General features: G+C 41.9%; 4 protein-coding genes across 8 annotated transcripts; 2 read left to right on the forward strand and 2 right to left on the reverse strand.

Moving 5' to 3' along the window:
- Positions 1 to 26,121: 26,121 nt before the first annotated feature.
- LOC132825177 (cytochrome b-c1 complex subunit 2, mitochondrial) lies at positions 26,122 to 50,161 on the reverse strand. The gene is made up of 14 exons (XM_060840212.1): positions 50,069 to 50,161; positions 40,827 to 40,916; positions 38,269 to 38,418; positions 37,359 to 37,423; positions 35,834 to 35,890; positions 35,123 to 35,247; positions 33,114 to 33,211; positions 32,953 to 33,010; positions 32,407 to 32,502; positions 30,696 to 30,895; positions 30,528 to 30,608; positions 29,130 to 29,206; positions 28,211 to 28,364; positions 26,122 to 26,288 (listed from the first exon to the last, which is right to left on the reverse strand). The coding sequence occupies exons 1-14, from the start codon at positions 50,099 to 50,101 to the stop codon at positions 26,205 to 26,207; spliced, it is 1,368 nt and encodes a 455-aa protein (XP_060696195.1). The 5' UTR covers positions 50,102 to 50,161; the 3' UTR covers positions 26,122 to 26,204.
- Positions 50,162 to 52,266: 2,105 nt separating this feature from the next.
- Positions 52,267 to 56,284, forward strand: snu13b (SNU13 homolog, small nuclear ribonucleoprotein b (U4/U6.U5)). Its single transcript, XM_060840213.1, has 3 exons — positions 52,267 to 52,424; positions 55,470 to 55,590; positions 55,845 to 56,284. Exons 1-3 carry the CDS (start codon positions 52,422 to 52,424, stop codon positions 56,105 to 56,107), a joined length of 387 nt encoding a protein of 128 aa, XP_060696196.1. The 5' UTR covers positions 52,267 to 52,421; the 3' UTR covers positions 56,108 to 56,284.
- A 1,015-nt stretch (positions 56,285 to 57,299) lies between these two features.
- On the reverse strand, positions 57,300 to 102,396 carry si:ch211-256e16.3 (kelch-like protein 3). 5 transcript variants are annotated; one of them, XM_060840612.1, is made up of 9 exons: positions 102,251 to 102,396; positions 85,220 to 85,918; positions 82,378 to 82,564; positions 78,205 to 78,351; positions 75,033 to 75,161; positions 63,949 to 64,125; positions 61,470 to 61,616; positions 60,688 to 60,853; positions 57,300 to 58,648 (listed from the first exon to the last, which is right to left on the reverse strand). In XM_060840612.1, exons 2-9 carry the CDS (start codon positions 85,901 to 85,903, stop codon positions 58,507 to 58,509), a joined length of 1,779 nt encoding a protein of 592 aa, XP_060696595.1. In that variant the 5' UTR covers positions 85,904 to 85,918; positions 102,251 to 102,396; the 3' UTR covers positions 57,300 to 58,506. The 5 variants fall into 5 exon arrangements, with proteins under 5 accessions (XP_060696595.1, XP_060696596.1, XP_060696594.1 ...); XM_060840613.1 differs by lacking the exon at positions 102,251 to 102,396 and adding an exon at positions 90,933 to 91,068; XM_060840611.1 differs by lacking the exon at positions 102,251 to 102,396 and adding an exon at positions 90,874 to 91,068.
- Positions 102,102 to 113,486, forward strand: crym (crystallin, mu). The gene is made up of 8 exons (XM_060840616.1): positions 102,102 to 102,397; positions 104,133 to 104,280; positions 104,986 to 105,048; positions 107,425 to 107,526; positions 109,472 to 109,655; positions 110,454 to 110,575; positions 111,945 to 112,029; positions 113,158 to 113,486. Exons 1-8 carry the CDS (start codon positions 102,234 to 102,236, stop codon positions 113,232 to 113,234), a joined length of 945 nt encoding a protein of 314 aa, XP_060696599.1. The 5' UTR covers positions 102,102 to 102,233; the 3' UTR covers positions 113,235 to 113,486.
- Positions 113,487 to 116,919: the final 3,433 nt, after the last annotated feature.

The raw sequence follows: 116,919 nt of genomic DNA on the forward strand, positions 1-116,919 counted from the left end.
TTAATTTCTTTACAAAAAAAATGAGTTAGCCATTTCTTGTAGCATCATTCTAAATCTACAATATCCCATTTTCTAGTTCATAAACATACTGTTCTAGAAAACCATACCTTCCAGGAGTTTGTCCTCCACAACATTAGTGCTAATTTTCCAGTCTATATGTAGAGTGAAGTCCTCTGTGACTACTGCATTAGACTACTGCTTATACTACATGTACTCTAGTTTTGCTGATTTATATTATGCCCTACATTACCACAATTGCATGGTGGTCTAAATCCTATCAATGTGTGTTGCCTTTTGCTATTTGCCCCATCTGTATTGATTCGACAACTTAATCTTCTAACTTAAGATCCTGTTTCTAATACATTGGTTTCATAAATTGTTTGCAAAGACATTCTTAAATTTGTGTGCTCTGTCCATTCCTGCCACACTCAGATCTTGCCTTATTGTTACTTGTTTTGTCTTAATTTATCATATTTGAACCCCCTTTTATCCCTGGTCCCACTATTTGGTTTAAAGCCCTCTCTATCACACCAGTTATATGACTCATCAGACCATTGGTCACAGCATGGTTCAAGGTGAAGGCCATCTCAATGGTATAGCTCCCACTTAGACCATGAGGCGTAGGAGCGGAAATTAGGCCATTCAACCCATTGAGTCTGCTCTACCATTCAATTGTGGTTGGTAGGTTTCTTAACACCATTCTCCCGCTTTCTCCCCGTAACTGGGCGACACAGTGGTTCAGTGGTAGCACTACTGCCTCACTGTGCTAGGGACCTGGGTTCGATTCCGACCTCGGGTGAGTGTCTGTGTGGAGTTTCCCATTCTCCCTGTGTCTGCGTGGGTTTCCTCCCACAATCCAAAGACATGCAAGTCAGGTGGATTGGCCATACTAAATTGCCCATAGTGTTAGGTGCAGTAGTCAGGGATAAATATAGGGTCTGGATGGTTTACTGTTCAGACTTGTTGGGCTGAAGGGCCTGTTTCCATACTGTAGGTAATCTAATCTATGAAAAAACTCTTGATACTGAAGAACCTATCTATCTCAGTCTTAGACACACTCAATGATCTGGTCTCCACAGCCCTCTGTGGCAATGCCCCAGGAATTGAAACCCATTTTTCCCACTCGAATCTTTGATCCGTAGTGTTAACCCTCTAATTTTATTTACTGATTTCAAATTGCTTTTGTCTCAAATAAAATACAAATTTCTGCTTTTTAATTTAGTTCCCAGCTACTTATACTCTCTAAGCAGAACCACTTTCTTAATCCTTTCTATGTGATCACTATCTACTTGGATCATGACAATTGGATCTTCCCCGTCCCACAGCAAATTACTTTTAACCAGAGTAAGGGAATCCAAAACTCGGGGGCATTGATTTAAGGTGAGATGGGAAAGATCTAAAGGGATTAGATTTCTTACAGTGTGGAAACAGGCCCTTTGGCCCAACAAGTCCACACCGACCCGCCGAAGCGCAACCCACCCATTCCCCTGCATTTACCCCTCTATCTAACACTACGGGCAATTTAGCATGGCCAATTCACCTGACCTGCACATTTTTGGACTGTGGGAGGAAACTGGAGCACCCGGAGGAAACTCACGCAGACACAGGGAGAACATGCACACTCCACACAGTCAGTCGCTTGAGTCGGGAATTGAACCTGGGTCTCTGGTGCTATGAGGCAGCAGTGCTAACCACTGTGCCACTGTGCCGCCCACGGGACCCAAGGGGCAACTTTTTCACACAGAGAATGATGCATAAATGGAAATAGCAACCAGATGAAGGGATAGAGGCAGGTACAATAACAACATTTAAAAGTCATCCAGACAGGAACATGGATAGGAAATATTTAAAGGGATGTGGGCCAAACACAGGCAAATCACACTGGTTCAGTTTAGGAAACCTGGTTAGCATGGATAAGTTGGGTTGAAAGACCTCTTTCTGTCTTTTGACTCTATGGTTCTAGCAGAAAGAATGAGTCATGAACCTTGGAACCAGGCAGGTAGCAAACAGCCTTCTGGACTCTTGCTGTTGGCTGCAGAGAACAACGCCTTTCTCTCCCTGATTTGGCAGCCATCTACTACCACATATTCCTTATAACTCCCCAGTTTGAATGGCTTCATGAACCTTGGTGCCCTGGTTTGTTCCTCATCCATTCTGTGACCCCGATTTCATCCATGCAGGAACCTCAAACCTGTTGGATAATTGCAATAGCAGAGGCTCCTCCATTTCTATCTTCTTGGTTCCCTTTACGCGCCTCATTCAAAATCACCGAGGTAACAACAATGACTGCAGATACTGGAAACCAGATTCTGGATTAGTGGTGTTGGAAGAGCACAGCAGTTCAGGCAGCATCCAAAGTGCCGCAAAATCGACGTTTCGGGCAAAAGCCCTTCATCAGGAATAAAGGCAGTGAGCCTGAAGCGTGGAGAGATAACCTAGAGGAGGGTGGGGGTGGGGAGAAAGTAGCATAGAGTACAATGGGTGAATGGGGGAGGGGATGAAGGTGATAGATCAGGGAGGAGAGGGTGGAGTGGATAGGTGGAAAAGGAGCTAGGCAGGTAGGACAAGTCTGGACAAGTCATGGGGACAGTGCTGAGCTGGAAGTTTGGAACTAGGGTGAGGTGGGGGAAGGAGAAATGAGGAAACTGTTGAAGTCCACATTGATACCCTGGGGTTGAAGTGTTCCGAGGGGGAAGATGAGGCGTTCTTCCTCCAGGCGGTTGGTGGTGAGAGAGCAGCAGTGAAGGAGGCCCAGGACCTCCATGTCCTCGGCAGAGTGGGCGGGGGAGTTGAATGTTGGGCCACGGGGCGGTGTGGTTGATTGTTGCGGGTGTCCCGGAGATGTTCCCTAAAGCACTCTGCTAAGAGGTGACCAGTCTCCCCAATGTAGAGGAGACCGTATTAGGAGCAACAGATACAATAAATGATATTAGTGGATGTGCAGGTAAAACTTTGATGGATGTGGAAGGTTCCTTTAGGGCCTCGGATAGAGGTGAGGGAGGAGGTGTGGGCACAGTGGTTTTACAGTTCCTGCGGTGGCAGGGGAAAGTTCCAGGATGGGAGGGTGGGTTGTAGGGGGGCGTGGACCTGACCAGGTAGTCACGGAGGAACGGTCTTTGCGGAAGGCGGAAAGGGGTGGGGAGGGAAATATATCCCTGGTGGTGAGGTCTTTTTGGAGGTGGCAGAAATGTCGGCGGATGATTTGGTTTATGCGAAGGTTGGTAGGGTGGAAGGTGAGCACCAGGGGCGTTCTGTCCTTGTTACGGTTGGAGGGGTGGGGTCTGAGGGCGGAGGTGTGGGATGTGGACGAGATGCGTTGGAGGGCATCTTTAACCATGTGGGAAGGGAAATTGCGGTCTCTAAAGAAGGAGGCCAAGTGGTGTGTTCCATGGTGGAACTGGTCCTCCTGGGAGCAGATACGGTGGAGGCGGAGGAATTGGGAATCCGGGATGGCATTTTTGCAAGAGGTAGGATGGGAAGAGGTGTAATCCTGGTAGCTGTGGGAGTCAGTGGGTTTGTAAAAAATGTCAGTGTCAAGTCGGTCGTCATTAATGGAGATGGAGAGGTCCAGGAAGGGGAGGGAGGTGTCAGAGATGGCCCAGGTAAATTTAAGGTCATGGTGGAATGTGTTGGTGAAGTTGATGAATTGCTCAACCTCCTCGCGGGAGCACGAGGTGGAGGCAATGCAGTCATCAATGTAACGGAGGAAGAGGTGGGGAGTGGTGCCAGTGTAATTATGGAAGATCAACTGTTCTACGTAGCCAACAAAGAGACAGGCATAGCTGGGGCCCATACGTGTGCCCATGGCTACCGCTTTGGTTTGGAGGAAGTGGGAGGATTCAAAGGAGAAATTGTTAAGGGTGAGGACCAGTTCGGCCAAACGAATGAGAGTGTCGGTGGAAGGGTACTGTTGGGGATGTCTGGAGAGGAAAAAACAGAGGGCTTGGAGGCCCTGGTCATGGTGGATGGAGGTGTAGAGGGATTGGATATCCATGGTGAAGATGAGGCGTTGGGGGCCAGGGAAACGGAAGTCTTGGAGGAGGTGGAGGGCATGAGTGGTGTCTCAAACGTATGTGGGGAGTTCCTGGACTAGGGGGGATAGGACAGTGTCGAGGTAGGTAGGGATGAGTTCAGTGGGGCAGGAGCATGCTGAGACAATGGGTTGGCCAGGGTGGTCAGGCTTGTGGATCTTGGGAAGGAGGTAGAACCGGGCAGTGCGGGGTTCCCGGACTATGAGGTTGGAAGCTGGGGGCGGGAGATCTCCTGAGGTGATGAGGTTCTGTATGGTCTGGGAGATGATGGTTTGGTGATGGGGGGGTGGGGTCATGGTCGAGGGGGCAGTAGGAAGAGGTGTCCTCAAGTTGGTGTTTGGCTTCAGCGGTGTAGAGGTCAGTGCGCCAGACTACCACTGCGCCCCCTTTATCCGCTGGCTTAATGGTGAGGTTGGGATTGGAGCAGAGGGATTGGAGGGCTGCGTGTTGTGAGGGTGAGAGGTTGGAGTGGGGGAGGGAGGTAGACAGGTTGAGGCGGTTAATGTCCCAGCGGCAGTTGGAAATGAAGAGGTCGAGGGCAGGTAATAAGCCAGGGCAGGGTGTCCAGGTGGATGCAGTGTCTTTCCCTGGCCATGGACCAAATGGAGCAACCCTCATATTAAGGAGTATAACAGCATCTTGGATAAAATGTACAGGTAATGATCACCTTCCCTGATGTATTTTAGTGTTTACAGCTTCAACTCACACTCCCTGGATAAGAGAAATTTCTCCTGAATTCCTCAGTGGATTTTTTTAGTGACTGTTTTATACTAATGCCCCCAACTTTTTGTTTCCCTGTCATTGGAAACATCTTCTTTACACTTATGTTATAATTTTAAAGACTTTATCAGATCACCCCTCAGCTGCCTTTTTCTATGATTAGAACCCCAATCTGTTCCAGCGTTCCTGATACTCCGAGTTTATTCTTGTGACGGTTTTTTTTTGCGGTTTCCTCACTACTTCTCAGTGCATAGCTGATACACATAGTAACAGTTACACTCTCATGAATTAAACAAGGCTATTCTGTGTTCCAGAACCAGATGGAGATATGAAAGACGTTCCAGAACATAACTTAGGTCCCAGCCTAAATACATTAATCAAAAAGGATGTTAATGGCCTGGGTTTGGTCTTGATCGAACATGGATCCTTTCTGCAGATCGTTCATATTATTGGGAACAGTTCTGGAGACGGCCACAGAGCAGCAAACCTAAAGCAAGGTAATTTAAAAACAAAACAATCTGTTGTAAGAAATCTGATAAAACATGACTACCCTTTCAAAACCAATTGGCCATATGAGCAGGGTGGGTGTTGAGTGGAATGACCCCAGTAAAGCACCTTGGAAATTTAGTTCAGTTAATTAAATAAATCAGGAATTGAAGATAGTATTGGAACTGGGGTCTGAAACTAGCAGATTAATATAAAAGTTCATTGTGTTCATTAATGGCATTTAACGAAACAAATCTGCCATTCTGACCCATGTTAATTACCCTCTGAAGTGACCCAGCATTCCACCTACTCAAAAAGAGATGAGGAATCCATGCCAGCCTTGCCACATTAATAAAAAATAAATCATAAATAGATACATCTTTCCACTTGTGATGGGAGCAAGATGAGTCCAAAAATAGAAGTGAAAAACACAAGATAGTCACTATTGAAATCTTAAGGAATACAATAGGAAACTCTTTACCCAGAGAGTGGTGTGAAGATGGAACGCGCTATAATAGACAATAGTCTGAGATGAATAGCAATGATGCATTTGAGGGGAAACTAAATAGACACCAGGGAGGAAGGAATAGAGGAACATGCATTTTTTTGTTCTGCTAAAGGATCATTGACCTGAAACATTGCCTCTCTTTCTGCTTAGATTCCATCAGTCCTGCGGAGTATTTTCAGAACTTTCTGTCTTTATAATAGAAAGACATGTTGTTAGGGTTCAGATCCTGATCTCCAACTATGAAGAGGGGTGGGAGAAGCTCTCATGGGTCAGTTTTTGTCGCTGTAAATTCTTTATGCTGTATCTATGATAATTAAAATTGAAAAAAGAAAACACAAAGATCCTACAGCATCTGTCGAGAGAAAAACTGAATTAATATTTTAATCAATAACAAGAAGTTAGCAATTTAGCAGAGTTTAAACAAAGGAAGATTTGTGATAATTTGGATGACAGGAAATAAGTAGTTAAAGGGATGGTGATGCAAAGCAAAAGAGGTAGCAATGAGACAAATAACGAATCAAAAGATGGGTGTGAAAAAAATGTAGTTGGTTTACAACAAACAATTGGTAGAGGATTTTATGAATTAACATATGAATTAAAAGCAGGTGTAATCCTCTACATTCCCGCCTACTCCCAACAATATTTCACCCTCTTGTCCATCAATAAGTTATTTACCTCTGCCTTTAAAATCTCAAGGACTTCTTTCTCAAAAGGCAGTAGAAACAGAGTTCAAAAGACTCTTAACCTTCTGTAAGAAAAATATTCTCCTTTTTGTTTTCTTAAATTTATGACGCCTTGTTTTTAAACAGCGCCCTTCAGAAGAAAATGTCCTTTCCACATCCACCTGGTCAAAATCCCTCAGGATCTTATATGGTTCAATCAGGTCAACTCTTACTCTTCTAGACCCCAGCACATACAAGCCTAACCTGTCTAACCTTTCCTCATAAGAAAACGCCTCCATTCCTGAGCTTTTTCCCCAAAACATTTTCAAGCTTTTTTAAATAAGCCAACAAAAACTGTACACAATATTCCAAATATGCTTTCACCAAAGTCCTGTATAATTGAAGCATTGCTTCACTATGCTTGTATTAAATTTCCATCGTAATAAATCATATCATTCTATTAGCTTTCCTAATTACTTGCTGTATCTGATACTAACTGTTTATGATTCATGCATGAGGGCACCCAGATCCCTCTGCGTCTCAAAGTTTTGTAATCTTTTGCCAATTAGAAATTGTGCTTGTTATTATTCTTTAAGCCGAAAAGGAAAACTTCACATTTTGCCACATTATACTCCATTGCCACATCTTTGCCCACTCACTTAACAGATTTATATTTTTAACCTCCTTACATTCTCTTCACAACTTACATTTCTACTTGACTTAGTGTTATCAGCCAAGTTAGCAACTGTACTTTTGATCCCTTCATCTGTCATTACAGAAATTATAAAAACCTGAGGCTTAGTACTGATCCCTGTGGAAAATCACTATTTTGTCTTGCCAACAAGAAAGCAAACTATTTATGCCTACTCTCTGTTTCCTATTAGCTAGCCAAACTTTTATCCAAGCCAATTTGTTATCCCTTACACCATTAACATTTATTTTCCTCAATAACCTTTGATGCAGCACATTATCAAATGCTTTCTGAAAATCAGTTCAGGATATCCACTGGCTCCAATTCATGCACAACACAAGTTACTTCTTCACAAAACTCTAATAAATTTGTTATACATAATTTCCCTTTCAATGAAACCTGATTTCATTGAATTTCGCCAAGTGCCCTGCTATAATGTTTTGAATAATAGCTTTACTATAACAGATGTTAAAATAACTGACCTGCTTTCTATCCCAGTGGTACCCATTCCCAAATCAGGGCAATTTTTGAAAACCAAAACCAATGCATCAACTATCTCTCCAGGCACTTTGTTTATGATAAAAAAAACTGAAAGAACTGCAGACGCAGTAAATTAGAAACAAAAGCAGAAGTTACTGGAAAAGTTCAGCAGGCCTGGCAGCATCTGTGAAGAGAAATCAGAGTTAATATTTTGGGTCTGGTCACCCTTCTGAGGAAATGTTAACTGTCATTTCTCTTCACAGATGCTGCCAGATCTGCTGAGCTTTTCCAGCAACTTCTGTTTTTGTTTTTGATTTAGTTTATGATTCTAGCGTTGAGGTTTCAGAATGACCAGGTACTTGACAGCTCCCACAATTTGTTCAGTTTGAATCTCCAGCCAACTTCTGGGAAACAGTCAAAGGGAATATCAAAAGGTTATTTATCCTCAAAGGTGTTCAGAAGGCAAGAGAGAGACAGGGAAAACTGTTCAAACTCCAGAAAAACATGCAGAACCAACTCCTGCTGCAGATGATCGGGGTTGATGTCACAGAGGTTCGCCAGGAGGTGAAGAGCCAGAAAGTTTCACTCTTTGCTTCAGAGGCCTCCAAGCTAATCTTCCAGTCAAGGGTCTGCACTGTGGAGCAGGATGAGACGTGCTCGCATTTCTTCTTCCAGAAGGTGCACAAGGAGAACTCTGTGTTGCAGCCTGAAGGAAGAAAATGTCTTGGTAACAACATCTCAGTCCGGCATCCTGAGGATCAGCAAATCCTTTTATGCAGACTGTATGACATGAAGCCCATAGACAGCATGGTCTCCCAGTTGTTCCTGTCCTCTGTCACGGAGGTTAAAGATAACAGCACAAGGGAGTGGCTGAACCAGCTGTTATCTTGGCAAGGTGGCTCAATGGTTAGCGCTGCTGCCTCACAGCGCCAGGGACCTGGGCTTAATTCTAACCTTGGGTGACTGCCTGTGTGGAAATTGCACATCCTCCCTGTGCATTTGTGGGTTTCCTCCAGTTTCCTTCCATAGTCCAGGTATGTGCAGGTTAGTTGGATTGGCCATGCTAAATTGCCCATAGCATCCAGGGATGTGCAGGCTAGGTGGATTAGCCATGGGAAATGCAGGGTTACAGGGATAGGGCAGAGGGGTGGGTCTGGGTAGGCTGCTTGTTTGGAGGGTGGCTGTGGACTCAATAGGCTGGATGGCCTGCTTTTATACTGTAAGGATTCTAGTACCACTTTCCTGGTGATTGTAATTTTTTTTGAGTTGCCCTCTCCTATTTCCTGATTAACAAATAATTCTAGAATGTATCTTGTATCCTCATAATGCATACTGATGCAAAATACCTGTTCAATTCATCTGCTGTCCCTTGATTGATTATCTTTAAGTCTCACTTTCTACAGGACCAATGCTCACTTTAAGTCTTTTAACTTCTAAATATCTTTAGAAATGCTTACTATCTGTTTTCATATTTATAGCGGGATTTCTCTTATACTATGTCTCATTTACTCTCATTAATATTTAAATTTAACCTTTCTAGTTAATCACAGATGGTGGGTTCTACTTGGAATTTTTTCTATAATTTTGGAATCTATACATTCTGGAATACCCACCTAAATGTCTGGCTAACGTGCCTGTATTGACCTAATTTACCAGTCCACTTTATGTAGTTCTGCTTTCATGCTTCATAATTACTTTGATTTAAGTGTAATGTTCTGGTCTTGAACCCACACTTTTCTGCCTCAAACTGAATGTAAAGTGAAATTATTTTATGATTGCAGCAATCTAAGGGCATATTCAACACAAGATCATTAATTAATCCTAACGTATTGCAAGGTATCAGGTCATGTTTAACTTGCTCTCTGGCTGCTCCAGAATGCCCTGTTTGAAGAAACTATTGTTAAAGCATTCTATTGAATTCCTTATGGAGGCTATTTTTCCCACTGATCTTTCTAGCCAATTTGTAGATTAAAAATCTCTCATGATTATCAACTTAATTTTCTGAACAAGGTCCCATTACTTGTTCTTTATGTTAGGGGGCTGAAACATCAAATGGTTTCTTGCCTTTATCATTTCTCATCTCCACCCAAACATGTTTCTACATCATGGTATCCTGAACTTAAATAGTTCCTCTCTCCTGTGTTAATATCATCCCTCCACTTTTTCCAAGCTTCCAATCCTTCCTAAGTGTTGTATGCCATTCAATACGCAGGTCACAGTTTACGTCAACCTGCAGCCATGTTTCTGTAATGATTATCAGATAGTACTTACTTATTTCTATTTATGTCATCAATTAATTTGTTTCATTTGAAATATTATGCGCATTCAGATATGGACACTTTATTTCATTGCTTTGTCATTTTTGTAACCTCTAGCCTCATCTGTTGATCTTCACTAGCTATCCCTTTCGATCATGGTCTGTTTATTATTTCCTACATTAATACCTTTCTGACTAGCCTTGTCTCACTATTCTTTGACTTACCAAATCTTCCTAAACTGGGTCTTTTTCACCACTGTTTAATTTAAAACCCTCTATACTTCCCAAGTTTGTAGCTGAATAGAATACTGGTCCAAGCAAGGTTCAGTTGTAGACCAATGCAGTGCACAGGCCACACTCTCTCCAGTACTGGTGCCAGTGCCCCAATAACATTTTTACCACACCAGTCTTTGATCTACACAATTCTATGATCTTATTTCCTCTATGCCAAATTATGTATCACTATGTTAGTAATCTAGGGATTATCATCTTTGAAATTTGCTTCTTAGTTTGTGCTTAGCTCCTCATACTGAATATGCAGAACCTCTTTCTTTGTTCTTCCTATGCTGTTGGTGCTGACATGACATGAACAAGATAAACTGGATCCTCCCCCTCCCACCACAAATTATATCTCAACCCAATCTAGTCCCACCTGCCAGCACTCGGCCCATATCCCTCCAAACTCTTCCTGTTCATATGCCCATCCAAATGCCTTTTAAATGTTGCAATTATACCAGCCTCCACCACTTCCTCTGGCAGCTCATTCCATACACGTACCACCCTCTGTGTGAAAAAGTTGTCCCTTAGGTCTCTTTATATCTTTTCCCTCTCACCCTAAACCTGTGCCCTCTAGTTCTGGACTCCCCCACCCCAGGGAAAAGACTTTGTCTATTCATCCCTCAGCCTCTGACGCTCCAGGGAAAACAGCCCCAACCTGTTAAGCATCTCCCTATAGCTCAAATCCTCCAACCCTGGCAACATCCTTGAAAATCTTTTCTGAACCCTTTCAAGTTTCACAATATCTTTCCAATAGGAAAGTCGCAACATGACTTCCCAATGCCTGTACTCAATACTCTGACCGATAAAGGAAAGTATACCAAACATCTTCTCCAAACAAACAGCCTACCCAGACCCACCCCTCTACCCTATCCCTGTAACCCTTCCTATCTACCTGTGACTCCACTTTCAAGGAGCTATGAACCTGCACTCCAAGGTCTCTTTGTTCAGCAACACTCCCTAGGACCTTACCATTAAGTGTTCTCTAGTCCTGAACGGGCACCAGCCATATAATAGACTTCTGAACTCTGATGCAGAGAACAGTGTCAATCATACTCTAGTATCCCTTAATACCATTACATTCCTTTCTGCTACTCCCATTTGAATGAATTCCTTTATCACAGTGTCATGGTTAATGAGCTCAACCACCCAGAAGCCCTTACTCTCATCACAACAAACTGAAAAAACATCAAACTTGTTGGACAATTGCAGAAGGTGATACTCTAGCTTCCACACTTGTAGATGTTACTGTTCTTTTCCTGACAAGAGATCAGACCAGAAGACCCTCTCCTAAATTGTATAACCACTTCCAGGAATAAAAGTGTCCAGTTAACATTCTCCCTCCCTGCTTTGTTGAAGTTCTGATAGAGTTTATGAGCTAGAAGCTAAACTAAGTCAAATCCACTCGGATGGCAAACACTTCCTTCAGATGTGTTTGCTATGGATCATACTGATGCCCTGGAGCATCCTGAAATCTAACATATCACCATTTTTATTGTGTTTGAATGAAGTAATTAATTATCTGATGAATGTATTATTGAACAAATTAATGTCTTTTCTCACTAATGGTGACAGTATGAACTTAAACCTTAGAATCTAATAAACTTCTTAAGACAATGTGATCGAAGAGAATACTTGATTTAGAGGAGCTGGTGTTGGACTGGGGTGTACAAAGTTAAAAATCACACAACAGCAGGTTATAGTCCCAACAGGTTTATTTGGAAGCATTAGCTCTTGGAGCGCAGCTCCTTCAACAAGTGCTTGTCGAATTTAAGATCATAGGACACAGAATTTATAGCAAAAGTTTACCGTGTGAAGTAACTGAAATTATATTTTGAAAAAGACCTGGATAGTTTGTTAAGTCTCTCATCTTTTAGAATGGGCATGTTGGTTTCAGTTCTTTCATTTGTAAATTCCAGAACTTTCTTAAAGTTACATTCTCAAGTGAACTTTAACAATAGGCACCATGTTGGCCCAGATAATGCATTGAAGGTGTGAGGTGCCCTGTGTGAGGCTGTCTGTGCCCCAATGTTCGGACTGATTCTAACATACAAAAGGGATTTACAGAATCTTACATGAATTCATGCAGTTTTTGAACAAAAGAAAATGTAATTCTGCAAGTCCAAATTCACCCCACAAACTTGTGTGTATGTGTGCGCATGCGTGGGGAGCATATGAGAGTCTGTGAGAGAGTGTGTGTATATGTATGTGTGTGAGTATGCCTGTAAAGGGGTATAAGTGTACATGAGAGGGTTCATGTGAGATTTTGGGAGTGTATGTGTGAGCGTATGAGAGAGGGTCTGCACGAGTATATGGGTCTTTAGGAGCATGCGTGGGTGGTGCAGTAGGGTCACCTGTAGTGTGACATGAATCCAAGGTCCTAGTTGAGGCCATCCCCATGGGTACCAAACTTGGCAACAGAATACTGAAATACAGGCTGCTAGACTAGATGGGATTGAGGTGCACAAGGAGGAGGTGTCAGCAATTTTGGAAAGTGTAAAAGTAGATAAGTCCCCTGAGTCAGATGGGATTTATCCTAGGGAGCCAGGGAGGAGATTGCTGAGCCTTTGGCTTTGATCATTATGTTGTCATTGTCTACAGGAATAGTGCGAGAAGACTGGAGGATAGCAAATGTTGTCTCCTTGTACAAGGAGAGTAGAGATAACCCTGGTAATTAAAGACCTGTGAGCCTTACTTCGGTTGTGGGTAAAGTGTTGGAAAGGGTTATAAGAGATAGGATTTATAATCACCTAGAGAGGAATAAGTTGATTAAGGAGAGTCAACACGATTTTGTGAAGGGTAGGTCGTGCCTCACAAACCTTATTGAGTTCTTTGAGAATGTGACCAAACAGGTGGATGAGGGTAAATGACTTTGATGATGGCATAGAAGGATGGTTTAGTAAACTTGCAGATGACACTAAGGTCAGTAGAGTTGTGGGTAATGCTGAAGGATGTTGCAGGTTACAGAGAGACATGGATAAGCTACAGAGCTGGGCTGACAGGTGGCAAATGGAGTTCAATTTGGAAATATGAGAGGTGATTCACTTTGGGAGGAGCAACAGGAATAAAGAGTACTGGGCTAATGGTAGTGTAGATGAGCAGAGAGATCTCATTGTCCATGCACATAGATCCCTAACAGTGGCCACCCAGGTTGATAGGGTTGTTAATCCCTCTACCGTATGTCTTCTTAAGTTTCGGAACCATTAGCTCATGCTGTAGCTGTACAAAACCCTGGTGTGGCCACATTTGGAGTATTGTGTACAGTTCTAGTCATCACATTATAGGAAGGGTGTGGAAGATTTGGAAAGGGTTCAGAGGAGATTCACTAGGATGTTGCCTGGTGTGGAGGTAAGGTCCTATGAGAAAAAGCTGAGGGACTTACTTGAGACATATGAGATAATCAGAGGGTTAGATCAGGTGGATAGTGAGAACCTATTTCCTCAGTTGGCGATGGATAGCACGAGCTTTAAATTGAGGGGTGATAGATATAGGACAGATGTCAAAGGTAGTTTCTTAGAGAATAGTGGGGATGTGGATTGCACTACCTGCAACAGTAGTAGATTTGCCAACTTTAAGGGCATTTAAATGGTCATTGGATAGATTATGGATGAGAATAAAATAATGTAGTTTAGACGGGTTTCAGATTGGTTCCACAGGTCAGCACAACATCAAGGGCCGAAGGGCCTGTACTGCACTGTCATGTTCTATGTTCTAATAAAATATATGATGAAATCATTAGCTTCTTATTTCCTTTCTGCTAGAATCTCTTAACTAATGTAATCTAGGTGTTTGTCAGGAAAATCACCAGCCTCTGAGTCAGAGTTTGGGTTCAACAACAGAATTTATTGTACAAGGAAATTTAAAATGCATTTGGATGGCTACATTGAATAGGAACAGGTTAGAGGGATATGGGCCAAACATTTTAATTTAATATCCAAACTTACATCTTTAAAAATTGTTAGTTAAAATGAATGTGCTACTTAGGATAACAGAATTCAATTATGTTAATACATTTAACATTCACATAAAATTAAGTTAGAAAATGTCAATGCTGCATGATTCAAAATTGAAATGCATGTTACAGAACCTGGAAGCTATGATTCTCAAACTACTTAAGAGGATTAATTATACAAATTACAAATAAGGTTTCTGCAAGTGTCTGAACAAAATTTCAGGCTTTAATCCATAGTTAAAGATTAAAATTTTGCCTCGAGGGATAAGTCCATCACTTTCAGTCCAAGAGAAACAGTAATGGAACATACCAAGAATACCGGTCAGTGTTAGCAATTGAAGTCACAGACTAGCCACAGTGTTATGACCAAAGCTGAAGGAGTGCATTGTTTCTGTAGTCCCACTATTCCACAGCTCACAGCATCGAATAAAAATATCCTTTCCAGTTACCAAGACGACCAACGAAGTTCCTTGTCCATATCAGGATTGAAAATAAGAAGCTCTACCAACCAGACTTCTTAATAAACACACTTGTGGCTTTATTACCTGTAGTGATTGGAACCAGGTGGACCTTGTTCTCTGTGAAATCCTTCATTGGGATGTTAACCAGGGCCAGGGCGATAGTGTGGGGATTTTAAAAAATATAACCAGATATTAGAATTTCCTCAGTTCATGGGTACTGTGGGGGAAAAAAAACAGCACTGCTGCAAGGCAGGAGTGAAAAAGATCTAACAGGAAAATAAAATTTGCTCAGTTTTGAAGACTGACTCTGAGCTGGCTGGCCACAGCCAGTGGACTGTTCTCTGGTAAATATAGAGCATAGAACATTACAGTGCAGCACAGGCCCTTCGGCCCTCGATGTTGCACCGCTCTGTCATACTAATCTGAAGCCCATCCCACCTACACTATTCCATGTACATCCATATGCCTGTCAAATGATGACTTAAATGCACTTAAAGTTGGCGAATCTACTATCGTTGCAGGCAAAGCATTCCATACCCTTACTACTCTGAGTAAAGAAACTACCTCTGACATCTGTTTTATAGCTTATCTCCCCTCAAGTTGTGTTCCCTTGTGTTTGCCGTCCCCATACATGGAAAAAGGCTCTCTCTGGACATCCGATCTAACCCTCTAATTATCTTGTATGTCTCTATTAAGTCACCTTTCAACCTTCTTCTCTCTAACGAGAACAGCCTCAAGGCCCTCAGCCTTTCCTCTTAAAACATTCCTTCCATACCAGGCAACATCCCAGTAAATCTCCTCTGCATCCTTTCCAAAGCTTCCACATCCTTCTTATAATGCGGTGACCAGAACTGTACACAATACTCCAAGCGTGGCTGTACCAGAGCTTTATACAGCTGCAGCATAACCTCCTGGATCCAGAACTCAGTCCCTTTATTAATAAAAGCCAAAACACTGTATGCCTTCTTAACAACCCTGTAAATCTGGGTGGCAACTTTCAGGGATCTGTGTACATGGACACCAAGATCTCTCTGCTCATCTGCACTCCCAAGAATCTTACCATTAGCCTAGTACTTTGCATTCTGATTACTCTGTCCAAAGTGTATCACCTCACACTTGTCCACATTAAACTCCATTTGCCACCTCTCAGCCCAGCTCTGCATCCTATCTATGTCTCTCTGCAACCTACTACATATTTCATCATTATCCACAACTCCACCGACCTTAGTGTCATCCACAAATTTACTAACCCACCCTTCTAAGCCATCATCCAGGTCATTTATAAAAATGACGACAGCAGTGGACCCAACACCGATCCTTGCGGTATGCCGCTAGTAACTGGACACCAAGATGAACATGTTCCATCAACTACAACTCTGTTTTCTTTCAGCAAGCCAATTGCTGATCCAAACTGCTATGTCTCCCACAATCCCATTCCTCCACATTTTGTATAATAGCCTACTGTGGGGAACCTTCTCGAACACTTTGCTGAAATCCATATACACCACATCAACCGATTTACTCTAATCCATCTGTTTGGTCACTTTGTCAAAAGGTCAGTAAGATTCGTTAGGCACGACCTACCCTTCACAAAACTGTGCTGACTGTCCCGATCAGATTATTCTTTTCTAGATGGTTATAAATCCTATCTCTCATAACCTTTGCCAACACTTTACCAACAACTGAAGTGAGACTTGCTGGTGTGTAATTATCAGGGTTGTCTCCACTACCCTTTTTGAACAAGGGAACCACATTTGCTATCCTCCAGTCCTCAGGCACTATTCTTGTAGATTTGAAGATCAATGCCAATGTGTACAGTTCTGGTCACCATATTATAAGAAGGATGTGGAAGCTTTGATTTGATGACAGGACCTAGCCTCTGTGCTGTTATTTCACTCACCCATCTTTTGGTTTGCATTGTGCCAGAACACTGGGATTTCTCCCCAGAGAGGGAGGGCATAGCCATGTGATGAATCATGGATGACCTCCCACTCACTTTCCTTCAGCAACACGTTGTAAACACAGGTTAGTCAGTGCTGTAAGTGGTGAAGGTTCAGTTCAGTAATCATCAAAATCGCCAGTTGAGTGGATTGACTCTGAGCTGGCTGGCCGCAGCTAGTGCACTATGTCTAAGTAAATGGTACATTGACGAGACCGAGCAGACACAACAACAATGGATGAATGGACAATCACCAAGCAAGAGTGTTCCCTCCCAGTCGAGTGACCATCCTCCAACATGGACTTCAGGACAAGCAATAACGCAGAATGGCTGAGCAGAAGCTGTTAGCACCATTCAGTTCCATGGGAATGGCCTCAACCGAGACCTTGGGCTCATGTCATACTACAGGTGACCCCACTACACAATACACTCTCTCTCACACACACACTCCTACATACTCTCACACCCATGCAAATCCTCTCTCATACACAAGCTCTTTCTCACTCACATCAACACACGCACCCTCTTACAGACATGTACGCCATCTCACTCACATACTTAACCAAATTTACACACACATATACACACATGACTTGGAGATGCCAGTGTTGGACTGGGGTGTACAAAGTTAAAGATCACACAACACCAGGTTATAGTCCAACAGGTTTAATTGGCAGCACTAGCTTTTGGAGCGCCACTCCTTCATCAGGTGGTTGTGGACACACACACACACACACACACTATCATGTGCACTCTCACCCACGTGTACACACTCACATGCACAATCACTGTCGCTCCTACAAGCACACACAAAAGTTTATGGGGTGATTTCTGCATGAATCCATGGAAAACTATGCAGAGAGCTTGTCAGTCTGACTAAACATTGGAACACAGACAGACTTCACACCTATTGTTAGTTCAAATCATACCTCGAGAATGTAATTGAAAAGTAGTTCTGGGATTTACATATCAAAGAACAGAAACCAGCATATCCAATTTTAAAAGATGAACAATTTAATCTAAAATTGTTTAATTTTCACATCGCTGTGACACTGGACTCCTTTGGCTATAAATTCTGTGATCATGATCCTATCCTCCACAACCACCTGGTGCTCTGGAAGCTTGTGCTTCCAAATAAACCTGTTGGACTATTTCCTGGTGTTGTGTGATTTTTAAACTAAGTAAATAAAAGGTGGCTTGGGATATTGGCCTCTGTGCAAAACAACTTATTCAATAAAGATGCAATAAGGGGCAGCATGGTGGCTCAGTGGTTAGCACTGCTACCACACAGCACCAGGGATCTGGGTTCACTCCCTACCTTGGGCAACTATCTGTGTGGACGTTGCACATTCTCCCTGTTTTGGCATGGGTTTTCTCTGGGTGCTCTAGTTTCCTCCCACAGTCCAAAGATGTGCAGGTTAGGTGAATTGGGCATGCTAATTTGCCTGTAGTTTAGGTGCCTTAGTCAAGGGTAAATGTCGGGGAACGGGTCTGGGTGGGTCGCTCTTCAAAGGACCGGTGTGGACTGTAGGTAATCTAATCTAATTGATTAACATACCCAGTCAGCAATATTGTAGTATGAATACGTATCCCTATAAATATCACACAAATGCATACACTTTTCAGGAAAAGAAGAAAAAAAGATTTCTCTCAGAGATGAATTTTCTAAAAATACATTTTGAGCACTGCGTTTTTCTCAAAGTCAAAAGGATAAAGCATAGGATATTTCAAAGCCTGATGTACTGATATTCCAGCATGATGTGGAGATGCCAAGAGGGGCGGGGAGTGGGGGGGGTACAAAGTTAGAAATTTGCTATAAATTCTGTGTCTTACAATCTTACACTCCACAACTACCTAATGAAGGAGCAGTGCTCCAAAAGCTAGTGCTTCCAAATAAGGCAGCATGGTGGCTCAGTGGTTAGCACTGCTGCCTCCCAACACCAGAGATCCAGGTTCAATTCCAGCCTTGGGTGACTGTCTGTGTGGAGTTTGCACAATCTCCCCGTGTCTGCGTGGGTTTCCTCCAGGTGCTCTGGCTTCCTCCCACAATCCAAAGATGTACAGGTCAGGTGAATTGGCCATGCTAAATTGCCCATAGTGTTAGGTGCATTAGTCAGAGGGAAATGGGTCTGGGTGGGTTACTCTTCGGAGGGTCGGTGCGGACTGTTTCCGTGCTGTAGAGAATCTAATCTAAACCTGTTGGACTATAACCTGGTGTTGTGTGATTTCTAACCATATTCCAATATGTTTGTTGATGAAGTTTTGCAAATACAGCTTGTTCAGGAAATACAAGTTTGAGACAACTTTTCAGTCACTCTTTCAAAACAATAATTAGGTTTCAATCTGAACTCAATAAGAGGGTTTTCTTTTCAGAAACTGAAAAAACTATGAATGCTATAAACATTTTGATTCTGGTGACCCTTCCTCAGAATTGATCGTACCTAGGAAAATGTCGGTTTTATGCAGAAACAGGTAGCAGAAAGGGTAAGGAGTAAAGCCCAGAGAGAGAAAGAAAAAGTTAGACAAAGGAATGGAAAATGATCTGATTGGGAGAGTGAATAGCTGTTAATAGAAACTGTTAGTGGCTAACAATGGGTTGTGTAATAGCAACTAGGCGAAAGTGAATATTGCAGATGCTGGAGATTAAAGTCAAGAGTGTCAGGCAGCATCCAAGGAGCAGGAAAATATTTGTTTCAGGGAAAAGCCCTTCAGGCGAAACACCTTCCTGGACCTCTCCATCTCCATCAACAGTGACCAACTCAACACTGACATTTTCTACAAACCCACTGACTCCCACCGGGCCTCCTGCAAAGATGTTATTCCTTATTCCCAATTCCTCTGCCTCTGCCGCATCTGCTCCCAGGAAGGCCAGTTCCACCATAGAACAGACCAAATGACCTCCTTCTTTAAAGACCACAATTTACTCTCACACATTGTTATTGGTCATGTTGCAAGATCCAAAGATATTGGAGTGCTATAGCAAGGGAGTTAAAGGACATTCTGGGGATTGAAATTAACATGGATCCAGTAATTCTTTTGGGGTTGCCAAATTTGCCCTCTCTGGCGAAACATGGGAAGAAACTGTGTCATATCCTTACCCATTGCGTAAGGAAGAACATTCTACTGAATGGGACGTCAGAAAAACCACCAGGTCTTATGGGGTGGCGTAAGCTGGTGATGGAGCATCTCCGCCAAGATTACCTCACAAATATGGTGCACCACAAAGCAGAGCAGTTTTATAAAATGTGGCAGCCCTTTTAAAATTATATTGAAGCTGACTTGTTGGAAATATTAGTCAGGGCCGTGGAATAGCCGTGGGAATCTTTATGGGCACCCATGGGGCCCCAGGAGGAGGAGACAGGAAGGAAAAGAATATGGGTGCGGTAGGGGGCACTTCCAGGGATGGGAGCCTCAGTGGAGATGTGATGAGTAAGATAAATTAAATTATATCTCACTACTTTATTCTATTTGAATATAGTTTAAGTTAGTATTTATTTAATATGTTTGTAGTTTAGTTTTAGTTAAGTAGATATATTTGTTTTGGTAGAATAGTGGGTTGTTTATTAACAATGGTACAATGCTATGGCCTTGTTCTTTGTATTTTTTTCTGTTTTGATTGTGTCATTCTTTTTCTTTACATTAAAATATTTAACAAAACATTTATAAAAGCTTTTTATTAAAATTATTTATTAAAAATGACCACAATTCCCCCCCCCCCACCAGCATGTTTGATGCCCTCCAACACATTTCATCACTTCCTGCATCTCTGCCCTCGAACCGCACCCCTCCAACCACAACAAGGACAGAACCCCGGTCCTCACCTTCCACCCCACCAACTTCTGTATACATTGCATCATTGTCTGCCATTTCCACCACCTCCAAATGGACCCCACCAGAGATATATTTTCCTCCCCGCCCCTATCCGCTTTCCTTAAGGACCGTCCCATCCACAACTACCTTCGTTAGGTCCATGCCACCCAACAATCCACCCTCCCATCCCGGCACCTTCCCTTACCACCGCAGGAATTGCAAAACCTGCGCCCAAACCTTCCCCCTCACACCCGTCCAAGGCCCCACAGGAGCCTTCCACATACATCAAAATTTCAACTGCATTTCCACACGTCATTTACTGTATATGTTGCTCCTGATGCGGTCTCCTCTGCACTGAGGAGACAGGATGTCTACTCGCAAAGTGTTTTAGAGAACATCTCTGAAATACCTGCACCAAGCAACCCCACCACCCCGTGGCCGAACATTTTAAATCTCCCTCCCACTCTGTTGATGACATGTAGATCCTGGGCCTCCTCCATCGCCATTCCTTTACCACCCAATGCCTGGAGGAAGAACACCTCATCTTCTGCCTTGGGACCCATCAACCCCATGGCATTAATGTGGATTTCACCAGTTTCCTCATTTCCCCTCCCCCCACCTTATCCCAGTTCAAACCTTCCAGCTCAGACCTGTCCCACCTGCCCATCTTCCTTCCCACCTATCCACTACACCCTCCCCTTCGACCTATCACTATTACCCCCATCTCCATCCACCTATTGGACTCTTAGCTACCTTCCCACCAAACCCACCCCCTTCCTATTTATCTCGCCACCCCCAAGGCACCCAGCCTCATACCTATGAAGGGCCTTGGCCAGAAACGTCGATTTTTCTGCTCCTTAGATGCTGCCTGACCTGTGCTTTTCCAGCACCACACGCTTGTATGTAATAGCAGACTATGTGATAACAAAGCCTGCTGTGTGGGGCTGGGGGCTAGGACATAGGACATAGGAGAATTCAAGCCTAAAGTCAACAGACGTGAAACATTACCTCTGTTTTCTCTTCACAGACGTTGATAGACCTGCTGAGCTTTTACAGCAACTTCTTTTTTTTGTTCATAACTGGGTTTGTTCCAATTTAGCTTTTCATTAGGCCTTCCTCCAACTCAGCTGGTTCCCAGCAGACTTTGCTCCAAATCAGCTTTTTATTAGCAGGCATTTCTTCAATTGAAAAAGTAAATAAGAACCAGTCCAAGCTACTCATTGTCTAATAGTAGCCCAGTGGGTGCCTACAGCAAAGCAGTCATCACCAGTCATGAATGTGCTACCCATGATTTATAGGAATCGATGTTTCACAATCCTTCAAAACTTAAGTTCTCTAAACTATATTAGACGTAAAGCACCTTCACAACAATAATTTCCTATACTTGGTGTGCAAATGATGTAATGGCAGGGTGGAGGAAGATCTGGACAGTGTTCATTTCTGTCAGTCTGTTCCATTCTCCTTTGATTTTTCTTGCTCGTTTATGTTTGCAAATAGGAGACATCCTGGTTAAAATTGGCAGCAAAAATGTCCTTGGCCACAATCTGCGGGAATTGCGCCGCCTTGTGGGCGAAATTCCAGTGGGAACACAGCTACAACTTACTGTGTACAGAAATTATAAAGACCTCCCGGACAACTGGGAAATGCGGACAGAAACTATACATTCAAACAAGAGGTATGCTTAAATGTTTAATGGTTCAGTTTCTGGGCTAAACTATATTAAATATTAGGAACAAGTACAGAGCAAGAGCAAACTGTTTTATCAGCCTTTCGCTCATGAAGCATACTCCATTATTTGATGAGGTTATGACTGATCTAATTGTGGCCTTAGCTCCACTTTTAAAAACAAAAGTCATTGACGGGATCTGAATGACACTGACTAGGCCAGATCCTATTGCCCAACCAGATGGTGAGCTGCCTTCTTGAACTGCTGCAACCCTTGGGGCATATGGATACCCATAGTGCTGAAAGGTGGGGGAATTCCAGGACTTCGAATCAATGACAGTGAAGGAACAGCAATAAGTTCCAAGTCAGCAAGGTATGTAGGTTGGAGGAAAACTTGCAGCAAGTGTTTTCCTGCATCTCAGCCCTTGACCTTTTAGATAGTAGAGGTCACAGGTTTGGAAGACACTGTGCATCTTGTATTGGTATGCTGCTGCCTGTGTGTCAGTAGTGAAAGGACTGAATGTTTAAGATGGTAGTTGGGGTGCCAGTCATATAAACAACCCTTAACTCCCTCAGCTTTGAATGTATACAACAAACCAGCATCCACAATTCACTGAAGAGAATGCTACCAAAGAACTAATGACCTTCTGAGCAAAAAAAAGAGATTCCACATCTCTTACCTTAAATAAAATCGAAACAGTGTCCGTATCTGGTTCTCCACTTTCCTATAAGAAATATCATTCCGGCATCTCCCTTGGTAAACCCAACATAATCTTGTGTTTCAGTATGATGACCTCAGTCTTCTTGCATGTAGCCTCAATGAGGTGTAATGTGTTAAGTAGGACTATATGAAGTATTGGAGCAGGAAAGTGATCTTGGAGTCATTAAGCCAGCATAATATTCCCAGGCTGGTATGAGTAAACAAAATATTGGGACACAAAAAAATGTTAAACTTGGTTTGTTTTACCGTTAAAAGTACTATATTATTACAAACTCAATACTGTGACCGCTGGAAATCTGATGCAAGAAAAAGCAAATTGGACAGCATTTGTGCAAACAGAGATAATGTTTCAAGTCATTTTAATTCTCCATCTTGCTCCCTTGCTGACCTTTCAGTCCATGTTTGCTAGTCTTCTAGTAAAATTCAAGTTTGAAGAGCAACACCTTATCTTTCAACCTGCCACACTGTTACCTTCTACATTCAACAATTTTTGATCATATCCCCAGCTTCCATTTTGTTCTTTTTTCCCTTCTTATTTTGTTGCAATGATCTTCATCTTGTTTCCTTACTCCTTCATGTTGCATTCAAATGGCTTTTATTGTAACAACCCATGCCTCATTTAAATATAACTTTTGTTTCTCTACTCCATCCATCTTTTACATTTCTATCTATCTTTCTTCAGTTAAGATAGTTCATTGACATGAAACATTAATTTTCCTTTATTTCCATATACCGTGGCTGACCTGCTGAGTTTTGCCAGCTACTTTTCTAGTATTAATCTAAATATGAAATAAATTGTTGTATTTGCTCCTAGTGATACAACATCTGAAGTACTTTTTGAACTTCACCTATTTTAGAAAGGATATTGAGTTTTGAATGGGTACAAAAAAAATGCAGCAATCACAATACATTAAAGGAATGGCATACAATAGAAAGACTACACTGGGTCTTTTCTCACTTGAAAAATCAAAAACCTATATCCCCTCAATGTTGTTATAAAACAACAGTGAACCCTTCTGTTAATTAAACCAAACACCCAGAAAAGCTCACCTCGCCTCAATCTGTTAAAAGTATGAGTGACAGAGCTCCCAAATTCCACTAAAGAAAATAATCTCAATTTACTCCTTAAAAGTTAACAGTACACAACAACTATTTACAACTCTAAGCCTCCTTTCTCTAAAAAAAAGTGTTTGATATCTGCCTCCAACTCTATAACAATATACTGTTCCCATAAAAAACCCATATTAAAATTACATCAACATGATTTCAAAACCACACAGCATCTCCAGTGTCCTCCTCCTTTCAGCAGAAGATTTCCCTGGATTGCCTTTGGTCTTTTACTGCAAAGATGTTTCGTATGAGAAAAATACCTTTGACAGAGAAAAAAAGTGTTTTTAAATGGCAGTCTCTTTCTGTCTAACTTTCAAAATGCCTGCTTCTTTACACTCGGAACATTGGATCATCTCATTGGTTAGAGGTCGGCAAAAACAATAAATTCAAAATTGACTGGGTTTTAGTATCCTGGGGCATAATTTAAACTGATTGACAACAATTGGAATTTAACCAAAATAGCAACCAAAATTAAAGGTATCTGTTTCACAGCCAAATGTTAGATAGTTTCAATTTTCAAGTAGAGATTGTTAGGTAGTTATATGACAGGTTATATAGAAGCTCTCAGTGCAAAACATCATTCACTCTCAAAGCTATAGTATATGCCTTCAACTTCATAACACAAGTTTTTACAATTATAAAAGATTTAGTTTTGCTTTTAAACAGAGACTACAGTTCAATACTACTTCATGAGGTGTAAAGCATTGTGGAAAATTGAGGTTTTGAAAGTTGTAAAAATGCAAGCCTTTCTTTTCTTTCTCTAGCATTCGATTCAGCAGTGAGGAAGATGACTGGTTAAGCAGCAGTGAAGACGATGACAATGATGAACACACTAAAATAAAGTTCAAGAACTTTAAGCCCCTTTCCTTATTTTGGCATGACACAGGTATATACATACCACCCATCTCCAGAGCATGGCATGCACCAAAGAAGAATCAGAACATACTCCTGGTTGGCCCTCATGTTGGTTGTGATGTAGTGATCCACAAGGCTTTTGACGATGATGTCATATCCAATGATGATGAGGAGGAGGAGGTCATCCCTAATCTTCAATACCTGTGGTCTGCAGAGTCAGATACCACAAGCACCACATCGTCCTCTTCATCGTCCACAGACTCGCTCTGGATCCAATATCTACAAATTACAGGCTCCAATGACGACAAGAGTTCTTTGCGTAATTCACCCCAACAGGGTCCCAGTCCACATTCAAAGCAACCCCTTGAAGTAAAAAGCCTAGAATTTGAAGACATAGAAACCACTGAATCTACAACCAATACAACTACCGTAGAGAGTAGTGTAAGTTCCAGCTCCGAATCCCCGTCACAGAATTCCAAAAGTGGATTATTGAACACTCCTACACGGTCCAACGACACAGACTCAGAAAATTCTACTTCAACAGAGGGTCAGATGACAGGATCTTGCAGTTCGGACACAATCATTGACAACACTCACCTACGAAGAGACTATTGTATTTCAAGATGGCTAAATAACACTTTCTGTAGAGACAAAATTTAGAGCACAGAAATTGGTTTAAAGTGACTCTATGCGCCACACGGATCAGCTCCAATTCCTCTATCTAATCCTGTCAATATATCCTTCTAATCCTTTCTTCACAGTTATTTAATAACTCTTAAATGTACCTATACTATTTGCCTAAACCAGTCCACAGCAAGTTCCAATTCCTTTCCATTGTCTGGCTGAAGAGGTTTCTCCTAAATTTCTTAGATTTATGAGTGACTCTTTTACATTTATTGTCTAATTCTAGTCTCCCCTACAAGATGAAACAGTTTTCTCAGCCTTCTATTTTCCTAGCCCATTCAATACTGATGTTTCAGTATCATCTTTCTTCATTTTCTCAAAATCATTGTTGTAACTTGGAGACAAAAACTGTGCAAATGTGGTCTAAAACAAAGTTCTATGTTAGTGCAAAATAACCTCACTGCCTTTGAATTTTATTCCTTTAGAAATGAACCCAGCTGCTTTGTTGAATTTTTTTGCCCTTGTTAACCTTCCCATTTGCTTCCCAACATGGATTAAGATCAACTCTCTCTTGGATGCTGGGTGACTTTTAGCAGAATGCAGACAATTGCACCAAGCAGATTAGAACTTTGCCCAGCTGATAGCAGGAAGCACACCCCTTCACCGCCATACAGTGCTAGCATCAAGTTTAAAGAATGAGTTGTATTCAGCGGAAAACAGGATATACTGTTAAACATGGAAATTCTTGGTTTGTTGACAAAAAAAGTTGCAGACTGAAGTGTCAGTACTACTTATAACGATTCTTCAAATATTAGAATTTACAAGTTTCTTCCCTCCTGTGAACAATTAGCATGTGAATAAAGAATGATGAGCTTGTTCCCAAGGGCCATGATATATTTTATTAATAGTAACAATGTCAATACAGGTCTCACGTTTGGGTCATTTAAAGACTAAATTTACAGTTCATCAAGAAAAGGTGTGTTAGACAAATTGCCACTGGCCGCCATAGACTTCTTACCAGAAACAAACTTCTTTGCAGCCTGTAAAGCAAAAAGAGAACGTATTAGGCACTTGTAGCTGAGGAGGATACCACATCACAAGTCTGCTCGCAAGGTCCCCTCTGGAATAAGTTTCTTAAATAACAATTTCAAAATCCGACACCAACTCTTTCCAAATTTAACCTTGCTGAAAAGTTGAAGATGTTTTGTTATTTTTAAAGGCACCATATAGTGTGCAAATTGTTGTTGAATGAGTTAAATATTTTCTTTTTATTTGCTATCAGTGATAGTTTGAGGTATGAATGCCTACATCACTCTCCAGAGCCCAGTGACCCTACTCCCAAATATCCACTGTTCAAACTGTGGTGTGCAGGACAGAAATTGAACCGCAACCCCCTGCAATAATAAAGCACCATTATACACCACATACAGTTATAATCCCCATAGAGATCAATGACTTCTTAAAAATTATCAGCAGAAGAAAACTGATGCAGACAAAATGTCCCTTTTTAAATTTCTGTAACAAGCCAATTGAAGTCAACATAATTTAAACATGAACAAAATATTTTTAAAAAGATAAGTTGCATTTTAATGCAAAGATACATCAAGCATTCCTATTACTTGCTGTACAAATGTGGCATCACGTGGTCAGTCTTTTCAACTCAGCCTATCAAGCAGGATCTTTTGCTTCCCAGTCAATTGATTTGAACCTTTAATCACAGCAGCCATTTTCTTTCCATCTAAAGACTCTATATATGGTGAACACCAACAAAGTGTATATGTGGAAACCCACTCTCAGGTCACTGCTGTCCTGATGGTAAAGAATCTCAGAACCATCTTTCCCCAACCTCTTCAAACAGTCTGGTAGGCTCTGGTGACATGAAAGAGCAGCAATGGCCCAATCTGCAATCCTTTGCTCTTGCAGCCTTCAGTTATCTATCCTTTCTAACACGGTGATACAGTCTTCCCTCTGTTTTCAAAGATCAGGTTCAACACAAGAATCTGTACTGAACTGCCAAACAGAAAACTAATCCATCTGTGGAGAATCTTGCTTGCTTCCCCTATCACCAATCCTTGGCACTCCAAGCTATGTGCAATGAAAGATATGCTGAAATATGACACCACTACAATTAAATTTCTATTTAGCCTTTGCTTTTTAGTTTTTTTTACCTCATGGCATCCTCAGGTTACATGGGCATTTCTTGGAATGCAACGATATCATAGTCAGGAGTCTAATTTCCCCTCTTTCAGAATTTTCCCCAGTTCACCTCTGTCTCAAAAGGAGACATCACAAATAAAATATAGGCTTTTCCAAAAGCATGTGGGCCAGAGGACACACTAATCCAGCAATCTCAAAACATAAGAGAATGTCTGAGTGACCCCTACAAGTCAAAAGGAGTGGAACAGTCAGAAAGGTGTGGCTTTATATATCTATGCTTAGTCTGCTAATTTCTTGAAGATACAGTAATATAATGTTGGCTCATGCCCATCCTAAGATTACAACCTTCACTGGATATTAGGACTCTGCTCTTGATCTATTTGGGAAGTTGCGTGCGCCCAGGTAGGGGATTAAAAAATAAAAAAGTGATGAACTAAGTCTCAAAAACCCGTAACACAATCGCCATCAAAAAGACTCACCAGGGCAGCAAACGATGGGCAATGATGCCCATGCATCCCACAGACTGAAATATTTCAGCTTGGACCTGGGCTTTTGTGACAGGGGCCCTAAGCTTTTGAACTGCTTGGAGGTGTATGTGGGTCTGAGCAGGGGATGAAAGTGGGGAATTCAGGACCAAAATATAATGCTTACCCTGCTCCTTCCTCAAGCTTAAGTTATCTGCCAACATCCTATCAACATGCATAGACTGGTATTCAGTGCCAACATTTGGGAAACTGGAGATGGAAAATGACTCCAGCCATAACAGAATATGAGAATACTTACGGTTAGGAAAAACATTACTTACATTCACTACATCATTAACAGACACCGAGTCAACTTGCTGAACCAGGTCAGGTGTGGGCACATAAGCACCAGTTAGCAATACTTGAGAGCCAATCTCATCCAGCAGTCCATCAGATGTTTCAACAGTCATCAAGCACTTGGCTTTTAGTTGTTTTCTGCAAAAATAAAAATTAATGTTCATGAAAACTGCACTGTGACAGGAAGAAACATTCAATCTGAGAATTTTAATTTAGTTGATTGGATGTTCACCAGATATAGCTACAAAATACATCCATACAATGTAATCTCTGCTCTGTAACAACTTGAATTAGCAGCAGTCAAAATCTGTAAAATCACTGGCAGAAGGGTTGATAAACATGATAATACAGATTCCAAGTAACCAGAAAACAAACCAGGGAAGGAAGCAAGATTATTTGTTTTTAAATAGGAATTGTGATGATGTGGAATTTGTCGCCTGAACCAGGGGTTCAACTAGATTGGATAGTAACTTCAAACAGGGAAGTGGAAATATACTTAAATAGGAAAATCTGCACAGAGCTACAGTGGACATAGAAATTAACTGGAAAACTCGACAAATGTTGGCAAAGGCACAATGTACTGAATGGCCTCCTTCTGTGCTGTGCAATTCCATAATTTAAACTTTTTATCCAACTTATTTCTTTCTTCCTTCCCTGATCACCCTATTCTGTCTTGCTGCTATTCACTTATTCCTGGGGTCTCGCTCCACGAGGAATAATTGCTTTCCAGAGATACATCATCAAATTGGAACATTAAAATTGGTTTCTGGCCTTGGATGATATCTGACTGAGTATTTCCAGCATTTTCTTTTTACTTGTTGTCCACATCGTTAGATTTACTCTCAGTACCCTCAGATGCAACTTTATTAAAGCATTCTGTTGTACGAATGACTGGCAGCTTACTTGGCCCTTGCGATATCAGTCTCAGAGACATTGCCTTGAGCAACATTCTTAACTTCAGACATTGCAGCCTTGATTACCTGCAATTAAAAAAGTTTGTTTTTCATCCAGAAAATTCAAATCAAAGTCAAAAATGTTTTTGATCATTACGAATCATCCTACTAAAATACCGCTCTTTTAATCAATTGAGTATTGGATTAAAAAGGTTGAAATATCTACCAAACTGCTTAAAGAGAGAAAAAGCAAATGGAAATTATAATGTTGGTACTAATTAGAAAGTAGACTTGCCCTTAACTTGAAATATGCACTAAGGAGTATAATCCTTCATCAACTTCCTGTCAGCCTTTTCCTTTACAAATTATGCCCGTAACTGTAATGCAAACTGCTTCTGTAAGGTGTCACCTAGTAATTACACCTTGTCAGTGGTGGTGCTGTAACATCTCAGTTAAGTTTGTCAGCCTTCTCTACTGGAATATTCATGCTCCCAATGAGTTCTCTGCAGACCAAATTAGCAACCATATTGTTAAACAAATTACAGACTGACATTTATGTCTATCGTTTACAGTCTTGAGATGTCCCAAGATGTTTCATAGCCAATCAAGTAAATAGTAATGTTTTCTATGGGTAATTCAGTTTTACAAGAAGATAATGTATTAATTTAAAGTGAGTGAAATCAGAAAACTTTGTTCAAATTATTGGCTTCTCTTTTCACTTACAATAAAGGACCTTACTTTAGTGCTGCTACTTCTCTGTCCCAACCTTTATCTAAAAATTACACTTAATCCTATGTACAATGCTACAAATAATTAGCTAGCAAATCAAGATTTTGATCATCACTGACACTTGAAATTGCAGTTATGTTGAGTACATAAAAAGTTGTTCAGAATTTGCAAAACAGATCATCAGGCCCAACAGGGTTTACGTTCCACGAGTTACTTCCATTTCTATTGTCCCCTAGTAACATATCTTTTTGTTTCTTTTTCCATTGGGTATTGCAGTGTTTTGCCTGAGACATACAAACTCAGTGAGCATCACATTTGTTAGTCTTTGAGTAAAGATGATTCTCTTGAATTCCCCATTGGATTTCAGTGATTACACTATATTCATGATCCCTCGCTTTGATCCTGCCTCACAAATGGACACATCTTTGTCTGTTCGACTGAATTTCTCTATTCTAAAATACTTCTATCAGACAATCCTCTGCCTTTTCGTTTCTAGGTAAAGAAACCCCCTCCTATTCAGTCCATCTTGATTTCCCATCCAACAAAATGATACATATCAATTAGTGATCACTGCAGTATTGCTGCAATACCAGCTTCCTTGAACTAAGCAATAGCAGCTGAGCAATCATTTGAAAGTTGGCAGATTTTGGCAAAAAGGTTTGGCATTGATTATACATACATCACTTGCTGAATCCACCTGTGAGATGGTGTAAAAACCAAACAGTCCAGAATCAGAGTAACTTGCACGGAATGCTGAAACCTATTTATAGGAATACAAAATGAAAGTGTTAAAAATAAAAGTAGGTTTGAAATACAAAATGTAATTTAATGCAGAAGCAAAACTCACATCAAATAGATCTGCATTTTTCTTCATCACTGCCTGATGCAATTTGCTGGACACATTGCTGCCCCTTTTGATGTATGGACCAGCAGCAAGAACATTCTGCAGAACACTGAACGCACAGGCCTCAGGCGTACCAGAGGCTGCACTCTCGGCTACCACAGCAGCATGAACCAGGTGGTCATTATTTTGAGTACGGATCTCACCTGCAATTAAAGGCCACAGTTTATGCAAAAATGGACTTTATCCTGACTAATTTCCACTTCAGCTAATAAAATGGCAGCTTTCATTAGGAAAGGTATGAGTTATTTATAACTAAATGTATTCTCGTGCACACACGAACAGCAAGATATTTCTGTTATACAACTCTTAAAAATTCAAATCACACAAGAAACACACAGACATTTGCTAATAAAGGTTAACCTTGAAATGGTTTTGTTTGTTTAATCTGCACTACTTAAATTGGACTTTATTTTGGCTAGACCATATGTACGTAAAACAACAAAATTAATAGAAAGTACTCATAGCCAAACAAGAATATTTTCTATACTAAAAAAGTATTCATATGGAATTAATGCTTCATATTTTTCTTTAGTAACAGTCTAAATTAAAATTTTCAGAAAACTAAATGGAATGAAATGTGCGCAATTTAATTCTCATCCCAGTACTATCACAAATCAGTGTCCGAGAGGAGAGAACAATTCTGGGATTATGGTCAGTGTGGATTGGTTGGACCAAAGGGTCTGTGTCTGTGCTGTATGAAAAGAACAGAATGTTAGTGTGAAATGAAGTGAGAAAAAAACCATGTGGAGTATTGACACTGCTGCAGGCCAGTTGGGTTGAATGATACTTGCTATAGATTGAAAATAAGGGAGCAATTGAGATCTGTTACTGGGGAACAAAATAGCATTTATAATATATGCCTAACATAGGAAGGTGCTTCATAAGTTTTTAGCCAAACAAAATTTGACACCAAACTGAATGTGGAGATATCAAGACAGGGCACCAGGAACTTAGAGAAAAAGATCCGTTTGAGGGAGAAGAGGACTGTGTTGAGGAGAAGACTTTAGAGCTTGAAGGACCAAATGCTATAACAATATTAATAAGACTGGTTTGTGTTTTTAAAAATGTGAAATTAGTTAATTTCCCTCAAATAGACACTCAACAGCTTAACTGGGACAAACAGGGACAGAGACAAATATATCACATAGCTCAAAATGCATGAAGGAAAATTACATTGTAACATAATTACCAGTGGGAAGACATAGTATCAACTTTGTTCACCTAATTAAATGCATGAGCTACATCCTTATCAGTAAAGCTAATACCTTGATAAGACATTTCAAGGCACCAGAGGAAGCGTCCCAGCCTCTAAGCCAGAGGCTCCAGTTTCAAGTCCCACACCGAAGGTACATTCATAATGTAGCTAGACAAATTGGAATAATCTGCAGGATACTAATCAACATGCCTATGACTAGCAGCATGAGTGAAGAGACTCCTGGTCAGCCACATTTTATGCAGAGTTATTACAGCCTCTAGTTTCAAACTAAGTTCCAGGAAAATTAAGCTAAGAAAACATTGTACATCTTCTCTGTCTTGAAGTGGAAGATCTTAAAAATGACCATATGTTCCAGTTAGTTTCTTAGGAGATGCTGTATGTTGACACAGATATTAAACCCAGACCATTTTACCTGTACACATTAGAAACAAAGCTCACCTCCACGGAACTTAGCCGCCACACCAGCTGCACCAGTACCACTCCTCATGTTCAGGTAGTGTTCACCCACTTGCTTCAACACAGTATGGTTCACACCTAGATAGGAAAAGCAATAATCTGAATGTATGATAACCTAAAAATATCAAAAGAGCTGCTAACATTAAAACAAAACTAAAGTAAACACCTAGAGGCTGTTGGAATGGTTTCCTGTGGAAATTAGATCCTAAATTATTTTGGTTACTTCTGATCTGGTTGAATAAATTGTAACTGAGCACATCACTGTTATAATGAAGAACATTTAGAAAAACACAAGTGTTTTAAACACCAACGTGCTAAATTCAGATTTGAAAAATGCACTGGTTTGTTTCTTCCAGGCTCAGCAGAAAGCACTAACAGACTTGCATTTCTTTCACAACATCAGGTCATCCCATAGCATTTCAAAGTTAATTAAGTATTTCTGAAGTGTAGCTGTGAACAGTAATCGAAAGTCACCAAAAGACAAAAAAAAACATGGGTAACTATAACTTATGTTAATATGATACTTACCCACCCCTACGAGAGCCATCCTTCCACTTGTAAAATTGTTTTGTACAAATTCGAGCAGCTGTAGAGACATTGTATCAAGCACATTAGAGACCAACTTCAAAGCTTTTATTTCTTTTAAAAGATTTTCTTTCGATGGAAATGGTGTTGTGTTTTGTTCATACCTGGTCTGCTGTATGCTGACCAACCATAAATCCAGGACAGTACAGAGGGTTGCTCAAGGCATTACGGTAAGCAGCTGAATGCAGATTCTCTAGAACACCTACAAAAGAAAAATAATTCACAACTGCTTCCACAGCAAGAAAGCAGAATTGCTCATGAAGCAATCTATAGCAAGTAACATTCATCCCAACTGGCCTGCAGCAGTGTCAATACACCACAGGGTCTTTTTCTCACTTCAGTTCATAGTAACAATATATCCTTCTGTTCTTTTCCTTATAGAGTCATACAGCACAGAAACAGACCCTTTGGTCCAACCAATCCACACTGACCATAATCCCAAACTAAACTAGTCCCAGCTGCCTGTGCTTGGCCCATATCCCTCCAAACTCCTCTTATTTATGTACTTATCCAAATGTCTTTTAAGCTTTGTAACTGCACCCGCATCCAACACTACCTCTGGAAGTTTATTCTACACCTGCATCACCTTGTAAATAAGATACCTCACATCTTTCTCCTTTCACCTTAAAAATATGCTTCCAACTTTTGAAATACCCCACCCTAGGGAAAACATACCTTATCTGTACCCCTTATGATTTTAAAAACCTCTACAAAAGGTCACCCCTCAACCTCCTGTGCCCCAGTGGAAAAAGGTCCCAGCCTATCCAGCCTCTCTCTATACCTCAATGCTTCATATAACTTCTCCATAAAGTCAGTTTAACTATGGGCGACATTGTAGCTCTGTGCTAGGGCTTAGGTTCAATTCCACCTTTGGGTGGCTGCCTTTGTGGAGTTTGCATGTTCTCCCTGTGTCTATCTGGGTTTCCTCTGGATGTTCTGATTTCCTCCCAATGTCCAAACGTGTAGGTTAGGTGGATTAGCCATGGGAAATGTAAGTTATGGGATGAAGAGGACTGAAAGAAAAACGACTTTCCATCTGGGGTCTGGACTTTTCACCTTAGGAATCATGCTAAATTATTTGTCCATCCGTTGTATAGTTGTTAAACCAGTTGACTTTTTTTTCTTAATTGTGATTGAAGGGGTTTTTGAAGGAGGGTCGTCTAAGTTGCATAAATTTGAAATCCTATTTTACTGCTGTTAATTCTACATGTTACAATGAATAGTTATTTTCTGTTACCGCAAGAAACCTGGTGTGAATTGACTGCCACTCAGGCAAGGAAGAGTCAGGCAAATTGGTCATTTTGTGGTCTCGTTACAATTTTATATACTTAGTATTTTGTGACTTCTTTTGGAACAGTGGGACATGATTATTGATGTACCCTTTCTAGTTACTTCATGACATTTCAGAAAATATAGTTCATGAGAAGTGATGTGGTCATACAGTAGGCAATTCAGAAGAAATTCATGAGATTGATTCGAGATGAGAGGCTTGTTTTATCAAGACAGATCGAGCAATTTAGACCTACAATCTCTAGAGTTGAGAAGATTGAGAGGAAATGTAATTAAGGTATAGATGATGTGAAGGGGATTGACAAAGTAGATGTAGAAAGGATGCTTCCTCATGCGGGACAATCTAGAACGAAAGATCTAGTTTTAGAATAAGGGATAGCGGATTTAAAACAGGTGAGAAGAAACTACTTCTCTCAAAGTCTTAAATCTGCGGAATTCACTACTCCAGAGTAGTCGATGCTGGGATATTGAAATATTTGATGAGGAAATAGATTTTTTAAAAACAGTAATGGGTTATAGGATTATAAGAGCAGGCAGGAAAGCAGAGCTGAGGCCAAGATGGTATCAGCCAATATTGAAACAAATGCAGAGCAAGCTTGAAGGGCTGAATTGCCTATGCCCGCTCCAGTTCCTTTGTGCTGCGAGGATAAGCAATGGAACTATGTTTAATGCCTCAATTTGCAAGGATCCTGATCTTTACTTGGCTGCCTCACTGAACAACTCACTCAGCAGGCAAAAAACATTGGCTTCAATGGTAATCTCAAAGCAGGTTTACAATGGGATTGATTTTCAAGTAACATCAGCTTTGGAGGCCAGCTCTCACCTATTTGTGGATTCTGAAACGCGAGCACTCTATCAAGTTCCAGTCTTGGAGGGAGTTCTGATAGTTCCCATGTCCTGAACTCCTGGGCAGCAGTAACATTGATCAGATACTCCATTACAGTGTCACTGAAGGGGAAAAGATTCAGTGGTTAGATATCAACAGCAATACGCATTCACATTCTTTTCTGCATAATGTGGGAAAATGTGCCAGGGAAGTCAGCAGGAGAGGACAAGTATAGAAAAAAATGAAAATCAAGTGTGGATGACTTCAGAGGAAGGGACTGGGGTTATGATAGATCCTTGTACAAATCCATAGATCATACTGTACTGCAAAAAAAAAATCATCTACAAGGGACAGAAAGGGTTGGTACCAATTAGTACTAAACAGTCTGCCTAGTGCAAAGATAATTATCCAATATCAATGAGGATTTTGTTAAAATTTAAAGCAAAGTTAAACAAGTAGTTGCTAGTTCAATTAATAATTTTAAATCTAAGACTATCAGACTTTTGCTGGATAAGGGAATAAAAGGAAAGAGAATTGTGACATATAGAGTTCAGTTACGCAGCCCATGATCTTACGGAATTGTGAAACAGGTTTGAAAGACTGAATGGCCTCCTCCCGTTCCTGTGCATCAACCAAGAATGATGGGTGTATAAGCCCTAACCTTCAAAATAAACAAAAACCAGAGGCCACCTCTGGTGACATACTCACACATAGTCACGCATACATTCCACTGCATAGATCATGTTTTCCCTTGTAGATGTCACACTGCAATAGTAGAAATGGTTATTAAATTCTGGATGAAATAGACTAAAATCAGCTGAGCTCAGAAAAGTCTTTGTAAACTTCTTTAAAACGGTTCTAGCAAATAATCAACCCAGTGCACAGCAACACAGGAAAACGCAAATAGAAGTGTAGAAAAATATGGTAAGGATTAAAAAGTTTGTTTTCAAGAACTGAGACCAGATAGGTCAGACATCTGAATATTCAACAAGTTTCTCACTTAAATTAAGGGTATTAAACTTGTCTTGCAATAGGATTTTCAGGAATTAAATATTCATATCGAGCCGAGTGGAGTCGGACTATTTTCTTAAACTTCAATGTTATGGGCCCAAAATCTAGGAGGTTGGGAGAAATCTCTTTTTTTTTAATCATTTACAGGATGAGGATATTGCTGGCTATGCAGCATTTATTGTTCATACCCAATTGCCAAGAGGGTACTTAAGAGTCAACTATGTTGCTGTGTGTCTGTAGACCAGACCAGGTAAGAATGATAGTTTTCTTCCCTAAATGACATTAGTGAACAGATGGTATTTTCAACAATTGACAATGAATTCATGGTCATCATTAGATTCTTAATTCCAGACATTTACGGAATTCAAATTCTATCATCTGCCATTGCAGTATTCAAACCCGGGTCCCCAGAGCATTATCTAGATGTCTGGATTAAGAGTACAGCGATATACTAGTCCATTGCCTCCCTGTTGCTCAAATGAAATATTCTGGTGTGTGCCAGGTGAGATGACATTGCCCACTCTGAGCCAGTTCCCAGTGGATACGGCTTCGCAGCAGAAAAAGATTTGTCACTATAATTAAACACACAAGTTAGTTTGGAAAGGCAGTAAAAGATGGCACAGGGAAGAGTTCTGGAAATAGAACATATAGCTCGCAGTCACAGAGCATTTTGTTCTGTATCTGATCCATGCAAAATCTGACACTAAGGCCGGAAAAGAATAATTTGTATTAACAGTGTCTTACGCAACCTCAGGACAAAAGTAATTTACTGGAGATTAAACGTGTTTTGAAGTGTAGTTGTGTTGATGAGAATAGGGCAACCAAACTGCCTACAGAAGTCCCATAAACAGCAATGAGATAATAATATAATGTCTCTGAATATACCATGAGAACTTCTATGCTCCTCTCTGAAGAGTATTATGGAATCTTTTATGCCCAACTCAAATGAGGCCTCAGTCAATGTTCTACCCAAAAGGCTGCCTCAGACAATCCAGCATTGTCTTACGGCTATACTGGGAATGTCAGTCAGCAATGTGTTTAAATCTCTGGACTGTGACTTGAATTTATAATTTTTGGACTTTGAGGCAAGAATGCTGTACACAGAGCTAAGACTACCTGCTTTTGAGCCAGTGGGGAAAAGTGACACATTCCCGACATGAATATTTTTCACCATACTGATTACACATTAAGCAGAATAAATATATATAACAAGTACACTTACCTCAGACTGCCTCCAACAGCTTCTATGCCACGGGTTATTCTGAATGATGAGGCTCCCTTTGTTGTCTATAACACAAAAACTTTTGTTAAAGATCATGGTTTCTAACAGTTCTGTATTCTAAAGAACAAATTGAAAATGTAATTTTTAAAGTGGCTTCAATATTAATTTCTATTAAAAGTACATTAAGAGATGCAAGCAAGGCAATTGGAGAATTCAGCATGGCCAGTGAAATTATCCTTTATTGGGGAACAACAGATAGCAACAATATGCTGTATAGAGGGTAATGCATTGCCACATTTATGCTTCAAGACAGTAATAAGAAATTTGAGAAGTTAACTAATGTATCTTGATTTCAAATTATATTGTTGCCTGTGAACATGTCCCTCTTTCTCTCTGTTACGGCAGGTAGAAACTTAATTTTATTTCATTAATGGCACTGACAAAGTCAGCCAGGAATCCAACCCTTAAATGACATCCCAGGAATTTCCACTTGCGATCAATACCCAGTGATTATTGCTGTTGTTATCAAAAAGAGTTAATTCATTATCCAGAATCACACTCCAAGAGATGGCCACCAAGGTGATAAGCCAGAGAACTGTCAGCATCAACTGAATCATTTTCTAGCAGGAGTAAGATATCAAGGTGAGAAAGAGGGAAAATAGATGTGTAAAGTTGGGGATGAGGTAAATGTGCCCTTGCAACATCAAGGAACAGACTTTATCCACTCAAATGTAACTGCAAACAGTTCAGTTCAATTAGAATATTTATAACAATCTACACACTGAGGATGATGAGAACAATTACAAATTTATCTGGGATTTAAAATAAAGCAAGAAAGAAATCTTGAAAGAGTGTTGCAGTTGTGAAGAGTTATTCAAAGTGGTAAGACTTCCATTAAAATGTTACTCACCAGGTTTGCTGCCAGACGAAGGGTATGAGTGATGCCCAAGTTACTGGCACTCTCATACCTGCTTCCTGCTTTTATAAAGACTCCAATCTTTGAGGTTGGTGAGTAATTCTCCAGAGAAGCAATTACTAATCCATTTGGCAATTTAGACACCTGCAGAAGAAAAATGGAGTTCCTCCAAAAAGGCTTGACCATATGATTAAATTTAAATTGTTTAACTTGATAAAAAGTACAGACCTTCCATCTAACATCCTGTCATGATTTTTGGGTCACACTTTTATCTCAATAGTTAGTAGTAAGGTTACCTGAAGTTATAATTGAACTGTCCGACAAACAGGTTCTGGTGCAATGATAGTCTGAAGTTGAACCACTAGGTGGTATTCCAATCTCATAACAGTCACAAAGTAGTAGTTAACAGTAGTAAACTCGTCAACTTTAAGGACATTTAAATGGTCATTGGATAGACATATGGACGAAAATGGAATACTATAGGTTAAATGGGCTTCAGATTTGTTTCACAGGTCGGTGCAACATAGGGCCAAAGAGCCTGTGCTGCGCTGTACTGTCACATGTTCCATGTTCTAAGTAAAAGTAAAGTCGCCACACTTCCAATTGCTGTCTCATTAGAGAGAGACGATTAATGGTGAGTCACCATATCTCAGGTGAGGGACAAAGTTGAGAAGACTGGATCTTTAGGGTCAGTTAGCTCAATTGGATGGACAACTGGTTTACGAAGGAGCATGATATCAACAGCACAGGTTCAATTCCCATTCGCAGTCATAACAGTCAAGTTTATTAATTGGACAGTAAAATAAACATGGATCAAGGGATCTGTGCACATAATCTTGGCTGACATCTTTGGATAATATTGAAGGAATACTGAACAATTGGAAATGCTGTCCTTTTGATGACACTGAGGCCTCAATTACTAACTCAAAGAAGAACTGGAAAGATTTCCCAAAGGCCTGACCACTGCCAACAAACAGAATATCTGATCATTCATTTCACTGCTGTTTGTGGGACCTTGTTATGCACAAACTGGTTATTACGTGTTCTTACATTACAACAACAATTACAATTCAAAAGGAAATTCACTAGATCTATAGTACTTTTGGCCAACTTGAGGACAAGAAAGTGCAATTAAATGATCATGACAGGTAGATAATCCCTTTGTAATATAACAAAGAACATTGGACACTTGGAGATCCAACATAAAAACAAAGATTACTGGTGAAACTCAGGTCATCTGGCAGCATGAGGTTAGAGGTCAAATGACATCTGTGTTGAACCTCAGAAGATGGGACAGATATTAACTAAATTTTTGCAACAGTTTTTATGTCAAGAAAGAAATGGAGGCTGGCAAGCTCAGGAAAATAAAATTTTGATGTTTTGAAAACCGTTTACAAAATTGAAAATCAAATCTGAGAATTTCTGATCTAGAGATTCAGTTATTCAACAAGTTGATGCATTGTCCCCCTTCCCTCTCAGTCGAAGCAAAGTGCTCAGATACATCGTATAGTTTTACCTCCATTTATTCTGGGCCCTCCAGGAAGACAGAATGATCGCTCATGTCCGAAGAGACATGCATTCAGAGTCTTCTCTGGAACAGCAGTTTTTCAATGAACTATGTAGTCATTTTACAGGGAGGAGCATCCGGATAAGGCAACATATGTATTGACTGGGTGACTGCCAAAATCAGCAAGTGTCAATAGTAAAGATTAAGCCATCTGCTGTTACACAATGAATAACTGGCTTCACGTAATAAATACTTTTCACTTTGTTAACTGATGTTACATATTGAATGCTACCACATCTTGTTAAATGGCTCTACATAACGACTGCTTTTCCACCTTGTTAACCCATTACCCTTGCCTCCAGCACCCCATCGTTAACTGCAAGATCTTATCTGATTTGAGTCATGCTCAGCTGAACTTCTTATTTCAGAAAACTCAGAAATAAAGTCTTTCCCTATATAAAAGCAAATTACTGCGGATGCTGGAATCTGAAACCAAAAGAGAAAATGCTGGAAAATCTCAGCAGGTCTGGTAGCATCTGTAAGGTGAGAAAAGAGCTGATGTTTTGAGTCTAACTGACCCTTTGTCAAAGCTGTGTCAGCTTTGACAAAGGGTCAGTTAGACTCGAAACGTCAGCTCTTTTCTCTCCTTACAGATGCTGCCAGACCTGCTGAGATTTTCCAGCATTTTCTCTTTTGGTTTAAGTCTTTCCCTGCCTGCTTATACCCGATACACATTTCAGAAGAACTGATCCAAAGCATCTTAGTTTTGCTTTACTTGTGTCTTGTGAATGGCAATCAAGAGAGCTGGAAGTGTTCAGGAACTGTCAATATTCTTAAACAGGATACCAAATGCACATAATACAGGAAGTGCAGACTACAAACAATCTCAATGTTCTGCTGCACACTTATTATTGGACATCTCTGCGGACATTATCTGGGGGAAATCTTCTCAAAGTGACATAAAGCCTTGGTACCAAAGAAAGATTTGTTCAAAACAATGATCAAGGTGAAATCATACTTACGACAAAGACTTGTGTTCACTGACCTGTAGTTCCTGTGCCGGAAGGTGTTGTTTCTCTGCAGATGCTGCAAACTCATACTTAGGTGCAACTTTGAGCGAATAAAACCTCTTTGCCTGAAATCAAAAATTCACATGAATATCAACAATCGATTGAAATGTTTCAGAAAGATCACCGCACCTCTCCTAGATACCTGGGAAAATGGTTTGCACTCTCTCATATCTCATGATTAGAAGATAATTCCTACTCCAAACTGGTGGTTTTACTGATTAAAACCTATAATATGCTTCTACAAAAGGAAAATATTATAGATGCTGCAATAACAAAAATTCAGCGTATACTCAACAGATGTGGCAACATCTTTGAAAAGAGGAAGATAATATTATCATGACCCTTTTGCCTTGCATAGATTAACTGATAAAACGAATGCTATGATGTAAAATGTCTTCCATTTTGTCTCATACCCTCTTTTCTGTTCTTCCAACTATTGTCTACCTCAGTACACACGTAAAACCTGTTACATTTCTAACTCTTACCCAGCTCTGTCAAAAGACCATTGACGTGAAACATTCCTCTCGCCATAGGTGCTGCCTGACCTGCTCAGTGTTTCCAGTTTATTTAGTCAGAGATATACAGCATGGAAACAGACCCTTTGGTCCAACTTGTCTAAACCAACCAGATCTCCTAAACTGATAGTTCCATTTGCCAGCATTTGGCACACATCCCTCTGAACCTTCCCTGTTCATGTACCCATCCAGATGTCTTTTAAATGTGAATATATACACCTCCACTAACAGGTGCTTCCATACTCCACCACCTTCTGCGTGAAGAAGTTGCCCTTCAGGTCCCTTTTAAATCTTTCCCCTCTCACCTTAAACCCAAGCCCTTTTCCCTCTTTTGGACTCCCCTACACTAGCTATTCACCTTATCTATGCTCCTCATGATTTTATAAACCTCTCAAGTCACCTTTCAGCCTCTCATGCTCCAGAGAACAAGCCCCAGCCTAATCAGCCTCTCCCTATAGCTCAAGCCCTCCAATCCCTGCAACATCCTCCAGAATCTTTTCTAAACTCACTCAATTTAACATCCTTCCTATAGCAGGGAGACCAGAATTGCACACAGCATTCTCAAAGTGGCTTAATTTTGAATGGTTCATAGTTAGCATAAAATATAGATTGTATAAATTACTACTCAATAGAGCTCAGTTATTCCTCTTCAGCTTGGCCCATACTGGAAGATGGGCGATCATCTGTTCAACTCTGAGTAACAAGTAGCTGAAAATGTGTTGCTGGAAAAGCGCAACAGGTCAGGCAGCATCCAAGGAGCAGGAGAGTCGACGTTTGAGCATGAGTCCTTCTTCAGGCTCATGCCCGAAACGTCGACTCTCCTGCTCCTTGGATGCTGCCTGACCTGCTGCGCTTTTCCAGCAACACACTTTCAGCTCTGATCTCCAGCATCTGCAGTCCTCACTTTCTCTGAGTAACAAGTAACCAGGGATAGTTCGTATCTGACCTCAATTCTCCTCTGCAGTGCAGACCTCATCAGAAAAACTCAATGCAGCATACACCGTGGTACAATCAGAGGCTATGGGAATCATGGATAACATATTCAATATGTTGGTCACACTGCAGATAAAAATTCCTGAAGGTAGGGAATGGGTGACCAACAGACAGAAGAAGAGTAGGAAGGTAGTGCAGAGGCCCCCTGCAGTCATCTCCCTCCAAATCAGGTATACCATTTTGGATACTGTTGGGGACAGCAGCAGCAGCCAAGTTCATGGCACCGTGGCTGCACAGAAAGGCAGGAAAAAAATGGAGTGACAGCGCTATAATGATAGGGGATTCAACTGTATGAGGAACAGATAGGAGAGCCTAGGATGGTATGTTGCATCCCTGGTGCAAGCATCAAGGGTGTCTCAGGTTGCAGGATACTCTGGAGGGGGTGGGTGAACAGCCAGCTGTTGTTGTGCATAAAGGCACCAACCAAATAGGTTAAAAAAATGGGATGGTGATGTCCTATGAACTGAATTATTTAGGGAGTTAGGAGTTAAACTAAAAAGTAGGATCTCAAAAAGTAGTAATCTCAGAATTACGACCAGAAATGTGCTAATCAGAGTAGGAATAGCACAACAGCTAAACTGATTACATGTCTTGAAGGATGGTACAAGAGGGAAGGTTTCAAATTCTTGGGATTGGAACTGGCTCTAGGGAGCCGTGACCAGTAAAACTAGAGGGTCTGCACCTGGCTAGGACTGGAACCAATGTCCAAGGGGGGAATGTTTGCTAGTGCTGTCGGGAGGGTTTAAACTAATACAGCAAAGGGATGGGAACCAACATAGGAAGTCAGAGTGAAGTAAAGTGGGGACAGAAACAAAGGACACTTAGGGGAAAAGTGAAAGTGGAAGGCAGAGAAACCAAAGACAAAAATCAAAAAGGGCTACATTTCATAATGATTCTAACAGGGCAATAAATGCCATTTAAAGAAAAATACCTTGAAGGCTGTCTCAGTGCAAGCAGCATTTGTAATAAAGGTGAACGAATTAACTATGGAAAAGTTTTTTTTTAAGATTAGATTAGATTACTTACAGTGTGGAAACAGGCCCTTCGGCCCAACAAGTCCACACCAACCCGCCGAAGTGAAACCCACCCATACACCTACATTTGCCCCTTACCTAGCACTCCGGGCAATTTAGCATGGCCAATTCACCTGACCTGCACATCTTTGGACTGTGGGAGGAAACCGGAGCACCCGGAGGAAACCCACACAGACACGGGGAGAACGTGCAAACTCCACACAGTCAGTCGCCTGAGGTGGGAATTGAACCCGGATCTCTGGCGCCGAGAGGCAGTGCTAACCACTGTGCCACCCACCAATTAATGGATATGATGTAACTGATCACAGATCTGGCTCCAGGGTGAACAAGCATGAGAATTCAACTTGCAGGGTTATACAATTTTCAGGAAAGATAAACAGAAAGGAAAGGGAAGGGAAGTGGGGAAGCGTTGCTGGTGAAAGAGGACATTAACACAATAGTAAGGGAGGACATTAACCTGGAAGATGTGGAATCAGTGGAGCTGCGGAACACCAAAGAGAAAAGACATTAGTGTACAGACCAAACAGTTGCGATGTTAGGGATTGTATCAAACAGAAAATTAGAGATGCATTCAGTAAGAGTACAACAGTTATCATAGTTGACTTCAATATGGTAGAATTCTTCATTAAGATGAAGTGTGATAAATAAGTCTGAAACTCAAGTCCTTAAAGAAATGTGGATGCTGTAAATCAGATACACAAACAGAAATTGCTAGAAAAGCTCAATCTGAGAAAGCGTCACTAATTTCTCTTCACAGATGATGCCAGACCTGCTGAGGCTTTCCAGCAACTTCTGTTATTGTTAAAGAAAGCTAACTTTGATGACGTGAGGCATGCACTGGCTAGGATAAGCTGGCCAAGGATCCTTAAGGGGTTGGCGGTGGATAGGCAATGGCAGACATTTAAAAAACTTCAAAAATTGTACTTCTCTAACTGGCATAAGAGTAAAACAGAAGGTAATTCACCATGGTTAACAAGGGAAATCAGGGAGAGCATGAAAGCCAAAGAGGAGACATATAAATTGGCTAGAAAAATCAGCAAACCTGAGGGCTGGGAGAAAGTTACAATTCAGCAGACGAGAACAAAGGGTTTAATTCAGAAAGGGAAAATAGAATATGAAAGCAAGCTCATGGAAAACAAAAACTGATTGCAAAAGCTTCTATAGATATATGAAGTCAAAAAGACTGAATTCATAATGGACAGAAAGATAGCAGACCAGTTGAACAAAAACTTTGGATCGGACTTCACTAAGGAGGACACAAATAACCTTCTGGAAATGCTAGGTAACAGAGGGTCAAGCATGAAGGAGGAACTGAAGGAAATCCTTATTAGTCAGGAACTGGAATTGAGGAAATTGATGGGATTAAAACCCGATAAGTCCCCAGGGCCTGATATTCCGCATCCCAGAGTGCTTAAGTGGCCCCTGAAATAGCAGATGCATTGGCGATCATTTTCCAGCATTCTGTAGACTCTTGAAGAGTTCCAATGGACTGCAAGGTAGCTAATGTAACCCCATGCATTTAAAATAAAAGAGGGAGAGTGAAAATGGGAAATTATAGACTGGTTAGCCTGACACAGGTGTTGAGTACAATGCTGGAGTCAGTTAAGAATGTAATAAGTGAGCATTTGGAAAGTGGTGACAGAATCAGTCCTAGGCAGCATGGCTTCACGGAAGGCAAATCGGTTTGACAAATCTCCTAGAATGTTTTGAGAATGTGACCAGTAGAGTGGACAAGGGTGAATCACTGGATATTGTATATCTGGACTGTCAGCAGGCTTTTGACAAGGTTCCACACAAGAGATTAGTAAGGAAAATGAAAGCTCATGGTATCGGAGGTAATGTATTGACATGGATAGAGAACTGGTTAACAGACAGGAAGCAGAGAGTTAGATTAAACCGATCCTTTTTGGGGTGCAGGCAGTGACAAGTGGGTGCCTTAGGGTTCAGGGCTGTGATCCCAGCTGTTAACAATATATATTAATGATTTGGACGAAGGAATTGAAAGCAATATCTCCAAATTTGTAGATGACACTAAGCTGGGTAGTGCTGTGAGGAGGATGCTAAGAAGCTACAGCGTGACTTGGACAAACTGGCTGAGTGGCCAAATACTTGGTAAATGCAATATAATGTGGATAAATGTGAGGTTATCCACTTTGGTCGCCAAAACAGGAAAGCAGATTATTATCTGAATGGTGGCAGTTTGGGAAAAAGGTGAGGTGCAACAAAATCTGGGTGTCATGTGGCACAGTCGCTAAAGGTTGGTGTGTAGCAGGCAGTGAGGAAAGCCAACGGCATGCTGGCCTTCATAGCAAGAGGATTTCAGAGTATCAGAGTAAGGGTGTCTTGCTGCAGTTACACAGGGCCTTGGTGAGGCTACATCTTGATACTGTGTGCAGTTTGATCTCCTAGTCTGAGGAATGATATTCTTGCTACTGAAGAAATCTAGCAAAAGTTCACCAGACTAATTCCCGGGATGGCAAGACTGAAATGAGGAAAAACTGGACAGACTCGGCTTGTATTCGCTGGAATTTAGAAAAATGAGGGGGGTGGGGGTGGGGGGAATCTCAGACGTACGTAAAATCCTGATGGGCCTGGACAGGCTAGATATGGGAAAAAATGTTCCCAATGTTGGGAAAGTCCAGAACCAGAGGTCACAGTCTAAGAATAAGGGGTAAGCCTTTCAGGACTGAGAGGAGGAAGAATTGCTTCACTGCGAGTCATGAACCTGTGGAACTCTCTCCCACAGGAAGCTGTTGGGGCTAGTTCATTAGAAATATTCAAGGAGGAATTGAACACGTCCCTTGTGGCTAAAGGGATAAAGGGGTATGGAGAGAGGGTGGGAATGAGATACTGAGATTACATGATCAGCCATGAGCGTAATGAATGGTGGTGCAAGCTCAAAGGGCTCCACTCCTGTACCTATTTTCCATATTTCTCAAACCACAGCTAAAGTTTTAAACTGGTACTTTTCTTTTCATTGTTAAACAGACTTTGAAAGCAATATTGGTTTTACATTCTACTTTCTTGTTCCTTGTCTCAAAAAGCATCATAGAAGTTAATTTCTAATTTTGCTCTTTCTTACAGTGACCCTAAGTAGATGCAAGGCTGACCAGCCCACATTACTGGATAGCCTGCATCCTAAGGTGTGCAAAAGAAAATTTACTACATTCCATAAGGGTGTCAGTGGTTTGAAGAATAACAAATGTAATACCTTTATACAAAAGAGAGAGGAGGGGGAGGTGGGGAATGCTGAAGGCAGAAAATTTAAGGCTCATTAGCCTAGCATTCCCTGCCATAAGGAAGCTGCTAGAATCCATTCTTGAGGGGATTGTAGTAGGATGTTTAGGAAATCATGATTTGATCAATATAGCACTGTGAACTGGAAAACATATTCAGCTAATTTATTAAGAGTTTTTCAGAAAATAACATACACAGTAGCTAGGGGGAGAACCAGTAGATATTTCAAAAAAATTTGTTAAATGTCATATCATAGATTGCTGTACAAGATGAGGGGTGGGAATTCGACAGCATGTCAGCAAACTTAATCTTTTTCAGATTGGCAAGTTTTCACTAGTGAAGTGCAGTAGGGTGTCTGCTGGGGCACAACTATTTACAATTTCTCTAGTGATAGGTTTTGTGTTTATTTCCTCTCCATCTTTGGCCCCTTGATTTAGTATTTTTGAAATGTTATTAGAATCCTTTACCATCACAACTGATGCAAAATACACGTTCAATTCCTCACCAACTTCTTGGTTCTCCACTTTTCTCCAATTTCTAAATGCCCTATGTTTACTTTTGCCTTAAGTTGCCTGTTCAGGGATGTGTAGGTTAGGTGCATTAGTCAGGGGTAAATGTAGAGTAATTGGGTAGGGGAATGGGTTTGAGTGGGATATTCTTCAGAAGGTCAGTGTGGATTTGTTGGGCTGAAGGCTTGTTTCTACACTGTAAGGATTCTACGATTCAAGCACTCTCTTACTGCCTGTTTTTACATTTCTTGCTAATCCACCTACTGCACATCCCTGGACACTACAAGACAATTTAGCAGGGTGAATAATCTGCACATCTTTGGACTGTGGAGGAAACTGGAGAATCAAACGGAAACCCATGCAGACACTGAAAGAACATGCAAACTCCACACAGAAACACACAGGGCTGGAATCAAACCTGAGTCCCAGCACACGAGGCATCAGTGCTAAGCACACTGCCACTATGCCACACTGACTTATGCCTTGTAGTTGGTGGACATGCTTTGGGAGACACAAAGTGAATTACCTACTGCAGACTTGACTCAATAGCCAAGTATTTCCATAGCTCAGCCAGTTCAATAATAATGCCATTGAATCTCAGTGGGAGATGGTTACTGCCCAACACTTGCCACTTATGAGCCCAAACTTGAATGTTGTTCAGGTATCCATGTGCAGCAAGACAAAGTGATTCAGTATTTGAAAGATGCAAACTGTACAATGTTCTGCACTATCAGCAGCAACCATCCCCACTTCTGACTTTATGATGGAGGGAAGCTCAGTGATAAAGCAGCAGCAGATGGTCAGGCCTCAGATACCCGAGGTGTACCTATAGTAATAGGACAAAGATGGCAATCATGGCCACCTTTGTGTTACGCATGACTCTAACCAGTGGAGAGATTCCACCACCCCTGCAATTGAATCCAGCTGTGTTAGTGCTTCCTAATACACAAATATTACCTTGATGTCAAGAACAATTGCTCTCACCTCAACATAACTAAATCTATTAATGATAAACCACAGTTTAACAAAAGACGTAAAGATGTTTGACAATTTTGCTACTCCAAGACTATTATTACTGAAATAGAAATACAAAATTCGAGGTTCTGTCTCTCTCTCTCCTGCACTGTCCTCACCACGTGCTTCCTTTGTCTGTTCTTCTCCCTTTTAAAACTGCTGTTGTTTTGACTTTTTTTTCCCCAAAGTTCCAAAACAATGTGCATGGGAAATTATGTCTCACAAACTTCATTGAGTTTTTTGAAGAAGTAACAAAGAGACTTGATGAGGGCAGAGCAGAAGATGTGATCCATATGGACTTCAATAAGGTGTTCCCCATGGGAGACTGATTAGCAAGGTTAGATCTCATGGAATACAGGGAGAACTAGCCATTTGGATACAGAACTGGCTCCAAGGGAGAAGACAGAGGGTGGTGGTGGAGGGTTGTTTTTCAGATTGGAGGTCTGTGACCAGTGGAGTGCCACAAGGATCGGTGCTGGGTCCTCTACTTTTTGTCATTTACATAAATAATTTGGATGTGAGCATAAGAGGTACAGTTAGTAAGTTTGCAAATGACACCAAAATTGGAAGTGTAGCAGACAGCGAAGAAGGTTACCTCAGATTATAACAGACTCTTGACCAGATGGGCCAATGGGCTGAGAAGTGACAGATGGAGTTTAATTCAGATAAATGTGAGGTGCTGCATTTTGGGAAAGCAAATTATACACTTAATGGTAAGGTCCTAAGGAGTGTTGCTGAATAAAGAGGCCTTGGAGTGCAGGTTCATAGCTCCTTGAAAGTGGAGTTGCAGGTAGATAGGATAGTGAAGGCGGCAGTTGATATACTTTCTTTTGTTGGTCAGACTATTGAGTACAGGAGTTGGGAGGTCATGTTGCAGCTGTACAGGACATTGGTTAGGCCACTGGTGGAATATTGCATGCAATTCTGGTCTCTTTCCTGTTAGAAAGATATTGTGAAACTTGAAAGGGTTCAGAAATGGTTTACAAGAATGTTGCCAGGGTTGGAGGATTTGAGCTACAGGGAGAGGCTGAAGAGGCTGGGGCTGTTTTCCCTGGAGCGTCAGAGGCTGAGGGGTGACCTTATAAAGGTTTACAAAATTATGAGGGGCAGCGATAGGGTAAATAGGTAAAGTATTTTCCCTGGGGTCAGGGAGTCCAGAACTAGAGAGCATAGGTTTAGCGTGAGAGAGGCAAGATATAAAAGAGGCCAAAGGGGCAACTTTTTCACACAGAGGGTGGTACATGTATGGAATGAGCTGCCAAAGGAAGTGGTGGAGGCTGGTACAATTGCAACATTTAAGAGGCATTTGGATGGGTATATGAATAGGGAGGGATATGGACTGGGTGCTGGCAGGTGGGACTAGATTGGGTTAGAATATCTGGTCGGCATGGACCGAAGGGTCTGTTTCCATGCTGTACATCTCTATGTCTATCAGCTGGATCGTATATCGAAATAACCTTTACAATGTCAATGTCAAATCCCTACGTAGGTAGTAGTGGCTGCATTTCGTGATTTTGAACATAAAACAAATTACTTTTTATGAAAACACAATTTACAAAACATATTATAGAATAGGAGGACAGTGTTTCTGACTGTTTTAACCGAACAGACAGGTTGGAGTCTCAAGTCTAGCCAGTGGATGACCTTCAGCAACCTCCTAGCACCAGCTTCACAAAGCGGCTTCCCCGGTATTCGGGTTCCAGACCGACTGGACACACCGAGGGTCAGTATTGGCTTGGGACCGAGACCACACGCGAGTAGGCGCTGAAATACCGAGGGGCCGCTCCTACCCGAGCAGAGGCCTGCACCGTACCAGAATCACCGGTCACTTACAATCTGCAGGACTAAAGACACGGGACCGAGCGCTTCTCCAGTAAGCAACATATTCCGTGAAGATCTGAACCGAGACACTTACAAGGTTTGCGAGTGTAGAATTCACCCTCCTCATCGTCTCCGCCGGAGCTCTGACCCCCACAATATGGCGGCTCACCAGCTTCCAGACTTGAGACCTACACAATATGGCGGACCATCAGTGACCTGATGTGCCCTACACAATATGGCGTCCACCAATCATCAGGTTTGTGACCTACACAATGTGACAACAAACCTGTGACTACTTTTAATAAAACGAGACAACATGAATACATTGAATTCATAGTTTCAGTCAATATAGCAATTTGACAAGTGTGCAATAGATTACTAAAACTGCAAAGTTACCGAACCTAAAAACAAATACTTTAACCTTGTCTAAAAGTAAAATACTGCTGTTGATGGAGATTAAAAACAGAAATTTATAGAATCCCTACAGTGTTTTCAGCCAACAAGTCTGCACAATCCTTCAAAGAACATTTCATCCAGATCTGCCCCACTCTATCCCTGTAACCCTGTAACCCTGCCTTTCCCACAGCCGCTCTACCAATCTGCACATTCCTGGAGACTATTGACAATTTAGCATGGCCAATCCACCTAGCCTTGGATTGTGTTGGCTCCACATAGACGGTCACATGGGTGGTTTTGAACCCAGGTCCCTGGCACTGTGAGGCATCCATGCTAACCACTGAGCCTCCATGTCACTCCAAGAGAAACTTAGCAACTCTGGCAGCATCTGTGGAGAGAAAGCGGATTTAACATTTCAAGTTCAATGACAATACAGAACCATGAAATGCTACCAGTTATGTGCTGTGCAGTCCGGGTGGAAGCCCAGCCACAGAGACAGTGGTGGAATGTGGAGGGTGGGTACTAGTGCTATGAAGTTCCTGGAGGTCATGAGCTAGATGGATAAGAGACTTCAGTCTCTAACAACAGCATAAATCCCAACACACTTCCATCTCTCTTCAGTTCTTAAGACGATTCACATTGGATTCAAATTCAATCTGTTTCTCTCCACAGATGCTGCTAGACCTGCTGACATGTCAAAACTTCAACATGTTAATAACTGAATTGAATGAAGCAGCAATAACTATTTCTGGAATAAATTGTTTCTGGAGCTGAAATGGATACGGACAAACTGTTACAAAGAAATTAAAAGCAATGTGCAATTAAGCATTTCTGGGAATAAACAACATAAACAGGCTGTTTCCTCGGAAAGAGGAGATAACACTGTTTTGTGACAAATGGGAAATTAACTCTGCCTGCAAAAGGAATGTTCTGAAGTAAAGGGGTTAATTGCAGGGGAAAAAACTGATTTTAAACAGACAGCTAACTCAATTGTAACAAGGAAGCTAGATTGGATTACTTACAGTGCAGAAACAGGCCCTTTGGCCCAACAAGTTCACACCGACCCTCCGAAGAGCAACCCACCCAGACCCATTCCCCTAACACTAGGGCAATTTAGCATGGCCAATTCAGCTAATCTGCACATTTTTGGACTGTGGGGGGAAACCCATACCGACACAGGGTGAATGTACAGCCTGAGGTGAGAATTGAACCCAGGTCTCTGGGAGGCAGCAATGCTAACCACTGTGCCACCATGCCACTCAGCTACTTCTGCTGAGAAGTCAAACTATAGACTCAAAGTCTTCAGAAGTGTAACCAATGTTAGAGATGAAAGAATATATTGAATCATCAATAATGTCACACCACAGACTTGAATGAGAGAAAATCATACAAGAATCCAAATCCAGAACAACACAGTGGCAGAACTTCCAAGGACAACACTGCCCAAGGATTGAACGCTGTACTTCTAGAGACAGGTACTGTTGGTTAGAATCCTGGCTAATTTTCTCCATTAATCCGTTCTTAATTCTTCTACCAATAAATTCCTTAAAGATAAATTAGATATTTTGTTGCTGATACTTTGTGTCCATTCTCAATAAAGTGAGCTCTCGATGGCTAAAGCTTTCATTTGTTCATCTGTAAACCTTTGCTATAAATTCTGTGTCTTACAATTGTGTACTCCACAACCACCTGATGAAGGAGCAGCGCTCAGAAAACTAGTGCTTTCAATTAAACCTGTTGGACTATACCCTGATGGTGGTGTGTCATTTTTAACTTTGTACACTCCAGTCCAACAACGGTATAGTGTCTTTGAATCATGGCTTTCATTTGTAATTGATACATCCCAGCGGAGGTGGCGCTGTGAGCCTCCAAAGCCAGTGATAACAGGTAGGTTTGCTCTTGCCCCAGCTGTCCCGTTGGTGATAGCGGTGTAGCCGGTTATAGTGAGAATCGTGAGTGCGGCGCTCGGTGTTCGGGTTTGTCCTCCGTGAAGCGGCAGCTGAGGGGACAGCGAGAAGTCGTTTGCGAACTCGGATCACCTGAAGAGGGAGATGGTAAGTGAATAATAGATTGAGGGAGGGAGGCCGGCCGCCAGTCCATCCGTCCGTCCCGCGTGTGGAAGCTGCAGGCCCCGGGTCACATTTCCTCCGCAGCGGCCACGGGAGGCAGAGCCTGCCGCAGCCGGCTGATGCCCTGAGCCCCGTGAGCCTGGATTAACGGCTTTGCAGCTTCTGTAGAACCGTGTGAGCTCCCCTCCTGCTCCTTATTTCTCTAAACCTGGGGGTGGGCGGGAGGAGGTGGCTGACATCTTCGGGCCCTGTTGACAACCTGGTGGGGAATTACATGTGCGACACTCGTGGAGACCAATCCGCCCATCATCTCGGTGCTGGCCAAGAGAGAACCCACCCAACCTCTCTTTCCAGCTTTTCGCCCAAGGCCGCTGCGATAACATTGTCTCCAGGGTTATCCCCAAATCCGGTTTAAACATTTCTATCACGGGACATTATTTAGAAGTGCCAGTGTTGGACTGGCGTGGACAAAGTTAAAAATCTCTCAACGCCACCCCATCACCTGATGTGATTTTTTTTGACATTGGTTTTAAAAAGTAGCGCGTGTTTAGCGATGCTCTGCCTGGAGGCAGATCCAGTCGTGCCTTTCAAAAGGGACCTGAATAATAAGAACCCAAAGAAATAAGTAAAGATGATTTTGTGTGATCAAGAATCTATCGATCTCAGCCTTAAATATGCACAAGGACTCTGCTCCCACAACTCTCTGTGGCAAGGAGTTCCGAAGAGAGAATTCTTAAAGAAATTCCTCCTCGTTTCAGTCTTAAATTGGTACCCTTTAACTCTGATTTATGTCCTCTGGTCCCTGACACTCCCATGAAGGGAAACATCCTCTCAGCAGCTACCTTGTCATGCCCTTAAAAATCCTTCGTTTCACTGAAATCACTTCTCATTCTTTTAACTCCAGTGAATAATGACCAACCTGTTCAACCTTTGCTGATAAGACAATCTCTCCATACTGGGGATCACCCGAGTGAACCTTCTGTGAACTGTCTCCAATGAAGTAATATTTTCTCTTAAATCTTGCCAGAAGGTAGAAAATGGTAGAGCTGTGGGTAAAGGCCAAGAAGTTGGACTGGCAAAGTTGCTCTTGTAGGGAACTGTGTGAATATAGCAACCTGTGTAACCATTCGTTTGATGCCTCCTTTCAAATAATTATGGACCCTGCTACCCTCTGGATTGATTATTATGGAGCAATACAATTCCATGTCCCTTTTATAATTTCTTAATATACTTTATCATAGGATCACACAGTATAAAAGAGGCCCTTAGAGTCTGCATTAAGCTACTTTAAATCTAACACACACTTCCAGCACTTGGCTGATGGCCTTGATGTTTTGACATTTCGAGTACTTTAATGAAGGTTGAGATGTTTCCTGTTTCCACCCTCCCAAGTAGTGGATTTTTACCACCCTCTGGGTGAACTTTCCTTCCTAAAACCCCCTCTAAACCATCTGCTTTTCACCTTTAAAATTATACTCCCCTTGATAGAAATTTTCCACTCAGTCTGTTCACAGCTGTTATTACACACCTGGAGCAGGTTGAACTTGAATCTGAGCTTCCTGGCCCAGAGTTAGACATGCCACCACTGCAATGGAATGGCCCAATGTCCCTTTGTTATTGACCCTTCAACTAATTGAAATGACTCTTTCTATCTTTGTGCATGCCCCTCAATCTTTTATGCGCTTCAGTCAGGTCCCTCCCCAGTCCTGTCTGTTCCCAAGAGAACAGCCCTGGCACGAGGCTAGCACTGCTGCCTGACAGCTCCAGGGTCCCAGGTTCGATTCCAACTGTCTGTGTGGAGTTCGCACATTCTCCCCATGTCTATGTGGGTTTCCTCCCACGGTCCAAAGATGTACAGGTCAGGTGAATTGGCCATGCTAAATTGCCCATAGCGTTTGATGCATTAGTCAGAGGGAAGTGGGTCTGGGTAGGTTACTCTTCGGAGGGTCGGTGTGGACTGGTTGGGCCGAAGGGCCTGTTTCCACACCTTAGGGAATCTAATCTAATCTATCCTGCCTCTTAGTTGAAATGTTCCTTCCCAGGCAACATCCTGGCGAATCTCCTTTGCACTACTTCCAATGCAGTCATATCCTTCCTATAATGTGGTGGCCAGAACTACACACAGTCCTCCAACTGTAGCCTCATTAAAAGTTTTGTACAGCTCCATGACTGGAAGGCAAGTGTCCTGAATGTCTCCTTAACTGTCCCCAGTAGGGATCTGTTCCTGCCTGCTTCCTGCCATTCAGTGTGTACTCCTTTGTCTTGCTACTACTTCCAAAGTGCATCGCCTCTTTTTTTTTATAATTAAGTTCCATCAGTCCATCTGAACAGTCTGCCTATATCCTCCTGTAACCCAACACCACCCTCCTCAGTCAATTTTTGTCAGTTATACAATATGGAAACAGACACTTCAGTCCAACATGTCCATGCCAATGAGATCCTAAATTAGTCTGGTTGCATTTGGCCCATGTCTCTCTCAGCCTTTCCTGTTCACATCCAAATGTCTCTTAAATGTTGTAACTGTACCTGCATCTACCACTTCATCAGCAGTTAATTTTACACAAGAACCACTCTGTGGGGGCACATATTGCCTCTTGGGTCCTTTTCTAAATCTTTCCCTTCTCACCTTAAAAAAAAAAGCCTTCTAATTTCAAACCTCCCCACCCTAGGGAAAAGACCTTTTGCTATTCACCTTTGTCTATAGAGTCATAGAGATGTACAGCATGGAAACAGACCTTTTGGTCCAACTTCTCTTCAAGGTCATCCAGCCTCTTCTTATAACGGACTCTTCTCTCTTCCTTACCCCTTCTCTCCCCTCTTTCCCCCCCCCCCCCCCCCCCCCCCAGGGTCCTGGTAACATCCTTTTTAAATCTTTTCTGCACCCTCTATGATTTAATATCTTTAGCATTTTGTCATCGATAAATAGAGGGATAGTAAATTTTCACTTAATCTTTTGTATATATCATGAACAATGGGTCTGGGTATAGTATATATTTAGATCTAACAAATGCAACTTTTTTTTCAATGTAGACGGAGCAAGACGTTAACCCTAAAGCATATCCTCTCGCGGATGCCCAGCTAACAAAGACAATTCTAGACCTTGTGCAGCAAGCTGGGAACTATAAACAGCTTCGAAAAGGAGCTAATGAAGGTACTTTAAAGTTCCTAAGTACAGTGTGCATATTAAAGCAATTAGATTACTTATAATTGATATTCCATCAGCTCTTTGAGAAGTTCACAAGGGAATCGAAAGTACTGGCTGTGGGTTTATCATTAGGTTTAATTTGGAGGAGGTGGTAGCAGTTTCTTTACACAACTATACAGAGGGAGGGATGGAGTTCTTCCTTTGCCTTTGTCCTCACTCTCTCTAAGCCATAGAGAATTAATAGAAATCTGTCTTTGCAGCCACCAAGACCTTGAACAGAGGAATTGCTGAATTCATAGTGATGGCTGCTGATGCTGAACCATTGGAGATTATTCTTCACTTACCTCTTCTCTGCGAAGACAAAAATGTGCCTTACGTTTTTGTAAGATCTAAACAGGCTCTGGGCCGTGCATGTGGTGTGTGTCGGCCTGTCATTGCATCCTCTGTCACCATAAAGGAAGGCTCTCAGCTGAAACCACAGATTCAGTCTGTTCAACAGGCAGTTGAACGTTTACTGGTTTGAGTTGACGTGACAGTCAGTGGAATATTCAATGGCTGAACAGGAATGGCTTCAAACCATCAGTCATGTACATTCCACTTTTTTTCTAAGATGCTTTTGAACATTGTGGAAGGATTGTTCAAAGGGTGCATTTATAATCTACTTTAATTTCTTAAATAAAAGTGCTTTGTCTGAACACTGTCTAATGTGTATACGTCTGAAAATTCTTTCAAATGCTGGACTGGCATTGTAGAACAGAACTCTCTTCTAACTTTAGATGGTAGCAAAGGTCAGGTAAATTTGTCTTTCCATCAATGTAAGCTTTTCTTATCTTGCCTTTCACCTAATACCAGTTTTTGATGGAGATGTAATAAGTTGGATTTCTTCCAGGGATGTAGATGTTAATGGCATGGTCAATTATTTGTCTATCCCTAAATTAGTCAGATGTACAGCACAACAGACTGATTCAAATTATCCATACCAACAGGATATTCTAAATTAATCTAGTCCTGTTTGCTAGCATTTGGCCCATATCCCTTTTAAACCCTTGCCGTTCAAGTACCCATCCAGCTAATAGTCAAAATTGGCCTTCCTCTACTTAAGAGATCAGGTTTATTCTTTTCCATAACTATTAAAAACTAAGTTATAATCACTAGTCCAAGGTGCTCATCCACTACCACCTCAGTCACTTGCCCTGCCTTCTTTGCAAAGAGTAGGTCAAGCTTGAAGGTTTGTTTTCAGACACTTCACCATACTAGGTAAGTGAGCCTCCAGTGTGGCCTGCTGTTTAGGTTTCCCTGGGTTGATGTCATTTCCTGTGGTGACATCATTTCTAATTCCAGATTGCCCTTTGAAGATGGTGGTCAGTCAATGTGCTATGAAGGAGGAAACTTACAATGCAGCATAGAAGGAGTCATTTTTCCACACAAAGGTAATTGAGATGGGGAAGAAGTAGTGAAATGGGGTCATTCTCCTCCACTTGCAGCCTTTCAGATAATACACTGCCAATAAAAGTTGGTGTTGGAGGGCACACAGGTTACTCTGTCCTGAATAGCATCAAGTTTAAATATTGGAGCTGCAGCCATTGAGGTGAGTGGCAAATGAATGATGTAATTTTGAATATCTGGAGTACCAACTATGAATGGTTTAATACAAAATTTTATTATACATTACTATTTGCATTAAGATTTTACAACATGACTTATACCAAGGTGCAAAAGCATTTGTACATGGGCAATTTTTTTAAAAAACCCATAGGGTTATACTCATAGCTACAATACCTTCATTGCATCATGTGAGATTACTGTCTTTAAGTACAACAATACCTGAAGCTTTTGGAAGGTTAGGTTTGGTCAAATTTTATCTTCAATATTTGCAGTAATACTTACTGCACACATCTTGCAATGGATAGTGAAATATGTCTTGAGACTTAAGGTTTCAGTAGAGTGCAGGAAAACCAACCTAAGTTGTGATCAACAAAATTTCCAAATTTGCATCTGAGTGTGTGAAGCCTTTCCTAAAGTGAGAACATGTTTAACAGTTCCTTTGAACAAGTGGTGAGATTTTAACACCAAGTTGTAAATTTGTAGCAATTGGAGCACAGAAGCAGTATTTCGTTCCCTGCATTTTATTGCTACTTGCAGGGTACAAAGATAAAGCTCTGTAGGAAGGATTAAGTATGTGCATTGACTGTTTTGAACATGAAAGCTCAACTCTTTCGATACAACAGAAATCCAAACTCATTGTAAAATGGAAGGAAGTTTGTACAAAGTCCTTCAAAACAGTTAATGAATCTGCTGCTCAATCACAGTTCTCTTGGGATTTGAATTTGATAAGGAACAGGATACATGAATTGGAACAAAAATCTCAATACAAAAGAGTAATCAGCAGGGACAGATACCATTACCTGAGATGTGTGAAAAATAAACAATTGGAACAAACGCTCCTGTTCTGGAACAGCTCTTGCACCAAAATGAATAATTTGCTTTTTTAAAAAAAATTGTTTGCAGAGTCAGACTTAAAAACCAGAGAGTTAGCACCACTGCCACGAAGCTGTTATTAGCTCTTCAAGACAGTCAAAATTAAAGGATTATTTCGGAGGTTTATTTGGTTATCAGGAGGAACATTCCACTTACCACATGGACAGCAATTTGGAGAAACAGACTAGCTCCCATTGTCCTCACCCCATTGACATGGTTGTAACAAAATCTCAACAGGTTTCCTAAAGGAATTGTATCTCTCTCTCCCCATCAGGATACTACCTGGGCTACAATGTTAAAAATTAGTCTCAACATGCTTCTCTAAGCTTGCACCAGTGGAATCAGGAGTCCCTAAGAATATTTCACACACTCTTAACCTGGAAAATTGCAGGTGACAATGGCACATAATACAGAGTACACAAGATAGAAAATGTTCACATCAGTTCATACAATGTTTTTGATCTGTGTGGCTGGGCCATGCATCTTCACTGAGACACAGCTTAACCAACTGCGACTTGTGAGCATTTCTCCAAAGATTTCCCATTTGCCGGTTTCTTCATTGTACTGCTCAATGGTGTCATGGTATCTGCAAACAATGAGGAGGGTGGAGAATTACTGGATTTTTGTACAAACCTTGCACACAGATCTGAATTGAAAATGGGGCCTTTGAAAAGAATTCTGTAGCTAATCAAACAAGGAAAGAAAAAAAGTGTACAATAGTGCTCCCTGTGATCACAGTTGCTACAGATCAAGTTGCACAATGAATCAAAGAGAGACTACAGCAAATCTCCAAAATAAAGCCAATATTTCCTTTCTGTTCTTTGAATAAAAATTCAAAGACTCCAGGGAAATAAAATTGCAGGGCCACGGGGAGAGAACAGGAAATGGGTCTGAATAGATTGCTCTTCAGAGAGGTTTATGAACTCTGAGCCAAATGGCCTCCTATGCTATCATGACTCTATAGATTGACTGTGAAATAAAGTTGACCTTCGAGACCTTCACTCTTCTGTGGATATTCAGTCTGTGGCTTTCCAAATCCAATCCAATGTCACTTTATACATAACAAATATTACCACTTGTGTACATTGGTTGGGTCAAGAGTGTGGTGCTGGAAAAGTACAGCAGGTCAGGCAGCATCCGAACAGCAGGGGAAAAAAAACAAAAAGAAACATTCAAATAAAAAAATTCGACATTTCGGCCAAAAGGAATGAGGCTGGGAGCTCAAATCTCCAGCATCTGCAGTACTCAGTTCTACCTACATTGGTTGGGTCACAATCTATGAACAATTCACACCTATCAAGTCCTGTCTTTAAACCAATTTTGTTTCTTTAAAAAAAAACTTGACAGCTACTGGGGGATCAAAGTTCACAATTCTCATGCAGTGGAATATTGGGAGTGAACTAATTAACAAGAAAAAAAAACTTGAAAATTTGCCATTTTCAAAATTCTCTTCTAGTACACAATGGCTTAGCAGTTAGCGCTGCAACCTAGTAGCACCAGGAACCCAGGTTCGATTCTGGCCTCAGGCAACTGTATGTGTGTGGAGTTTGCACATTCTCCCAGTGTCTGCATGGGTTTCCTCCGGTTTCCTCCCACAGTCCAAAGATGTGCAGGTCAGGTGAATTCTCATGCTAAATTGCTCACAGTGTTAGATGCATTCGTCAGAGGGAAATGGGTTTGGGTGGGTTACTCTTTGGAGGGTCAGTGTGGACTTGTTGGGCCGAAGGGCCTGTTTCCACACTAGGGAATCTAATCTACACAAAACTTTTGCCAATGTAAACAAGTCAGCAAATGAAAGATATAAAAAAAGAGACCTACCAGGCAGCTTTTTCCACACAGAGGGTGGTATGTGTATGGAATGAACTGCCAGAGGAAATGGTGGAGGCTGGTACAATTGCAATATTTAAAAGGCATCTGGATGGGTATATGAATAGGAAGGGTTGGGAGGGATATGGCCTGGGTGCTGGCAGGTGGGACTAGATTGCGTTGGGATATCTGGTCGGCATGGACAGGTTGGACCCAAGGGTCTGTTTCCATGCTGTACACCTCTATGACTGTATTTACTTGAATAAGTTCGCTGAAGGATTAGTTGAACAAAATACAACATATAAAAGCATGAAATATAAAGAAGCAAATATCCAAGCTTTCACCATAGGAGCAGAGTCTGGTAGCTGGCAGAAATATCCCCATCTCCCTGCAATTTTCCCCAGCTGACATTAATACAAAAAAAGTGCGCTACAACTCAGGTTGTAATAGAAATCATTTTAAACCAAAATGAAAAACAAGGGGTGGTGAAAATAGGAGAAAAATCTTTGCAGTAATAAGGGAAAAGAACAGAAGACTTGGACTTGTTAGGTAGCTCATTCAAAGAGAAAGCACATGCTCAATACCCTCCTCTGTTTCTTTCAAAAGGGCAATAGGAAAAACAGCTAGACACAAAAGGCAAGGCTTCTCAAGTATACAAAGGTAATGGAAATCTGGAATCCTCTTCCCCCATTAATTTTTGGAACTGAAAATATCATAAGTGATTGAGACTGATTGTTGGGTAAGGTTATATGAACCTAGGCAGACAAATACCATAAGATCCAAACAATCTAATTCAATCATGAAACTGCTTATACCCACCGATCCCAACCTTCCTCTCCTCCTAGCACATAGATTTTACTGTCAATCACAGCCACCCCTGGTCGATAGCGTCTCTCGTTCATGGGGGCACACATCTTCCACGTATTGGTCTTGGGGTCATACTGCTCCACTTTGTCAGTGTTCTCTGTGGAGGCATGCCAGCCACCTAGGAAAAGAGATACATATCTTATACACTCAACTCGGGATGTGCAAAAAATGCTAGTCCAGCCAACAATGTCTATATCCCTTGAATAAATAAAACAAAGACAGGAAAATGATAATGCTACAATCAGATCAGTTAGGGTCCAAATGGATGGTGGAGCAGGATGGACAGGCCAAATGGCTTTTGCCTGATGTTCTTACTATCTCAGCTCATCAGGGCATTATCACGTTGGATTAGAACAGGTGAGGATGCAGGTTGTACATCAAGGATGAAGAAGTTTCAAGATGAGAATTCCAAAGCATGGGGCTTAAGAATATGAAGGCCAACGGCCATCATTGGTGCAGCAATGGAATATCAGGGATTCACAGGTGGCGACAACACTAGGAAGGTTGCAGGAAGCTAGAATTTAGGAAAGACAAGGCAATACTGGGATTGGAAAGCAAGGTAATTCTTTCTTAAACTGAGGCATTGTTGGAGAGGAACCAACGTATAACAGTAAGCACAGGAATGATAGGAAAACAAAACTTGGAGAGAGTGCAACTCTCCTTCGTTGACCAAAATGTATTTTGTGTTGTAAAAGGTGCTACAGATAGGCAGGTCTATCTTTCTCACTTCTTACCAATGACATAAATCTTTCCTTGGAGGACACAGGCAGCAGAACCAGAACGTGGAATCTGCATTGGAGCCACCTCAAACCAGGAGTCAATTTTGGGATTGTACACCTGAACCAGATCCATCCCATCACCATCTTCCAAGACAGCTCCCCCTGTGAAGTCAAACCTCATTAATATTACACTTCTTTCGCTTCAACAATTCTTCAAATACCACGAAAGTGAATACTCAATAGTTTTTTGCTTGTCACCTTTCCTTCCCTCATTTGCCCCAAACACGCCCTCTAATGTTGCATCAGACAATTGTGAAATGGCACCATTTCTGCTTCCACCATTTTTATTTTTTAGATTAGATTACTTAGTGTGGAAACAGGCCCTTCGGCCCAACAAGTCCACACCGACCCGCCGAAGCGCAACCCACCCATACCCCTACATTTACCCCTTACCTAACACTACGGGCAATTTAGCATGGCCAATTCACCTGACCCGCACATCTTTGGACTGTGGGAGGAAACCGGAGCACCCGGAGGAAACCCACGCAGACATAGGGAGAACGTGCAAACTCCACACAGTCGCCTGAGTCGGGAATTGAACCCGGGTCTCAGGCGCTGTGAGGCAGCAGTGCTAACTGCTGTGCCACCGTGCCACCCACTAGAAATGCTCAAATGTTTTCCCTCACATCATATGCATCAATGGAATGGCAATAGGGTAGTGGTAATGTCACTAGATAAGTAACCCTGAATTCCAGGACCATAGGTTTGAATTTCACCAGAATTCTAAATCAGGACATTTGAATTTTTTAAAAAATTGAATTAAAAGCTAGTCTAATGACAGAAGTCAGATTTAAAAAGAACATGAGGGACGACTTTTTTTAAACACAGAGACTAGTGTGTGAAATGAACTGCTAGAAGAAGCAGTGGATGCAGGTACAGTTACAAATGGCTAAAATACATTTGGATAGGTATGTGAATAGGAAAGATTTGGAGGGATACAGGCCAAATGCAGGCAAGTGGGGCTAGTTTAGTTTGGAGACATGATCAGTATGGACCAAAAGGTTTGTTTCCATGTTGTATGACTAATGACAAGTAACCACTGTAGACTGATTTTTTTTCTCAATAGTCCAATTCATTAATGTCCGTTAGGGAAAGAAATTTGCCATCCTTCTCTGGTCTAGTCTACATGTGATTCCAGATCCACAGCAATGTGGTCGATTCTTAACTGTCCTCTGAAAATGCTACTCAGTTCAAAAGCAGTTGGGGATGGCAATAAAGCCAGCTACATCCATGAACCAATTAAAATACCTCCAATACTCAAGAGTGAATTCAAAGTCTTGATGAAATTAGCTATACAGGAGAATTGTGAAACAAAAAATAAAAGGTGGATGGAAACATCAAATATTAAAAGGTGCACAATGTTGAAATTCCTCAACATTATGCTTTTCAATTCAACTTGCCTCTAATTTATCCAAGAGGCAAAATTTGGTTGAAATTTTTTTAAAAATCACCAATACTAGTCAACCATGAAAAAAAAGGACAGGTCAGAAACTGGCCCTTTTTGCAGGAAGCAAGGTCTTGGGAATGTGTGGGGAAGGTCACCCTGTCTTCCAATGAAAAGATCACCATTGGAAGAGTTTGACATTGATAAATTGGGATCACACTTCCTACATCATAATGACTGGGCCATTATTTCATAGGCTATCATACAGTTCAGCACTTGAGAGATCCTGAATAGGTGTGAGATGATACTGTGCCTTTTTGAGATGTGTTCTGTCCTGTTTCTGTTGCAGAGGAGTGTTGTCACAGCGGTGCAAAAAAAAAATGCCTTCAGTCAGGCAGTTGGTAAACCGCTTTTTGGAGTTATTGCTAGGTATTTTTCTTTTTTAAAACTGCAACACAAGAATCAGAAGTAGGTAGAGTCAGGTTCACAAGAGACAAGGAGGATATTGGTTTTGCTTTCAGTTGGTTGGTGATTTTTTACTGGCTGCAAGGCTTCCTCTTAAAAAGCAATGGGTAGATTGTTACTTTCTTCTGGATTGGAGAGGGGCAGCTTGAGAATAATAACTGTTGCTGAACTGTCTTTGCCAAGGGTGTGTTTATGGAAAGCTGCTTATTTTGGAACACTTGATGATTAGTAGTTAAATAATACATTATCTTGTTAAGTATTTCCATAAAGTTATGCCAATTCTTCTTTTTGTTGTATTTTAACTGTGTTATAAGAATAGTGTGTGTTTTAATTAAAACGTAGTGGTGGACTAATCAAATCATGTGGAACTTATACTTACACTTGCCTTTTAAAAAATATAAAAGCTAGGCCATCTCCAAATTTTACTTTTTGGGGGCGAGGAGGTGGGAATTTGCTTCATCTGGCTCATTACAGGTACTAGATAAATGCAAGTCCTCTTTCTCTTCTAACCAAAGAAGGCAGCTATCACATCAGGCCTGAATCTAACAGGTAGCCGGGATAGCATCGTTTGCTTTATTTACTTACCTGCTACATACAAGAGCCCATGGAGTGCCACCACAGCTGGACTTGTCACTGCCATCTTCATGGACTCCAGGAAGTGCCAGGTGTTTGTGTGAGGATTGTAACATTCCACGGAATCCAGCCTCGATGATCCTTCCCAACCTCCCACGGCAAAGACAAAGCCATCCAACATAGCAAGGCCTGCAGACAGGACAGGGACGAGGGTGGGAAGAAAATAAGAAATCAATCCAACCTTTAGGTCTCATCCAACCTGTCCCACCAGAGGAGTTGGTGGTGACAATTCCTCTAGAAAACAGATTTTAGGGAGGGGAGGGGAGAAGCCAGAACATTGAGGGGAAAAACCATCTAAAATGTTTACGGAGAGTGGATTTACGCAGTAGCTATTCACCTCCATCAGAATGCAATTGATCTAAAAATGCAAAGACTTCACTTAGTACACTCCACCCCTGTAGTTTCAGAACTTGAAAATTATCTTGAAATTTTTTAAAAATTAGTGCAATCAAAGAGATCATGAAGCTCATAAATTGTCATTCCTGGTTCAGTGCTGAGTGAAGGTCCTGATGAAGGGCTTATGCTCGAAACGTCGAATTCTCTATTCCTGAGATGCTGCCTGGCCTGCTGTGCTTTGACCAGCAACACATTTGCAGCTGTGATCTCCAGCATCTGCAGACCTCATTTTTTACTCAGTGCTGAGTCCCTGACAGAAGCAAATCTCCAGTCCCACACACACGTCTCTGTCAAGCGGCCCGGCAAGACACACTGTCACATCAAACACTACATGCAACAATTAGAGATAGCTCCCCGCCACCTTCAAATCAGCTAGAGTTGGACAATTAAGAGCAGCCTTGCCACAAATGCCCATATCCTGAGGAAACACCCAATATAACACACACATCTCGAGAGTCAATGGCTCTGTGGATCCAGTGCGTTGATCAGTCTGTGAGAACATAGTCCCATGCACCAATTTGGAAATAAGCTAGCCAGCTTTGGAAACAAAAGTCAAGGGGTATTACAGTCAGGGAATGATCGAGAAGCACATGAAGCAGCGGTCTCCTCTAGCTACAAGTGATTCAAAGGAAGTTTACTCCATTTACCCGAACTGCGCTCAGAACATTAATAAATCAATGGTTGACTATTCCATAGCCCTTACATAAGGTGTGTCATTTAAAAAAAAGACTTAACCCCTGGAGTCTGCAACTAATTTGCAGGTGCAGTCAGTATTCTAATCAAAGGGTCAGAAACTGAACTAACTGAAGGAGAAACAGTCACATTACACTCAAAGTATTAATTCTGTTTGTCCGTCTACAGATCCTGCCAGGCCTACTGAAACTCTCCAGAACTTTTTTTTTATTTCAGGTTTCCAGCATCTGCAGTATTTGGCTTATAATTGAATGCTACAACAGGCTTAGTACTGAATTCAACTAAACACTGTTGGGGATAGTCTGCTATCGGGGTACCTACATTGGGGCTAGGGAGGGGAGCACCATTATTAAAGCAGACAGTGTCAGGTACCAGCTAAAACACAGCCATGTAAAGTAAACCCAGCCACTGCAGGACTGTCTGCCAGAGGCCACATTCCTTGGGGATTAGAACATGTCCGTCAGTTTCAGATCATCCTATTACCGGTTTCCTTTATTAACAATGAGAGTGTAACTATCGGATAGTGTAAATCGCACCGATACTACACTCGATTGATAAAGTACTTGCTAATGCCTCCGCTGACGTCAAACTCATTCAGGTCCTGTGTTAAATGATAATACCTGTATATTCAACTATGGAGACCTATTGTGAACGCCCAGACAGCCAGGCGCATAGCAATGAGGAAACCCTTCCAAGCAAACTTTTAAATTACAAGATCGGAAACTGCTGAACCCAGGATGTCTACCCATTGTTCAGCACAGCAGGAGCTGGACAGGTATCTCGGGGCAGCCAATAGAGACACTAATCCCTTCACAGACAGGTGAACCGACCAATGAGAGAGCCGAACGAGGGGAACCTGACCGGGAACTCGAGGAAGCGCGAAGTATAACTGCTCCAGGTCCGTAGAGGAAGACAGAACGCCTTCTCCAACGAATTGCATGCTTTTGAATTCGTTGTATAGTTTGCCAGTCTTGATTCTGTAATAAACGGTGTTTTTGCTCCAAACTCTAGCCGGTGTGATCTCTCCTTTCAAAGAACACGTGGAGACGAGGCCCTACGGGTCCGTCCCAACAGCTGGTGAGCCTGAACGTGGGAAGGGAAAGAGACGACCGCAAGTTGGCCACGTTGGCGGACCAGAGGGCAGACAAACTTTCGGCCGAACTTTCAAAAGGTGAGGAAGCGCCTGTTAAAGCAAAGACTTCCAGTAGGTAAATTTCTTTTAGTTAGTCAGTCTTTGTCTGCTCCCTGATCCTCACCAACACAAACAGTACTTTTAAATCAGTTTGGCAGCAACGTTGCAGAGTCCATACTGGTAAGCTATTTTCTCACTTCTTCACTAATACCTGCCTGTTTTCGCGGTACTGAAGTGACTAATTGATCCATGGCTAGCCTTAAGTTAATGCGTGGATTTCGGATCCTGGACGCAGTTTTCTGAGTTAAGGTACAGCGTGGCTTACGGAGCCTGGACGCTTTTTGAAATTAGTTAATACAGCGCTGACCGCACTTGACTGATAGGATCCTTTCTCTTTTTAATAAGCACTTTAACTCCGACAACTATCGATAGACACACTCGCTGCTAGCATCCTAAGGGGACAGAGGGCGGATCTCATCTCCTGGATAGGGTTTACCTGCACAGGCGTCTGCCTTAGGCCGGTTGTTAAGAGCAGAGATCTGCCACGCGAAGGTCAGGCTTTTGAAAAACGCACTGTTTTTAAAGCGGTACCCACCAGGTGAGATCCGTCATGGGGGACTTGAACTTTGGACCACCAAAAATGACCCAATTTCGACCATTACGCCCCGGAGTGCCCTGGTGGCACCTCACGGTTGGCACAGATGTAACTTGGCATGCCCATTTACTACTGGACAGTGTAGCAGTGCACAAGACAGCACTGGATCAAGTGTTTAACCAAGCGCCCGCCCAAAAAGACCTGATATTGGCCAAACTAAAAGAGACCTTCACAAATACGGCGCTAATGACCAAGATTTTAAACAGTCTCCTACTCTCGCCGCAATATTCAGTGCAGCAAACGATAGCCCTAGGAGAACCCCCTACTGATTGGCGCTTGATGGCGCGCAATGAATCCCTCGGGTGGAAAACGATATTGCTACACATACTCAACCCTCAGTGGCAAGGTGGCCACTGTACCTCCACCACAGCCCCAGCCATTTCGGACGCCCCCGACCGAGATTTGCTACGATTTCACACAGATTGTCAGTTTCTGCGAGGATGTAATGCCTCGAAACATGTCACTAAAACTGGGGACAAGGGACTGCGACAGGCTGAGACAAGAGTACGGACACACCGACAGTATGCGTGGGTTGGCATGTATGTGGATGAAAACCAGTGTGGGGCCGGCCCAGTGAGAGAGGGAGTGAGTGAGTGAGTGCAGTGATTTTTAACAGACGTGGCGAACGGAGGTGTCGCAGCAAATGTTTCATCCCAGGTCTCGGTGTACAGTGGACTGGCGCCGACAGCCTGAGTGACGGAGAGGGACCGTGGGAAGCCGCCCAGCAGCCGAAAGCAGTTTTACTGGTGTCGGAGTACGTGAGTGCTGTTCTCTACACTTAGCGGTTTGGGATTGATAACTTAACGGTCTGGGATTTTTCTCCATAGTCTCGTCTTGATTTTTAGGATTAAATACCGCTTGTCCCCCCACTATCGCTTTTACTTACTCTTATACTTGGAAAGGAATACCTGGATGTAGGGAGGGGGCGCAGGAAGGGATGGTGGAGCTTTTTATTTTAATAACACTACGGTTGTGGAATCCTAAGACGGTAAATCCCGGGGTGTCCCGTGCTCACCCTAGTTTTGGCGGGTCACCCTTCTCTGGAAGGGTCACCTTAGTTCTTGGCGGGCTTTCTTGCTTTTGGCGCGAAGGCTCAGGTTGGGCGGGGCCAGCTGACTTTTGGCGCGAACGCTCAGTTGGGGCGGTGCCCGTTCGCTTTTGGCGTGAATGCTCACTCTTGGCAGGATTGCACAGTCTAGAAGGGGCTGCTCGCCTGCGGACGTTCCGCCACCCTATTAGCTCAACTACCGCGCCACCACTACACCGATGGGTCTCTCAAGCGTCATTGCCCTACTCCATGGGATTACTCGACGAACAGGTCCTCTTCAGTTACTGGAATGTCGATATGAATTATGCCTCTAACCACATCTTGTTTGACAGGTTGTACCTTTTACTTTTAACTATAACGTCCCGACCAACAACATGCGCATTGCCGTATCGCCATACTGTGCGTTTTCATTTACAATGTTTTGTATGTCCAGTGTTTGGCCGTCCCCCTGCCCAAATATCCCCAAACATTTTGTCTCTCTCTCTTTTTCCCCCGCTGGTCACAGGCCTCAGGCCTCCAACTAGGACGTGCTACTCAGCACACAGCAGGGTGCTTGGCCCATCTCTCTTCCTCGCGGCCGGTCACTCATCTTTTTGTCCGCCGACATGGGTGTTTAGGCTATCCCTTTTCCCCTCGTGTTCACAAAGTGCCAAGAACAAGGGGGGGGCCCACCTACTCCTTCTTCCGTCTATGCCCTCCAAATTTTTCTGCCCCTTCTCACGGACCCATTTTTATCTTTTCTCCCGAGTCCACAGACTTTTTCTTTCGCTAAATCATTATGGACGCTCATTTTAAGCAATTTCCTCCTGCTACTTGCCCCCTCCTCAAATTTGCGGCTAGGGAGGGGAGCACTACCACTACAACAGACACTGCCATTTCCACCCCTTAAAGCGGGTATTGGCAACCGTGCGGGGTGAAGATGCCAGCCAGTCTACCTGGCTGAAGCTACACTCTCCGATGCTTTGAATATGCAACCTGTAACTGCCAGACACTACCAAACCTTCCCCAGTGGAATCTAGTACAGACTCCTCTTGCCGATTGTACTGCCCTATCCTACACCCCGCTCTCCATTCCCCACGCCATGGTCACACCCCTTCATCGTTTTCTCCCAGACCTACACACTTTATGTTCACCGCCGGATCTGAGGTCGTCTTAGTTCTGTCTTTCACTCAGCCTGCATGGGTCTCACTGAATAGAAAGTTTTCAGCTCCCTGAGGTTTCCTACCAGGACACAGTAACTCATCTTCTGGCCTCATCTCTCCATTAGGGCATTTCACTCACTATGCTTCTACTGCCGTGCTCTGCGCCCCATCTTCTTTCCAAAGTCTCATGCTTCCTGAGGTTTGCTACCAGGACTTCCCAACTCTCATGCCCGGCCCAAATCCTTCAGTCTCCTCAACTGCGAGTACTCCTCGCCAATTCATCTGTTCATATCTTTGGCGACGCACAGGTTCGCACTGAGAACCGCAGGGTGACCAGGTTCCTCTATGAATCCTCTCCTAGGGGTATCTTTTAAAGGCTGCTACTTCCCCCAAATTCATCAAATCTTTATGTATTTCACATAGGAGACTGCTGCACAGCCAATTTCTGTCCTGATCGGTCTGACCAGCTTTTTGAGATTCTCTCTCTCTCTCTGTCTCCTTTCCAACATGCCCGCAGCACCTGCGCACACTCCTTTGGCTAGAGCACACGGCCCCTCTCACAAGCAGGTTCTTCATTAGGCCAGGATCGTCCTTGCACCTCTCGTTCTGCGCCTCATTCAGGGCAACAAGCCCCCTCAGGGAATTGGTCCAACTTCGTACCACCGCAAATCTCCCAATTGCCCAGAGTTTTGCTTTGTTCATGAGGCTCCCAGTGAGAACGGCCCCGCTCCATAATCATCATCATCATCATCATATCTTGTACCGAGCTGGCTGGAAACACATACGCCACTACACGCACCACTTCCCTCATTGCTCCAGGTCAGCAGAACCTAATATCTCTCTAAAATCACTCGATGAGACACGACCTCATGGGGAGGTGCAGTCTGAGCTGGAAACATGCAGCCCCACCTTGACACAGCCCGACATGGGTCCATTTCACTGATATCCTTACTCTACGTGTACTTTATTCCACTCTCTAAACTCTTCATTCACCCTTATCTTAAGAGATCCACCTTGTTTATCATGGACTCCGCTTCGAGCGGGCAAATAGCCGCCAAGATAAGGTTGTGCCCTTTAGCTGGTGGCTCAACCCCTTTTTTTGTCTACATTGGTCTTTCTCCATTGTATAGGCGCCTTTCCTGATGTTACCAATACTTTCTGCCTCACAGTCGCGGATCGCTCCAATATCCTACCCAAGTGTCTGGGGGCGACAATCCCGCCCTGCTTGCTAAAGGGGTTCCCGGCTACCTTGCCGCTTATTCTGCGCGCCCTGTGAGGCTAGGGGCATCTCCTGCGCTTTGTCTTCCCTAACCACACACTGGAATTTCACCTGCTCTATTGTCCTATTACCACAGAGTTGATGGGGATCCTCATCATTTCCACTTTTATACTAAACGGTCTCCTTGGGCGCCTCATCGAACGATTGTCCTACGACAACACCATTGGTTGTGCACCCCGAGCACCGGCAGTTCCCCGGTGTGCTAATCGAAACTACTTGTGTCCCTTACTGTCCATTATCAAAGCGTACCGTTTGCCTTCCCCTATGCAGTCTATTGTGGTTCCCTTCTCACTATTACCAATCCCACTTCCCTCTCGAGGGACTTACTCTATTTTTTTTCGACACAACTCCTGCACGAATGTTTTTACTCTTCAAACATTGCGTTTTAAAACATACAGGCGCCTGCGCTCCTGCAGCTGCTAGCACACATTCCCACCGAGTCAGAACTGCCACTCGTACTATCTTGCATTTGTATCAGTGTCCCGACTTTCATCTACCCCGTGTAGTGCTGCTGCTCAAATGGACACGGATTATCCTACTAATTGTCTTCCACAATCTGCGTACACTTGATTTTAACTTTGTCAGAATATTGCGACTTGACACCTTTTGCATGACTGCTCCCCGCAATTACCTCACCGACACTGGACCAGTGTCATGATTACGTTTTTTACATTTTTCCACTGCCTCTTCGTAATTCGACGAACATTAAAACACCTATAGTATAATCTGGCTACCCCTGCCTCGACTGCCTTTTTGTGGCAGCCCGTGCTGGGGAGCCTTTTTCTCTGATTTGAGATCACGAATCCCTCTGACTTCCTTTGTGTAAAGTTGTACCCTTTCCCTTACATGAAACCACTCCTTCTACCTCACACAGAGTTCACTCTATTTTTTTGTGCCTCCTTTGGTGGATATTTGAAATACTGCCATGTACAGGTCCGCAACTCATAAGAAAGGTTAAGGGTTTCAGACTACCTTCATTATTTTCACCATTGTCTTTTTATATCTGCCCCCATTCCTCTTACACAAATGGTTGAGTGCACTCTTACTGGTTGCATTTGACATTCCACATGAGCACAGACCTCATGTCCAGAAGTATTGACTGGAGAATTTGAGGACTGACTCCCGTCCATTCCGGCCTCCCGGACTTACCACCCCCAAAGACCCCTATCACCTCTATCATTACTTTTCAAACCGAACCCCCCATACGCTGAGCTTCACTAGAAGCCGGCGCTGCCACCAACTCCGACAACACGACAGCCTGTGTGTGACCTCCTACAAACGGACAGGGACATATCCTATACATGCTGTAATGCGACTTCCGCTCGTGAGCCATGATACCGGGTTTTTTGCTTGTGGCTGGTTGCATTAAGGGCGGGCGACGGGGGACCCGCCAGTTAGTCTCTCCATTGGTCTACTACCGCCTTTGCATGAGCTCGGGGTTCGGGCGTAGTAGATGCTATCTCACCGGTGTGTGTCAGCTCTCTCAATGGTTTTCTTCCGAATTCATCTGATCCTGTTGTACCCATGACTAACTTTTCATCTTCATCCACACTGAATGAAGCCTGGTTGTCCAAAGAGCCCCTACTTATTTATTTTGCCCGTTTAAATTGGGGATATGTGAATTGATCCTTCCATAACAGCGGGTGGGGTAGATGTACTGTGCGCCCTGGCAATCGAAACACTGCTGTTCTCGCAAGCGGCCCTTGCGGACTGTCCAATATTCCTGACTGGCCTCAGCCACTCTGAGGCCACTGACCATGCTACTGAGCTGCCCATGTCTGTCCTTGTGGCGGTGAAATGGATGTCGCCATCTATTACTCAATGCAGCACGACTGGTTAGCCAATGACGGGTAAGATCCCTCGGGCGAGGGACAACCTAAGACAGGCACAGTCGCGCATTGACATCGGAACGGGTGGCCTCCGTTCGTCTCCATTTGATAAGATTTCTGCCTGCTTGCATCCGTGTCGGACGGTTGGACAGTACTGCTGCTCTCTGGAGCATACTGATCTACGGGACCACCAGGGCACAGTACAGTTTCACACTGGGTTTCAGATCTCTAGCGGGTACCTAACTGCTGGTACCAGGCTGTTCCTACTCCCTTTCCAAACTTACAATGCCTATTTACATTTGCCGGCTCTTTGGACTACAGACTTGCGTTTACTAAATGGCTTACTCATTCTAACGCACTCGCGTACATTTCGCCAGCTCTGAATGACTTATTGTAATGCTTGTCTAATCCTGTGCTTTTCGTTATTTCTGCAGACACTGCCTCAATTACTTCAACTATTAGTTTAGCTTAGCATGTAGCTGGGACTATCTATTGCTTAATTGTGTAGCGGCGCGTTTTTCAGGGCACCCTTCATCCCCACATGACTGTCTCCTTAGAACCGGTGAGTCTGGTCGATACAACACCGGACACCGGTCGCCTCGTGGGGTTGCGTTCCTTACGGGATAAGGGGGTGTGGCCTCTTGAGGCCAAGGGAGGGAATGTTGGGGATAATCTGCTATCGGGGTACCTACATTGGGGCTAGGGAGGGGAGCACCATTATTAAAGCAGACAGTGTCAGGTACCAGCTAAAACACAGCCATGTAAAGTAAACCCAGCCACTGCAGGACTGTCTGCCAGAGGCCACATTCCTTGGGGATTAGAACATGTCCGTCAGTTTCAGATCATCCTGTTACAATCTCATTGTTAATAAAGGAAACCGGTAACTATCGGATAGTGTAAATCGCACCGATACTACACTTGATTGATAAAGTACTTGCTAATGCCTCCGCTGACGTCAAACTCATTCAGGTCCTGTGTTAAATGATAATACCTGTATATTCAACTATGGAGAACTATTGTGAACGCCCAGACAGCCAGGCGCATAGCAATGAGGAAACCCTTCCAAACAATAAACTTTTAAATTACAAGATCGGAAACTGCTGAACCCAGGATGTCTACCCATTGTTCAGCACAGCAGGAGCTGGACAGGTATCTCGGGGCAGCCAATAGAGACACTAATCCCTTCACAGACAGGTGAACCGACCAATGAGAGAGCCGAACCTGACCGGGAACTCGAGGAAGCGCGAAGTATAACTGCTCCAGGTCCGTAGAGGAAGACAGAACGCCTTCTCCAACGAATTGCATGCTTTTGAATTCGTTGTATAGTTTGCCAGTCTTGATTCTGTAATAAACAGTGTTTTTGCTCCAAACTCTAGCCGGTGTGATCTCTCCTTTCAAAGAACACGTGGAGACGAGGCCCTACGGGTCCGTCCCAACAACACAAACCTTTTTTTTCAGATTCCAAGAATGTCCCAGCATCCCAACAAAAAATTCTAGGAAAGCTGGTTGTAGGTGCAGTCTTCTTTTTTCATGGAAAGCAATTATTGAACACAGTTTGAATCCATGCTAAAAACAGAATTCCCAATGACTGGAAAGTGGATGTACAGGAAAATTACATTACAGAAATGAGATTCAGGAATAGCTGATGGAAATTCTGAGCAGATTTGATGGATACAATAGCACCTGAAAAGTTAATTAAAACTTCACTGAAACATTTCTTTTCCCCAAACTGAAGGCCTGTTCCAGATATTTCCTCCTGTTCATCCTCACTGTATAGCAGAAGATCTTCAGTTAGAGCATTGGAAAAGATTGCTGTCTCTTTGGGAGAAATCATAGAGCAGAACACCCAGAGGTGTTCAGCTTGAAACAGTGAATCTTTCCCTTATATCTCAGGGGAACACTCCTGAGTGGTAGGCAAGTGAGGATACCAGCAACAACCTTCATGGTGAGCTTGTGCTGTATTAACCGTCTGCTACTGAGGAAAGATTCTATCCTCCTACACCATCAGTACAAACATTGTAATGGAGCTCAAGTACTAAACCAACAGCTAGGAAACATGGATTGTTGAAAACTCCACTTAACACTCTCAAAAGAGAGAGTTCACCCTATTCCCATGTTCATAGCCTTAAATATTTAAAAAATAGCTATGTGTATTTTCCCCAAAGAACACGGAAAACTTTTCTTCCACTAGAGTTTTTTTGGCAAATGATCATCACTGGGTCTGCTTGATCTGATGTCTAATGCAGGGACATGGACCCTTGGATTGGATTTGGGAGAGACTATAATCATTAAATTGATTTGTTCTGTAGTAGGGCTACAATCACATGCAGGTAGAGGAGGCTGCTGCTTAATTCAGGATTAGCTTATTGGTCTTTAAGACATTCTCTGTGTCATGGGGTGCTACTCCTGTCCTCCAGCAAAGCTACGAGTGCCTGGAACTGGACGGTGAATTAACCAGCACTCAGGGTTCACCAATGACTTGGTGGTCTCATTGAGTGCTGCCACGGCTACAACATCTGAGCTCACCACCTTGTTAAGACCATAACGTAGAGAAGCAGAAATAAGCCATTCATCTGTTTCACCATTCGATCATGACCGATATCGGCATTCCCATATGCTTTTAAAAACAAAACCCATACGGAGAAACATTTCCCAATCTCTGATTTTCACTTAAGGAAAGTGTTCACATTTTGTGATTGTTGAGGTAGGAGACACTGGCTGCAACCAAACACACAGACATGAAGCAGAGAGTTGGGTGGGAAATCAGAGACTACACAACTCAAACTTTTCTTCTCCCCATATTATTCGGTGGGACATGGGAGGGAAAGAAAAAGACAGACATTTCTGACAAACATGATTTACCTAGCTCAGAACGTGCCACGTTCATTGCTGCCATCTCATGCCACATATCAAAACATGGATCATAGCGCCACATTTCCTTGCTCGCAGAACCATCAGGAAATTCCCCTCCAGCCAAGTAAAGGGTAGAACCTACAGAAAAATCAATAACCACTGTTCAATTACCCAACAATTCAGAAAGATTTCTTAGCCAGCCTTCTGCCAGATAACTGAGTGCATGTCCTGTGGTTATTACACAGCAAACTCACACTCGAGAGGACAAAGGTGGCGGCGCAGTAGGACACTTCAGTCAGAGCTTGTCTGCTCCATTTCGTCCTTTTTTTTCTCTTGGCCTCTGGGCTCCCTGCCTGGCGTGGCACCTCTCAGTGGCCCAGCGTGGCAAACCATATGCTAGACCTGACCTCAACTTGGACTTCTGGTCTTGAGGTGATTCCTCAAAGTGTGTTCCCACTATGGCTAAACACTTAAGACTGTAATGTTTGAACTTTCAACTTTATTTATTTTCCACTTAAAACGAAGAAGGTTTGCAATATGTAACTTTTAACCTTACTTCACAAGTTTTATGCTTTACTGTAATTACATCAATGTTTAACTTTTAACTTGTTCTTAAGATTCTGTACCTAGGTGCCTTGTGTGGTGACATTATACACTTTTTAGTTGAGCTCCTGTACTTTGTAGAGGAGTACACATGACAATAAAATTAAAATCAAAAGAAATCCATTGTTGTAAGATACTTCAGCGTTACTGGATTTCTGCTCGTTCCAAACACATTTCTGTTGTTATTATCAAAAGCGCATCTTCTTTGGCAGAACATTACATATGCCCATCATAGGACAGCAAGTTATCAAGTCAATAATTACCCAAGGGTTACAGCATAATGCTAGTGTTCCTCCTCCACAAATTGCTCAATAAAATCCACTCTTTATCCAAGCTCTCAGTTATCAATTCCAAATTTCCTTTTGTCACGATTTGTGCGATAACCCTCCTGTGAAACATCCTAGGCCATTTTATGATTTGGAGATGCCGGTGTTGGACTGGGGTGTACAAAGTTAAAAATCACACAAACGCCAGGTTATAGTCCAACAGGTTTAATTGGAAGCACACTAGTTTTAGGAGCGACGCTCCTTCATCAGGTGATTGTGGAGGGCTCGATCGTAACACAGAATGTATAGCAAAAATTTGCAGTGTGATGTAACTGAAATTATACATTGAAAAATTGATTGTATTCTAACAGATGAAAGGCTTAACAGACAATCAATTTTTCAATGTATAATTTCAGTTACATCACACTGCAAGTTTTTGCTATACATTCTGTGTTACGATCGAGCCCTCCACTATCACCTGATGAAGGAGCATCACTCCTAAAACTAGTGTGCTTCCAATTAAACCTGTTAGACTATAACCTGGGGTTGTGATTTTTAACTTTGTAGGCCATTTTAGTACGTTAAATGGTGCTACATAAATGCAGGAGGGAGCCATTGGAGGCAGTATTATCACTCACCAAAGCTGGTAATAGATTACACAGGATAAGTCTCCAGATTTTCAGCTCAATAAAGCAACCAACCTCAGTGGCCCAGTATAAGTCAGTCAACAAAAGGCACCAAACAATTTAAAACTTGGTCAGTTTTCTTTCCAAAAAGATTGATTTGCATCCTATCCATGCTCCCCATCTCTCATGACCATTTTTTCTCTTGTGAGCCATCTTTAAAAAATTATAAACTGAAGTTTTGACGAAGTGAAGCAAGGACAAAGGAAACAATTGGATGTCTCAGGTCGAACATTGCTCCCTTGATACTACACAGTTTTACGCTGACCTGGCTTTAAAGAAACCACTTGCTTAAACAATTCCAAAATATTAACTGAAAAGGAACACTAGTAGAATTAAAATCCAACAAAGTTATATGCTCCTGTAACCATGAAGTGACCACAATTCCACATTTTGGGCATTGAAAATATGATTGATAATCCATTTTCCTGTTTACATTTCCAAATAAAATGTGCACCCTTTACAATGGAAATGCAAACAAAAGAAAACTCCAGCTACTGGTTACATTTTGCAGCAGGAATAAATCTTTAAGAACAAATCTGTGGAACAATAATCCCATACAAGGTGCACACCACAGAATATGAGGGAGGCGCACAAACTCTGAGGTGTAGTGAGTGGGGTGATGAGTGAAGGGAAGAACAACTTTCTGCCAAAGTGTTGACGAACAACAGTCCACATAGTTCACTGGATAACATTGCCCATTTGTGAAAGAGAGTCATTACAAGGCACTGTAGCAAAATTACAAGAGACCATTAATAAACTTGCATAATGGGTAAATAAATGGCAAATGAAGTTCAATACAGATAATAGGTAGTAATGGTGCATTTTGGTAGGAAGAACAAGCAAGTCACTTATTACATGGAAGATGCAGATCTACGTGGGTAGAGGAACAAAGATTCACAATTCCCCCAACCCACACAAACACAAAAACTGGTGGAAAATCTCAGCAGGTCCGACAGCATCTGTGCAGAGAAATCAGAGTTAACATTTTGGGTCCAGTGACCCTTCTTCAGAACTGATGGTAGCTAGGAAAAGGTTCGCTTTTGGTTTAATAGCATGCAAAAGGGACTAGTGTGTCACGCCATCATTAAAAAAAAATCAAGCACGAAGGCTTTATTTCTAGTAAGACAAGAACTGAAGAGTAGGGAAGGTGCTCTAAACGGTATTGAATCTTGGTTAGGTTACAGAGCACGTGTGCAGTTCTAGTCAAAATGTATCTATATTTAAATGGGACTGAAAGGCAACAGACAGTGTACAAGGATGATACCAAAATTGAGAGAGTGTACACATTAGGAAAGGATCAATCGCTAGGCTATACCTCAAGGCCAAAAGGAAGTAGTTTGAAGAAGAGAGTACAGTTGCACTGAAGGTGGAGCTGTACAAACACAAGGGAAATGGAAAGATGGTTACAATAATACAGCTTTGAAGAAATGGGAGTTAAGTGGAAAGATTACGAAGGCAGAATTGTATTTTTCTTTGTTGTGTCCGATGTAATTCATTAATTGATTTTAACTCATCTATTTTTAAAAAAGGTGCTACAAAACTTCCAAAACTCATCTTCCTGAGTGAATATGCCCACATTTACCATGATAAAAGACCATGTTAAAACAATGTGGAGACTGGCTATACCTGATGCAACAAGTCCATGCTTACTAACAGCAAAGGGCAAATAAGCAAGGCACTTCCAATGACGGCCAATGGGATCAAAGCTCTCCACACTGCGAAGAACCACTTTATCATCTTCCCCTCCAACCGCTATTATCACCTCCGTCGTACCTGAAAGAGAAACAGCAGGCATCATTCTTAAACCCCAGTTAAACCACTGGCACTAATATAAGCAGCAAGCTAAAATTTCTGTAACACCTTTCACAATCTCGGGAACTCCCAAAGAATTTCACAGCAAATGGAATTTTTTTTAATTGCAGTGACTACTGCAATTGTGGAAATGCTGCAGCTAACTTGGGAACAGGGTGAGCAAATTCCCACAAAAGAAAACGTATAATTTGTATTAGTGATATGGGTTGATAGACTGACAATGGCCCAGGATACTGGGAAGATCTCTCCTACTCTCCTAAAAGATAGTCCCATGGGATTTGTTAAATCCCCAAGGTGGGGGCAGACAGGACTTCAGTTTATTATTTCATTGATAAGAACATACCCCGATACTGCAGTATTCCCTAAATACTGCACCAACTGTCAGATTAGTTTGTGCACTAAATTCTGAGGAATGGAACTTGAAATGCACAACCTTATGCCTTAGATGAGTGAGCCACAACTGCTTTTATTCCCCTTTACTGAGGTTTATCTGTTTACACAAATAATCAAAACAGAGGAGTTGTGGAGAGAGAAAAAGAGAGAGCAATGAATACTAGCATTGTTCGTCAACAGCTGACAGTGTCAACAATCCTCTGCCCACACTGAGGAGCATAGTCCAACCCATAAAACTAGGCAGAGGTCCACATACGTGGTTGAAAGACAATCTCCTATATTGTTCCAGACAGTGCTGCCAAATACATCCGGGCTGGATCCTTATACTTTGTTTTTAAAACAAACGGATCCAATAAATTGGATGCACTTTCACCACAGCTCTGTATTTGATAAGTTGAAGAACAGCACGTTGTAAAATTTGCACCAATACCTGGAAGCATACAATTTTATCTTGGTGTTGGGGTCTCAAGTTGCACTTTCCCTCAAGAGAAGCCATAATTTCCATTGGACTATGTCCCCTCAGAGGGAGTGGCATGATTCAGTCAAGCAAGTTCCATTTTTCCACACAAGCTGTTGCACCAGAATTGAGCTATCTCAAAATAAAAGTAGCAATAAAGAAGTTTAGATAAAAAGGAGAAAGTTAGAGAGAAAGAAAAGATTGAAGGGGACAAAACTAAAAGTCAGTAACTTAAATCTGCTCACAATGTTCCACCCTTCACCTCAGTATGGTAAAACACACTCCCATTGTTTCTATTTATAATATACCAGTGTCAGAATGCATACGCAGGTAACAATGCCACCTTTGAGACAGGAGGTTCAGAGCCCACTTCCTGAAACAGAAACAGATTCTAGTCCAGAACTCAGTGCAGTACTGAGTGACAGCTGAAACACTGCAGCAGCCATCTTTTGGATGTCCCACCTATCCCTTGGGAGAATGTAGAAGATCCACAGCCGCTAATGATCGAGACTAGGCTGTTGGGCCAATAATGCAGTAGATTGGATTTCTTTGTGCATACGGACAAAGAGTGCACAAGTAAAACTCTACACTAGCAAGAGTTAGAGAAGGGAACAGTGGGTCGGACAGATATAAAAGACTCTTTACCCAAATATAAATTGCATTCATAATGAGAAGGATGAAGTAATAGCATAAATAATAGTAAACGAGTATTATTATAATAGAGATGTGATTAGCTGGGACCTGAATATACAAGACGAACTGAAATTTCAGAAAGGTCTAGACAATAGAGTACAATGTAGGAAAACATTAAATCATCCATTTTACAGGAAGGAGTGGTTGGGTGTTCGCAGGTAAAGGGACAGCTAGAAAATAGGAAGCTTTCAAAAATGTGATAAGTATGTTCCTGTTAGGGTGAAGGACAAGGCTGGTAGGTGTATGGAATGCTGGATAACTAGAGAAACTGAGGTTTTGGTTAAGAATAAGGAGGAAGTATATATCAGGTATACACAAAGGTCGAGTGAATCCTCAGAAGAGGATTAGGGCAGTAGGAGTATATCGAAGAGAGAAATCAGGGCGGCTGGGGGGGTGGCGGAGAGACAAAAAAGGGGACATGAGACAGCTTTGGCAAATAGGGTTGAGAAACTGAAGGGATTCTATAAATATATTAAAGACAAAAGGGTAAGTAGGGAAAGAAAAGGGCCCCTTAAAAGATCAGTAAGTCCACCTATGTGTGGAACTACTAAACAAGTATTTTGCATCAGAGTTTACTATAAAGGAGGATATGGAAGATATAGAATGTGGGAAATAAATAGCAACATCTTGAAAAATGTCCATAGTACAGAGGTGGTGGTGCTGGATGTGTTAAAACAAAGATGGATAAATCCCCAGGACTTGATCAGGTGCATCCTAGAACTCTATGAAAAGCTAGGAAAATGATTGTTGGGCCCCTTGCTAAGATGTTTATATCATCGGTAGTCAACAGAGGAGGTGCTGGAAGACTGGAGCTTAGCTAATGTGGTGGCACTGTTTAAGAAAGGTGGTAAGGAAAAGTCAGGGAACTATAGACCAGTGAGCCTGACATCAGCAGTGGGCAAGTTGTTGGATGGAATCCTGAGAGAGAGGATTTGCATGTATTTGGAAAGGCAAGGACTGATTAGGTATAGTCAACATGGCTTTGTGCGTGGGAAATCACGTCTCACAAATGGATTGTGTTTTGAAGTAATAACAAAGAGGATCGATAAGGGCAGAGCGGTGGATGTGATCTATATGGACTTTAGCAAGGCATTCCAACAAAGGTTCCTCACGGTAGACTGGTTAGCAAGGTTAGATCACATGGAATACAGGGAGAACTCATCATTTGGATAGAGAATTGGCTCGAAGGGAGAAGACAGGGGGTGGTGGGTGGTGGAGGGTTACTTTCGGACTGGAGACCTGTGACCATGATGTGCCACAAGGACCGACTTTGGATCCAATGCTTTTTGCCATTTATATAAATGATTTGGAATGTGAACATAGGAGGTATAGTTAGTAAGTTTGCAGATGATACAAAAATAGGCAGTGTAGTGGACAGAGAAGAAAGTTACGCCAGTGTACAATAGGATCTTGATCAGATGGGCCAATGAGCCAAAGAGTTGCAAATGACAGTTTGATTTAGATAAATTGCTGCATTTTGGTAAGGCAAATCAGGGCAAGACTTATACATTTAATGGGAAGGTCCTGGAAAGCGATGCTGAACAAAGACCTTGGAGTGCAGGTTCATAGTTCCTTGAAAGTGGAATTGCAGGTAGATAGGATAGTGAAGGCGGCGTTTGGTATGCTTTCCTTTATTGGTCATTTCATTGAGTACAGGAGTTGGGAGGTCATGTTGCACCTGTACAGGACACTGGTTAGGCCACTGTTGGAATATTGCATGCAATTCTGGTCTCCCTGTTATAGGAAGGATGTTGTGAAACTTCAAAGGGTGCAAAACAGATTTACAAGGATGTTGCCAGGGTTGCAGGGTTTGAGCTACAAGGAGAGTGTGAATAGGCTGGGGCTGTTTTCTCTGGAGAGTTGGTGGCCGAACTCCTGCTCCTAATTCTTGTGAATTCAACTGAACTTAGCTATCAATTAGCTGCTTCATCAGAAGTATGTATTACTTTGTTGGCATTAATGAGATGTTGACTGATAACATGATCAGTTCACCGTAATCCAATTGGGAGTCACATTTAGTTTCATTTCTAAATATAGCCTCTGAGACAGATGGTTGTGGATTCTGCTCAAATTTGTCACCCAGGCCAACAATTCAAATGGAGTGCTGATTTCCTTTAGAATTAACCCAACAACTACCTCACTCAGGTGAGTGTTTAAAAAAAAAAACCTGGCATTGTTTGGAACAGCAGAGGAGTTCTCCACAGTGTCCTGGACAGTACATATCCCTCAGAGTACATCACAAAAATACATTATCTAAGCGTTACCACAGTGGGGCTTGGGACAGCTTGCTGTGTGCAACTTAGCTGCCTCACTCTCTACCTTGCAACAGCAAAACATTTGCAAACATGCAGTGACCAGTGGTGACGAGCTCGAAGACATCCTAGGCTCTTGTAGAAACAGGAGTCAAATCGCAGCACTGAAAGCCAGGCTGCTGTAGCACTCACCTGTTGATCTGCGAGGGCGGGTCCGAGAGCTCTGAAGTTCCCCACGTCTGTCCTGCAACAAGAGGTAGTCCTTTGCTTCAGAAATCAACCGCTGACAAGGAAGAGACTCCTGGATGACTTTCAACGACTCTACGGTGTCATGGATGTAATAAGGACTAATTAAAGGCAGGCGGATGTGCTCTAAAATCTGAAAGAATTTTAAATTAAAATTTTTTTTTTTAAAAAAGATTCCTATATAACCAAAACAAACCTTTGCCAAAATGCACCGACTTCTCCCAGTCCCAGTTGCAGGCAGTAGATCGAATAAATTTTCTCTGAACTTACTCAGGTACAGACATCTTCAACATTCACCACTAATCTCAGTAGGAGCAGTATGTACTATCTACAAGGTACACTGCAGTAACTCAGAGGCTCCTTAGTCAGCACCTTCCAAACCTATGATCTCTACCAACGAGAAGGAAGAGGACAGCAGATACTACAAGTTCCCTTCCAAGCCCCTCACCATCCTGATTTAGAAATATATTTCTATTCTTTCACTGTCACTGGGCCAAAATTCTGGAACTTTCTCCCATTAGCCCTGTGAGTGAGCCAGCATCATGTGGTAATTCTGGAAGACAACAGCTCACCATCATCTTCTCAGGGGCAATAAATGCTGATCTAGTGAGGGACATCTGCATTCCAGGAATGCATTAAGCAGCTCAAAGCTTCCTGTGCTATGTCAATCATTGACTTGGTGACCCTACTCACTGTTAGTCAGGATGTGGTCAAATCAGTTGAACTCTGCTGCAACAGAGCAAAGGGGTTTCCAAGCCACAAGTGGAAATATCAGACTGGCAGATTCCATTTAGAATTGGGGATTGATGAGTGAATAATAATTGGATTGCCACAGAGTCATAGACATGTACAGCACGGAAACAGACCATTCGATCCAACTCATCCATGACAACCAGATATCCTAATCTAATCCCATTTGCCAGCATTTGGCCCAATCCCTCTAAACCCTTCCTATTCATATACCCATCCAGCTCCCCTTTAAATGCTGTACTTGTACCAGCCTCCACCATTCCTCTGGCAGCTCATTCCATACATGCACCACCTTCTGCATGAAAAAGTTGCAGCTTAGGTCCCTTTTATATCTTTCCCCTCTCCCCCTAAGCCTATGCCCTCTACTTCAATTCCAAAACACCTGAAAATTGCCATGGATTCTCCATTGGTGACAAGCCTCCAGCAACACCAAACACTGTTGCCAACTCATCACCTTCAGGGATTGAGAGAGTACACAGTAACAAATCATTCTCCCCACTGAAGCACTTTTTCGTAAAGGAAAGTAATGCAAGGACAGAAAGAAAATAGACAATAGGTGCAGGAGTAGGCCATTCAGCCCTTCGATATGATCATGGCTGATCATTCCTAATCAGTATCCGCTTCCTGCCTTATCTCCATAACCCTTGATTCCACTATCCTTGAGAGGTCTATCCAACTCTTTCTTAAATGAATCCAGAGACTGGGCCTCCACTGCCCTCTGGGGCAGAGCATTCCACACAGCCACCACTCTCTGGGTGAAGAAATTTCTCCTCATCGCTGTCCTAAATGGTCTACCTCGTATTTTTAAGCTGTGTCCTCTGGTTCGGCACTCACCCATCAGCGGAAACACGTTTCCTGCTGCCAGTGTCCAATCCTTTCATAATCTTATATGTCTCAATCAGATCCCCTCTCAGTCTTCTAAACTCCAGGGTATACAAGCCCAGTTGCTTCAGTCTTTCAGTGTAAGGTAATCCCTCCATTCCAGGAATTGACCTCGTGAACCTACGCTGCACTCCCTCAATAGCCAGAATGTCTTTCCTCAAAACATAAGTAAGTGAAGAGAATCATGAAATTGTACCAACAATAATGAACATTCAGGATTGTTTCGCTATCCAAGTGCTGACATACTTGCTGAGATGTCAGGAAGTATATTATCAATCAGTCAGTCATAAGAAACATGCCCCGGCTTTGAAAAGTTTTGCTGCTCAGCAAGGCTCAAAAAAAAAGCGGATCAATTCACTTCAGGTGACTTGATCCATGTTTATAACATATTTAAAACAACCTGCATTTATGTAGCACCTTTCAACACTGCAAAAACAAAATCACACAGTCCTTCATAAGAATGACATTTTTGGCAGAGAGTTTCAGGATAAGTGACATGGAGGATGGTCAGAAATATGGAGAAGTAGTATCTTCAAAACTGGAAAGAGAGATAGTGAGAGACGCTCAGCAGGAGAAAGCAAGGCTACCAATGGGGGGACTGATTTACATTTGTAACCGTCCAAAATAGGAATTGGGTGAATGTGATATCATGAGGAAATTAAAATAAAAACAGAACTAGGGAGATGATAGAGCTGCCCCTGCTTTTGGGGCGGTTCATCAACAAATAGTTCAAGAGTCTTTGCAGGAGAGAAAGCCACAGACATCAGCAAAGTCCAATTTGCTGGATTTCGATTTGAAAAGAGCTGGTACAAATTTGTACAGTTAAATGTCCTCTATCTGCTGTACCATTCTACATTTAATTACCATATACTCCATCAAATTATACAAACAATTGGGGAGGCAATGGCCCAGTGGAATTATCACTGGACTATTAATCCAGAAACCCAGCTAATGTTCCTGGGGCAGCATAGTGGCCCAAGAGTGGTATTAACTTCCTCACCTCCATGTTGGGAAAATACATTTCTCCTTCTCTGTCACAAATCCTTTCCACTTAATCTTGTTTTGAACTATCAAACTCCCCATTAACTGCTGTCTCTAACAAACCCCTTGAACTCCAACACTATGAAGACAGTGGAATTCAAAGAACACATCTTACCTTCTCAAAATTCAGTTTTCTTGAATGATCCCTTTCCAACCAGAGCATAACTGCCTCAAAGACCATTTCCTCAGAGGGGACATTCAGGTCATCACTAGAGATGATTTCAATGAGATTCTCTGTCGAGAGGGAGAGGAACTCCTCCTGCTTGTGAACCACAGTGAAATGCTGCAAGATGTAGTTCATACTCTTGGTCTGCAGCTCTACACAGGAGTGGGCCTCAGCGAAGCAGTGGATGCCCACACAGTTTGTTTCATCCATTTGCCGCTCCATGAATTTGCAGCAAGCTTCCCGCACCGACATGATGTCTAAAAGGTTGGCAGCCGCTAGCAGGGCCTGGACATTGGCTCTCGTAATGAGCACACGGGCTGTGTAGGCATAGACCACCAGCAATCCCACCATCTGCGGCTCGACACCATTTATCGCCACCCGCTCCTGCCGAGACTCGACCAGATCTGTGGAAAACATGGCCCTAAAGTAGGAACTGAAGGAGGCAAGCACAATGCGATGACATGGGAATTCCTGACCATCGCAACACAGAATGACATCACAGAAAGCATTGTTCAGTCGCAGGCTGTTGAGCCCTTCCAGAACTTTGCCAGAATGTTCTGATTCGACAAACATGTAGTCCTCACATTCCAAGTGGTTCCCAGTATCCTCAGTGAATGGTTCCATTTCATCCATCTCCCAAAAGCAGCCCTGTCAAATTAAAAAAAAAAGAGGGAAAAAAAATCATTAGATTAAAAAGACAGATCATCCTGTGACATTATTCAAACATTAGAGGACACAGAGCTAGCCAACTTATCTCAATCCTATAGTACAACTGGCCCTTTATGACTCTCTGGAACACTGCCTACTGTCTCACACACCATTATTCTGCTAATACAAAGCCGAATGTCTTTGCAGCACTCTCCACTCAGCATAATAAATTCATCAGCTCGAGTCCCACTCTAGAAACTTGAAAAAAAATAATTGATCCAAGTGCAGCAAAGTAAGGGATGATTGTGTGGGTGGGGGGTGGGGGTGTAGGGGTGGGTGGATTGATTCAGATAAAACACTGAAACAAGACCTCACGGTACAATATAAATTATCATCACATTCCTCAAATGAATATTTATCCCTCAACTAATACCACTGAATACAGATTACCTGCTCATTATCACACTGCTGTTTGTGGGAACGTGCTGTGCTCAAGTCAACTGCTCCTTCCTACATTAGTGAATAAACTTGAACAATGTTTCATGTTCTGCAGGTATTTTGGAAAGTCTGAAGGTCATGAAAAGTGCTGAATACACGTCGGTGCCCCTTTTCTCTCCTTTTACTTCCATGAGATTTAAAGTGCTGCGAGATCCAATTTGCATCTGCTTTTCAAAACTGGCCAGTTCTGACAAAACCAGTCTAAAATGTTAACCCCATGTCTCTCTACAGATGCTGCCTGACCTGCTGTCGCTTTTCCAGCAGCACGCACTCGACTCTAATCTCCAGCATCTGCAGTCCTCACTTTCACCTACATTATTTTAGTCACCTACCTCAACAAAAATCAGGACATTTAGCTTGTACTCGGTGACATTATCTTCTGAGAGTTAGGCACGTATTAGGAAAAAGAAATGAGTTATTATGAGCTTCAAAAAGGATGATGTGCACTTTCAGAACACAATCACATCAAATCCACTTAAGAATCCCTGGAAGACGACTGGGGATTATAGCAGTTCCAGGTGACAGATTGCCAATTTCTCAAGTGCAATTAGGGATGGCCAATGAAAGCCTGCAATGCCCACAAGAAATGAAAGACTCAGACAAGGAAAATTCTCAACTGGAGATGCTTAAATCCCACAACAATGCTGTTACTGGCAGCACTACCTGACTAATACGTGGGCACTGTTCAAATATCAGGCAGTAATTTATCAAAGGGTTGCAATAGCAAAAGGTCAAAGAATTGTAGTCTCCCAACTACAATGTATTGCTTCAAGAGCAGTATTTCCAAAATTTCCTTGTCCATAAACCATCCGAGTAGGGCCATTGACCACCCACTGGTCCTACTCCATCTGTATTTTTACCAGAAAGAATTATGTTGGTTTTAATGAGACATCAATGAGGTGATGTCTAGTGTCAGACTGGAAAAGTCCAGTCTGATGTCAGCCTGTGTTCTTTAGGTTGCTGTTCTATATTTTCAGTCCCAAAATATTGGAGAATCTTATTGTGCAGCTATACATTATAACAATAAAAAAGTGGAAGCTAATTTTCTTATTGACCATGCTTATGATTCCTACCAGGCACACAGGAGCCAGTTTGTGTGATGGTATGAACAGAGATGATGGTTCTGTCTTTTCTCTGATAGCCTCAGCTGCAGCGTTGTATGTCAGTGATTTACATTTTAGACTAAAACCGGATTAACTGAAGCATCCTCATGGACCACAGAGAGATACTGCTTTAGAATGACAGTTTTAGATGTGGCCATGGAACAGCTCTTAAATACAGAAATAATCCTGCATTACTAGCTTCTAACAGCCAACACCACAAACAAAAGGCAGTAAAATGTTGGACTAATTGCTGGGGTGGGACTTGATCTTTCATCCTCTTCACTCAAGCCAAAACAGTTGCCCACCAAGTCACAGTCAACAATGTATTATCATTCCACTTGAAGCATAAAATAGGAGCTATCATAGAGTCATACAGTGTGGAAATGATCCCTTTGGTCCAGCCAGTCCACATCAACCATATTCCCAAACTGAACTAGTCCACCTGCCTGTACTTGGCCCCTATCACTCCAAACCTATCCTATTCACAAACGTATCCAAATGTCTTTTAAACGTGTACCTGCCTCCACCGCTTTCTCTGGAAATTCATTCTACACACTAACCACTCTGTTTAAAAAAAAGTTTCCCCTCATGTCTTTTAAATCTTTCTCCATAAAAATATCCACCCAAAGTTTTGAACTCTCCCACTCTAAGGAAAATACCCTTATCAATGCCCCTTATGATTTTATAAACCTCTAGAAGGTCATCACTGAATCTCCCATGCTCCAGAAAAGTAAAATTCCCAGCCTTTCCAGTCAATTACAGTATTATATCTCAAACCCTCCATTCCTGGCAACATTCTAGTAAACCTTTTGTGAACCCTCTCCAGGGTATTATCCTGCCTATAACAGGGCAACCAGAACTGCATGCAGTACTGCAGAAGAAGTCCTATCAACATCCTGTAGAATCTCAGCATAACAGCCTAACTCCTACAAAGGTCTTAGCAATGAAGGCAAGCGTGCTAAAGGCATCTTACCTATCACCCGTAACACAAATTTCCAAGAATTATGTACCTGAACTCCTAGATCCTTCTGTTCTAAAACACTACCAAGGGCCCTATCATTAATTGTACAAGTTGTGTCCTTGTTTATATTACCAAAATGCAATACCTCCCCTCTTGGTTATGAATATTGTGCCTTCAAAAATGAGGGTCGAGTTTAAGGTTCAAATCTCAATCCCAAAGCTGACTCTGTAATGGCTCACTTATCCAGAGGAATTATAAGATGTATTTTACTTTAGTTTTGCTTGAATCATTCTGGGAAGTCCAGTGGCAAGTCTGGTTTTTATGACCCCATCCTTAGTTGCCCTGAGAAGCAGAAGGTGACTGTTCTTCTTGAACTGCTGCAGTCCACATGGATTTGTAGCAATGAGACGGAATAGAAAGCTAGGCCATCTCAGAACAAACAACACTGCACAGGGTGGAAGCAAAAGCAGTGCTCAGATGAGCTTCTGGAATAAAGATAGCATTCAAGGAACTGTACCCCAGAGCAACCCAGCAGAGAGACACAAACTCAGATCTCCCTCCCTTCAACAAGAATGCTAATAGCTCAGAATCCTGTTCAAATTCGGAAGACGCTGACCTTTGATTAAGGGGCCAGGAATCAGTCAAATGTTACTTTCACTCAATCGGTATGACATTTCACACACCACTTAAAGTGAATCTTTCCATTTTTAAATATAAAACCAAAACACAAGAGACATTCCCACTGCAACAATAACAAATAGTTTTTCTGTGTGACAGTGTCATTTGTTCAGCATTTACCTATCCTAAGACAAGCCACACTTGAGCAGCTTGAAATCCTAACTAGAACAGAAAAAGTCCAGCAATTGTGCACGTAACTCCACAACAGATCAACATTCCTAAATTAAATAAAGCTACAAATCAGGGTGCAAACTCAAAACAAGATCTGAAAAAATTCTGCAAAGGGGTAGACGTAGAATGAATTAAGGTTAAGGATAGATCAATGGAATAATTAGATGTGCTCATGCAAAGATCTAAAGAGATCCTGGACACTAACAACGGGTTACAGTATTATTTCAGAGACCTTTATAATAGTGAATCAATCTCAGACTGCGTAAAGCTTTCTGCTGTCCTCTTTCAACTGGCTGTCATAAATATAATAAGGGAACAATAAAAAGCTCACAAAGTGATTCAAACAGAGGATGGAAGTGAAAAAGTCCAATGCCCAAGTGCATACTCACACCTAATCCTGTCCATCCATTACCCCAGGTGTGTGCTAACTCTGAGGCTTAGTTAACCAACATTGCAACTTAAAAATTCTCAACTTTGTTTTCAAATCCCTCTATGACCTCCTCCCATCCCCTCTAAGTATTTCCTTCAAAGATCTGTGCTTCTTTAATCCTGACCTTTTAAAGCATCGCTGAATTTAATCACCCTGCCGTTTATGGCTATGCCTTCAGCTGCCTGACCCCAAACCTGCCTTCACCTTTAAGACACTCAAAGATTCTCTCTTTGACTGAGCCTATGTTACATATCTTAGTGTTCGCTTTATACCACTTCTTAGGCAGCATCTTGGGGGAAATCACATTAAAGGCACTATACAAATGAAAGTTATTATTGTTAGATCATTTGACAGGTATTTTTGTATAACAGACAATGAAATCATACCTATCAACACAGGAATTCCTACCAAGGTAGAAAATGAAGTCAATCGAAACACCAAAGTTGCCCTGGGCTGCTGAACTTCAGTCTAATTTGTATGCTCCGAAACATTAGCCTGCCATTATTTTCTGTCTTAATGTCAGCCACCATTAAAATGTAAGCAGGACACCAGGGAGGAGCCCTCTCTGCACAGCTACAGTGTAATCAGTCAGCTACTTTATATTTCAGTCTTACAGGGAAGGCGGGAGAACAGTGTCCCCGTTCTCCCAGTACAATGATAGCTTTCCAACAGAATGAGATAGCGAAAAGCAAATTACATCACTGTCACATCTGGTCATTTAAATGGGCAGCCATTTGGCTCTTAAAAATTAAAAACAACAATGCCACTTTCACATGAAGGATGGAAGAGGACAACATCGCACAACGACACATGCGCCAATGAATACAATGCACGGATTACGCCTGCTGAATACAGTCTAACTCTGTGACAAACACATCCAGCTTAAGAGCTGGGCACTTGGACTTGCACAGAAACGCAGTGTTGTGATCCCGAAGTGGGCAGGGTGGCAGTGACTCAGTGCAACAGGCATGGAGCACCTGAGCTCATGCACCTTGTATGAACCATTGAAACGAGGACACACCCCTGCCCAACACAAACCAAAACCTCACCTCCCCAAAAGCTCCCCTCCACAGGCAGTGAAGCCGATGGAGCAGCCCTCAGATGTTCAATTGACCTTTTTTTTTCCTCTTTCTCTCGCAATGATGGGCGCAGAATGGTCTGCTGCTCATTTACTTGGCGTTATGACTGCTTGGAGAAAGGTCGCCCCGCTCCGTTTACAACCAAGTCCCTGAAAGCTGTCAATCAGCCAGGACTCGGGGCTCCGCATTGCGCACACCTTCCCATCCTCACCACACACAGGCACACACCTTCCAACACTCTCGGAAACGGAAATCACCCACCAGCTCTCATTTCCGCTACTTCAGCCCCACCCACCCTTACATATACCATTACAAAAGTCCCCTCTCGGTAAAGCTCTGCAAATAGCAACCGGTGGGCAATCTAGTCATTGAATCTTCCAGCATTGGAGTAAACTGCAGTCCCCAATCATTGGTCTGTTTTGCGCGTGATCTCTTTTCCCTCTAGAACTTTTAAACAACAAATTGTGTTTATGTGGCATTAATATCTCACAGCGTTTCTCAAGAGTATCAAATATTTAATAGTGCACCCGGCGGGGAAACATTAGGTCAGACGGCCAATAACATGACCAAAGAGATTAAGGAATGGGTTGAAAGACGAAAGAGAGGCGGTAGGGTTTGGAGAGGGGTAATTCCAAACTTCAGAACTTTGCAAGCCCATGAGACCATAACATAGAGGAGCTGAAGTAAGCACGCATCCCGCTGCGTGTGCTCTGCCGCTCATTGAAATGATTTTTGATAATCCTCAAAATCACCTTCCTGCTTTTTTTCCCCACAATCTTTGATTTCCTTGCAGATTAAAAATCTGTCAACCTCAGTCTTAAAAATATTTAACAGCTCAACTTCTACAATAAACAATTCCATAGATTCACTACTCTCTAAGGGAAGAAATTGTTCCAAGTTTCTGTCCAAGTTCCCTCCTCTGAAATTATCCCCTTTGGTCCAAGACTCTCCCACAAGGGAAAACTACCTCTCTACATTTACCCTGTCAGGCCCCTAAGAACTTATGTTTCAATTAGATCTCCTCATTCTTTTTAACTCCAATGAATACAAACCCAATGTACTCAAACTCTCTGCATAAATCAGTTTCTCTCATGCCCCCCTACACAGAGGTGGAACGAGTGGAGAGCGTCAAGCTCCTGGGAGTGGTCATCCACAACAAAGTTTTCTTGGACTCTTCATGTGGATGCACTGGTTACAAAGGTCCAAAAACATCTTCAGGCAGCTGAGGAAATTTGGCACGACGGCGAATGCCCTTGCCAACTTTTGTAGGTGTGCCAGGGAGCATTCTGTCTGGATGTGTCACTACCTGGTATGGTAACTGTACCATTCAAGATCAGAGACGGTTACAGAGGGTGGTGAACTCGGTCTGGGCAGTCACAACGGCCAACCTCCCATCCATATAATCCAGCTACCAGGCCTGCTGTCAAGCATTCTTAAAGATCCATCCCACTCTGGCGATGTTTATCTAAAACCTCTACCATCGGGGAGAAGGTACAGAAGCCCAAACATACACATCAGCCAGTTTTGCAAGAGTATCTACCCTACTTTTGTTAGAATACTGTTGTTTGTGAATGGACTCACAAAACATTAACATCTATTTTTGGTCATTTACATAAACGATTTGGATGCGAGCATAAGAGGTACAGTTAGTAAATTTGCAGATGACACCTAAATTGGAGGTGCAATGGACAGCGAAGAAGGTTACCTCAGATTACAACAGGATCTGGACCAGATGGGCCAATGGGCTGAGAAGTGGCAGATGGAGTTTAATTCAGATAAATGCAAGCTGCCGCATTTTGGGAAAGCAAATCTTAGCAGGACTTATACACTTAATGGTAAGGTCCTAGGGAATGTTGCTGAACAAAGAGACCTTGGCGTGCACCTTCATAGCTCCTTGAAAGTGGAGTTGCAGGTAAATAGGATAGTGAAGAAGGCGTTTGGTATGCTTTCTTTTGTTGGTCAGAGTATTGAGTACAGGAGTTGGGAGGTCATGTTGCGGCTGTACAGGACATTGGTTAGGCCTCTGTTGGAATATTTCGTGCAATTCTGGTCTCCTTCCTATCGGAAAGATGTTATGAAACTTAAAATGTTTCAGAAAAGATTTACACGGATATTGCCAAGGTTGGAGGATTTGAGCTATAGGGAGAGGCTGAGGAATGACCTTATAGAGGTTTACAAAATCATGAGGGGCATGGATAGGATAAAAAGACAAAGTCTTTTCCCTGGGGTGGGGGAATCCAGAATTAGAGGGCATAGGTTTAGGGTGAGAGGGGAAAGATATAAAAGAGACCTAAGGGGCAACTTTTTCATGCAGAGGGTGGTATGTGTATGGAATGAGCTGCCAGAGGAAGTGATGGAGGCTAGTGCAATTGCAACATTTAAAAGGCATCTGGATGGATATATAAATAGGCAGGGTTTGGAGGGATATGAGCTGGGTGCTGGCAGGTGGGACTAGATTGGGTTGGGATATCTGGTCGGCATGAATGAGTTGGGCCGAAAGGTCTGTTTCCATGCTGTACATCTCTATGACTTTCCACCTGTACCTGTGTTTTGCTTTTGCCACTGTTCAGCTATTATTTACTATCTATGCTACTTAACTCTGTGATCTGCCTGTATTGCTAGCAAGACAAAGCTTTTCACTGTGCCTCGGTACATATGACAATAAATTCAATTCAATCCAATTCAATTCAAATGTCTTTTGGACTGTCTCCAATGTCATTCTATCTTCAAAATTGCAGCTGGCAATGATAGATGAAGTGATTAAAATTGGTTGTTCAAGAGGCCAGAGTTGGAGGAGCACAGATGGTGGGGTTGGGGAAGATTACAGATGTTAGGAAGCGTGAGGCAACAGATCAGAATTTTAAAATCAAGATGTTTTTGAGCCAGCAAACACTACAGATCATTACTCATTAAGATTATGGTGAATGACATTTGGCACGAATTAGGACATGGACAGCAATTTTGGATGACTTTGAGCTTACCAGGTAGAATGTGGCATCAGAATAGTCATGTCTTTAGATAACCAAAGCAGAGAAGAGGGTTTTGTCAGCAAATACTGAGATGATGTCACACAGGGTAATGTTATGGAGGGAAAAAATTGACTGTTTTCATGATGGTGCAGATGTGTGGACAGAGCTCAACTCAGGATTAAATATCACATCAAAGTGGCAAACAATAACGAAAGGAATGCAGTTGATAATTAGGGAATGGAGCTGGAAGTAGGGACTGAAGACATGACTTAAATCTTCCCAATGTTTAGTTGGGCGATATTTCTGCTCCTCCAATTTTAGATTTTGGACAGTTTGTTAATTTAATAACAGTGGAGCAGTCATAAGAGGTGGTGATGAGGTTGAACTGGGTGCCAACAGTGCACGTTGATGTGTTTTCTGATGATATTCCTGAACAGCTTGTAAATAATAGGAGAGGGTCAAGGCCTTGGAAGGAGGACTTGCAGACCATTATCTATCTGCCAGGTCTTTAAAAGACAATTAGTATCACTTTTTGCTCTTTCCCAATAATGTGTTTTTGTTGTTGCATTCCAGTCTTAAATATCCTGCGTGAAGATATTTCTCCTGGTTTCTGTCTTAAATTTAATTTTATACTGATGTCCCCTTATCCTACACCCCTAATCACTGTAAATTCTTTTTATCTAATCCACTTCATCACTTTCTGCTGCAGAGTTTTAAAGTTTTCTCTCCTTGCATTTCCTCACACCAGGCAGTATCCTCAGGAATCTGTGCTGTACCCTCTCTGGCTCAATATCCTTAACAGTTATTGGTGACATTAAGCCATGAAAGTGTGACATGGCATCATGTACAAATGCAGCATTTAAAAAAAAGTGAATGTCAAAGGAAAATAGTACAGGGAGAAGGACTGATTAATTTATTAAGTGGAGGCACTCAGAAATTTAAAATAATAAGACTCTGCAATGCTGTTCATCAATATGTAAATTTATATTTTTAACTGAAGATTTAGAAATTGCACCTTAGAAATAAATTTGATGCTATGTTATGACCAAATTTTTTGGATAAGTGCACAGTCTTTCTCTACACCCACCAGTCCATGTGTTACAACATGAATTTAATTGTTTTACCTGGTTCCCAATATGGCCTATCATGTGCTTTCTATGTAATAGATTTAAAACTAAAAGATCCATCAACTAGGTTTCCTCAGTTAACACAAAATCATTGATTTATAATAATCAAAACTTATTCAATGATAATGATGCAAAACTAATTATCACAGTTAAGTTGTAATGTGAAAATGTTTTAAAAATGTATAAAAATGTTTTACACACAAACACACTCATACACAAACAAACAAAAGGAAAACAGAATTCTCTCTGCAAAGATTCATTGTGGGTGACAAAACAAAATACTTTTGGCCAAGAAATCTTAGGTTTTGGAGGCAAAAAAAGGATAAGGTGTGGAATGTTCAGGAAGTTGTCAGTCCAACATTTGATGCATAAAAATGGATGTTACTAATCACAAGCAATGTGTCCACAATCTATTTCATTGGGAAATACAGTATTGAGGATTCTTCTGATGGTCTTCAGGTTAAATTTCAGGATTCAGACTGGACTAGGGTCGAGGTACCACTTTGGACCCACAAGCAGAGGTTGTTCAGTAATTGGAGGGTTGGGCTCTTTCTTTCCCCACACTGGTCACCAAATAAAAACTCCAAACCATCTCCAAAGCAGAAGCTGCAATCTGTCACTCATATGCTGTATCTAGGCAGGGGTTCTGCAGTAAACAAACAGTTATCACAAGATTTGTGACTGACAAGAAATCCCTTGCTCGAGAAAGATTCCTTCATTGTTCTCTTTAAAAGAAAATTCAGACTTTTACAATCCTTCAAACTAAATTCCACAAAAATCATTAAATATTAAGCCATCATAACAATCTGAACATAGATTGAGGGTGAGATGGGAAAGATATAAAAGAAACCTAAGGGGCAACTTTTTCACACAGAGGGTGGTACGGGTATGGGTTGAGCTGCCAGAGGAAGTGGTAGAGGCTAGTACAATTGCAACATTTAAGAGGCATTTAAATGGGTATATGAATAGGTAGGGTTTGGAGGGATATGGCCCAGGTGTTGGCAGGTGGGACTAGATTGGGTTGGGATATCTGGTCGGCATGGACGGGTTGGACTGAAGGGTCTGTTTCCATGCTGTACATCTCTATAACTTCGACAATCCACAGAACATAGATTGCTTCAATGTATTTAATTTCACCAGGATAGTAATTTGTAATTTATTGAGGACAAATTTACAGCAATATACAACAACTATATGTGGTGAGCAAACAATGCATAGCTAAGTATCATGTACCAAGTAGTTACTACATGACTTAACATTACTTCCAAACATATAACATCCCTGAATATAAATGAAAACTTCTAAACCATATTTTAATTATATACAGTTATGCTGATTTTCCCTGTATTTTACTGCAAACCCAGTTATTAAGTTAAACCTTGTTTATAGTAATGTAAAGATATTTTAAACAGTGCCAAATTAATGCACCTGCAATCAGCAATCATTTAAGTTCTTAAAGTATCATTTTGAATTGGATGCAGGCTACAGAAACAATAATTAGTTTTCCTTTCATGGTAGGCTTAGATTTGAGGTACAATCAATGTGTAGTGTGTTAGAAAGTCTTTTAAGTGCAGTTAAATAATTCTTCATGATTCAGGCTCAAGTTGAATGCCTAAATGCACCTTTGATTATACAGAAAGCAACAGTGTAATCACTATTGTAATTATAGAATAGATTCTTGATTTCCTGCAGATGCAGGTAATGATGTTTGGCCTCTGTAGACCTTATCCATCCAGCTGTGCTGAGAGTTTTGGGCTTTATTTCCTGATATTTTTTGAACTGTTTCATTGTGAGTTATATCACATGATTCCTGGGACATATATGTAGTGATTTCCTTTCAGACCTCACATAAAAGCAGCTAATATTACTGAGAGACCTTACAGAGATTTCTAAAATCATGAAGGGCATGGAGAAGATAAAAAGACAAAGTCTTTTCCGTGCGGTGGGGGAGTCCAGAACTAGAGGGAATAGGTTTAGGGTGAGAGGGGAAGGAATAAAAGAGACCTAAGGGGCAACTATTTCACGCAGAGGGTGGTATGTGTATGGAATGAGCTGCCAGAGGAAGTGATGGGGGGCTAGTACAATTGCAACATTTAAAAGGCATCTGGATGGATATATGAATAGGAAGGGTTTGGAGGGATATGGGCCAGGTGCTGGCAGGTGGGACTAGATTGGGTTGGGGTATCTGGTTGGCATGGATGAGTTGAACCGAAGGGTCTGTTTCCATGCTGTACATCTCTATGACTATGAACAGGATGACCTAGACAATCAAATAAGTAAGTGATGGTGCTTGGATACATCCATTGCCCTGGCCAACATCCATCTGCTACTCTAATGGGATGTAACTAATAAGTCTGCTATAGTTTCTACTTTCATTGATCTGGCCAATAACTGATGCTAACACAAATTCTGGTAATTAGCTATTGGACACAGGTAAATTCTAACAGATCTCTATATATAAGTCAATATATTGGTCACTCTCCATCTTTTAAGCCTCAGCTGTAATGATTGATAGAAATACTTATGATAAAGTGCTGGAACAGCATTAGCTCAGGTTGCATCTGAGTCACGCCATCCTGATTTGGAACTCTAAGGTCTTTCCTTCAGTGTGGCTTAGTCAAAGTCCTGGAACTTCCTTCTTAACAGCACTTGTATACACCCCAAGAACTGAAGCAGCTCAAGATAGTAGCTCACTACTTGCTCGAGTACAATGAGCAGGTGATGAATAAGGTGGGTGAAACTGCAGCATGGATAGGTACCTGGGACTTTGATGTTGTGGCCATTTCGGAGACGTGGATAGAGCAGGGACAGGAATGGTTGTTACAGGTCTGGGATTTAGATGTTTCAGTAAAAACAGAGGAAGTGGTAAAAGAGGGGGAGGTATGACACTGTTACTCGAGGACAGCAATACAGTGGCAGAAAGGATTTTGAGGACCCATCTATTGAGGTAGTATAGGCAGAGGTTAGAAACAGGAAAGGAGAGGTCACCCTGTTGTAAGTTTTCTATAGGCCTCAGAATAGTTCCAGAGAAGTAGAGGAAAGGATAGCAAAGGTAATTCTAGATAGGAGCGAGAGTAACAATGTAGTTGTTATGGGAGACTTTAACTTTCCAAATATTGACTTGAAATACTATAGTTCAAGTACTTTAGATGGATCAGTTTTTGTCCAATGTGTACAGGAGGGTTTCCTGACACAGTATGTAGACAGGCTAACAAGGGACGAGGTCACATTGGATTTGGTACTGGGTAATGAACCTGACCAGGTGTTACATTTGGAGGTAAGTGAGCACTTTGGTGATAGTGACCACAATTCGGTTATGTTTACTTTAGTGATAAAGAAGGATAGGTGTATATACTGCAGCACAAGAATTCTTGCTGAGGGAAAGGCGATGATGATGCAATTAGGCAAGTTTTAGATTGCATAGGATAGGGAAGGAAACTGCAAGGGATGGGCACAATTGAAATGTGGAGCTTATTCGAGGAATAGCTACTGCATGTCCTTGATAAGTGTAAAATCACACAACAGATTATAGTCCATCAGGTTTATTTAGAAGCACTAGCTTTCAGAGCAATGCGATCCTATACTCCACAACCTCCTGATGAAGGAGCAGTGCTCTGAAAGCTAGTGCTTCCAAATAAACCTGCTGGACTATAGCCTGGTGTTGTGAGATCTTTAACTTTGTACACCCCAGTCCAACACCGGCACTTACAAATCTTGATAAGTATGTACCTGTCAGACAGGGAGGAAGTGGTCGAGCGAGGGATTCATGGTTTATTAAAGAAGTTGAATCACTTATCAAGAGGAAGAGGAAAGCTTCTGTTAGGATGAGATGTGAAGGCTCAGTTAGGGTGTTTCAGAGTTACAAGTTAGCCAGGAAAGACCTAAAGAGAGAGCTAAGAAGAGCCAGGAGGGGACATGAGAAGTTGTTGGCAGATAGATCAAGGAAAACCCTGGAGCTTTTTATTGGCATATCAGGAATAAAAGAATGACTAGAGAAAGATAAGGGCCAATCAAGGATAATAGTGGGAAGTTGTGCATGGAGTCTGAGGAGATAGGGGATGCACTAAATGCATATATTTCATCAATTTTCACACAGGAAAAAGACAATGTTGTCGAGGAGAATACTGAGATACAAGCTACTAGATTAGACAGCATTGAGGTTCACAAGGAGGAAGTGTTAGCAATTCTGGAAAGTGAAAAATAGGCAATCCCCTGGGTTGGGTGGGATTTATCTGAAGATTCTCTGGGAAGCCAGGGAGGAGATTGTGGAGCCTTTGGCTTTGATCTTTATGTCATCATTGTCTACAGGAATAGTGCCAGAAGACTGGAGGTTAGCAAATGTTGTCTTTTTGTTCAAGAAGGGGAGTGGAGAAAACCCTGGTAATTATATACCAGTGAGCCTTACTTCGGTTGTGGGTAAAGTGTTGGAAAAGGTTATAAGAGATAGGATTTATAATCATCTAGAGAGGAATAAGTTGATTAGGAATAGTCAACATGGTTTTTTTGAAGGCTAGTCATGCCTCACAAACCTTATTGAGTTCTTTGAGATGGTGACCAAACAGGTGGGTGAGGGTAAAGTGGTTGATGTGGCATATATAGATTTCAGTAAGGTGTTTGGATAAGGTTCCCCACAGTAGGCTATTGCATGAAATATGGAGGCATGGGATTGAGGGTGATTTATTGGTTTGGATCAGAAATTGGCTAGCTGAAAGAAGACAGGGTGGTGGTTGATGGGAAATGTTCATCCTGGAGTTCAGTTACTAGTGGTGTACTGCAAGGATCTGTTTTAGGGCCACTGCTGTTTGTTCATTTTTATAAATGACCTGGATGAGGGCATAGAAGGATGGGTTAGTAAATTTGCGGATGACACTAAGGTCAGTGGAGTTGTGGATAGTGCTGAAGGATGTGCAGGTTACAAAATGACATAGGTAAGTTGCAGATCTGGGCTGAGAGGTGGCAAATGGAGTTTAATGTAGAATATTGTGGGGTGATTCACTTTGGAAGGAGCAACAGGAATAAAGAGTACTGGGCTAATGATAAGATTCTTGGTAGTGTAGATGAGCAGAGAGAGCTCAGTGTCCATGCACATAGATCCCTAAAAGTGGCCACCCAGGTCGATAGGTTGTTAACACAGTCTGTTAGCTTTTATTGGTCGAGGGATTGAGTTTCAGAGGCACGAGGTTATGCTGCAGCTGTACAAAACTCTGGTGTGGCTGCAATTGGATTATTGCGTACAATTCTGGTCACCACATTATAGGAAGGATGTGGAAGCTTTGGAAACATTTCAGAGGAGATTTACTGGGATGTTGCCTGGTACGGAGGGAAGGTATTATGAGGAAAAGCTGAGGGACTTCCTGTTTTTGTTAGAGAGAAGAAGGTTAAGAGGTGATTTAATTGAGACATATAAGATAATCAGAGGGTTAGATAGGGTGGACAGTAAGAGTCTTTTTTCTCTAATGGTGATGGCTAGCATAAGGGGACATGATTGATATAGCAACAGATGTCAGAAGTAGTTTCTTTATACAGAGATTAGTAGGGGCGTGGAATCCACTGCCTGTAACAGTATTAGACTCGCTAACTTTAAGGGCATTTAAATGGTCATTGGATAAACATATGGATGAAAATGGAATAGTGTAGGATAGATAGGCTTCAGATTGGTTCCACAGGTCAGTGCAACATTGGGAGCCGAAGTACCTGCATTGTGATGTAATGTTTTATGTTCCAATGTTGGAATAGGCAAATAAATAGAGTCAGGCAGAGGTGGGTACTGCAGATTAGAGTCAAGATTAGAGTGGTGTTAGAAAAGCACAGCAGGTCAGGCAGCATCTGAGGAGTAGGAAAATCGACATTTTGGGCAAAAGCTCTTCGTCAGGAATGAGGCTGGGAGCCTTGAGGTGGACAGGAAAATGGGAAGGGGCTTGGGCTGGAAAGAAGGTAGCTGAGAGTGCAATAGGTGGATGGGAGTGGAGGTAAAGGTGTTAGGTCAGATGGGAGGGGTTAGATTGGCAGGTGCGACAGGTCATGCTGAGCTGGAAGGCTGGAACTGAAGTAAGGTGGGGGGAGAGGAAATGAGGAAACTGGTGAAGTCCACATTGATGCCATGGGGTTGGAGGGTCCCAAGGTGGAAGATGAGGCATTCTTCCTCCAGGTATTAGGTAGTTAGGGAATGGTGATGGAGGAAGCCCAGGACCAAGTGAAAGTGAGGACTGCAAATGCTAGAGTTGACAGTCAAGATTAGAGGGGTGCTGGAGATGCACAGCAGGTCAGGCAGCACCCGAGGAGCAGGAAAATCGATGTTTTTGGCAGGAGCCCTTCATCAGGAACCAGCATGTCCTCAGCAGAGTGGGAGGGGGAGTTGAAATGTTCAGCCATGGGATGGTGGGGTTGATTGTTGCGGGTGTCCTGGAGATGTTCTCTGAAGTGCTCTGCGAGAAGGTGTCCGGTCTCTCCAATGTAGAGGAGACCACATCGGGAGCAATGGATACAACAAATGGCCCCAAAGGAGCCTTCTCCATCCATAAAATTTCACCTGAACTTCCACACATGTCATTTATTGATCCCCTGCTGGAGGAAGAATGCACCATCTTCCGCCTCAGGACCCTCCAATCCCCTGGCATCAATGTGGACTTCACCAGTTTCCTCATTTCCCCTCCTCCCACCTTACCCCAGCTCCAGCCTTTCAGTTCAGCACTGTCCTCATGACCTGTCCCATCTGCCCATCTTCCTTCCCACCTATCCACTCCACTCTCTCTCCGATCTATCACCTTTACCCTCACCTCCATCCACCTATTGCACTCTCAGCTACCTTATCCCCAGCCCCACCCCCCTCCCATTTATCTCTCCTCCCCCCTGGTCCAGCCTCATTCCTGATGAAGGACGTTTACCTGGAACGTTGATTCTCCTGGCCCTTGGATATTACCTGACCTGCTGTGCTCTTCCAGCACCACTCTAACCTTGAAATAAATACAGCCATCAAATTTCACATACCACGTGGCTACAGGAGTTGGGATTTATGTATCAGCGAATGCTTACAGAACGTTCCTGCTTTTCATAGCTTTTTATTTATAAAAGTGAATAATTTGTAAAGTTCTTTTTAAATAATGTAACGAGTCAATCCCGAAGCTTCACTGATTGCTGTTCGCTAGGTGGCAGACTCTGGGAGCATTTGTCTTAAAGTTAATATTTGATGGGATCACTGAGTCTCTCTCAGTGAACAGAGCTTGGCTGTCCAGACTGCAAATATCAACAGCCGTCCCCCCACCCCACCCAGCCCCTGAAAAGCTGGGCTGCCCCCTCAGAATGGCCGACAAACTGACCTACATCGGATCCGGGGAGATTGAGGAACTCCTTCTGGACTCGGAGCTGATCCCGGTGCTGGAGAGAGCTCTGGCCAATTTCTCGAGTGAAGACGGCGGAGTGGAACAGCCGGTCCGCAGCACGGTGCCCGTGGCCAAGTACAACGGGTGAGAAGCCTGAAGCAGAGATGGTTCAAATCCCAGCCCCCGCCCCTCTCCTCCGGCCACCAGGGCGCCCGGCTTGCAGGAGGAGAGCGGGAGGTCATTCCTCCAGTTCACTCGCACTTTAGTTTGTTAGCGTCAGCAACTTTAGCTTCTTGATAACACGCTGGCAATTGTCCAATCCCGACCGGGATCTTTAAAATACAGAGAAGGCTGGAAATGTGAAATAAGAACCAAAACAAAACTCAACAGGGCCGGGCAGCGTTTGTGTGGAGGAAGGGATTAGATTTATTGCTAATTACCTGTTTATCAAAGTCTAACTCAGAACCTGGTGTGTGATTTTTACCTCAGAACCGATGGAAGGCGACTCGAAACCCGAACTGTGTTTCTCTCCAAAGATGCTGGCTGACGTGTTGAGATTTTTTGTCAGACAGGAAAATCCAGGCTTTAAAAAAAAAGTCCTGTATGTGTTTTCCCTCATTTTCAGTCACATCTCAAGGGAGAGGTGATTGCAAGTGAAACTTAAGACATGTAAGCAACCAGTTTATTTTTGATTTAACCAATTTTCCTAATCAACCTGTATCAGATATTGTTGCACACCTCTGGAGTAAGGTGGTGCTTGACCAGGGTCCCTTAGTCAGTGGTAGGGAGTGACTTCTGCCCCACAAGAGGGCCCCTAGCAATCAGTTTATTAGACAGGGTCCAATGCACACAGATGATGCTGCACGTTATTAATCTTCCATGTGGTGAGAAAGCCCCTAACAAGGCCAGTATTTATTACCCATCCCTAGAGACCAGTGCCTTCTTGGATACTGCCATCAAGTAGTAAGGGACCCCCACAGTGCGGTTCAAGAGTAAGTTCCAAGATTTTGACTCATTGACTGTGAAGGAACCGTGATATAGTTCGTAGTCACTGTGATTGTGATTCGAAGGGAAACTTGCAGTGGAGTTTCGATCATCTGCCCTTGTCCTTCTCATTGGCAATGGTCATGGACTTTGAAGGTGCTGTCACTTGAGACTTGATAATTGTTGTGGTGCATCTTGTAGATGGCACATACTTCTGCCACTGCATGTTAGTGGTAGAACGAACAAAAGTTAAAAGTGATGGATAAAGTGTTAATTAAGTGGGCTGCTTTGTGTTGGTGTTATTAAACTTTGAGTGTTGTTGGAGCTGCAGTCACCCAGGCCAGTGGAGAGTATTCCATCACACTCCTGACTTGTGTTTCATCAGTATTTTTTATATTTTATTGTAGTGAGGTAACCTTATGGAATTTTTCTTATCCAGCAACAAGTGAAAATCCCTCCACCTCACCTTTGACTTTGTTTCTTTACCCCATTTCTTCCTCCTGCCCTGTCCCCACTCCATACTACTGGTAAATTCCTTGGAACATTTTGGAGTTGGACAGAGTCATACAGATGTACAGCACGGAGACAGACCCTTCAGTCCAACTCACCCATGGTGACCATATTATCCTAAATTAATGAAGACCCACTTGCCAGTATTTGGTCCATATCCCTCTAATCCCTTCCTATTCGTGTACCCACCAGCTGCTTTTTAACTGCTATAATTGTACCAGCTTCCACCACTTCCTCTGGCAATTCATTCCATATGTTATTTAATAGGCAATAATTTGTGCAGCTTTTTGTTGTAATTGTGGAAACTAGTACAATTTTTCCACTATGTAAATATTCATCTTGTTTATGTATTTTCCTGTTGAACTAATGTTTGCATATTGCTCAGTTTTTTAGGCGTGATGCCAGCATACAGTGCAAAGGATGATGCCTTGGTAACAAAACTTGTCAGATTTTACCAAGTCAGCAGCTCTGCCTCCAGCTCTCATCATGCAACAGTGCTGCTGTTTGACCCAAGCAATGGCATCTTAAAGGCAGTATGTATTTGCTGTGTGTCTCCAGTCCAAGTGTTACAATGTGATTGTAGGAGCATGCCCCAAATAATTTTACAGACTTTAGAAATCCTGAACCTTCCCTTGAAATTGGATAATTTCTCATTGGCTGATATAAGGCTGATCATTAACAATTCGTCAGACTGTTAGTCAGCTTACTAAGCTACCCAGTTGTTCACACGAAGTGAAGAGTGTGACTATTTAGGAACACCACTTGCTCTTTAATTTTTTTTTAAATTTAAAGCTTTAAGTCTCTGACAATAATCTGTAAGACAACATAACCTCCATTTGTACTCCGAAGGCAAAGGATCCACCATAATAGGGAATGGAAAATGAAGTACCGCGGGCTTGATCTTGCATGTTAGGTAGCATAAAGATGAATCCAAAACAAATTAAACTACGTTTTCCTTGGATGCTGGTAGTGACTAGGATTAGAATATCTGGGTAGTAGTTTTTGATGAGCACGGGCGTGATGGGATGAAGGGCCTTTTTCTTTGCTGTAGATCTCTATGTCTCTGTGACCCTATGTCTTGAGACAGTCAGGATAAATTTGATATTAATGGGAGATGAAGCAAGAGTTTTATTTCCACAAAAACTGTGGATGGAAAACTGGAGTGTAGATAGTGAGGACTGCATGCTATGTATCATCTGTTGTAGGGTGATTAATTTTTCTCTGCATTGTTTCTGAAGGTGATGGATGGAAGAGTGATCACTGAAAAGAGAACTGCTGCAGTTTCTGCCATTGCAACCAAGGTAGTATATTGTTGTTCAATGTGGGGCAAAATCACACATAAGAGATAGGAATGATGTTTTTTCTTCCAGTGGAGGGACTCAGTTTCTTTTCTGATCTCCTGACAGTATGTTGTACTGGACTGTGAATCCATGGGGGAGACAATCATTCAACATCTAATGGAGTATAGGAACTAGCGAGGCCATTTAGCCCCTCAAGCCCTACCATCCAACGAGATCCACGTACCCACCTGTGCTGCTCTATATGTCTTAATACCTTCAGTCAACAAACACCTATCAATCTCAAAATTAAAATTAACCATTGGTCTCATATCAGATAACCAAGAGAAAAAAAATTCTATCAATCTAATCTGTCTGCATCTATTAACAACGTGAAAACATTAATCAAATCACTCCTCAACCTTCTAAATTCCAGGTAAAACAACTCCTTACAATGTAACCTTTGGAGTCCAGATAAATTTACCCTGAATTGCCACAAATGAGATTTGAAGCCATGGCCCTCAAACTACACCAATTGTGCAGAATAGTGCATTTCCAATTGATATAACTTGCAAAATTAAATAAACCACTGGAATGACAGAAATTTTAAATAAATTCAAATTAGATAACATTCAACTGACTGTCTTTAAGTGGAAACTTTCATGGCTTCTGCCTCATTTTCTCTCTCTCTCTTCCACTGCCTGTCTGTCTGTCTCTCTCTCTTTCTTGATCAGTCTTTTCCACTGTTTCTGCTTTTATTACTTTGTCTGCTAGTTGATTAGGTGCTGACACCACATGTAGCATGTAATTCAATGGGGAAGGCTGTAAGGGACCCAGGTCATTGATGAGTGACAGTCAGGTGGGGTTTGCAGAGAGGGATCAGCTGCTAGAAGAGGGAGAGGTTGAGAAGGAGAGGTGAGGGATGGCTCTCAGCAGACCCCTTCCCGTAATGCTGAGTCCTTCAATCAAGCAGAGTTTCTATGAATGAGTAATTCCTCACCCTGGATTCCCACAGCCGAACCCAACAGATCCTGAAGTGGCAACTCCCTGCTCACTGCTGACTGAAGACCATACTGGTACCTGTATGGTGAGGTCCTGAAGTGGACATCAATCTCCCACTTAAAAGTCTCAATTAGTGTCCAGGTGGAAAGGCCATCCATGAGCTTTTGCAGTTGAGACTTGATTGGACAGAAGCAGGAATTATTTGGAGGAGTTTCCACCTAGCACTTTCTCATTTGATTACATGCTGTCCACCTCTGAGCTCATTACCAGGCTGTGGTAACCTCCATCAATTGAGCTTTGAATTCTCATTCTTATTTCCAAATCCGAGATCATCCAAGATCTCAGCACACCCCTGACTCTGACCTCCTGTGTATCTCTGAGTTTAAGTGCTACTGTATTGGTAGTCATGCATTTAACTTTCCAGACACTCCTCTTTGGATGCCCCTTCCTAAACTGCTCTGCTTCTCTCCTTTCCTTTCAAATACTTTTCTAAACTAAACTCTGGCCAAACTTTGATCGTCTGTCCTAATATATTCTAATGTAGCTCAGTGTCAAATATTGTTCAACAGTGTTTCAAGTGCCTTGAGATTGTATTTATGTAGCACCATCAGTGTAAACTATTTGCTATTGTTATGTGGGGTTCAGGAGCAACAAGTGTGGCTGAAGTTTTTTCTCTCTAACTCATTAGTGTTAAGGATAATTTACTTTGCTGATGGCAGGAAGACAGAAATCAGTGAATACAACAAAGACCAGTGATGGATCTGGAGCTTTCTCAACTGCGCAAACCAGGAGGGACAATTCCCCCTCAACAGAAGCTCACAAGTTATTCATTTCAATTTAATCACTTTTAACCATCAAATCTCTCAGAAAATATAAAGAGCAGTAGGGGTCAGCTCTAACTTGGAGATGATGACAATGTTCAATCTATATGTCAAATTGAGACGAAGCATTAAACCAAAGTCTTAGCTCCCTGCTGGGTCTTAAGGAACCCACAAAAATCTCAAAGGTGAGGAAGACAGATTCTCCCAGTCCTCTTGATTAACATTCACCCAGCAAATGGCACCACATCAAAATATCTAGTATCCCAAAGCACTTGAAACATGATGGAATGTTTCATCATATTGTGTTTTGTGGGATCTTGCTGTGTGCATAGTGGCTGCCATGTTTACCTGATTAATCATCATGTAACTTTAAAGTCTGTTTGCAGAGTGGTTCAGCCACATAAGGCAGTAAACCGTTACTCTCTCAACATAATGATAGATGTAGAACCAAACACAAACCCGAGGGACAGACCCGCTTAAGTTCATATGTCAGTCTCAGAGGTTGGCACATTTGACTCTCTGATATTTTTTCTCAGATTCTTCCTCTAAGTTTCATTTTTGTTGATTTTTTATCTAGTACCTCAAACCTAAGAACCTGGATGTATTATGTATTCTGGGAGCTGGACCAGAGGCTGTCAGTCACTATGAAATCTTCACCAAAATGTTTCCATTCAAGCAGGTACCTCCACAAGTTCTGCCTATTTTGTTGTCTCTATAATTTTTTGTGTATGTGTGTGTATGTATGTATATGTAGAAACAGGAGGAGGCCATTCAGCCCATTGAGCCTAGTCTGCTATTCAGTACTGTCTTGGCTGATTATTATCCAAACTCCAGCCACCTCCCTTGACTCCATATGCTTTCATGTCATTCACCAGCTGCAAAGGTCTATTGATCTCAGATTGTTCACTTTACCTGATATATTAAGGCTCCCTTGTGGGAATTTTGATGAATAAACTCACAGAATTGAATTCCCTTTATCATTAGCTCATTAAGATATCAGTGTAGATCTTGCTTGACAAATCTCTGTGTTTTGTAAAACAGCAGTCAGAAAGGAGAAGGAGACTGCTGCCCACCATCCACCTATGTCACATATTACATGGCTCCTGGCAGGACCTGAGGAGACAAGGATTCTCCCTGTACTTTTCCCCTAACATCTGCATAGCCAAAATTTGGAATCATAGAAACCCTAAAGTGTGGAAGCAGGCCATTCAACCCATCAAGTTCACACCGACCCTCTGAAGAGCATCCCACCCAGACCCACCCCCTTACCCTATCCCTGTAATCCTGTATTGCCCATGGCCAATCCACCTGACCTGCACATCTTTGGACTGTGGGAGGAAACTGGAGCACCCAGAGGAAACCCAAGCAGATATGGGAGAATGTGCAAATTCCACACAGTCGCCCGAGGTTGAAATCAAACCCGGGTCCCTCGTGCTGTGAGGCAGCAGTGTTAACCATTGAGCCACTATGTCACCTCTGTTATTGTTATAAGTGAGAAGGGAAGCCAGCCAAATCCGGGATTGTGTGGGATAGTCTTCTGAAGTGAACTGTACAAATGTTTCTCACGTATAAATGGAGACTCGAAGCTCTAATATTTTTAAATTGGGGAATTTTGATTCCTCATCTTGCAGGATATGAAGGTGTTAACAATGACAATTTTCACCAGATACTGGCTCACAAACCAATCACTCATTCGTTCTGTGCAATCCAATGAACAAAGATGCAGCCTTCCCTTTTTATTTGTATGTACCTGTTTATTCTGTTGTCGGGGTAGAGGTAATGTAACTTTTTAAAATGTTGCTGATAAATAAAGACTTGAGATATTGGAAAGCATTATCACCACAGCAATGAAGACAAGATTGTTAAAATAACAATGAGAAAGATTATTTCCTCCAATGGTTCCACAAAGTACAATCTGCTAATGACCAGATTAAAGCTTTTTTTATACTTTTGAATTGCACGGTACCAGCATTCAGCCTTCCAAAACAAAATATATAAAAACAACTAAGGGTCTGTCAACGTTAAATGCACAACAGGCCCATTCTGTTCCACCATGTCAGTGCTGAAGATCCAAAGCCAATTCCCTTTGCTGTATTGACTTCTCATAATCCCATGTCTCCCTCGGCTTCAAACCTTCATCCAGATCACCCACAAAAGTTACTACAGACTCTGCCTGAATCCTGCCCTAAGGCATAGCATTTTGTGACCCAGCAGTCCTCCGTGTGGCTTAGACAGCAATACAGATAGAAGGTCATACATTCAAGCCGAAGTACGGAGAATTGAACACGAAATTCAAAGCCACTGCAGTGAAGACCCTATCTGTCCCTTTAGGGGAATGTAACATCAAATGACAACTACTTTAAAGATCAAGGGAATTATTCTGTCTATCCTTTATACTTATCCTTCAGTCAGCATCACCAAAAACACACAATCTGACCATCATCAGATTGTACTTTGTAGTACCTTTGGAGGAAATAACCTTTCTCGTTGTTATTTTAACAATTTTGGTTAAATCTCCTCTTGGCTTCATTGCTGTGATGGAAATGTTTGCCAATATCTCAAATCTTTATTTATCTGCGACATTTTAAATTAAAGTAACTCATCTCTCAATGATTTGATCCCAGGTAAAGGTGTGGAGCCGAACTCGAGAACGAGTTGAAAAGTTTGCGAAAACAGTTGGGGGACCAGTGACAATTTGTGCTTCAGCAAAGGAAGCTGTTCTTGATGCTGATGTAGTGATAACAGTCACCATGGCAACAGAGCCCATCCTGTTTGGAGAATGGGTAAAGCCTGGAGCACATGTTAATGGTATGTCATAATGACTGGACTTGTGGTGTGAGAATTGCTGGAAAATCATTACGTTGTAATTGGAATCAGTGTGTCAAGAATCTATACTGAAGGTTTGGTGGATGCTGCAAAAGCATTATGTAAATAAATTTTACACTAACTTGGGGATGAAGGGGCTTTAAAACATTAGACCTCATCAGGAGAGCAATTAGCTCAATCCTAGGATTCTGGCTGTGCAAATGTTGTGTGGTCCAAATTGATTCACTGGATTCAGAACTTCTAGCACCTCCTACTGTTCATTTTTATCTGTTCCCACTTCTCATCTCTCTCTCATATCCTGAGGACATTCCAACTTGCTTTTTATCCAGCGAAGCCTTTATGAAATCTGGTTGCTGTTCCATTGTAGGTTAACGACAGAAGCAAAACCTGTGCACAGAGAGATCCCACAAATCAGTGGCAAGTTAAACTGATGTTGACCTGTGACAACTCACTGCTCTCCTTGAAATGGGCTTTAGGAATTCTGACATCTATTTGAACCAAGGCTCAGTTTAATGGTCTCTCCGGCTGTACAGCACACCCTCAGGCCTGCCCTTCCGACAGTGCAACATTCCCGTACTACTAAATGTTCAGTTCATGCAGTGGTCCCTCTGTACTGTCCCTGCATCAGTTTAGCACTCCCTCAGTGAGACACCGATTTTCACCATGGGCTAGCTCTCAAATCTCTGAATTGGACCTTGAACCTGCAGTCTGGCGATGGTCTAGAGGGGAGGAGAAAATTTTCTCTAATGTGTGTTTGTGATACACCATTTAATCTTTCAGCTGTTGGAGCTTGTCGACCAGATTGGAGGGAGCTGGATGATGGACTCATGAAGAATGCTGTCCTGTATGTGGATAGCAGAGAAGGAGCCATTAGAGAGTCAGGAGATGTCATCCTCTCGGGTGTAATGCATTTCATTTGACTTTGTCTGTTAATCAGTGTTTGAAGTTATTGCACACATAAATACTCAGACATGTGAATTAGAAACAGGCTCAGACCAGTCAGCCTCTTGAGCCTGTTCCACCATTTGGTAGGGTTATAGCTGATCTGATTCAACAATGCAGCTTCACTAGGACATTGAGGGATCGGCAGAGATACTCACACCTCAGGAGCAAAGAATTAAAAAAAAAAGTCACCTCTCATTCTTCTAAACACAAAGAAATGCAGGCCCAACCTGTCTGATCTTTTCTCATAAAATAATCTAGACCATAAAATAAGCTTATCTAACCTTTGACTAATTCCTAGTCCCCTTGCTCCTCTGAAGCTTAAACAACAGTAGTCAGTTCATTGTTCCTGTCCTTTACCCTTCCAGCTCTCTGTTTAAGGATCTCCAGCTGAGGTCACCCCGAATTCATCCTCCTCCTTGCTCAATTCTGTGGCCATAGAAATAATTTTTAAGGTTGAATCCACTTCTTAATTCTGCTTTTCATAATTCCATGTCTTTGATCACCCATCATTACATTCTGCAGAAATTTTCAGAGAAGCTCCACTAACTTGCTATGAATTTACTGATTTAAAAGGACCAGGAAGCTTGTAAGACCATAAGACATAGGAGTGGCAGTAAGGCCATTCGGCCCATCGAGTCCACTCCACCATTCAATCATGGCTGATGGGCATTACAACTCCACTTACCAGCATTCTCCCCGTAGCCCTTAATTCCTTGTGACATCAAGGATTGTGGTAATTGTCTAATCCTGTTGTGTAGTGGGTGGGGTGTGGTGAGGGTATTATTAGTGATGTTGGTTCTGGCCTAAGTACCTTTGCTTTGAAAAAGGGAAACACAACCAGGGTATGTGCTCCTGATTACGAATTACATGTTGCTTCCCCCTCCACATCTTTCCATCAATAGAAAGGGGGTGTGTGTTACCAGTGAATGAGAAGGATGGTGATGCACACCAAAGTCAAATAGGTTTAATTGTTGAGGTTCACATGTAAAAAAAAATACCACTTCAGCATGGGACCTGCAAAGGATAAGGAAATAAAATTGTACAGGCATGAAAATAAAACAATAGGTTGAAAAAAGGGGGCAATTATAGTAATATATTATTGCACCAATGTTTTGATACTGATGGTTAAATTTTAATAATTTAGAATCCTGATTAAGTCAAGCATAGACCTGCTTGTCATTTGCCTCTTGTTTAACAGCTGATTTAACAGTTCTTCCAATTTAAGCTATAAACAATCTCTAATTGTAAAAATATTTGTTGACAAGTTCCTGGAACAAAGAGTAGAGTACTGTAATTTAACAAAGCGTTTTTCAATTTATCTCACAGGCTGAAATCTTTGCAGAACTGGGAGAAGTGGTGAAAGGAACCAAACCTGTTGTGCGTGACAGGACCACAGTTTTCAAATCATTGGGTGAGAACAAATAAGCCATTATTAATGTAGCTGATGACAGGACAAAGCTCCTCATTCACTGCTCTGAATGGATGCAGTCTAAATGAATGAACCAAACAATCTCATTAAAGACAGTAATAAATGAAAAATCAAAAAAAATAGAAACCTAGCTAATCCATAATTCAGTGGAATCCCACTGCTCTGTGTTGTTATGAAAGGTTCAGTACAGTTTCTAATTGAGTGCAAAACAAACCCAGCTTTTAGATATATTTTATTCAGTTATAGGATTGGTTTAATTCTTACATTTGTTGTTAAAGGATAAATAACTCACTGAATCATATCACAATCCGGTCAATCCAGCTCTAGAGAGTCCATTTTAACACTATGTTTTGTGGGTCAAATGCTGAAATTTTGCTTCATATATTGACCCAGAGAATGCAGAATAGCTCCAGTTTTGGATTGTCCCATACATTGCTGTGTAACACCAGTTTTATTTCCACTCTGATTGCTTTTTGAGTTCCCATTTCACAGACTATTTGCCCTCAAAATTTATGATTTTCTTGTGTGTCAGTGAGTATCAGTAAGTCATTGTATGCTGCAGCATACAAACATAGGAATCAGAAGCAGAACTAGGCTAATCATCCCCTCATACCTGCTTTGCCATTTAATACAGTCAGAGCTGATCTGATTATGGCTTAAATACCACATTCCTGTCATGTCCCCAATATTTTTTAACTTCCTTCTCAGTCAAGAATCTGTCATTATTCACTTAGCACCACCACTAAGTCTGACTGTCCTCACCCAGTCTCTCTCACATTTGTAGCATGGATTACTGGCAATTGGGGACGGTGTTGCTTGCCTGTTTTACACTGTATGTGCCCTGAAGTCAATGAATCAGTACAGCCTGTGGGAGTGAACAAAAGGCTTTGCTGTTGTGTGTAACTTAGTAGAAAAGGGTAAGACTGCTGCAAAACCCTCTTTTTAAATTTCAGAAAGATCCAGCAGAACTGCCTGTACTTTTGGTATAATCTGAATGAGCACAGGAATGGATATTCTATTGTAGAAAATCTTCATCAAGCCAGTCACTTCTATTGCTTAAATGAAGCTTTGACTGCTAAAGCACTTTTCTTTTGTGTTAATTTCTTCTAGGCATGGCCATTGAAGACACAGTTACTGCAAAGCTGGTATATGATTGTTGGGAAGTTAAAAATAAACAGAAATCCTAACATCTTACAATTTTTGTTCTACAGAATACTGTTTCACAAAATCAGATTATGTTAATCAGAATAATGGGACTGCTCAAACGAATTAAAGATGTATTTAATTCAGCTTGTGAAAACACAAATCTACTATTAATAGGTTAGAAAAAGACCTCTCAGCTTGTACAAATACAGTGTCAGTTGTTGAACTTCAATCCAACTGTTACCAGTGTTTATTACATGATTGATCGCATAATGTTATTAAATAATACAAAATGACCACTCTGTTTGTGCCACATCATTGAAGGAATTATCCCACTTGGTCCATCAGCCCTCTTCCTTCCTCACAGCCCTGCACACATCAGCTTTAAAAATAATCTCTAATCATAATTGTTTTACAGATAAACCTTGTATTAAATTGTTGAAAAGCAATGGATTGACAGTTGCAAAAACTTAGTCAAATTGAAACACTATGTCCTTACAAATAATGGAAGCCAAATTATTAAATAAATTACGAGTTTGTAGTACATCAAATAGAAATAGAAAGCTTTGTCATTTTTTTCACTAGTACAGTATTGTCCATTCTTGTGTGAAATGAAGATTTATTTTAACACTGCCTTTCATGAGATTGAATGATGATCCAGAAATAGAATTTGACAGCATTTGGAAGAGGTTATGAAGACCTGGGCTGGCAGTTTAGTGCAATGGGCACCATGAGTTTGTACATGGTAGCTTCATTATAGTGGAAATTGGGAAGTAAAGGAGAGAGCTTTTGATACTTCTCTCTCAATGTAGGTTGTGGGATTAATTTAGGAACATTTTCCATAAATGGAAGCTAGATTGTCCTCTTGAAGGACAGTTTTGCAAGATAACATCTGTGGATGTTGTCTCAAGCCCAAAGAGATATTTCTAACTCTTGGGATTCCACTGAATTATGGATTAGCTAGGTTTCTATTTTTTTTGATTTTTCATTTATTACTGTCTTTAATGAGATTGTTTGGTTCATTCATTTAGACTGCATCCATTTATATCATGAAATCATTTTTTAGGTACAAATTCTACACAATGCAGGAGACCATTTATTATTAACAGAGAATTGGAGCGGGGTGTGAAGGCAGATTAGATTACTAATCTAATCAGATTGGTCCACCATCATTTGTGAGGAAGTCCACTTAGTTTATACATCCTCTATCCTGCATAAGAATCCACTCTCTATTCCTTAGAATGGCTGAGGCCATAAGGGCACTTCTCACACAGATCAAGATTGGCTAGTGGCAGATATATTATAATTAGAAACCAGGTCAAACTCTACATCTTTGGCATAGAATAACTGAATGACATTCCTCAAATTGCTAACTAGGGCAGGACATATACAGTTAATGTAGAGCCCTGGGGATGTGTTGTTGAATAGAGAGACCGAGGTGTGCAGAAAAACAGTTTTTTATAAAAGTAGAATTGCAGGTAGACAGGATGGTGAAGAAGGCATCTGGGATGCTTGCCTTCATTGGTCAGTGCATTGAGCACAGGAGTTGGGATGCCATGTTATGGATGTACAAGACATTGGTGAAGCCACATTTAGAATACTGTGTACAATTCTGGTTGCCCTTTTAGAGGAAGTATGCTATTAAACTTGAGAGGGTGCAGAAAAGATTTACAAGGATGTTGCTAGAACTGGAAGGTTTGAATTTTAGGGGGAGGCTGAATAAACTGGGGCGTTTTTCCTTGGAGCGTCAGAGGAAGAGAGGTGATCTTATAGAGGTTTACAAAATCATGAGGGGCATTGATAGGGTGAATAGCCAAGGTCTTTTTCATAAGGTGAAGGAGTTCAAAACTAGAGGGCATAGGTTTACGCTGAGAGGGGAAAGATTTAAAAATGACCTGAGCGGTAACTTTTTCATGCAGAGGGTGATGCATGTATGCAATAAGCTGTCAAAGGAAGTGGCGGAAGCTGGTACAATTACAACATTTAAAAAGAAGCTGAATGGGTAGATGAATAGGAAGGATTTAAAAGGATATGGGCCAACTATTGGCAAATGCGGCTAGGTGATGTCTGGTCAGCATGGAAGAGTTGGATCAAAGGGTCTGTTTCCATGCTATATGACTTTATAAATATAACAAAATATCTCCAATGAAAGGGATTAGATTACATACATTTTATAGATATTCAGAACTGGCCACTGCACCCAGCCTCCTTCCATTCCACTTACTTCACCCTATTTTCTATTCCTTTCTTTCTCAACTATCTCTCCAGCTTCCCCTTAAATGCATCTACCCTATTCACTCCGAACACTCCACGTGGGAATAAGTCCCAAATTCTCACCACCTTCCGGTTAAAAATAATTTATCCGATTCCTAATGAGGTTCAGTGGTGATTATTATATTTATTTATGTAATGCCCTACACTTTAAATTACCATTCCATAGTTCCTCACCATTTGAAATGAGTAATATGAAACACTTCACAGAGTAATGTTACTTATCCAAGTGACTGAAGAGCATTTTAAAGGACAGATTGGTCTCAATAACAGTTAAAGATCTATATTCCAGAAAATAATTATGTGCCAGACACCAAAACCTTTTTGTTTTCTAATGCGCAAATCTCCATTCCCTTTTGCTAAATCTAAACATGCAATATGGAAATCTAAGTACTTTTAGTGATCCACGAATTTAATTTTAACTTCCTCCAATACAATGGGTAATGGATGCTTCAGTATAGTTCCTGCTTCATATCACACTGGCCATTTCTGCCACCAGAGAATGATGATGGTCCTGGATTAAACACTGGAGATTGCTCGGACTGCAAATCTTCTTGATGGTGTGCAAACTTGCTTACCTATTTCATGTTAAAAGAAAAGTTACACATTAATAGTGAATACCAAAACACACTGAAAATATAGATGACTGAAGGAATTAATTTCATAGTAAGGAACTATGTCTTTCAGATTTTTCTTGTTCGAAAAAGAAAGGATTTGCATTTAGTTAAGCAACAGCCTAATATTGTCACATTCACTAAATCACACCTTACAGTGAATGTCCCACATACCATCATCACTGTCCCAGGATATGTCCTGACCCACTGGTGATGTCATGACATTTTTTGGTCAGTAGATAGTTGGGTCCATATGCATTGACTCCGGACCCTGTGAAGTCTCATGGTATTACATCAAACATGGGTAGGAAACCTGCAGATTACTAACCACAGAACTCCCTTAGCTTATATATCAATTCTCCTCCATGCTGAACACACACTTGGAAAAAGCACTGACCATACCAAGGGCACAGAATCTACATTGTGCTGGGGAGAGGTTTCAATGTCCATCACTAAGCATGGCTCAGTAATACCTCTACTGACCAAGCTGACTAACTTCTAATGGTCATGGTGGTGGTACATTGAGATTCAAAACCCACCGGACCTTATTCTCACCAAAATGTTGCAGGTACACCTGTCCGTGACATTACTGATAGATGTGACCACCACACAGTTCTTGTAGAAACAGCAAGTTCAAACTGACGATAGAATGCATCATGTTGAGTGACACTACTTATATGCTGAATGGGATAGATTTCAAACCAGTCTGGAAAACCAAAACTGCTAATCCATGAGCCGCAGCAGATCTGTGTTCAATCACAATCTGTATGTAATCTTCAGGCCAGTTACGTTGTCCAAAACTCCACCAATACCATCAAGGCAGAGAATCAACCCTGCTTCAGTG

The sequence above is a fragment of the Hemiscyllium ocellatum genome, chromosome 20 (assembly GCF_020745735.1).
Source record: "Hemiscyllium ocellatum isolate sHemOce1 chromosome 20, sHemOce1.pat.X.cur, whole genome shotgun sequence".
Classification (NCBI taxonomy): domain Eukaryota; kingdom Metazoa; phylum Chordata; class Chondrichthyes; order Orectolobiformes; family Hemiscylliidae; genus Hemiscyllium; species Hemiscyllium ocellatum.

Excerpts from the sequence above, each read along its gene's own strand:
- LOC132825177 (XM_060840212.1), bottom strand. The coding sequence starts at position 50,101 with ATGAGGAGGGTGAATTCTACACTCGCAAACCTT. Across the intron at positions 38,419-40,826 it reads TTCCGGCACAGGAACTACAG|GTGTCTAAATTGCCAAATGG; the intron begins GTCAGTGAACAC and ends TTTCTTCTGCAG. Across the intron at positions 33,011-33,113 it reads GTCAGCATACAGCAGACCAG|CTGCTCGAATTTGTACAAAA; the intron begins GTATGAACAAAA and ends ATGTCTCTACAG.
- snu13b (XM_060840213.1), top strand. Across the intron at positions 55,591-55,844 it reads TCGAAAAGGAGCTAATGAAG|CCACCAAGACCTTGAACAGA; the intron begins GTACTTTAAAGT and ends CTGTCTTTGCAG.
- si:ch211-256e16.3 (XM_060840612.1), bottom strand. The coding sequence starts at position 85,903 with ATGGATGAAATGGAACCATTCACTGAGGATACTGGGAACCACTTGGAA. Across the intron at positions 60,854-61,469 it reads AGGAAAGATTTATGTCATTG|GTGGCTGGCATGCCTCCACA; the intron begins GTAAGAAGTGAG and ends CTCTTTTCCTAG. Across the intron at positions 58,649-60,687 it reads GGAGAGGAAGGTTGGGATCG|ATACCATGACACCATTGAGC; the intron begins GTGGGTATAAGC and ends CATTGTTTGCAG.
- crym (XM_060840616.1), top strand. The coding sequence starts at position 102,234 with ATGGCCGACAAACTGACCTACATCGGATCCGGGGAGATTGAGGAACTC. Across the intron at positions 102,398-104,132 it reads CCCGTGGCCAAGTACAACGG|TTTTTTAGGCGTGATGCCAG; the intron begins GTGAGAAGCCTG and ends CATATTGCTCAG. Across the intron at positions 107,527-109,471 it reads AAATGTTTCCATTCAAGCAG|GTAAAGGTGTGGAGCCGAAC; the intron begins GTACCTCCACAA and ends ATTTGATCCCAG.